The sequence below is a fragment of the Excalfactoria chinensis genome, chromosome Z, assembly GCF_039878825.1.
Source record: "Excalfactoria chinensis isolate bCotChi1 chromosome Z, bCotChi1.hap2, whole genome shotgun sequence".
Classification (NCBI taxonomy): Eukaryota; Metazoa; Chordata; class Aves; order Galliformes; family Phasianidae; genus Excalfactoria; species Excalfactoria chinensis.
The window spans coordinates 67,752,155-67,896,333 of record NC_092857.1 but is presented as its reverse complement, the minus strand read 5'-3'; the positions used below and the strand labels follow the sequence as shown (position 1 = coordinate 67,896,333).

Genomic DNA, 144,179 nt, shown 5'->3' with positions numbered 1-144,179 from the left:
TTGCTTAGCAGTGGCAGATTGACTCACGCTGTACGAGGAACTAAATCCTGAGGAACTATTTTTGGGCTCAGAAATACCATGCTAATTGCTAGGTTCAACTCCTCTTTGTGCCAAATGAAGAATCTCTCTGTTGACATTATGGACTTTTTTTGAAGTAATCCATTAGTTCTTCAGTTCCTGATGAATGCTTTTCTCACACAGCCATCTATGTTAGTAGCTCTAATTGACTCAATCAGAAGTACTCCTTAACATAGTAAAAACATTCCTTTGTTCCTCCATAGCAAAGCCAATCAAAACTGAGATTCTTTTGTCAGTTTATGCTTATTCTTTTTGTTCGGATTTAACATCACATATAATTACAACAGAATCAATATACATGCAAAACATTTCCACCAGAGATTCGTTTAAATGTATGCTAAGAATCACACAGCATTATTCACTGCAGGCTTCAATTTAACATATGCTACATAAGACTTCTTTTCCTTCTCTCATGTTTCCCCAACTCTGATTTCAGTTATTCTTCATCCAAATGAGCAGACATATAACTAAGCTTGTATTTCCAGAGTCTATTTTAAAATAAAACTTCTCTATGAGAAACAATCGGGTACAAAGAACTACAAATTCAGCCTATTTAACCAGAGAGTGAGAGACTCAGTATCACAGAGAGCCACAGCTGTGACTCCTAATACAGCAGTCCCCTTCTGTACCATGACAGAGGCACCTTAATGAATGAAACAAGAATCTGAGTGTATTTGAGCCCACACTGGACAGGCAAATTAACATGGCATGAAGCACTGTAGTTCTGATGTTTTCAAACTTTCTGTTTTTTGACTCAATAGTAAAAAGGATGTTAATCACTACTTGTAATTGGATATTATTTCCATTAATGACAGGGAGGTTGTTGGCTTTCTAGCTAAAAATACAGAAGTTGAATGCCGACAAATCCCAACGCCTTTCTCTTTCCTGTGTTCAATCCTGATCATGCACAAATCATGTGGAAATCTTCTGATACTGAAAGGATTCTGCTCAGCAACCAGCAGGAAGTTCTCCTGGATGAACAAGCAGAAGGCGGCTCTGAGTTCACACACAAGATTTAAAGAATCCTTCTCTATGCCTGAGGAATACCTTCCTCCAATCTTACTCTGTCCCATCATTAAAAGATAAGGCTGGCACATCCTGCTAGATGCGTATTAGTATCATTACTGCAATTTCTGCCCTTAGTTTTTTTCTGTACCTATCTTATCATCCAAGAAAAGAAGAACAGCTACCCATCTCAGCTAGACTCAAGTGAACCATCACAGAACAAACAGAATTCCCTCTTCTGGCCCCAAAGCCCTCTTCATTATCTAAACAATGGAAGTAAAGCCAAGCTCAGTCACCAGCTGCATTCTAAACATACACTAAACATGCTGAGTCCTTCCTAATAGCAATAATAAGATTAATTAAAATTATCTTGGGGGGTTGGACTCGATGATCTCTAGAGGTCCCCTCCAACCCCTACAATTCTGTGATCTTGATTTTTTGTAATATAACATCTGTAGTATGTAAAATATTCTTCTTTTCCACGCTGGACTCCAAACATCAATATGCATGCTCACACAGTCATTCCCCTCTAGTGCCCACATCAAGAAGTGGGTGAGTTGTCCATTTTCCCATAGATCATATTTCTGTTTGAATCAACATCGGTAAGATCATGCAAACTGAGTTTTGGCTTACCCACTAAGCTTTGTGACACACAAAGCATCAACCCACCCTCACACTGTTCAGCCAATTATGCACACACAACCCTTAAGTTAAATGTCTGAATGTGATAATTTTCTTTAAAGGGCTCATAATTTCAGACATGCCCCCAGTCTTACCTCTGTGACCCATTTCTGCCTTTCATCTTTTTAATTGGTTTCTACAAGACTTGGTAGGCTTTATTTGTCAATTTTAACAAAATACTGACTTCAGAAAAAAATAAGGTGAAACTGAGACATGAGTCCTAATGCACTTAAGGCCTTTCGAAATTCACAGTCTCATACAATTTCTCCACTGTTTCCCCAGTTCATTATTAAAATATATGAATACAGCCTCATTTTTTTTTTCTGTTTGCTAAGTCCTCGCTAACCCAGCTTGACAGATTTACTTTACTCTTGATTTACTCATGTATAACTGGAGAACTGTGTATCCTATACAATTTAAAACAAAATAATAATTCACATGATAATGAAAACTTAAGCAGCAACCAGTAATCAAGAGGATATGCTTAATTAATCCATAATCTTTAGGATGCAGCTGAAAACAATCTTTAGTAATGCATATGCAGTATCCCTGCCCGTGGCTGGAAACAAAATCAATTTTGGGGTCTGATTAAATATAGAAGTAAATTAGAAGCTAGCTTAGCTCCTTCCGCATGCTCTGTATTTCTCCAGCTTAAGTCTCTTCTGATTTTCTTGCCACTGTCTTCCATTGTTTCACTTTCTGGGATCTTATATTCTCTAACATCTTACATAAAGAGCTGCTTTTGCCCCAGGAGCCCTTGGGAGCCACCAGTCAACTGCCCGAGGAAACCCCAAATTTTCCCACTGAACAGAATCAGAGAGTTCACTCTCCACTGCTTTTTATCAAGCAGCCCAGTTCCCCAGGCTCCTGTTTCCTCCAGCTTACCTCCTACGGTTACAGAGGGAAACAAACCTCCCCTCTGACACAAGCCTTGTCATCTTCAGTCTTGTATATCATTTGACTGCACACCCCAGGCACCTGCCCTGAATCCAAAGTTTGTCAAGATGCTTTTAAAGGCACGCACGAGATAGAGATAGGGAGTATGTAATTCAATAGCCATTATAGTAATAATGCCCTTTGAGAATGAAGACCGTTCAAAATTAAGCTGGCTGTACCTTGACTTCTCATTCGATCCAGCTAGTGAAAACTCACATTTCACTGGCAGGTATTTCTGCCATGATATAAAAGCACACAGAGTTCATACAAGCAGTACACAGAGTCTTACTTCCATCTTAAAAGCGAAATGTGTTTTGTGGCTTGTCTTCTGGCCTAAATTTTACTTCTTTGTGCATAAGCAGTTTAGCACACTCTAAGTCAAGTTACAGGGCCAGATGTGAACAGATCCTGGCCCTAATGTCTACAGAAATAAAACATGGGCTATTTAACAAGTTGACAAAAGCATGTGGTAAAACTGTCAGTTTAAGTGATGAAAATTTATACTGAATGGATTGAGTTTACGTGACAAAGCAATAGTAGCAGGGGCTGCGAGTGACCATGGAGTGGGGGAGATGATGGATTATTGTCTGACCACAGCCCCCATTCCACTGTACTGCTCAGGAATAAGAGGCAGAAAAGGGTGGATGAATGAGAAAGTGTTTTAGTTTGCTTTTAGTTCTTATTGCTCTAGTCTGTTATCAATAGGCAATAAATTACATTCATCTCCCAGGGCTGAGTCTATTCTGTCAATAAAGGTACTCAATGAGTGACCTCCCTGCCCCTATCTCAGTCCAGGTGATATTTTTCACCCTATTTTCTCCTCATCCTTCATAGGGAGAGTGATGAGAGCATGTTGGTGCTCAGCTGCCCATTGGTGTTAAACCACTGCGTATATCACACACATATTTTAACAGAGAAGTCACTAGAACAACTAACTAGGTGAAATGTCCATGAATAAAGTCCCATTCCTTAACATTTAAAAAAAAACAAGAGCAAGTATTTTTCTCTGCAACATATGCTCCAATTCAAGTAAATGTTACTGGAGTTGACAGAAGTATCACATGGTGAAATCCTGAGCTTTATTTTATATGGGAAGCCAGACATGCTGATCATAATGGCTCCTTGTGGCCCTAAAATCTATGAATCTATTAAATCCATGGAACAGTGCCAGACTGTATCCAGCTCCTAATGTGAATTTGAAGAAGACATTTCTACAGTGGTGCTGCTCCTCATTAGCTCTAACAATCACCATAGTACATTCATCATTTAGTAGATAACAAATACAAGATTCTGCAGTGACCTGTCAGGTCACTGCAGAGGGAGTTTAGTAAAGTATATATATTTTTAAAGATTAGGTTCAGAAATAGTATATGTTATTCTAAAAGCAGATGTGGAAATACTAAAAGGAGGACAGAAGCTCTAAAAAGTGCAAGAATTATTTAAGCAGAAGACACACACAGTTCCCTTTAAAAGAGGTCACTGAGTATCAGAATGCTCTTGTTATGAAGATGGGGGAAACTCCTACAAAGTCCTCCAAAACACCACAGTATTCTGTGAAAAAGTCAGTCATTTCAATATGTTTTACTCTCCATATTTTCATGAATAGTTCTGTACTTGAGCATTAGCAGGTCAATAATATTTCAGCACCAGGATTTTACTCTTTTTCATCTCCTAGATTTTAAGGAATTTTAGTTAAAAAACAAATCCCTTAATAAAAAAAAAAAAAAAAAAAAAAAAAAAAAAAAAAGTGTTTGCACAAATTGCCTAATGTCAGCCTTACAAAAATTTCTTCTGCAACCCCCCTGTAGTGTTACTGTAACCTGAAGATTTTGTAGCAGACTTATCCTTACCTCAACTGGTGCTTCTTTTTCCTCATTTCTCAGGGTGCTCTTGACCTTCCCATGAATGCATCAGGATCTGTACTGAAAGGCATCAAAGCACAGTCAGAATGGTCCTGGTAGGATGCGACTTAAACACAGAATAGTGGGCTAAAAACTATGAGAGCTACTACTTTATGTAGCAAAGTATTCCTAATTCTCTGTCGATACATATTATGTCCTCCAACACCTTGGCACTTTTTACAGCATTAGTTCTTGTTTCCATTCATACTGCACCTACATGCTGCTGAAGCATACAGCAAAACCAATTTATTCAGACCAGGAGTGGGCACATTCCCTTTAATTAATTCCCTTTAATGTAGTTATAAGATGAAGGTAGGCTTATGACTGCCTTCTTCTTTCTTGGCTGTTGTATGCCATCTGTAAGAGAGAAGCACTCCTACATGAGTCCTGCCAGTGCAAAGTTAACCCATCAACAGAACGCACCATAACTTTGCTGCAAGCATCAGTGACATTTTCTAAAAGTTTCTACAGGCTTCACAGCCAGGTACACCATATTCTCAGACTTCTTCTCCCAGTAATTTAATCACCAGCCAGTTTCACCACAAGTGGGTTTCTGTGACTAGTAATGGATTAATGCAGCCCTCAGCACAAGAAAACAGGAAAGTGGCTGAAGGAACATAACCTGCAAGCACTGGGACAGAATTACCAATGTTACACAACTGAAAAGCTGATTGATTTCAAGGGGCATTTTGCCTGATTAACACCCATGGACCACTGTCCACTGTATTCTTCTGCTGTTGACTCATTGGCAAGTGGAATACAAGCACTGTGTGCATTTTGATTATAAATAGCAGGGGGTTTGTCAGTCATGACAAAATCAAGGACAATGTATTAATGGAGATCAATGCCCTCTTTTCAGCAGCAGTGAAATATATCTCTCTGCTTTTGGGAGCAGTCCTCACATGCAGGCATAACTGAACTCAGAGCAAGTAACACTAACACATTTAGAAGGAGCTTCTACTCTCCTTGATGCTGGTGCTGACAAAACCGTAAGCTGTTGTTTTATAGAAAACACAGAAAAATTATTTAAAGACTACAGGGTATAGAAGTAAATTCATGGAAGCCCATCTTCAGACAGTTTTGAATGGCATACTGGAATAAATGCAAATAAATCTCATAGCAAGGATTTTTAAGATACAAAGTGAAAACTACAAGTGCTTATGTCGTGTGAAGTAATTGCATTACTTTCCGTTTTGCTAAACATTACTGTTGCATTTGGCATTCTCAAGATGACCTTGAGCAGCTTCTGCTCCTAACAAGAAAAGGTGTTCAGAAAGATTCTCCTAGATAGAAAAGGTTTAATGTTCAACAGTGTCACCAGAAGTACTTTTCCCCTACCACTTTGTTCAGGCTTGAGCCATATACAACTATCTTCCTTTTTCCCATGGTCACTGAGCTTTTTTGATGCCACTAGCAGATTGATATAGCATTGCATCAGTGGACCAAACTCAATCATTTTAAGCACTCTTCATCTGAAGAGATATACAGTATTCAGAGAAGACTTTGTTCCTCCTCCTTTTCAGGCAGGTGATTACTCTGTATTTGGAAGCCTGTTCTACACAGATACTGCACTTGCTTCTTATAAGTAAGGAAAAGACAAGAGCTGCTTCTTTTTTGTATTGCTGTAAGCTCTCAGTCCTGTAACCACACACATCTTTGAGTGACTCACAGCAAACATCTTCCCAAAGCAATTTTACAAATGATGGTAAAATCAATCAGTTGAATTGGGACATTTTCGTTACCCGTTGCAAAGAAAGTATGTGAGGATTTTATCTTTAAGAAAAAAAGAAAAAAGAAAAAAGAAACCATACAGAAGCTTGATATAATTGTGCCTGTAGAATGAATGAAACACAGAGAGCTGAAGCAGTAACAGGTATAAGGCTATTATGCACTCTATAAAGGGTGCTGACAAACTGTAGAATGATTGGGTAGTATTAAAACAATTCGTGTCACTTGCTAAAGAGCTGAAGAAAACAGTTTTCATCATACCTCCTTTCTTTTTCCCAAAGCTGTTGCCATACTTTCTACAGTAACCTCAGCACAGGAACACCATCAGGAAAGAAAATAAAGAAGGCCCACTCTATCTCTCCGCGTGAAGCATGTCTATTTAAACAGAAGATCAAACTGTATTTTAAGTTCAGCTACCAAGTCTAGGACAGGAAATGGTCTCAATAAATTCATCAGTTTATTAAAATGTACATTTCTAAGAGAACTTCTGTTCAAAGTTCTTTATCTTGGAAAGATGTTGCCATTTGGCCACACTGAGAGGTCCTGCAGCTGCTGCCTGTTTGGAGAGAAACAGAAAGGAGTTAGGAACAAAAAGGTGAGGACAGAATATCCAGAAACCCTGGAATGACAAAGATCAGGTACTTTTTGTTTGTTTGTTTGGTTGGTTGGTTGGTTTGGTTTGGTTTGGTTTTATAGTGCCAAAGAGAAAAACAGTGAATGAGTGAGGAGTGGAGACAGAGAAATAACTCGGGACAGATTCAGATGTACCAATACAGAATGATTGCCAAGAGGACTCGGGCAAATTTAAAAGCTAAAAAAAGTCATGCTTTGAAGTGAAAAGAAGAGGATGACTGAAAGCAGCTGGAACAGACACCTTTCCGTGTTACTTAAATATGTCCAACTTCCTTCAGCTATTTCTGTCACACCCTGTGCAAGCACAACATCTGTGTCACCAGCACCCCAGGCAGGAACAATGCATTCTCTCCAGCTGCCCCTGCCTTCCCCAGGATGTCCAGCCATGCCATGCAGCACTTGCTGTTGTCTACAAAAAATGTGATAGGTTTCAATTAATTAATTAATTACTGGTCTTTTGCCCACACAGACAACAATTGTCTCATTGCTCTATGTTTTTTCCTCCTACTTGTAACCCCTTCTCACCATGTTTTTCCCATCAGGAAACCTTGGTCATTCTGCAATTGGTTTATCTCTGAAACCAGAGGACCATTTTATTAGCAATTACCATTTCAGGTTTACTTTCCCTTCATCTGGTTTCATTCTTTCTTCGCTCAGCTATGCAACACTCACTTTTATTCCTTACCTGACTGGCAAAGACATTTCACACTCTTGCTGTGTTTTATAGGGACAGCAACAATGTTCCTGACAGCCACAACAGCGGGAATGTTACTTTTCAGAAGGTAATGAACCTGGCCTCCAAAGAAATGTGTCCAACTCTCTGATGTTTAGAGGTCTGTCAAAGGTGAAAGAAGATGGTCACTTGGCAACCTGTATCCTGAAATGGTTGAGTAAGCACAGTGCTGCACCAAGGGAATGGAAATTAAAACCAAAGCTGGCTTAGTATCAATTATTAATAATACTCATTAAGAATTTAGCCTCTACTTTGTTTAGCAAATAATTTGCAAATCTTCCATTCTCCTCTGTGCAACGTTTGTTCTCTTAATAGTTCCCTTAATATTTTTCAGACAGTATGCTCACCTGGGTTTTCTTCCTTCATTGTGTGCCATAGCAAGGTGCCCACAGTTGTCTCAGGCATCTGTGGTGACCTCACACCTGGGAGATGCTAATGGAATTATGACTGATGGACAGAGGAAATACATGCAAAAGTTTATCAAGATCTTTTCATTTGAAAATTATCAGTCATGATAAAAAATAACAGCTTGTTGAATTCCCAGAAATTTTTCATAGTGTTAAGTAATGATCTGTATACCTGTCAATAGTACAGTTGTGTGTGAGATCTTTTTCCTCCTACAGTCTCAGGCAATCACTGCAGTTGGGAAGGACAAGGTGAGGTCTCTCGTTCAAACTCCAGCTCACTCCTGAATGAACTGAATTCAAGATGAGACCTCAAGTCATAGTACATCCTTGTTGTCCTTTTTTTTTTTTTTTCCAAGTCAGAATGTTTCTGTTTATAAGCATTGTCTCTTAGCACAAATGAAGATCAATTGCTTTTCATAAACATCAGATATACAACATTTGTGAAGACAACTCACTATTAAGTGAGCTTTAATAAAACTTCAGTGGACTATTCAACAGAGTTTTGATCCTTATGCATCACATAAATCTTGCTTAAGTTTGTGTATAGATGGGCTGAAGGTAACTGGCATAACATTTGAGAATTTTTTTTTCAGAGGAACCTATACTAACAAGCAATATTTTATTTCTACAAGACATTTATTATTATTTTTACCTGAACAAACTGCTTTGAAACAGCAAATAAAATTTCACACAACTCCAGAAGAACAGCAGATCTTCCTTGAGTGCAACGGAGCCAAGTTACTCTTCTCCAGCTAGGAAGTGGTCTCTGATTCTTTGCCTCGTATTCCAAGACAGCTCATCTTGGTTGTCAGTCTGTGGCAATTCTGTATTATTTACATTCTGCATTTGAAATATAGATTTATTTATTTTTTTTCATGCATTGCAGCAGTTTTAAAAAGTTAATCTTAGAAATAATAACCTAGATCTTTGTTTTGTCATGGAGCTTTGGATCTTTTCTGTTTGTTTCATTATCTGGAAGAAAATAATCTTAATTATTCTTCCCAGCTTGACTTCTGCCATGTAGTAGTATTTAAAACCACTTCAGGATATTCAGCAGCTTTTGTCTTTGAAGTGTCTCTATTTCTGTGCCTGCTATTTTATTTATTTATTTAGAGAACATTTAAGGAAGAAGGCTTGACATACTGGTGACTTGTTTTTACATACTTATTAATTATTCTGTTTCATGACCCAAAACAGAACCCAGAGCCTGCCTGCTGCTGTCTTCTTCCCACACGCAGATCCACAAGTCTCTCCATAGCTACAGTAAATTAGCAACAAAGAGAAAAGAATAAGGAAATAATGTGTATGATACAACGAATGTTACTGAAAAGTTTTAACGATGTGGTAAACTGAACGCAGGAATAACCACAACCAGTACTCTTGAACCATATCTCAACTTAAAATAATAAAAACACAACTCAAAATAATTAAGTCAGATGGTTGTCTTCTATGCATTTGTCTTTGATGTAGGTTCATTGGAGGCAAGAAGTGATGCTCACAATATTCATTAGTAACTGTACAGACTTTTTTAAACTTCCTTAATAGAACTTCATTTTTTAAACTTCCTTCATAGAATCATAGAGTCACAGAATTGTAGAATCATAGAACCATAGATGTATAGAGCAATAATGTCTCCCCTTAGCCTCCTCTTCTCCAGACTAAACAATCCCAATTCCCCCAACTGTTTACCATAATGCTTGTGCTCCAGACCCCTCACAGTTTCATTGCCCTTCTTGGGACACACTCCAGGACCTCTGCATCTTTTTCACTACCCTCACTGGGTAGTGAGGGGCCCAAAACTGAACATAGTTCTCAACAAGCAGTCTCATCAGAGATAACTACAGGGAGATGATCACCTCTCTGCAGCCGCTGGCTTTACTATTTCTGATACAAGCCAGGATACCACTGGCCTTTTTGGCCACCTGGGCACGCTGCTGGCTCATATTCAGTCAAGCAGTGATCAAAACCCCCAGGTCTGTCTCCTCTGCAAAGCCTTCCAGTCACTCTACCTAAGCCTGCAGCACTGCCTAGAGCTGTTGTGACCAAAGCGCAGGACCCGGCACTCAGCCTTGTTGAACTTCGTCCCTTCCCTCAGCCCAGCCATTCAGCCTGTCCAGACTCCTCTGAAAGGCCCTCCTACCCCCAGGAAGATCAACAGTTCTTCCCAACTTTGTGTCTTCTGCATATGTAATTTCATCTGGTACTAATGACAATAGCAATTGATGCAGCAAATATGTCTTGAATTAAACAAGGATCCTGTCTTACAGAGCAGAACTGTAGGCAAATTGAAGGACAAAAAAATGTTGGATAAGTATAAAACTGGGGGGAAAAAATCCACTTATACTTCATGTACCAGTGAAACAATCTATCAAGTGAAATTACAACAAACATTCTCAATTCGGTATTTTCATTTGTGATCTCAGACTATGGACCCCTATTTAATCCTAAGGAGTCAACCTTAGCTAGAAATGCTCAGTAACATCAGAACATCAGATTAATGATTAAAAAAAGCATGTCACTATTTGGAATAAAAAAAAAAAAAAAAAAAAAAAAAAAAAAAAAAAAAGTACAGAAGTAACAATTTGGTAAGAACAAAACCAAAATTCATTCTGTGAATAGACATATTCAGCTGCATAAATTGATTTACAGTCAGTAGTTACATATGAAGAGATCAGCTAACTGACTTAGGTAGTCTTGAGTCCCTAAAGCACAGTGCTGCAAAACAAGAAAGTGGCATAGTAGATGACATAAAAGTGTCATAATCAAAGAAGAGAAAGTTGTACCTTGGGGACCTGAAGAAAGTCTATAAATAAGAAAAAAAAAAAAAATACAGAAGGGGAAAAAAATAAAAGTAAAAATAGAAGATCTAGAAAATAATAATCAGGGTCAGTTAATCTAGAGAAGGAAAAGCACACTGAACATCCCGAGGCATGGGAAAGCTGCAGCAGAGATGTGGAGAGTAAACAGTGATATTAAACTGCATCACAATTTGGCAAGCTTAAGTAAATTTATCTAACTGGAAGGAAAGAGAAACATTGGAAGAGTCAGCCAAGAGATGGACTCCTATAATGAAAGCTGAATCAGCAGAAAGCTTGAAGGACACGTGTTATCAGTGTGCTATAATAATGACAGCTCCACAGTTGATCCTGCCTAGACACAAGACTAATATATATATATATATTATTATTATTATTATTATTATTATTATTTAAAGGTTTCCTGCTTTGTCTTTTACATTTCTTTGACAGTTTGACTTGTAGCAAAGAGAGAGAATTTTATTTTCTTTTGTCTTGGTTTATTTTCTCCTTGAGCTTCTGGGATAATTAGCTCCTTCTCTAGAACATGAGAGGCGTCTTTCTTATAGCTTTGCCTCCTCATTACTGGCGTTTAGCTAATCATTAGCTTGAAAAGTAGAAACTGACAATGTACTCAGCAGCCAACCTCTTCATGTTCAGGAAAATAAGCACGAGCTGGTCACAGCCTGAGAGTCAGTCCCTTGCTGCATTACTCCATTAGAAATCAGGAGATGTAAAGACAGTTTGATGACAATCAGACAATTTACTGTACAGGTTGTCCAAATATGTTGTGGTTTCCTCATCCCTTGAGGCATTCAAGGCCAGGTTAGATGGGGCTCAGTGCAGCCTGATCATGGCAGTCCTGCTCACAGCAGAGGGATTGTAGCAGAATAATTTTTAAGGTCCACTTCAACCTAAGCCATTCAGTGATTCTGTGATCCTATTCCTTCTGTCAGGAAGTCGCTGGTCTGATTGACTAGCCTGTTGCTACAGTGCCTAGGATAGATTATCTGAATGCCAGTGTCACTCCTTCTCATGCAGCTACCAATGAAAATGCAGAGCTGCATCTTTGTCTTAAAAAGAAAGAATATATAAATATATATTTCACTGCTTTCCACATTGTTTCCCCACACACAGGAAAATGTCTCACATAAAGGTTTTGATGACTGTTCCCTTTTAAACCAATTTGCATATTTGTCTGCTTGGTCTGATTTCCCTTCTCAGTCATTCTAGCACACTCTTATTATCTTCCTACATTTTATAGCACAAACCAAACAACATAATAGCAACGAAGGCATTTGAATAACATGCTACTGTTCCAGATTAATTTAAAGGTTATTAGGAAAACTGAATGAAGAAAAAAGTGCTAATTATTAAAAAAAAAAAAAAAAAAAAAAAAAAAAAAAAGCAAGATTTGAACATCTTTTTTAACAAATGTTAGTAATAAAGATCCTTCTGGATTTTATTCTCTGAAGGCTGATTTTCACAAATGCTGATTCCCACAAATGCTGTTTCCCATAAGTGCTGTTGTTAGAAAAAGTCAAACTGCCACACACACAACAGTTCATTTAACAATATGAGATGAAACTGTAATCGCTAACCCGTCAGAGCAATGCAAAACAGTGGAGCAGAACGTGGATTCTGCTTTTAGGCACCGATCTTTGGGCTGCAAAATCAGGAAGCTCGATAAAAAGAGTAGTTAGATCATTAGCTTCTGTAGTGATGGAGAGCAAGTTCCTGCCTATCAATCCAAGGAAAGTAGTCATGCTGGAGCTCTCTCCTCCCCGCTTGGATGGGAGATTTCTGAACCCTGGTGAATATAACTGCAGTAATACATGCTTGCTGCAGGCATTATGGTGAGAGAAAAAAATAATTACGAATCTTTCACCCAATTACTTGCTGCTTTTATCTCAGAAGTGTCATCAAGGTGACTGAAAGAGGCAGAAAGGAGCATTAGCTGTCTGGCTGCTGATCACAGTTACTTCATACTACATTCACCCTAGTATTTATTTATTTATTTGTTTGTTTTATATAAGATGGACAGGGAAAGAAAAATATTTCAAATAGCAGAGTTCTGATTTTCATCTCCTTGCGTCTAGTATTCGTATAATTTTGGTTTTTCTCCTATCAGGTTGTATTAAGCCTAAGCAATAAAAATGTTCACCATACAGATGAATAAAAAATGTTTGTCAATAATGAACAGGGTAAGGGTTATCATGGCTCATATAGCAATATATAAAAATGAGCTAAGTAATTGTGGCATCAACTGTAAGATTTATGCAGCTCTAAAATTGTTTTGATTCCCTCTATTCCAAACTCATTTCTAAAAGTTGTAAACACAAAATCAGCTATCAGCTAAATCTTAACACAGTGCAGTTTCAAAGCAAAACCAGATCTTTCCTTCCCTTCTTCTGTTTAATAAGGTGGGGAAGCTTGTGAACAAGTTTAGTTGTTTTTACAACCCACACCAGAAGGCTGACTTAATAATGTTCAGACTCAGTCAACGTTACTCAGCATACCAGCATACGTGGACAGCACATCTAATAGTTACTAGGATCTGTAACAACGGTAATGTATTTTGATAAATGTTTGTAAGAATTTAAAAGGCACAGAAAAGACATGCATCAAAAATCAGTAAAGCCTTCATGTCACCAGATGACATCTTATCCAACTTTTGGCCATCTGCCATAGTCCTCACGCAAAAATAATGCAGAGAACTCCCAGATGGAGTTAGCCCTTGCTTCTGGTCATCAGGCTACCTTATAAGGTTCATTTTCCAGTCCTATCTTGAAATCATCGTTAGTAGGAAACAGCATCTACTGCATTTCCTTCACACACTGTAAGCTAATGTTGAAAACCGGAGACTGAAAGAAGACATCAAATCCTTCAAGCCTTGTCTGACAAATCCTTAGTAAAAAGCAGCATCAAAAAGGACAGGTAAAAAGCTGCGTTTAAAAAACAAAAACAACACAACTACGAAAAAACACAGGGTCAGGGCCTGCTGCACTGAGGGTGGTCCCTGCAGCTGCAGCTCTGTTCCATGCAAACAGAAAAGCAGCCTGCAAAAGCTCATGGCAGGGAGCTGGATTGCAAGAGGCGTAACAGATGTCAGCATCACTTACTAAAGCTAGCTTAGGGCTATTAATAAGAGAGATTTCTGCACCACAGGAAGCACATAAACTTCTAGTACCTTCTTTTCCCTGGGAAACAGGCTTCTGATAAGGTGATGGAGAAGAACAAAAGCAATTTTACCTTCCAGCAGCCCCTGTTATCTCTGATGTGATGAAAGCTGCCTTATTTTAAAGAAGGTGAAGGTAGCCAAGAATTACAGACAGAAAAGTTAAAACATTCCTTAGAAAATGCCCACAAAAGAAAAAAATCCATTACCCCTCTCCTTCTCTTCCACACGACAAGAGTAATAAGTATCATGTCATTCATTTACATTAATGCATTTACATTGCAAATTCATTAATCTGAACTTCTCAGATAAAAGAAGAGATTCAGACAGGAGCAATTTACTTTTTCTGTGCAAAACTTTCATCTGTGTTTTGTGAATTGGGTTGTCATTTATGAACATGCATTATGCAGAGGGACACAGATGGAGGAACGTGTCCTGTTATGTGGCTCTATTAAAACTCAGAATAAAATGTTCTTAGTTTTCATCACTTGTCTCTTCTGCGCAACCCAGGATAATAAAAACTGCACTATCACTGCTATTGGACCTTCTAATTGCTTTGTTAAATAGAAAAAAAAAAAGAAGAAAAAAAAGAAACCTGGGTTAATAATGAGCTCGTGAGTACGGATCTGTCAAAGCCATAGCACCTTATCTGTGAAGTTTTTAAAAAGAGAGGACGACATAAGGCTAGGCCAAAAATTACAGCTTCTGCATAAGAAGAAAAAATGTATAGTTAGTACTACTGAAAGACTCAAAAATATTCAACAAGCTTCTCAGCTAAGAACACTCGCATAGTGTTGTGAATCTGTAAATAATGTGTTTAAACGCAAAATTATTAAATCTGCACATTTCCTGCAGTCAAGTAACACTTTTTTCATTATTGCCATCTTGCTTGGTGCAGATAAATGGATTTTAAATCTGAACAAAAAAGTTCTTGCCACAATTCCCTAAGAGAGGAAAAACAAAGCATCAAAAGCAAACAAGTAGAAACCCTGCTGTGATTGACTGCTGCAGTCTGCTCCATCTACCTCTACTCAGACCTCTGATCTTGATTCACCACTCACCTTTTACTGCACAGAGATCAAGGCCAGGCTGGATGGGGCCCTGAGCAGCCTGAGCTGGTAGGTGGCAACCAGCCCACAGCAGCGGGTTGGAACTGGGTGGGCTTTGAGGTTCCTTCCCGTCTAAACCATTCTCTGGTTCTATGATTCCATGATTCTATGATCATTGGATTCTTGTGTGTCAAAGCCCATCTCAGGTTTTCACTAGGGCCAGAGCCAGGTGGCTAACTCACAAAGCCAAGACAGAAGTTAAAACATTAAAGGGCTTTTTTTTTTTTTTTTTCAAGTTTGTGCAGGGAAGGAATGCAGACACAGGCAGTTAACATGATGAAGACAACCGAGTGTTAATCTGCTAACAATGCATTGTTTGTATGCCAGTCTGCAATAGTCACCCAAAGAAAGAAGTTTATACTTGGGCTTTATATTCAGCATGAGTCTTTAAACAGTATTTCACAATTGCTTGGGTATGTTCTGCATACATTGAGGAGCAATGACAGCAGCCAGACAATAATAAATGGAGCTTAGCAAAACCTCTCTTCACTTCACACACTTGCATTCAAGGTCCACTAGTAATTTTCACTAAAACTGTGCCATGTCCTGTTTTCCCATGTGTTTCATTAACTTTCCCAGCTCCTAAGGTAGTGTCTTGTGAAAACACATATCTTATTTTTGACAGATTGATCTTACTCTTTAAATAAATATATACATCCCGTTCAGAGCAATAGTGGATGATGAAAATAACATCATGAAGTTCATTCAGTCACTGATGTCTTAGTTAAGTTCTCACATTTCCAGGCAGAAATTTTCCTTTTTCCTGGCCTATCCCGTCTTAGTTTCATTGAACAGACAGGAAAAGGAAGGAGGAAGTAATTTATTTATTTATTTTTTCTGAAACTTCTCCTGTTGAAGAGCATCTCCATTTTAATGTATAGATAAACAGAGAAGTTGTGTTCGAGAGATTAGCATGATCTAGAATAAACCTAATAAACTGGGGAAAGCAGGGGATTATTTAGAGTTAGCTGACGTGTGCATTGTGTATGTTCTTTAATTTCTAGATTCCCCATTTTCATTCTGCTTGCTAGCAGAGCAAGGCATAGTTACAGTTCTCTGTAAAGCATTAGTGACCTTCAAATTTCCATTACACATTTGTAATATTCAGTATTGCAATTATCAGCATGATACACAGAAGCATATATTAAGCAGAGATATGTAAGCATTTTCAATGTTTAGCTTTTTTCTCTTAAAGACAAATGGGTCTCTTTGCAGTCTCCTCTGCAATGAAACATAAATTACCTGCCACATTGTACAGTTCTATTGCTAGCAAGAATGGCTTTCTCCAATATTTACAAAAATAAAACTTAGTTTTGAAATCAAACTCTAAATTTGCTTTCCAAACTTTAATGGTAACTTGTGAATAGTATTCACATGCAGTAAGTCTGTAGTGCTTTCTAAAGGCAAAACAACAACAAAATTAAACAATAAAACAGAGAAAATTTAAAAATATGTTGATTCTTTGTAAGAAAAGTCGTAATTTTCCAGAAAAAAAAAAAATAAAAAAAAAATAAAAAAAAAAAAAAAAAAAAAAAAAAAAAAAAAAAAAAAAAAAAAACCTCTTCTGTAATCTAGCTACTGGGACTGTTAATCCTGGTACAGAAAGAATGTAGAAGAAAATCACATCAAATTAACAAATCTATGTGAACCTTGAGGAAAAAAAGTGTTGTCTTGACAATGATTGACTTTTTTCTTTTACCCTAAAGCTATTTTAGAGCTTTATCCAACTTGCCTAAGTTTGATTTAGAAGTGCAGTTCTAGGTCAAAGAAGACTGACAGTATCTAAGCAACAACTGATTAATTAAACTATACTTTTCAAGTTGTCATATGTAAGAAGGTGTACCTATCAAAAGTGAAGATAAAAGGTTGAAAACACAACAGCTCCAAGAAAAGTCCAGATATATTCACATACCATCCCTATGGTGTTTTTTTCTGAGGGAAAATGCCTTGAAAGCTTGAAGAGTAGCTTGTCAGCAAAGCAACACAGTCTCTACTGTTCTTTATCCGTAAGAGAGATTTTTTACACACACATCACATATTGTGATCCTGGTTTCTAGACCTTGTTCTACTATAAGCCTTGCCATAGGAGAAAGAAATAAGAAAGCATCAGTTATGAATGACTTCTGTGTCACTGAAACAACACTGCATTACTATTATAGAAAAAAATGTTGAAGACGAAGTTAATGTATTTTTGTGGCTCAACCAACGATAATGTTAAAGCTTTGGAATCATGAAAGCAATAGCTGAATGCTATTTGTTTAGTGCACTGACTTCATTCGCTATTTTCTTCTATTTGTTTTTCCTGATATTTTTCAAAGGTTTTGACAGCATAGAATACTGAGTATTCAGAGCAGGTAAAGTGATTGTCAGGAGAGCTTAAAGGTACATCCAGGCTCGATCTGAAGGAAGAAATTAAAAGAATGAAAATGTAACAGAATTTTCATTATTATTCAAATTCTGATCACAGTTGCTGAAATTATCATTATGGCTTCATCAGCTCATCCGCCCTTTGCACTTAATCTCATACATCCAGTAGCACATCTGTCCAGATTTCCTGAATATACCAATTTATTGCTTAATGTGAGCGAACATATTCTGCCCATCCAAAATTATTAGAGCAAAGCAATGTAGGATTTAATTTACATTCATTTAATATATTTTCATTTCAGCTTGAATCTCACCAGAATAGTGTAAGAGAGGGTTATGAATCTCAGAAATATCCTTTTATAGTATTTTTCTTATTTCTGAGTATGACCTTATTCCCATTTGAAATGTATCACAATTTCCTGTGACCTGAAAATCCTGCAGATAATTTTTGATGGATGTAGCATCACAGAGTATGTCCGCTTTGAAGCTGCGTGCTTTTTTAGACTCCAGAAAAACTGAAAGATCCCAGAAGAACAGAAAGATTGGGAAAGCAATAGAAGGTATCAACCGAGTACTACGAACTCCAGATGCATTCTTTACTTCTCATTCAGACACTCTACCAAAGTTGACGGCACTCCAAAAACAAATTTTGTCAGTATTGATTTCCTGGACAATTATCTGAAAATTGGAAGGCAAAAAAGTACATGTTTGAACTGACATATTACAAACTGAGGAGGCTTAGGGCTTACACTAAAAAGAAGGGGCAAGACAAAATCTGTTGGATTCTACAGCATCATGCAGAATCTAGGAATTACACTCAAGGAAGAGAGTCTCTGACTTGGTCCTTGATGTCATTCAGAAAGAAGGACAAAGGCAAATCAGTGGGAGAAGCAAAGAACGTTTTCCTGTGCCACCAACCAGATTCTTATTTAATACCTGCATTATTTATTACTCCATGTTTTTTCAGCATTTATCTAGGTAGAGTGACATCTAAGTCTCTCTATGCTAATGCCTGAGCAGAAATTCTTTCATGTGCATATACAGGTTAAATCTTAAGCTTTCTGCAGCTTGCAGGAGAAAAAGTATTCATTTAAGTTGAATGCTGCAGTATGAACTCTTCCTAGTTTGACAACAGCATCTCTGTGATTGTAAATTGATGCTCTCATCTGAATGAAACAGTGTATGTACTATGACAGTTTTGTGGTGCAAAATGATTTATTGCATTTTGGGCTTCTTACTTCCCTGCAGCCCATCCCCCAGCCCTGGTTTTATCATAGTACTCCATGCAGAGCCCACAGTCTTGGCTAAACAAAATCATTTTTCTTCAAGAAGAAAAATTCTTCTATTCTCTCAGTTTCTGTCAAAAGGTCAAGATTTCACCTATGTTACTCACAATGTTTATTAGAATTCAATAAAACTGTAAACAGTATTCCAGTAAAAGCTGATGTTTTCTCTCAGCGTCCTGGTGCCAACAATGAAAATGTATTGGCAAATGACTATAGTAGAATTCAGCTGCTTTAATTCAGCAACATCTTATCGTATTTTTAATATGATCTATTGAAATAAGTATGAAATTAATTATTATAAATTAATATTAAAATATTACCTATTAATAGTATGGTAAGATTTTGCAGAATTAAGAAGAGAACTAGGAATGTAAAAGTTGTCTCTTAATGTAAAAAAGCATGCAGGCACATGCAATCTTTGGGTATTCCGGCTGTTCCCTCCTTTATAAGACAAAACATAATATCAAAATATTGTAACTGCTCAGGCCACTAATACAGCTCTTAATATATTTTATATACCCATTTATAAAATATATATCTCAATAATTAATGGAAAGCACGAACCTTTTGCCAAGAAAAGCCTTAAGATTTACACTTAAAAAATTAGGACTCTGTCCAGTGCATTTTTCATTAAATCTCTTCATGTTTAAGAGCAGATGTGTATTTAACTTGCCTCAAAGTAAAAATTTCCTAACACAGAACATATCAGGGGACAATGAGGAATTTAATTCACCTCTATCAATTTTCCACACAAATTCTAAGCTTTGATTCAGAGACTCCTTAGCTAATAAGTAACGTTTGCTTTTTGGGGCATTATTTAGGTCTTTTCCATCTTGAGTAATTCTTTGATTCTATGACATTTGAGATTATCTGTATTCTGTTCTTACCCTTAAAATAAGGATAAATTCATAAAGTGTTTATCCTGAATAAGAACAATTTACACATTTAGAAACAGCAGCTTCCTTGTTTTGATTCACTATGCTTTTTGTTTGTTTGGGATTCTTTTGGAGGTTCAGAACATTAAAAGAAACCAGTCACTTGGAATTACAAGAATTTTTAAGACTACAGGAAAGTTACTGAACACTGCTAAAATAATTCAAGATCAAGTTAAAGCAACAGTTATTAAAGAGCAGCGTAAGTACAATTGTTCCTGCCTCTGAGAAAGCAGGCAGATGAGATAAATGTAAGATAATGTGTGGGAAGGTAACATTCATTGTTTTTTCAACAGAAATACAAGGTTATTGCAGCTCTTTCTCAGCAAAATGTGGTGCCTCTGTAGACTGCCAAAACACAAGAATACCCAAATACTCAAACTAAAAATACATGTGGATTTCTGTTTTTCCTTCTAAAATGACTGTTAAGCATATAATTTTCATTAGAAATGTACATGTCTCTAGTTAAGGGAGTTCAAAGTAACACCTCCAAGGATTTATCGAAGAGAACATCATTTACACCAGATTTCCATTGCACTGATGTGAAAAGAGAAATGACAAACAAGAGGTAACACAGGATTCTCAAACAGAAAGGGGAACAAAAATGGGAATCTAAGAGCTAAAACTCTTTGCTGCAAACACAGTGTCAGAAGTGCCTGCTCCTCTTGCCATTCTGCAAACCTCTGAGAGGAGGAAGGCACCTCAACCACTTCAGATGAAAGGGCCACTGTAGTGGGCTGAGGTACAGCTCCTGATCCTGTGAGTCCAAGAATCATCCACAGAATGGCAGTTAAGACAATGAAGATTCATCTCCTTTCAAGAAGATGGATTGCATACAAATGTACTTACTTCCTTGTCCTAGGAAAAATTCCATCCAGATTCACTGATAAATGTGAAAACGCTGTAGCTCAACGAGCTATAAAACTGACACCTACACAGCATCCTGCTGCCTTTCTCCAGCTCCCCTAATAATTTATCCAGCAAAGAGACAGAGGTTTCAAGGATTCTCCATTTCTACTAGTTTTCTCCCATGAACAACGAACAGAGATGAGAATGCTTCTAACTACTCTAATGGGGAAAGCAGATAGAAAACTCGTTAACAGTGATCTCATGAGCCCCCACAGAGACCTCCATAATTCCAAGTGACTTTTTAAACTCTTTTATTTAGAGGGACTGTGTTGAAACTGGACGTTCAAACATCCTAAGTGACTGGTCTAATAGGTAGCTGACTGTCACTTTGGTTAAGCTTAGTAGAATCACAGAATTTTTTGAGTTGGAAGGGACACATAAAGGCCATCTAGTCTAGCTCCCCTGCAATGAACAGTTAGATCAGGTTGCTCAGAGCTCCACCCAGCCTGGCCTTGAGAGTCTTCTGGGGCAGCGCGCCCACTATGTGGTGATCATTCTCTTAAACTAATTTTTATCAGTAATCACACATGATGAAAACTCAGGACATCTGCCTTCTTGAGAAGACTCCGAGGTACTGATAACTTCAGCTGACCTTTCTGAGTTGCAAAAAGGGTTGCTATGTATATGTTCCTGCAGCCTAGAAGGTTACTTCCAGAATAAACACAAAGTGACTCTATTGACAGTGGTGACACAGAAAGTTCATGCATTTTGCAGGATGAGACTAGAGATGCATATGACCAGGAATCATTCCATCATCCCACCCTCCTTTCTTTTTCTGAGATCAGCTAGGTTACTCAGGTACTTCAGTATCAAATTAGCATCTGTTAATGGTATCCACGTGAATGTCTGTAGAAAATTATAGAGATAATATCGGATTCGGTTGTCCTGGAAATGTCCTTCAGTTCAATACTAAATTAGAAGCTATAAAAATTAAGCAGTAGATCTAGCAAGTTTAAAAGGCAAAACAATGTAAGACCTCTATAGTCTAGCAAAAGGAATATTTAGGCTTTCAAAACAGCTGTCTCTCCCTGTAGTTCATTTTTAATAGCTTCTCTGAAATTCTAAGTTTTCCCACTAATCAGAAAATAATTCTTTAAGAAGCCACTATGAGAAAAGGGGAATAATTAGGTCTTAGTTAATTACTAGCTCTCCTGGCTGTGATCAACAGATCTGGGTACAGCTGAATGAACAATTAAGCGTCCTGGGGAACTGGAGGAACTTAAGGCTTCCTAAAATTAAAGAGATTATTTAAATCAGGCTGGATAACACAGTGGAGGGTGTGACTGCTACAGGTCAGAGAAGCTTTTGACTAGCAACATACACAGCATGAAGCACTGGACATAAATTTGTCCTGACTTGCCATAAGTAAGGTGCGTTTTCCATTCAGTTACCAAGAGATGGTTTGAAAGGGCTTAGCAGTAGCAGAAAAGCAAAGAAACTACGGAGCTCTAGATAAATTCGACCCTATCTAATGGGAATGCTACATGTATGGATGAGTAAATATCTTCAAAAGACCGTGATTAAAACCCTTCAGCTTTCCTTTCTTTTAAATCTAGTTAGAAAATGGCTTAATCCTTTACTGTCTGTTCTCTCAGCCAACAAATACATTTTATGTTTGACCTAAGTAACACACCGGATACCCAATGAGGAATTTTCAATGAGTTATGAGCACAATTAAAAGCCCATCTTAAATACTGTGATAACTTCTAGTTTTATGACTGCTGTGTCATAAAGATATATAAGACCCATCATTATCTATAATATCGGAGTCATAAAGACTTGTGCATGCACTAACAAAGGAGTTTAGAACCTCATGGCTTTTAGTTATCTGGTTGGAAGAATGAAGCACAGGTAACCAATTGTGAGACAGTAGCTACAGAATGTTTGGTTAAACTTGTAACTTTCAGCTCCGGATGAAAAAGTCTCATGAGAATTAAATCTCAGCCATGACTGTAAGGCAGTGAGTGAATACAAGGGAAAAAAAAGTAAAGCTAGTAAACAATGTTTAAAATTAGGATAGAAAAACTCATTAGGAGCTGTATGTTTAGTAGTTCACCATAACTGGAATGGATAAAACTGTCTACCCTGAGCAGCATGGCAGTTTTTCTGGCTGCTTGCTACTTCAGTCATAATTTTTCAGATTTTCTCTATGTTGGAATAAAAACTTTAACTTGACCATTGCAGTTATGCTGCCTATAATAAAGAAGCTGTAATCTTCACTTAGCAGATTGAACCTCTAATTTAGCTTACAGAAACCCTCCATCTTGACAGTAACTGATACTGAGAGCTGGCAATTCAAGGCACATGGTGGTCATGTGCTGCTTCAGTGTTATCATCCTTTGGTCTACAGCTGGAACCAGGTGCTGTGTGCTGTATTCACTCCTTCCCACCAGCTGCAACTGATGAAATCCTTCAGGAAAGAGGATATCTCTTCAATTTGAAATATTCCATCAGAGACCTTGAATGCACCACCCCTTTACCAGGGATGTTGTGAGAATACTGAGAAGCACAATTTCTTGTGCCTTCCTTCCTTGTTGCCCTCTTTGTTATCCCTGTTTGCCTGAAGGAATCTCCAAGTGTACTTGGACATCTATTCCTTAGTCCTAAATAGTAACAATGAAAAGTGAGCAATTTCTGATAATGGTGAACAAACCTCTTCTGCCTTTACTGCAGTCTTCCATAACTTCAAAGGAGTTAAAGAATCATTCTCAACTGAGACTGCTAGGGTCAGGTATGGTCAGACAGAAACAGTGCTAAGAACACCTCAAAGCTGTGCTTTCTTAAGCACGTAAGGAAGTGCTTTATGACTGGCTTTTCCTGATTACATCATATCTCCTTTGAAATACAAAGGTGTTATGTGGTATCCTTTCAAATGCAAATAACTATATTTGACATGAACCTGGATTCCTAATTGTTGCAGTTTCACAGTCAATAGGGGTGGGAAAGAAGGAGGAGATGGTCGCCCTGACCCCTTTCACCCTCCCACCCACTTTTTAGGCAGAAGAAAAACAAAAATTAACCAAGGAATTCACTAGAAACAGTAAAACTGTTTGTTTGTTTGTTTGTTTTAAGAAAGATAATGATATTAAAAGAGTTACAAGTAATAATCAAACAAATGGGAGAGAAGGATGTTCCAACAGTGCTGCAGCCACGCTGCATGCCCATCATTCAAAATCAGAGATCATGTAGGGAGTTCTGGAGACTCCTGGGAACTGTAGTCTCTCTTTCCTCAGCTTATCTTCCTCTCAGAGAGACAGAACTCATGTGGGAATAGCTGAGCCTGCTAGAATCACAGGATCCAGGAAGCACAGTTCCACAGCACACGGTATTCCAGCACCCAACAGCCTGCTGCATGATGTCATGATATGGAATATTGATAAAACCCAGATGTTAAACCATGCCACAGTTTTCCTACTAAGAATGCCACTGGCATTCCTACTAAGCGATGTTCAGAGAATCTGGAACACCTGGGACAGCTGTCTCTGCAACAGTTGTATTCTTGTAAAACCATATGCAACGTTTTCTCCATGGTTTTTGCAGAAACTAGTGTTCCTCACTACTGAATTAAAGGACAGGCTTTCACTGAAGGTCAAATTTAATCCTTTTACTACATCAGAGTTTACCGATTAGTAAGTATAAATATCTAATTCTTCTCTTGAGATATCTACAGCTTTGCTTGTTATGGCACCTTGTTATGGCTGCATGAATGTTCATAATACAATATCCATTCAAATTTAGATCAAAAAGCAGAAGAGTTTGGCACTCACTATCTTGTTCTTGATCTTTGCCAGGATATCATGCAGTTATCCAGCAGCTGCCTGTCAGTGGCCCTTGGCAAAGATAATCCTTGTTACTGCTTTCAGTTAAGTTTACAAAGCTTCTGGACAGGTTTGAAAATCATTCCTTCCAAGTAGGGGAAGTAAAAAGAGAGAAGTTGCTACATGTATCTGGACTCTTATTTTCATCCAAATTCTACTAAAGAGCCTTCCCTAGCTCCATAGAGGAGATGAAACAAGTTTGGCAGAGCGTGAGGGATTAATGCAATTGAATTCCAAGCTTCGGAAAGCAATTTTCCTTGCAAGAAGAGATGTAAGACTTTCATACACACTCAGAGATAAAGCCTCTTTGTTCAAACTTAACTAGAACAGTTACTCATCTCAGGAGTTCCTCAGTCTGTGTATGAATTGTGTCTGGATAGCAGAGTGGCTAATACTCTTTGTTTGCTAATGCAGTGCTTCACAAAGTTGGCATAATATTTCTTATATATATATTTATTTTAATCAGATAAATAAACTTCACAGTGTGTCACTGACAATTTGCTGCTCTGACAGAACTGGGCATTCAATTCTTAAACAAAACCCGTTAACATTAGTGGAACGGTTTAACACTTGCATATAATATACTTTCCTAATCAAGCAAGGTATGCGCTTCATCTCTACACACACACTAGCTCAGCTGTGTCTTAAACACATTCACACGAGGCGACAAATTTGCAGTTTATAGAACAAGATACTTAAATATTTTTCTGTTGGGAGATGCTGTTCAAAGATGAAAAAGTGTAGGTGATATTTTCAAAAGCTGTGGCTACAGTGGAATAGGAAGCAGACAAGAGAAAACAAAGTCCTGGAGTCTGCCCATATAGGGGTACAACAGCAAGCAATACAACTTCATGCTATTCTAATGGATAAGGATCACTGAACTCATACCTTAGCTATTCTGTGCAGAAAAGCAGGCAGCATGATTCTGAATTCCTAGCCTTTCTTTACAACACATAGAGTCTTGTGTTCTGGCAGAAGTTTGTAATAATATCTCATCCAATATCTGCCTGGTATCAGCATTCTCAATAAGACATCCAAGAACAAGTCCTTCAGACCAAAGAATACACTGGAGATGCCAATGCTTTCTTCTCTGTCTATGCCACATCCTCCCAGGCTTTTTCTAAAATTGATTTCTATCAGATTGGAGGGACAACAGCTTAGACCAAAGCACAGTCTGGATGTCTATGGTCTACCTAACATGAAGTACACTCTTTAGAAGCCATGTAGGATCCTTTACTCCTTCTGAAAATACATTGGAAAAGGAGAAGGGAGGGAGGTAGATAACTTCAGCTGACAACACCATGAATTTGATAATGTAAGCTATTAATCATTCTCCTTCTTTTTAGACTGTCAAAAATAGCCATAAGAGCTAAATATAAATTGTTTTCTTAGCTCATGTGAAAGTGATATTGTTCAAGACAGGCTCGGTGTACCTAGAATTTATGGATGGTAAATCAATATTGTTATGTAAGGCATGCTTTCCATGCCTGCAGCTTTGAACCACATCCTTTACAGACCTTTTAGTCTTTTCAGTACCCCTTTTAGTCACAGGTTAAGCTATAGTTACCTGTATGATAACAAGACTAAGTGCTTAAAAGCTAGAAGGGAGGAGTTCAACCACTGTCATTCAATGTGGAGGGAACTGGCACATAATAGTTCAGGTAATATTCATTTGTGGCTGTATTTTTGTTTGTTTGTTTTTGTTTGTTTTTCTGTAAAAAAAAAAAAAAAAAAAAAAAAAAAAAAAAAAAAAAAAAAAAAAAAAAGGTTTTCCAGCATGAAAAGCTCTTATGTATGACTTAACATTTATTTACTTTTGCTTAGTTAAACACACTAAACACCTGTTGGTAGTCGGCACAATCCTAAGAACCTCAAATGGAAGGAAGGGAAAGAGAGAGAGGGGGAAGGAAGGAGGGAGGGCAGGAGGGAGAGAGGGAAACAGAAAAATTCTTCTACCACTGCTTTCTCTCTTGTTTACAGTAATAACTAAATTTGCAATATGTGTATGAGCTTAAATTTTTATGTAAATATCTTTACTTCTCCCCATTCACTTTCATCAAAGCCTTCTGCAAACGCCCTTAATAGAGAGAACCCTTTTTATTTTACTATTTATTTTAAGACTTGAACTTTAAGGAGGAATATGTTTATGCCAGTAGGAACAGTGCATGGCTGTGAGCCTTCTATTTTGTTGCATTTTCCTCATAAGCACTAGGACTTTCAAAGAATGAAACGACTTTCAAAGACTGGCCAAGGATTGTCTCTATGAAAGCACTTCATTGTAAATAGAAGTAGTCTTTAACTCCATTGTTTGTACCTCTGTCCATCCCTGGTTTCTTCTTGCTTGCTGTGTAGTGCTGCTTAACATTTATGCCCTTCAGACCTAGGTTTATGTCACACATTTCAGTTACAGTGCCACAGATTCAGTGCCTGTCTTCTGCAATGTCAGGGTTGCAGTTTTGAATGTAGTAGCCTCATATGATTGCTTAGTACAAAATATATCTATGCTGAGAACAACTCTTTTCTCGAACTTCCATCCATAATGGATTATGTTATGTTCCACTTTCAGTTGGTACTTCAGAAGCTATCCAAGCTGAGTACTGAAATGTTGACTTTGCTGTTTCAAGAGATTGCTGAACTGATTAAAATGAAACTCTTCTTGTTCAGCTTCTACACAATCACTAGCTGTCAAATATATTCATCTGTGCTCCCTGTGTTGCCTTAAATTTGTTCCTATGTGCATGCATACATATGTCACGAGGACTAATTTATAGTACTGAAATAAAAACAATTGCTGATTGTGAGACAAGATTTTTCTGTTATATGTAATTTTTTTCCAGTGTTACTGTCTGTCCTTCAACAAAAAATTTGAGCTGTTGTATAGTATGGTTTGGGGTGGGACTCTGAAATTAATTTTTAAGCTTGCAATGTAAGATACTGGGTTTTAAGTGTCAGTCTTAACTTACTTCCTCTACGTATGTGAAAGAACTTGTGATAAAATGATCATAGTCTTCCTGAAAACTTCCTGATTTTTCAGACTTAGGAGCAATTGCAATGCTATGCAAAGGCAAGTGCAGATTCACTGGTTTCATTTACTGCAGCAGTTAGTGAAGAAGACTGTAGGAAAGAAAACATCATAAAACACAAGGCAACTGCAGGAGCTGTATCACCTTTTTGTTGTTGCTGTTTATTGTGAACTGATGGATGGTGCCTCAGTCCTCAACTGGTAAACCTGGCTGACCAAGTATCCAATAATCTATTTTTAAAACTCTGATTTTGGCTCTGTTATGTTTCACTTTTAAATGAAGATAACAAAATCTGAATGTATAGAGAATCCTGAAAGCTAAACACTTTGGTGTTTTGTGATATTCAGGCTACTCTGACAAAGAATCTTGAACTAGCCCAATGGAATCAATTATGTTTGCGAAGAGACATTACAAAAGGCATAGAGTAAATTGCCAAGTCCTTGTACTCTTTATTCCAGACTGCTGTCTCATTTAAAGAGAGATCACTATGCTCACCACTTTCTCAAGCAATTCAGCATTTCCATTTGGGCACCTGAAGAAAGTCTTTTCCACAGTAACCCAAAGCCATTCAGAATACCGCAGGAGACCTTGAAGAGGCTTACTAATCTTTGTCCAGCTTGAGAGACAAGTTCAGAAGTACAGCAGCTCTAACAGCATGGGCTCAGGAAGCAGAATGTGACTAAGAGGATATTCAAGTGATTCCATTCCTACCACCATCACAAAAATCTCTTCAAAACTAGATACAGTCATGTTATATTATGTTCTGTAAAGCTATCGAATGCAGAAATGTACTTCCAGAGGTTTTAGAACACATGGTAGTTTTACAGAATTTTTATCAGTGCTTTGATTTACTGAAGTATCTGCACGGAATGGTTCAGCTCTGGAAAAAGCAAACATCATTGCAGAGGCAGGTTACTGGCAATATTCACTTATATACACAAGCCAACATTTTCTTTCCTAACACAGATGTAATGTATTTTTCTCCATACGCTCTCCATCTGTTCAGATAGAACAGGATAATTTAAACAACTGTTCAAGCACCCTTCTCAAAGCTATGGGTCTCCTGCAACAGCTCATTCTAATAATGAGTGATAAGAACGTATTTTCTTTTATTATGAAGTGTAGTCTTTCTTCAGATACTTGCCCACATGAAAGTTGAATTCCTGATTTCTACATAAGGATTAGTAGCACTTGTACCTTATTCCAGCTCCAGCAGGAAAGACCAAATTCAAAAGGAACAAGTTGATTTGATTTCAGTTGAGAAACAAAAATCCATTCCTTGTTTCAGTTAATGTTTTATAAGTAATGTTTATTTCATTTATGAACATTCCCATTCTTCTTTATACCAAGGATCTACAAATTAGTTCTTTGTGTGAAGTATGCTGTATCTTAGCATAATGACAGAATATGGTACTTTCAACTTGGCTGTTTTACTCTCAGAATCAGTTCAACCAAATAAATTGAGATAATTGCTTATGTCCAGTGAAATGCTTTCTATTTTTGGGTCTATACTGAAAGAAGTCTGCTTAATCTTCACACTAGCAAGAGAACACACATTAATTCTGACATATAAGGATAGAATACCCCTGTGTATTCTTTATTTACACCTGCTGCCATGCATCCAAAGAATGACAAACATGGAAGAGTTTTTGGAGCTCTGGAAGATTTCACTTCATGTGCATAATATTATTATGAGCAAAATATTATCTTGAGGACATTTGAAAGTCCAAAACTCCAAATGAATGGGGAAAGTAAACAGAATTGCTTCAGACAATTGGCTGGAAATTAAGAGTCAGATCTTTGAAATTCCATGGCTTCCAACAATAACAGTAACAACAGAAAAAGGATGATTTACTTAAAATACTTCCTATTCAAACAGCTGCAGTTTGCAAACATTTGGCTCAAACAACTCAGAATGTTATCAGAATATTATGGACAACAACTAAATCATCAAAATATAATCCTGTAGAAAGCAAGACTCGAGATATAAAGAGAAAATATTTTATACAGTTAAAGCTCACAGGTGTTTGGGTCCTGGAGGATACTAGTGATCTGTCAGTTCTGATTCTGCAATAGAAAAGAATTGTCCATTAATTTGCAAGGAGGTCTCTTGACATGTTTTGGGCTATATCCTACTGTTAACTCAATAGCTTTAGCACCAGAGCAATCCACGGGTCAGAGGCAAATCAAATTACAAAGCAGTTACAAAGCAGCAAGGTAAAGGTTAGGCTCGGCAGGGAATCTAAGAGGTGGTATGTGAAAAACAAACAAAGTCCGCAAATGAGTGAGAGCTGGAGGTACATTTGGAATACAAACAGAGAGTAAGTGCTTGTGTGTGGTGCAGTAACAATATGAGTGCATGTTATTAGGACAGGCAACAAACCTTTTTTCTTACATGTTTTTGAAAAATTAGGTGAAAAAATATAAGTTGTTCCAAAGTAACTCTTTTTAAATACAGAATACAACAAATTCTCCAGCCTCAGCCACAATGAAGTAATATGTTTCTTTTTGAAATAAAGAAAAACTATCACCAACTAAAATCATAGAGTAGTAGAATCATAGAATGGCCTGGGTCAGAAAGGACCTCAATGATCATGAATCTCCAGTCCCCCTGCTGCATGCAAGAGCACCAGCCTAATTATTAGCACAGCCAAAACTAGACCAGGCTGCCCAGGGCCCCATCCAACATGGTCTTGAACACCTCCAGAAATGGGGCATCTACAACTTCTCTGGGATGTCTGTTCCAGCACATCACCACTCTCACAGTAAAGAATAGGACATAAACCATAGGCAGCCAGCTACTGTGGGCTAGATTGCAGTCGTTCCTGTGTGCAGTAACAAGGCTTCACATGCTTCAAGTGAAAGGCATACAGAAAAGATGGCAAGAGATTGCATCTGTGACACATTCTCCCCTCTTTCACATGAATGCGCAGTAGCAATGAAGTTCCTTATTTCTAGTTCAATAATAAGACTGCTGACATGGTCTACCTGGACTTCAGTAAGGCCTTTGACGCAGTCCCCCACAACATTCTCATGGAGAAGTTCCCCACCCATGCTCTGGATGGGCATACACTCTGCTGGGTGAAACACTGGGTGGATGGCTGGGCCCAAAATGTTCTGGTTGATGGAGTTAAATCTAGTCGGTGGCCAGTCACAAGCGGTGTCCCCCAGGGCTCGGTTCTGGGGCTGCATCTATTTAACAACTTTATTCACAATCTTGACAAGGAAATTCAGTGCAGACTTAGTAAGTTTGCAGACAACACAAGTTGGGAGGGAGTGCTGAGCTGCCACAGGGGAGAAAGGCATTACAGACCTGGATAGAATGGATGGATGGGCCGAGGTAAACTGAGTTTCAAGAGGGCCAAGTGTAGGGTCCTGCATTTTGGTCACAGCAACCCCAGGCAACCCTACAGGCTTGGGGAAGTGTGGCTGGAAAGCTGCCTGATGGAAAGGGACCTTCATGTGCCGATGGTCAGTCATCTGAATATGAGCCAGCAGTGTGCCCAGGTGGCCAAGAAGGCCAATGGCATCCTGGCCTGTATCAGGAATGGTGTGGTGAGCAGGACTAGGGAAGTCACCCTGCCCCTGTACTTGGCATTGGTGAGGCCCCACCTCGAGTACTGTGTTCAGTTTTGGGCACCTCAGTATCGAAAGGACATGGAGGTGCTGGAACAGATCCAAAGAAGGGCAACAAGGCTTGTGAAGGGCTTGGAGAATATGCCCTACAAGGAGCAACTGAAGGAACTGGGACTCTTTAATGTGGGGGAAAAAAAGGCTGAGGGGTGACCTTATTGCTCTCTTCCAGTACCTGAAAGGTGATCTCAGTGAGAGCGGGGCTGGTCTTTTCTCACTTTTGACAGGTGACAGGACAAGGGGAAATGGCCTCAGGGGAGGTTTAGGTTGGATATCAGGGAACACTTCTTTACAGAAGGGGTTGTTAAGCACTGGAATAGGCTCCCCAGGGAGGTGGTTGAGTCATCATCCCTGGATGTGTTTAAAAATCATTTGGATGTGACGCTCAGGGACATGATTTAGTGGAGGACTGTTAGGGTAGTATGGTTAGGTTGTGGTTGAACTTCATGATCTTTTTCTTTTTCAACCTGAGCAATTCTATGATTTTGTGATTCTAATAAACATCAGTGATTGTTCTATTTACATCCAGCAGAAACTGTTTTAGTCACAGACAAAATCCCTCTAAGCTGCTAACAAAGCTTAGCAAGTTACACCGCAGACTTAATGCCTCCTATTTATTTCCATGCAAACAACAGATATGAAGACCAGAGCAAACTAAGCAGGGTGGAAGTGTCAGCACTGCACCCTTGGGGGCCTTGCTGGGCTCCCCCGCCCATGCTGGGCCCAGACGTGGGGGGACTGTGAGGTGGGCGGTTCTCCAGAACCCTCAGGGTGTCACAGTGGGGCTCAGCTCTGAGTCGCTCTCCCCAGCGTCCCCCAGCCACATTTCCCAGCGAGGCCTGGGAAGTGCCAGGGCTGTTCTTGCCAGTGCTGCTCTGCTCTGCTAGAGCTGCTCTGCTGGCAGGAGAAGGCCAGGGTAACTTGTGTGTGAGAGTGAGACACTGCTTGCCAAGAGGCAAGGATCAGGAGCAAGGGAGTGAGCACCGCTTCTCCAACTGCTGCTCAGCATGGTGGCTGGGGTGTTCAGATACTTGCTCTTTGAGCCCTTGGATCCCAAGGAGCTTCCCTTACTCAAGGAGCTCACCACCTCGGGTAAGGCTTCAGGGGCCCTTGGGGCAGTGCTATGGTAGCAAAGACAGAGAGGAGATGAGGTGTGGAAAGCTGGGGGCTGGGCAGCTGGGGGAAGGGACCCAGGAGGGGCCTGGTGTCTGCAAGGAGAGCCATGCCTGGTGGTGCCTGCCGGCTCAGGGATTGCTTTGGCAGCTCAGGCCCGCAGCCGGTGCCAGGACCCCCTTCCCCAGAGTGCTTCCCTTCCCTCTCCAGGCCTGCCCCGGGCGCTGTGTGCACTTCCCGGTCAAGCTACAGCAGCACGAGTACTCACTGAGGGCAAGGGAGAGCTTGGTCGCAATCCGCTCTCCCCTCTGTTGGGGAAGGGGTTTCAGAATGGTTGGGCTTTGCCAGCTCCAAGCATGATGGATCCTTTTGCTTTCCAGAAATCTGCAGAGTGTGGGAAGCCACATCCAAGTACATTTGGAGACAGCTGCTGGAGAAGAGGGTGAGCTTTATCTACTGTCATTGACCAGCTCGTCCCTTTGCACCAAGCGGTGGGCAGGCCGCACAGCACCATGTCCAGGGCCAGCAGGTCACCCAGCATCTTTCCCACCTCCAACCCAGCACTGCCATGGTTCCCTCTTCTTGTTTGACTTTTCAGGCGGTGGATATTGGGATCGGGAGCTTTGCAGTTGTGTCAGCTCGTGCCGCCGCTGGAAAGGATGGGGTTCTGGATGTGGACAAACCCATTTTCCAGCTGAGCCATCATGTCCAGAAATTTTACATGCTCAAGGAGCCTAAGACCAAAATTCCTCGTAAGAAGAATTTTGCTTTGCTTTACTCGCTGCACAGCCCCAGCATTTTGCTCCATGCTGAAATCCCAGTGACGTGGCAAGAGCAAAGTCTCTTGCAGCCTGGAGAGTGCTGGGGGATGGTGCACACACAGCATCCCAGCACCCTGCCCCTCCCCTGGGCACCAGCCCTATCTGCCCAGCTCTCCACGGCTTCTAACTGGACACTGGGAGCTGGTGGCAAAACTTAACTGCCCTTTCTGGTGCCCATCAGCATTGCTCTGGAGATGTGGCCAAAGCAGACGGGGGCCCACTCCCTGCAGAGTATTGCACGAGGCCTGCATGCCAATGACCCTTCCTCTGCGAGTCTGCTGAACTATGTGGGGAGTGACATGGTTGGTCTGGGTTTGTTTTGCAGTTGAGATGTTCGAGTATCCTCTGAACTTTAAGGAGATTGCTGAAAGCATCCACTTCCGCCCGCCAATCGTAGAGCAGTGCATCCATGAGACCCTGCTCTTCTTTGCTGAGGCCCTCCGAGGGAAGAAGGAAGTTGACTTCTTCTTCAGCAAACTTGGCATTCTTTCCCTGAGAGGGAAGGAGGTCATCATGGACTTCTTTGACAGCTGCGCACTGCAGCTGGATGCCACGGGCAACATGCTGCCTGCTCTTCTTGGGGTGAGCTTGCACACCTCCAGGGCTCCCTGCAGTGCTCCCAAATAAGGTTTGCCACCCTTGGGAGCTACAGACACGTGTTTGTGGCCTCTGCTCACTTGACTCTATTCTGATGCAGGACCCCAAAATGATGAACATGATTGCATTTCAAGGCAAAAACAAATTTACTCGATGCGGTGAGGATGGCTGCGTCATACTTCCAAGGTGAGCACAACCACTCCTGCAGCAGCCGGCCAGCCAAGGGAGCAGCTGCTCAGCTCATGCTCTGCGGCAGCTTCTTGCCAAGGCCTCTCCCCTGGCAAGACTGTCAGGCACAAGCATCCCTTTTCTGGGAGAGCTGCCATTTGGCCTGTTGCTTGGTCCACTCAGACAGAGCATTCCAATGGGCCAGTCCATGGGCCATAGGCCCTGGGTTAGAGAGACGGGAGGAGGGTGTGTGGGGGCAGCAAGGAGGCTTCCACTTTTGGGGGCAACAGAAGCTCAGGGGCAGAAGTTGCTGGAGACTGGAGGACTCCTCATCGTCCATAGAGACTCCTTCAAGGGCTCAACACCGGCTCCCAAAGAGCCTGGCCTCTGTGTCAGGTACTGAGGGAGCCTGGTGCCCCTTTTGCCCACTGGGGTCTTGTTTCCAGGATTGAAGTTCAGGACCCAAAGACTTACAAACGACGTGGTTCCCTCAAGCCCCGAAGACAGTCACAGCCATGGGGCGGGGGTGCCCGAAGAGGTACGTGAATGCACCTGAATTGGATGAGGAAACCTTTTCTCTGCTGGGGAAGTAACCCCCAGTCAGTAAGCCCTGGGGTTCCCAAGCATCTCCCCGTTTGTCTCTGCTGCAGGGAGAAGGGTGAGAGAGAGCGGGGTGGGCTCAGGAGGAATGCAGATCTGGGCTGAGACCAGTGTCCAGCAGAGGCAAAGAGCCCCTGAAATGGTGGCTCTGCTCCCAGGGTGGCAATGTGTGGGAGAGCATGGCCAAGCAGCTCTATCACTGCTGCTTACCCGCACAGTCACAAAGATGATGTGGTGTTCTCTTGCTTCCCACATGCAGTGAGCGTGTATGATCCGGTGGTGCTGGCTCAGCGCAGGGCATCTCAAGTTGTGAGGGCGGAGAGAAAACTCAAGGAGCAGGAGAAGAAAATGCAAAAGCCTAGATTCAGGTGAGCCTGGTGGAGAAGTATAGTGGCAGGGCTGGGGGACACACCGTGCTCTGGCTTGTGCCAGGGAGGTGTTTCCCTCAGCCTTGGGCCCTCACCAAAAGGCCCTGGAAATGGCAAGGTGATAACAGACACAGTCCCTTGTTCTGCTGGAGCAGAGCTGTGGGCTGCAAGCCAAATGGTTAAAAACTGCTTCAGCCTGTGCTCCCACCAGCTCAGTCTTCTGTCTTTCTTTAGGTTGAAGGCACAACTTGAGCAGGTGCATGCTAAAGAGGTGAAACAACCAAAACCTCCAGATCAGCCAAAGCGCTCTGCCAGTGCCAAGAAGCCCTCCAGAATGGTATGTCAGAGGCATTGATCCGCCACCCTTGAATCCCCCTGGGGATCCAGAGGAGGGCAGACATGGCAGCAGCAGCAGCTGCCCTCCCAGGGGTCCCTGCCCAAGCCCCAGGAGACTGACGCTGCCAATGGTTGTGTTTCCCCGGCCTGCAGGCAGCACGCTTGATTCATGCTCAGACTGAAGAGAAACGGCTCCAGGTGCTGATGGCCTCCAAGCGCAAGGAGGTCGAAGCTGAAATCCAGACAGAGTGCCAGGTGTACCTACAGAGGCTGAGCGCTGAGAGAAGCCAGGTACAGTGTGCACTGACCACCCTCAGGGAAAGGGCATTTCCCCTGCTCCTCGGGAGGGGAGCAGCACAAGGCTCCTGGATATGGCAGCATTGCTGTGGCCTCCTGGCGAGGAAGCATCTTCTGTCTGCTCACTGCCTTTCAAGTTGCTGTGAGAGAGGAGATGCTGCAAAGAGCACAGGGCAAAGGCAGCAGCTGGCTGGGCACAGGCATGGGAAGACTAAACCAAGCCTGTGTGAGGCATCTGCCTCAGCTGAGGCATTGGGGCCTGCTCGCCCACCCCTGGGCAGAAAAGTCGGTGCTGGCCCTTGGCTTCAGGGAGCAAAGGCAGAGTCTGTGTTGGAGAGAGAGCGCCTGATGCTCTTCAGTGCCATTTCCTGCACAACCACATCATGAGGGGCAACCCCAGCTCCTTGCAACTGCTCTTTAGGATGATCTTTTGCCTTTGCAGAACCCCTTCCACCGCCTGCTGGAGCGTGACCCTCGTCCTTCCTACCTTGTGAGAAGGGAGTACGACCAGCAGCTGAGAGAGAGGCTGAAGGGGAAGGACAGGTGCCAAAGCTCTGCAGGGCAGACAGCACCAGAGGAGTGGAAGAACAAGCCGCAGCTCCCAGGGACATCACGGGAACAGTAAGTGTGTGCTGGTTCCTGCAGAGGCCTGGGAGCAGCATCAGCAAGCCCTGAGCCCCAGACCTGTTGTCTGTGCTTCCCTGGGCTGTGGGGCTCAGCTGCCTCCTGCCTGCATTCCACCTGGCTGTTGGGCACTCTTGGTGCAGAGAGGCCTGGGCATGAGGGACCCTGGGCATCACAGAGAGCGGGGTCTATCCTGGGCAGCACATCCCCAGACTACAGGCCTGAGAGAAGCCCTGCAGCATTTCTGTCCCTACTTCCACAGCCCAGAGCTGAACGTCTTTCTTCTTGGTTCCTACAGGAATAGAGAGAAGATGAGGCTCTTGGACCGCTGTGGGAAGGCCCAGGGCCTTCGAGGTGGCTTCTGGCTGCAGCGGCCGTAACCATCACGGCCTGCACCAAAACACTCCTTCAGGTGCCAGCGACTGCACCCAGGCGCACTCAGGCAGAGTCTCCCACTGCTGCACGCTGCCACCTTTGTAGGGGGAGAGCTGTCAGCAGCGGGGCCATGGGGCACCTTTCCAAAAGTAACATCATCAATCAAGCTTTCCAAAAGTAACTTAACATCTTCCATCAAATAAAGAGAAATTCACCACTTACATAGTGTTTGCCTTATGTGACTGCTTTGCGCCCACAAAATGCATTGCCTCAGCAGTTACTTCAGTCTCAGCAAAGCAGCATTCTGCTTAGGGAAGGTTGTTATTCTAGATAAGCGGGACATCTGAAGCCTAAAAGCAGTCTCAGCTTTCCACAGGCTGTGGGACTTGCACTGAACCCTGCTAGGGCTGATAATGGAGGCCCTGTAACCAGTGATCATTAGAAACTAGGCATTTGACCATGTTTCGTAGAAATGTTGTGGATCAAGTGTGGGACCTGACCTACTTAGCACACAAACTTTTGGCTAGACAGCACCTGCCAGTGGAACCCCACGGCCACCAGAGAGCCCCTGCAAGAACCCCATATTGCCACCAATCGTGCAAAGTATGAGATTTTAATACGTACAGCAGTTCTCAGAGCAGATGGGCACTTTCCAGAAACTCTATGGACATTCACATATGTCAGTGCAGACTTTAGTGCTCTAGGTCCTGGGTATGCACACATCTATCCCCATTAGATGTTTTCAAGAATGCAGAAGAGAAGCTGGGGAGACTCTCCTGTTTCTCAGAGTGTTCAATTGCTTGAAAAGCTTTTCTCCTGCTTTGTTTTTAGTGTTACAGTTTGCTGGACCACACTGCATTTACTGTACTGCAGCTCCTAGGGAGTGAAGAACCTTGCAGGGAAACCTGGCCAGAAAAGTTTCATTCAGGCAGAATGGCTTTGGGAGTACACCTAGAGGGACAACAGATAGGTCATTCTGAAAGCAGTGCCTCCTATTTATTTCCATGGAAACTACAACAGGTACAAAAGAGCACAGGAACTACTGAGGACTATTTTTCCATATAGTCATCACCATTAGCTATGCGATGAACAGAGTCTGCATGCTGTGCTCATAACAGCCTGTGCCAGTGGAGGTGACCCACTGTTTCACAGCCCACACAGTCCAGGTCATCATACCATAGCCTGCTGTTTTGACTGTGGCTCGTACTGGTGATTCCACATAGCGTCACCAGTAATGATGCAACCCAGGAAACTGTCACCTTCAGATCTGTACTGGTTCAGTAGGTCCCTACAAACTTGCAAATAGTTCTTTTTGTTCCTGTGCGAGCATTTGTGGGGCTCCAACTCTGCCATATTGCAACACTGCAACTGTAATTTCCAAAAAACTGAAGTCAATATTCAGCTCCATACACAGTTCCTAAGTAATAATCCACCTGTTTTTGTGGATTTTTCTGGTACCAGTACCAGAAGGATTAGCTGTAGTGGACAGCCTGAGCTGTCCAGTGGGGTCCATCTGTCCCACAACTATCCACTCTGCACAGTGGTGTTAAAAGACGAGCAACACACACCAGTTGCATGGATCCTACAGGCATTCACTTGCTGGACCTTTTCTCAGCTGGCACTTCTCTAAAGCACTATGTTAGTCAGAAACATGATGTACCCTTCCAGAGCACTCAGAGTATGCTCTCTTTCTCACCCTCATTCAGTTTTCAAGAGCCACTATTTAGCCATTCTGTTAAAGCATTCAGTAATGCATCTTCCTTTACATCTGATGGTGATGTAAAAACAAAAATAAACAACTACCCTCCCTCCCAAAAGAAAAATAAAATCCAACAAAATCCTGCTAGTATGGATTGCAATAGCAGCAGTCAGGAATATTTTACACCATCAGACCAAAAAGCATTCTGAAGGAACAAAACATTAGCAAAAGAGATTGGAAATATACTAAAGCTGATGACACTCCAATCACTTCTTCAAAATAAAGTAAAAACATGATTTGAATGGCTACTACATTTAGCCAGCTATCTTTATTCTTCACCACTTCACAGGTAGATCATACCTGACGTCCGGTAAGAATTTTGAAAGGTAGAGAACAAATGACAAATGGTTTAATGTTCCTACTTGTGGTGTCAGGAAGATGTAATTCCAGAAACACAAATGTCGAGAATCATCCTCTATTTCTTGAAAAGTCTGCAGTTTTATACAAATCTATGAGCAAGTTCGTCATTCACTCCAAGTCCTACTCTTTTGTTTATGATGTTCATACGATCCTCAGATGGTCTCTGGGTCAGCTCTCGACGACAAATTTCCCACCACCTTAATACTACAGTGGTAGTGATGTTTTGGAAACTAATTTGCCCTGGATGCAAGGCATACTAGTTTAGTTTTTAGTAACGTAGAGGTAATGGTTCTGGGGCAGACCTCAGTGCTCCAAAACCCCTTGATACAGAATACTGTAAGTGAAAGTGAAGATGGACACTGGGCAGACTCCTGATAATGTCTTGTTTCACAGTGTTGACCTCACATTCAGCTGACCTCGTGACACTCAAAACAGAAAGATACACACCTTCTTTTTCTTAATTTATTTTATTATTTTTATTATTATATCCTGCCCTATTATCAACAGGAAAAGTTTCATTGATTTCATTTTAAACACCTTGCCAAAATAACACAAATATCACCTGGAACAGAATAGGTCTGCTTCCTAGAGAAATGCTTGTTTTCGTTTAGGCTTGCATTATAAATTTCTCAAATGGTTTATGGCTGAGGGTGCTCTGTAGATTCCCTGAAAATTCCCTTGTTGTTGCCACTTGTTTTTTATTAAATTTAAGCAGAAGAGACAAAATCCTGAGCTCTGTGAGCTGGCAGGTTAGCAGTGATCTCAAATCCTAGAGCAGCGTTAACAGCAGGGTGTGGATGGAGAATGCCAGACATTCATGGAAAGGGACACTCAGTTGGAGATCACCAACTGCTTCCCCAAGTTGCTAAATACCATTCAAAGAGGAAAAAAGAGCAGAGAATGTGAGAAAAGGCTAATTTTTAGCTGGGACCAGGCAGCATCTCACCTGTCTGAAATTCAGGTCTGGCCAAACATGAAAATCAATTGCATCTGTTTGACCTGCACCTGTTGGTCAAGAAGATTCAGGTTAGTCAGAGCAGTCTGGTTGCATTTTAGCCAAATTTTAAAGCAACTCCTTATTGAAATATTTGTAAGATCTGCCTAAGAGCATCTGATCAGCAGGTCTCACATCTGTTCCTCAGCTGTGGCACTCAGCAGAACAGAGTCTTCCTCAATTACGTTATTCCTTGAGAACTGGCTATAAAAGTATTTGTTACCCTAAGTACTGAATAGAGCTTAGGAAATGCACAAATTGCCTTTCTAAAAACTTCTTTGATTTTGTCTGTTATTACCTCTGTATATAAACACGATGTGATGTGTAAGACACAAAAAAATGGACCAAAAAATGGAGAGGTAGTTGAACGATGAATCTTTACACAACTTTGCTCTGTTTTATTAATATAGTATTTCAGATTACAATACATGAAATCTCAGCTACAGGCATTGTCCCTGAAACAAACAAGCAAAAAATCTGTATAAACAGCTCATCAAATTGCAGTGACAGAATTAATAGCATCATCTAGAAAAAAGGTCCAACCTACTAACATTAAGTTCTTTTGTTAATTGGGTTTTCTCTCCGCTTTTCAGATAGCAGAATTAATAGTCCTGTACCCTCACTCAGTCCCTCAACACTTATGCCTTATTTTAAGAAGATAAACCACAAACTGTGCATAGTGTGAGGGTGATTATTCCCAGCAGCAGTTCTGGTAAGAGCATGTTAATGAATTAAGCATTCATCCCGGTTTTGGCCATTTATTCAATTAGACAGGTAAACAGACTATGAAATTGTTAATACATATGCCTATTCCAGTGATGTGCTAGATTAGTTCATTTGACATCTGCATAAAACAAAAATCAGTTTCCATTCACTAGAACCCTTGGGGAGGATCGCTTATAATTAGGCTTGGGATTCTTTGTTAAGTTTTTTAAGCTTAAAAAGTAAATAAAATGGAATGACTCAAATTTGTGCCCTTCCAAACTGGTGGGACTGCTTGCTTATGCACATGACGCAACCCCTATCTAAAAATACTGGTAGAACTAATCTTCCAGGATATAAGCCTGTATCTTTTAAAACTGAAAGACAGAAGGTTGTTTCTATAAACGGCAGCTGGGAAGTGAAGGAAGAACAGGAAGGCTGCTATATAATGGTCCCACCATTAATCTTAATATCCACTGATTTAAATGTGTTTGTAAATCCAAGATAGCGCAGAAAGAGCATGATTAGCATCTGTGATATCACAGGTCAATAGCTACTGTTAAAAAGTAAAGCCTCAGAGATGTTTCTCTCTATATTTTAATCATGTGCAGCATTCAATGGCCTGTTGATTTGAGGACAGGAGCAAAATTTCAGTTCTAAATTTAGGAAGTTCCAGTCATTCCATTTTTCAGACACGCTCAAAATTGTCTTCATTTCCCGTGGGTGGTTCCCTCTCCAAAAGAAATGAAATCAGAATGAAACCATAATGTGTTACCAAACATGGTGTCTTAAAGGACAGGATCTTAATCCTGTAATTAGGTCAGCTACTTCATGCTTAACCGTCTGTACAAAATTTGCATCAGACTCTGGCACAGTGGAAGCTGTACCTTATTTCTCATTGGCAGAAGGTCAGAGCTGTTGGATGCGGGGGCAGAGAGGCACTTACCTTTGGGAAGGGCACATCCAGAAGCACCTGCAGGTGTCTGGGAGGTGGAGCACAGGTTGCTGCATGAAAAGCTCAGTTTGCATCTGTGCTGCCTCTCAGGCTACAGCTGGACCTCTGGCAGCACCATACACTGCCACCAGTGATCAGGATTACTTAGAGCAAAGCCACAGCTGTGTGCTTATGAGAGTGGAAGAATCTTCACTAATTGTAGGAATTAATTAGCATCTTGCTAATATTGCCAGTAAATCCTTACATCTCTTTCCAAGGTATCTTTTGGGAAAGCCCAAGCAATTTTTCCTGCTACTGATCACTGACTTGTTAGGATAATAGTACCTGACTCGGCAGAATTCATTCACAGTTTCCTAAATTCATATAAATCAGGGACATCTTGCAGGCCACTTACAAACCAAGAAAGGGACAGATTCCTTTCATTACTGTGTTACAGATTTATGGCACTTCACTCTTTAAAAGTATACCTACAATAAAGACCTGAAATTGGAGAAGGATCAAATTAGTGAGTACATTTCCATATGTACTGAACCTGGCACAGTAGCTGTACTTACACAACCAACTGTTTTCTTATGCACTCTGAAGCATGGATCCATGGCTCTCAGCAGCTCTTTTTTTCTAGCTCAGTGTTCCCAGCACCAGCTATAGCCTTTAATTGACCCTCTCTGACCCTTTCATGTGTCATTGGAACACTCACATGTAAAAGATGGATTTAATTTGAAATGCCTTTGGCCTCCCCTCCAGACACATGGGCTACTCTTCTTGGCTTACACCCTGCAACCTTCAGCATACTTGTATAAGCTCTGAGTTTCACTCATGGATATACAAATGCAATTAGATGCTGTAAGGTAAACATACATACAAAACCATCCACAGAATATGCCTATTTCGGCACTGACAGTGTCAGAACGATCTGTTCCTTACACGACTTCAGGCAGTAACTCAATTGCTCCACTCCACAGTAAATACAATTCACCAGAGGCAGGAGCACACAAACTAAAAAATGAAAGATTGTATAATGCCTTTTTAACAACAACTCTGAACTTTCCCTTCCAATTGCACCTTCCAAGTCATGCTCATTTAGCCTTCTAATCTAATGTTACCTGCAGCAGTCAGAGAACACCATCACTGTTTAACCACCAGCATTCTTAATGGGCATATTGGTAATGCATATCCACTTATTGCTGTAGTCAAGTTCAGCTGGGATAAGGACAGGCAATCAGAACAGCAAACAAACCAGTCCACTTCATGAACTAACAGAATTCTTTATTGAATTCTTTATTACTTACTTCACTGTCACAGCTAGATAGCTTTTCCTGTAATATCTTTCACAGTAACTTCTTCAGATTTTAGGTGTGTAATGCAGGTGAAGTGTGTCACCTACTCCCTGTTCTCTTCATCAGAAGGATATTTGGAACAGGATGAGGTGTAACTGCTGAATTTTTGTCTGACGATTCTTTTTCCACACTCAACTTAAACCACTCAACCTCATCACACATACCCTCTATTTAAACTACTGAAGGCAGATTTACCTTTTATTAAAATTGCCAAGAGAAGCACTTACTTCTCCTTTTTCAAAAAAGAATAGGATTAATAGAAAATGGGTTTTTTATACAAAGTTTCATAGCTTACTCCTAATGGAAAAAAAAAAATCATTTGAGAAAAAAAAATACTAAAAATCAATCGGGATGAGAACAAAAATACTGTAATGCTCGGGATGATCTGCAGAAAAGAATGAGGATTTGCTACCATTTTCTTTTTTCATTTCTCTTCTCCCTCAAATAAAATTTTCAAGAATCCTTATGTCGCAGCGTACCTTGTAGCAATCAGTGTTCATGAATGACCTGGTAAATATAAATACAGTGATTTATGAAAATGAGTTTCCCTCCTTCCCTTCCCTCTCAGCTACAGTGTAACCCACTTTCTGGGTCATAACAGCAAAAATTCAAATTAATAAATCCAGATTTTTAGTACATTTTACCTTTTAATGGCCTATCTCACAGATACTGCTCTGTCGGAGTCTCTTATAAACATCTGTTTTTGTATTCTTAATTATGTAATTACAGTTGTTTTAGCCTCACTGGAATTGAAAAGAGTAACTCAAGACGATATGGAAACATACTGGGTTCTTGGCGTATAATGTAGCAGAGGACAAGGAAAAAACAAGTGCTTCTCATGCAGACCATGAGAGCAGTAGCCAGAAGGTATTCTAGATCAGTACCAGCTGAGGATTGTGGACTGCTCTAGGGACTGCTGGATGGCTACGTCCTTAAGATGAAGGTGAAAATCAGCTCTCTCCATCCCAGCAGTGGTGTCCTGGTCCTCACGATGGATATACCCTTTCTACAATTACGTTGTAGCCACAGGCACTGTTTCTCAGTTTGTGAGAATCTGTAAGATGCAGAGCAGGTGTAAAATATCACTGAACTGCAAAATGACCTGAAGATAACAGATTAATTCATAGTCAGACTGTCCTGCAAGTACAAGCAAGATGGTAAATTGTTAGGAAATTAGTTTTTAAAACTACTGAACTGTTTTTTATTTGATTGGAAATGAGATCCGTGAAGGCAGCACCACACCAATTGCTCCGTTTGTATACTTAGAGAAAAACTTGATAGCCCTGAGATTTTAAAAAGTTCCAAACACCTCCTTGCAGAATGAGTAGCAGCAGCAGCAGTAGCAGATTGATTGCCATCTTCCTACATAGTTCCCTTTGTTACAGGGACTATTCGTATAAAAATCTCCTTCCAGAAACTTTAGTTTATGCCCTTCTCTGAAACCACAGATCTTTGAATAAGGAAAAAATGAAGAGTCTCGTGAGATCATTTCACCATCTCTAGATGCTGTCGCTTTCCCAGATTGATTTCAGGTACTTCCCAGGAAGGTACAGCAAGATCTTGAACATCTATTATCACCAAGTTTATTTGCTGACATATGAGAAGATGCAAAGGTGCATGAGCTCCTCTTTGGAAGTGTAGGAAAGGTTTCTTAACTCCTCAGAAGGAACATACATATGAAAGATTTTGATTTTTTATCAGGTTGCCAAGAGACAACGTTCCTCTTTCTCAGACTTTGCCCTTATTTGAAGAACCTGAAGGATCCTTTAAATCTACATTTAGAAGAAAGTGACAGTAGCAAAGGTCTGGTTTAACTAGTAGAAAATCAAATGCTTCCACTGTCAATGTGGCATAAATGTACAGTTTCTGTGAAATCAAGTTTTAGTTTGGAAATTATATACATGAAAGTTTGCTTAGGGGGAAAAAATACCAACAACAAAAAAACAGCAGAAACCAGTCCTAAAACCGTGTCTACACACTGTCATCACCAAGCAAATTAGGAAGATGTAACAAGCTCACAATTAAGGAGATCCAAAGTCTGATTTTCTTCAACACATTGAGGAAAATACACTCTTTAATAAAATAGGTGTCTTATAGTTCATATTGCTTACCCCTTCTGATTAACAGGCAGTAAATAAAATTCACTAAGAGTTAATGAAAAGAAAAGCTGTCTTCCCAGCATGACAGGAGGTATTCTTAATACATTTCCCTCTCCTCCTGTAACAGAGTAGGGCAAACACTGGTATAGTTGCTTCTACTCACTCCTTTCATCCTATTTTGTGTGTTTGTTTGTTTTTAAATGAACTTACGGACAGAAGAAGAGAACAGGTTTTCCCTTCGCTCCCTCCCATTTATGCCTATAATTCTACTGCCAGTAAATCTGTTCTATAAGATCCGTGCTTGGGAATATTCTCTGAATTTCTTACATTTGAGTCATGAGAAGATAAACATAGAATCAGTATAAAAGTAGGGCTGGAAGGGATTTCAAAGAAGTCATCCAATTACATTCCTTTGCCCCAAGCCAGGAACATCTTCCAGTGCATTAATTGTGATCTATTAAACCAGACTTGCAAACTACCATATGTAACAAAAGAAGTAAAGCTGTTTCTGTGTGAAAGCACTGCAGATGCTGCAGGACAGGCTTCATGAGCAGCACAGGCACCAGATTAAATACACACTGTCTTGACAGCCTTTGCAGAAGAAAAGCAAGAACACAAAAAATTTGATGGATACTGAACAGCTAGATGGGGCACTTACTCACTACCCTTGTTGTAAACATCAGCAATTTCCTAATGAAAAATGAAATTGATTTTTAAGGCTATATCTATTATTTCTATCTGTCTATATTTTTTTACGTTATTATTTCTACTGCACACCTCTTCTTTCCACTTCCACCTCCCTGAATACCTACTGGACGTGGGAAAACATTCCTAAGTACATAACTAATGCAGTCTGTCTGCAGAGCAAGCAGATGATCTTTCAAGATCAGTGACTACTAAAAGGACGGAGGCTACAGATCTGTACCCTCAGCTCCTGCTCCACCGACCTCTGACAGCCTGCAGAAGAGGATTATCACTTCTTGCTGACTCCTCACCTCTCTCAAGGAATAATTCAGTGCATTCTGAATCATCTCTGTAGGTATTTCTCTTATTTCTTCTTATGGTGTTCTGCAAAAAGCACTCCGTAATTTCCCTGGCTATCTTCTTTTATTGTTCATCTATCCTTAGGGCAAAAAGCTTTCCCAGTTTCCCTCCAGATCTTTTTTCTTCTCTTTTGCTGGAAGCTACTTTTAACCTTCCCCAATATAGAGGTTATGGAGAGTGGTTTTCTGCCATCTCTTATACAACAGTTTCTTAGTTCCAGATGGAGGGTACTGTTTGTCTCTCTCCCATTTGTATTTCCAGAAGGAACATAGCTAAATTACCCAACCCTTCCTCACGGGACCTATTTGATAAATTCTTTATATTCCTGGTGTTGCCCCCTGCACCCTGACCAGTTCACAAGCCACGTTCCTCCAGTGCTGTGCCCCAGCTGGGACACGCTCTGGCCTCACCATGGCCCAGGAGTGGAGCGTGATTTCCTCCCACATCCTACATTCGATGTTCCTTTTAATATATTTTTGAGTGTAACTGCCTCCCCCTCCTGCCTCCTCTCCAACAGCACAGCTGATTCAGACTCAGTCTGAGATCTGCTGCATCGCTCTTACTCGCTTTTTCTTTGTTCAGTTCATTTTTTTCTCCTTAAGCATTACACTGCATTTGCACTCACTGGATTTCATCTCACTGATGCTGTGCACTTTCTCCTATTTATCAAAATCATATTTAATTTTAATCCCATTACCCATCATGCTCTCAGCCCTTCCTAGCTCACCATCTGGTTTCTCTAAACATTTCCATTTTGCCATTTAAGTCATTAAACAAGACATTATCTCCCTGCTACAATTAACCCTCAGGACATCACTTGCAACGTCCTCCCGGCACAAGGCAGCAAAAATATCCAAGGGATGCACATTTGTGTCATGTTCTACTGCGTTCCTTGGATACCTGACAGCAGCCTTTCGGTATCTAAAGAGGGGCTACAAGAAAGAGGGGGATAGACTCTTTAGTGGGGTTTGCTGTTACAAGACAAGGGGAAATGGTTTCAAACTGGAAGAGGGGAGTTTTGGACTAGGTATAAGGAAAGAAGGCAGTGACACACTGGCACAGGTTGCCCAGAGATGTGGTGGATGCCCCATCCTTAGAGACATTCAAGGTCAGACTGGACCAGGCTCTGAGCATGTGATTGAGCTGCAGGTGTCCCTCTTCACTCCAGTGAGATGGTCTTAATGGGCCCATTCCAACCCAAATGATTCTATGATTCTCTGTTTCTCTTATGCCCAACAAACCAGATACACTGGCAGGGAAAAGCAGTAGAATAGACCTATCTTGTAATTACTGGAATAGTTTGAAGGTTTTGATCATAGCCCATGAATGTCAGTGAAAAGTTATAAGTGCACTCATTATTGCTTTGCTTGGTGGAGTGATCTTGGTTTGTTTATTTGTTTATGGTTCACATATGATAAATTCATACCCCTTTGTTGATTTCAGAAAAAAATGGCATGCTGTTTTCTCTTGTGAAAGCTCAAGACAAAGCAGCAGATAGATGCCTGTGAGCACCGCACAGTGGAGAACACTTTGCTTCCTTCTGCCTCTGCAAAATCCCATTGCTGCTGCAGGAAGAGTAAAGACAAGGTAAAAAATAGGGGGAAAAAAAATGATCAAAGATATTGCCAGTGGTTACAGGTTTCCTGATTATATCACTGAGAGTCAAAAATACCTTGCAGGTGCCCAGTCCTTTTGTCTCCTTTCCCCACTCTGTTGGCATTTCTGAATTAAACCTGAGAGTGCTCTTCTGTATTGTTTACCATTAAGCTTATCTCCACATCTCTCTGCTTCACTTCGTATTCTCTCCCTTCATCTTCATCTACATGCCAGCTACAGGATGCCAGTCTACACAGACTTTTGATCTGATTCCAGATTTCTCCTGTTTTAGTTTGTCGTGGTTCCTCAACAGCATTTGCCAGGAGAGACAATTAGGCATTTACATCTCAGAAGGGAAGAGGCACTGCTGTATACTGCCACAAGTCGTGTCTAGTCAATTCTCATTGCAATAACCAGCGAGGTCCAGAAATTCGCCCTGTATATCACTCATATTTGCAGTCATTTTAACTCAGACCCCAGCCTCAGTATCTCAGAGCACAGAAATTAAGTTGTCCTGGATATGTGTTACTTTGTTTTTCTCTGGCTCCCATGATTTTGATTCAATTACATTTTAGAGCGTAGGTAAGAAGCATCAGCAAGAGCTGGCCTCTAATTCTGTCTCTTATGACAAAACTGCTATTTGCCGCACTGTGCGCAGTGAGCAGCCTTGCTTTATTCTGGCTCTTTCTTTATGATGAGCTAGGGCTAGATGATCAACAAAACAACCAAGTTCCTGTTCTCTCCTCTTTCTTTATGATCTGGAAGAAAATTGGCACTTGATATGTCTAAAATAAGTTCCATAATGGCAGTAAAACCGCTTAAATATATGCAGTGTGCTGAAAATATCAGATAAATGGCAGGCTTGGCTCATGTTAACAAGCTTTGCATTTTTTGTATTCTTTTCATCTGTGACAAAATTCAGCACTTACCAGCCATTAAAGTTGCATTGTGCAAGTCAAAAATGCAGACAGATATTCTTAGAGCATTTAAATCATATAATCACTGTACGAAACATTCATTCAGATGCTGTATGCTCAGATATTTTTTTTTTCCTCTTCCTAATAAAACATGCATATTGACAAAATCAAGCACTCTAAGAGACGAGATTTTAAATATGTTCATCAGAACAGCTGGTTTGAAGATGGCAGGATCGATGGCATTGTAAGGGACAACCCGAACCAAAAAGTTCATAGCCAAAAACAGAATGAAGAGAGAGTTCTGCTGTGATTTTTTTCAAACTCTAGAAATCTACACACGATGCCACAGGTGACAAGAAGAATGGCACTGCAGCAGCCTGTGCAAGCAGGCTCTGGATATGTTGCTTTTTAACTTCTGATATTTAGAACAAAACCAGCCTGAGGTGAACACAGCAAATGGCCCCTCTTGCAGCTATTCCTCCTGGTCACACACTATAGAGACAGTGAGTGCAGCAATACGACCAGCACTAGTTATCATGGAACTCAGGTCACAGGGCAGCAACTCAGTGTGCCAGGTTTTGGTTTGTTTATTTCTTTTATGATTCACATATGATCAACTCATATTTTTCATTGCTGATTTCAGAAAACTGGAGCATTCTTCTCAGGACACTCAAGGACAGCTGAAAAGCTCAAGACTGAATCACAGAATCATGAAGTCATTAAGGTTGGAAAAGACCACTAAAATCCTCTGGTCCAACCATCAGCCTATCCTCACTGCACCCATGCGCCATGCCTCACAGCACCACATCTACATCTTTCTTGAACATCTCCCAGGATGATAACTGCATAACTTACCTAGGCAGCACATTCCAATGAGAGCCTGCGCAAATAAGATCTGCAGGTTTCCCATCAGCCATAACTGCACACCTCTGTGTGCAGAGTACAAAACAGGAATATACTAGGAGAATATGGGAGGGAGAAGAGTCTGGGAGCACAAAAGGAGACACACACAGGTTGCTCAGTGTTGATCCTCAGGATTCTGCCCTCCCACCATTCTGCCAAGGGTCCACAGCTTCAAAGACTTTTCAGACATCCTTAGAAGTGCATACATATGAAATTGGAGAAAGGAGAGGGCAAAGCAAGGTGAGAAGAAAAGCACGACATCCAATATCAGCAATCTTCAGATATACATTTACACAAAACCAAGCCTCATCTCTACTTCAATCTATTCTTCACTGCCTGGAAGACTCCACTCAGAGGGCAGTGGGGCTGCCCAGAGAAGCTGTAGGTGTCCCATCCCTTCAGGCAGTCCAGGCCAGGTTGGACAGGGCCCTGTTCTAAACTGACCTGCTGGGTGGCAGCACTCCCATGGCAGGCACTTGGGGCTGAGTGGGCTTTAGGGTCCCTTCCAACCCAACAGTTCTGTGATTGCATGAAGAGATGGAGGTGACATCCTTGTATGCACAGTGCAGGAATGTAAACAGAAGAAGAAAAAAGTTGGTGGCTTCAGGTTGTCTTCAATTCTGGCAGTCCCATATCACTTGGGTTTCCAAGCTGCCCACTTCAAGATGAGGTAACTTCTGTGAATTGGATTTCTGAAAATTAGAATCTAGAAAAAAATGCTTTTATTGTACAAATACCTGAAATTCAAACCAATTAGGAAGCAATTTTAAATGAAATGTAAGAGAAAAAAAGAAAATCTTCCTCATTATCTGAATTTTTAGTCATCAGAAACCAGGAGGAGTAGAGCCCACTCAGTGAAAGCAGAACCAGAAAACTCTCAAAACCTGTGACTAAAAAATATTTTCTCAGTAAGCAGAAAGAATGAACACTAGAAAGTTTTCAGGCCAGATAAGCTTCAGAAAATTCTATATGCAGGATTTCAGAGCATTCAATCTCTTTTAAATCCTTAATGGGAGGAGCCTAGTCAGTTGAGAAAAAAATGCCCTTAAAGTACATGAATCTTGCTGTTTTTCTTCAAAGTACTTAAAAGGTCAGACACTTTGCCTAAATCAGGAGCAGAGCTCCTCAGAGAGGCTGTTTAGTAAAAGCTCAGGCTGCCTGTTAAGCCCAGTTATATGGCCTGCACAACCTGGCACCTGAGACAAAAGCAAGAGCAGTTCTTATCGAAACAACATTTGCAAGACAAAGACCTTTTAGCAACCACAGGAACAGAAAGTCGGAGCTGTTAGATCCTGGCTCTGGCTGTTAGGGTGTTGGTGTTTAGGGTTGTTCTGTAGGGGTGCATTCAGTCTTAACTGATCAATAATCACAACATACTAATACTGTGATAGGCAAGCACTGTTAGGTTCTAAAACATTAAAACTGAAGAAGTCATGAGAAATTAATGTTCTGCTGTGGTTTCAGAAGTTATCTTTGTTTACTGGGTTGACATGAGCAGTAAGATGAGGAGACATACTTTATCCTTCTTAGGAGTACATTTTTGGATCTATCATAGCAGTACAGCATGTCTTTGTAGGCCTAATTTTAGCCACTGGCATGGGTTATGTCAGGTGTTAGTTTCATCCCCGTTTTATTTAAACTGGATGATTTTTACTGTAAGAATTCCTAAGGAGTCCATTCACATTATAGTAAATGTCAGTGAACATACATGAGTCACTCATTTGCTTATTCTTTCAGGCTATGACCTCTGGCTATCTCAGCTCTTGACATATTAGCCACGAGAAAATATTTGCTCCCATTCCTACTGCATTTCTAGACACGTCTCTATCTGACTCTCCCCGTTAACAATCTCACAAGAGGTTCCTTCTGAACAGGAAATGTGTTTTTACTGTGCAGATCACAGAGCTCTGACACAAGATGCCCAGAGGGGATTGTTGGAGATCTCCAGAAGCTGCCTGATGTGGTCCTGGGTGTCCCTGCTGGGGCAGGGTTTGGGTCTGGTGGACCCAGAGGTCCCTGCCAACCTCAGCCATGCTGGGATTTGCAGTTCTGTGATCACATTTAGCAGCTTTTTGAAAATCTAGGGAATAACTGAAAGGTTTTGTTCGTTTGTTTTCTGCTAGAGGGCGTATTTCAACCCTACCATTTAAATCCAGAATTGGCCTTTAAAAATGAAGAACTATCCAAGATGTACAAAAACCAAACTGAAACAAAAATACTATTCTTTGTATGTCTGTGCTGTGAGAATGAAAGCGGTAACAACAAGACTAACAACAAACACCGTGTACTGTATATTGTACATTGATTTACAAATTCATTGAAAATTCAAGTTGATCCAAAGCAAGGCAAACAAGGAGTACCAATTATTATTTTGGCTGAAATTCCAGGCTTAAGAACAAGGCTGAAGGAATTTTGAGAAGTCCAGCTTTCAAAAAATAAAAATAAAAATAAATAAATAAACATATAGAAAATGTATGGTCCAACTTTTCCATTTGAGCCTTATGTGTGGGGGGCATTTATTTAAAGACTCCACAAACTGCAAGCTTACAGCAAATACTGTCAGAAAGCTTCCTAAGTCACCACGGCCTTCACAAGCATTGCTGGTTGACTGTGGAAAGAGGGAAATCACAATTTTTGCCTGTCTTCACTGCTTTTCACTGTCTTCAACTTGCTGGTCATATGTGCATGAATTCAAACTCCTCTTTTGACTTCCTTCAAGTCACTTCTCTGACCACTACCTCCACCTTTTGACTAGTCCAGAATCCAACTTTTTAAAGCACAGATAGAGTAATGCATAGATTTTGCTGTTATCTCGTTGAATGTCAGAATGTCGTGTTTTCTGTTGTTCTTGTATTGCCATCACATTTTATTTCATCTGATCATGACTGGGCATAGTCAGTTGCTGTTTTCCCATCAGATCTGTAGTAAGAAAAAAACTTTCCTTTTCTCCCACTTTATGTGGTGTAGTAAAAGTTCTTGAAGTAAAAGAATAGCATTGGACTCCAGTAATAGGCATCGCAGAAAAAAAAAAAAGGATTCTGTTTTTCTTGTTACTGCTGCCAAGCATAGAAGAGGAAAAGCTATATGCAAAATTTGTGTCTAAATTTGGATATGAGGTTAGCTCTTATTCACCTTTAGCTTTGATTTCCGATTTCTAAGAAAAACTCTGTCACAACTGTTGTTACTGTATGCTTCAAAGAGTTCATCCCAGGCTGTACACAGAGCTAATCACAAAAGCATGATGCATAGCAAATCCTCCAGGCTGCTGTGGAACTTTGAACACATTGTGTTGCATTGCAGTTGAACAAATTGTATCTCACCTGCCTCGGCGAAAGGCAATATTTGATTAGCAGTGGCACAATCCCAAGGCAAGACAAGTGGCAGAGCCCCCTCCTCCTACCAACCCTAGGTCAGGTGATGAAGCAGGATCGTATCAGAGGAACAAGGATACCCATAACTTTCCCCAAATCCTTATAGCTGCCCATCTGAGGTTTAGAATCCCAAAGGAAGGCAAGAAATCTCAGCATTTATTGTGATCAGTGATAACCTGCAAAGCCACAACAATTTCACTTTGCTTTTCTGAAACCCAGATGTAGCCATCTTTTGTTAACTGCCTAGTGGCAATCTTTTTGATGGTCAAGAGAAAATAAGCATGTGGATAAAGTAAATGGCAGAAACTGGATTTAATTTTAGCACTCGGATCTCATGCAGATTTAATGTGTTTGTGTGAGAAATTCACTTATTTGCTCACCATGAGCATCATCTACTAGAGACATCAAAAACGTAAATAACAGGTTATTTCAGGCCCCACTTGTTCACATATTACAAAATTTAATCAGCTTGATGGTAGGGTATTCAAACAAAGCATTATTTGTACAGTAGGAAAAGAAATAGACGTGCTTTATTTTAATGATAAAGCTGGTTTATCCCTGAAACTGTGCAAGACGCAAGCAAAGTCAATTGCAGGTCCAAATATACATTTCTTCTTGAAGAAACAAGGAAAATGACAGGAAAATGACCAGGCTAGCTTAATTATTCAAGAATGAAAAGGGGAAAAGAAAAAAAAAAAATAATAATAAAAAAAAAAAATCTGAAAATATAGAAAGAATTCCAAAATAGCTTCTGTTTTAATATTGCAAAATCCCATTAACTCGAGAAGCCAGTCCTTCTGGCATGAGTGGGGTGCAAGCTGAAATGTAGCTCTTACAAACAAGAGTAAGCCTGCTGCTTGCAAGGAGCTTATCAGACACAGAAGTTTGGCATTAGAACAGTACGCTTGAAGACAGCAGATATTTTGCTCAGACATGCTAATACTTGTCTGCTTTGTAAATTATCATGATGGGCAATTGTTCCTAGGCAAGGAGAGGAATATTCAGTAGCAATTTCAACAAGCCCGGCAACACTGGGATGACTTAGAATATATTTGTCGGGCTATTGGATGAGTATTTAGTAGCATTTTTACCAATTATGGACTTAGAGTGGCTTAAAATACATTTGGCTAGCTATTGGCAGCCTTGCTTAACCAACAGCTCATGAAAAACTGCAGTGAATCATTAAAGTCAAAGCGTCTGTACTCGAACTTATTCTGTAATGCCCTTGCATGTTTACTGAGCACAAGAAAACAAATTTTAGACTTTTTTTGCCATTAAAAAAAAAAAAAAGTGTAATTTTCCCATCAACTTCAGAGGCAGTTTTAAGATCTACTGAAGCATTTCCTAGACTACCTCTGCATCTTTAGAATGACCTCAACTTTGGAGGCATAACCATGGCTACACAGAGGAAAACTGCTGCTTGCTCATCACACTCATGAGGTCATGGCAGAAAGCCTGGGGCTTTGCAGGACTCTCAGTTATATAGGGCCATAAACATGCATGTAAGGGAGAAACTTCAAGGTGAGCCGTGTTCCAAAAAAGAATGATAAAGCACAGGACAAAGCCAGAAGTTTACAAACGAGGCAAATAAAACCAACCCACTGTAATGACTTGCTGTGCACTTTTTGATACAGGAGATGCTCACCTTAAGTGACATTTAGTCCACTCAAACAGGCTGCTCAGAGATTCTCCTAATCCAAATGTGCTATAGTATCCACTTTTACCATTATTTTAATACTATTTTTCAAGCTCTTGTTCTCCTCTTTGCTTAAATATGGCCTCTCTCAAATCTCAACCAATACAAAAAATAAGCAGTTTTCACCAGGAAATATTCTTGTTGTGAGGTAAAAGAGCTGAAAAACTCTCAGCATTTGTAGGGCAGAGACAAATCTGGATTTACAACAACACTCTAACCAATTCAAGGGGAAACAAAGTGGTCATATGTTCACAAAAAGAAAGGTCATGTAAAAATAGAGAAGCAACAAAAGCTCTCAAAGGAAAGAGCCAAATCCTCAGCTAGTGTAAACTGCAGCTTCATTAAAGTCAATGGAGCTATGCCTGTGTGCACCAGCAGAAAATATGGCTCTGGATCTCTGCTTCTACTAGTGGGAGCCATATGGTAAGCCTTCACATGACTGAGTCCTCTTCATAAATGAACTATTGTATCTAAATAACTTCATACATATGAGTTTCCTGTCTGAGACTTGAGTAACATCCCATGAATAATTCATGATGGAAAATTACAGATTTTCAGTGTTTTTCTATCATTTTGCCATAAAGCTCATACTCAGCACACTCTGATAGTATTATTTCCAGAAATTTAACTCAGGGCATACATACTACTCATGTAAGAATAAAAATATCTGGTAAAAAAAACTAAAAAACAGATGAGGGCTTCATGAAGCCCTCGCTAAGCATGAAGAGACATGGAATGCCAGCAACACAAACTCAAGACCAGATCCACCGCTCCATCCCACTGCTCTGTTCTACTCCATATGGCAGATATTAAAAGCACAACAGTTATAATTTTATTCACATTTTTTGTCTGCTCTGTCTCGCATTCAAGATAATTCATGACAAAGGGCCATCTACAGCACTGCCCAGCAGCTTCATCTTTGCAGAACAATCATTTTCTCCACTCAGTTATAGCAGGCAACACAACTCTTACTACACAGACTTTTAGACAAAATGCTTAGATGCCCTTCCTATACAGCATATTGTTCCTCAGGTATCCATCACCTTCACCTCTTTTGTACCATTTCCACAGGTATCCATAAACCCCATCCCTGGCTACAAATGTCCACGTGTTTATTATAATACTTCAACTGCAGCCATTCTGCTGCTTGTTAGGCTAGCAAAATAAATTAGATAGATAGATAGATAGATAGATAGATAGATAGATAGATAGATAGATAGATAGATAGACAGACAGATAGATAGATAGATAGATAGATAGATAGATAGATAGATAGATAGATAGATAGATAGATAGATAGATGGATAGATAGACAGACAGACAGACAGACAGACAGACAGATAGATAGATAGATAGATAGATAGATAGATAGATAGATATCTAGGTTTGACTGTGTGATACATAAATAAGCAGTGACAAAGTGTTAATCTTTTGATTTTATTTTTTTTTAATTATTATTTTTAATTATTTCTTTTGCTTCTTTTTCCCTTTCTTCTTTCTCCCAAAATACTGGCCTCTGGCAGTGGCAGCTGTCCACTTCTTCAAAACCAACTTCTGTTCTGGAGTCTCCATTTTAGTGCTTCCCACGTTAGGTGTATCAAAATTACCTCACCCTGAGAAAGAGTTCAGCATTCAACCTTGGAAAACTAGACCCTCAGAGTAACCAGTAGCTGATTCTCTCTTTGTATTTTACTTTTCAATCACTCTGCTATAAATCTCTTATTTAAAAAAGAAAAAAAAGGATTATTTTTTTTTCTTCAACTATATATTCATTTAGTCTCTCTCTCACACACACACACACACACACACACACACAAGTGAATTGAGACACAAGAGAGAAAATAACTATTAGCAATGAACTGTGAGTCAGACAGTACTAAGCCTGTGAGGAATATCTGTCTGGAACCGGTGCTCTGCTAACTCCAGCCCATTACAGTTTGATAAAGAATACCTTCATTATTGCCTGCAGGAATTCTTCTAAGAGGATTTCAATCCAAAATTAGGATTTTAAGGGAATGAGGAAGTTGGTGAGCCAAAAGGTTTTAATAAATCAACTTTGGCTGAGTATTTTCAGGATGATTGTGCTTTCTCTTGCTTTGAATTAATGAAAGTGGATGAATTTATACCACCAGGTCTCCAAAACAGATCTTTTTTTTATCTAAGACCTTTAAAAACGCCCATCTATTTTGCATTATTAAGACAAATTAAAGCAGTGTTGATTATCTGTCTTCAAAAATACCTGCAGAGTCTTTTCAATGTCCAGGTGTTTGTGCTCATATTTGGCTACAAATATTTGATCAGGAAAAGTCTCTTTGCCTAATTACGGCCTTCAGGGAAAAGCAGATGGCCAGAAATTGTCATCTTTTCCCTCTAGTTGCAAATGTTCCTCTAGGAAAAAATATTAGAGGGGAAAATGAGTATCGTGAAATATGTGAGTATGAGAAAAATTTTGTGCAGTATCACAGACAGATTTCACCCCCCATTGAATAGACCTGGGAAATCACCAACTGGCAGATCATCTCCAGAAGAATGAATAGCAAACAGAGAGTGTGCTCAAAGAAGACACACTGAGTATTAATAGACAGACTCCTACTTCAAGCTGTTAAATTACAGTGCTATTTGGAGGAAACAAGGGAGCTCAGGAAAAGTCATTCAGAGCAAGGTAGCATACAGAGAGCAAAGGATCAGTGAAGGGAATGGCAAATAGAGAGAAGTTGAAGAGATTTGGGTTTTGTCATGCAAGCTGGAGATGTCATAAAAATAATCAAGGAATAAACTCTTCAACATTTTCAAAGGTAGTACAGGATAGGATAGGATAGGATAGGATAGGATAGGATAGGATAGGATAGGATAGGATAGGATAGGATAGTGGATAGGATAGCGGAGAGGAGAGGAGGGGAGTGGAGTGGAGTGGAGGGTTCAATATGATATGATTTAGTTGGAAGGGACCTTCACAGACCAAATCCAACTGCCTGAGCACTTCAGGGCTAATCAACAGTTAAATAATGTTACTGAGAGCATTGCCCAGATTCCTCTTGTCCACTGACAGCTGTGGGGCATCAGACACCTCTAGGAAGCCTGTCCCAGTGTTTGACTGCCCTCACTGTAAAGAAATGCTTCCCAGTGCCCGGTCTCATCCTCCCCAGGTGCAGCTGTGTGCCATTCCTTCATGTTCTGTCCCACCAGGGAGCAGAGCCCAGAATGTTACTCTGCTCCCGCTCAGGGAGCCACAGAGAGGTGAGCACTTCTCTGCCTCCTCCACACAGGACAACCCAGATGTGCCCAGCTTCTTCTCACAGGACATGCCTTTCAGATCTTCTACCAGATTTGTTGTCCTTATTTCAAGTATCTCAATATCCTTTTTATATTATGATTAGCAACCCTATTTCTACAGCAAAGGTGTTGGAACTAGATGCATCTTCAAGGTTCCTTCCAACTCAAGCCATTCTGTAATTCTATGATTCTGTGGAGCTCAGAACTGCACACAGTATTCAAGTTCAAGCTTCACTGATGCTATACATAGAAGAACCACCTCTTTTGATTGACTATGCTGTTTATGTTATTCAGAATGTTATATAAAGAAGAAAATGATTTTCAGAGTATCATATTCTGATTCCTTAATTTTTCCTAAATTGATACAGAGATATCAATGGTAAGAGGACAACCAAGGAAAATGTCCACCCTTTACTTGATGCAGAGGGGAACGTGACCACTGAGGATAAGGAGAAGGCTAAGGTCCTCAACGCCTTCTTTACATCTGCCTTTAATGGGCAGACCAGTTATCCTCAGGGCACTTCATGCCCTGATCTGAAAGTCCCTAATCGAACACAAAATACACCCCCAGTGATTCAGGTGTAGACAGTTAGAGAGCTCCTCCTCCACCTGGACTGTCACAAGTCCATGGGACCGGATGGGCTTCACCCTCGGGTGCTGAGGGAGCTGGCAGGGGTGATTGCTGAGCCACTCTCTGCCATTTACCAGCACTCCTGGTTAACTGGAGAGGTCCTGGAGGGTTGGAGGCTTGTCAGTGTGACTCCCATCTACAAGAAGGGCTGTAAGGAGGATCCAGGGAACCCATTACAAGTGGTGTCCCGCTGGGGTGGGTTCTTGGGCCCATCTTGTTTAATATCTTCATTGATGACCTGGATGAGGGAATTGAGTGTATCCTCAGTCAGTTTGCAGATGACACCAAGTTGGGAGGTGGTGTTGATCTGCCTGAGGGTAGGGAGGCCCTTCAGAGAGATCTGGATACGCTGGATCACTGGGCTAAGGTGAATGGGATGAGGTTCAACAAGGCCAAGTGCCAGGTCCTGCACTTTGGCCACAATAACCCCATGCAGCACTATAGGCTCAGGGTTGAGTGGCTGGATGACTGTGAAGAGGAAAGGGACCTGGGGGTGTTGGTTGATGCTCAGCTGAACATGAGCTGACAGTGTGCCCAGGTGGCCAAGAGGGCCAAGGGCATCCTGGCCTGCATTAGAGATAGTGTGACTGGCAGGAGCAGAGAATCATCCCCCTGTACTCAGCTCTGGTGAGACCACACCTTGAGTACTGTGTTCAGTTTTGGGCTCCTCACTACAAGAAAGACATCGAGGTCCTGGAACGTGTCCAGAGAAGGGCAAGAAAACTGGTGAGGGGTCTGGAGCACAAGTCTTATGAGGAACAACTCAGGGAGATGGGAATGTTTAGCCTGGAGAAGAGGCTCAGGGGAGACCTCATTGCACTCTACAACTTCCTGAAGGGAGGTTGTGATGAGGAGGGGCTTGGTCTCTTCTGCCAGGCAACAAACAGGACTCGAGGAAATGGCTGCAAGTTGTACCAGATGAGGTTTAGGTTGGACATAAGAAGGAACTTTTTCTCTCAGAGTGTGGTCAGGCACTGGAATGCAACTGGAATGGTTGGACTAGATGATCTTGTAGGTCCTTTCCAACCTTGTGATTCTATGATTCTATGATAATAAAATGAGTTTATTTAAGTTAGCTTCCACCACCTAATGCCTTTATGGTATCAAGCTAGCAGAACACAGGTATTACAGTAATATCTACACCTACATGTGAATGGAATTTCTACTGAGAAGGGCTTATCATCCATGGTAAAGGAAAAGGGACTCCATATCCTGCTCACTCACAACCCCAAAAGAGCTGAGTTCAGATAATTAAACTAAAGGCCAATTGGTTAGTCAAAGACTGATGCAAATTGCAACAGTAAATTTTCCATGTTCACTGTTTATGATATAAAAGATGTTGTATAGAATCAACACAAACTGACTGTAAGTATATCTTTTTAAAAGTTCGTCTCAGACTGGAAAAGAAAAATCACTTCATAATTAATAACTACAGTAGTTAAAGTAACTAAAACAGTCCCAAAAGATGCCGAACTCTATACCATGCACAGAGGAATGGAACCAGATCATGACTCAAAGCTTTTGAAAATCTTGCATCTGGACATTCTCTCCCACACTTTGGGGATAAGAGGAAGGTTTTAATTCAGTCAACATGACTACTCATTTTTACCAGTTAAGCACATGGATAAGCATTTGAGTAAACAACGGCTTCACAGTCTAGCTAAGACAAAATCAGCTCTGATCAATATTTCTTTTGAACTGATACACAAAAGACATAATCCTGTCCATTTCAAGTCCTATAAAAGTTAAATCTACTCAAATAACAAAGGTGAACCTACTTGAAAAAATAATAAATAAATAAATAAGTGAAGGTTATATAATATATGAGTTTAGGAGATTTCTGATTCCAGTACTGAACAAGTTTAATAGATCTGCTACCTGCTGAGCTGTGGGTTGTTCTGAGATTATCTGTGCATGTGGTTAAAAAATGACTAAAGTATTAAGTAAACTTAGATAGGATGGATTGAAAAAGAACACAACACAAGTATCTAGTTTTTATGTAGAAAATATGTCTTAGGAATCTGCAGAATTCCTCTTCTTGAAAATAGATTCGGGCCCACTGTCCCAGAATCAGATGGATGACATTTGCCTGTCATTTCCCAGGGCCTTCCCCCATATACCAAGACCTCAAGCAACAAGGAGAGGGAGCAACTGCATAACGATGTCAGCCAATTCCTGCAGTGCACCTCTCTGCTCCCACAGGTCAGGGTGGTCACACCCCTCTTAGTTTTGCTCTCGTTCCTTAGGAGCTGAAAACCCCAGTCTTCTCATGGTCAAGGCAGATGATGAGGCTGTGGGTCTGCCCTCCACCACCATCCTTTCCTTGCTTGAATCAAACTACTCAACGTCCACCATGCTTTCCTTGTCACCAAACACCCCAGCCAGAGAGGGAAGTATGCAATCCAGTATTATTTGCCTCACATTTTCAAACTTGTGGTCAGGCACAAGTATCTGCTGTCCTGAGCCTTGTAGGAAAATATCAGTATTGGAGCCTTCTCAGACAGTAACGCCCTTGCCTTTTTTTTTTTTTTTTTTTTTTTTTTCCCTTTCTTTGTTTCTCATTTCTTTGTATTTCCTTTCCTTTTTGGTTTTAAGCCAGTGTGTTCTCTCAGTATTTCACCTTGATTCTTGAACTTTTGCAATGAGTTCCATTTTTAGATTGGCTGCTGAATGCTATCATTCAGCTACACTGAAGATAAGGAGAAAAAGCTTCAAAAGCAAAGTATGAAGGTTGGGGTAGTAAAAACTTACCAAAACCCTTTTAATATAGTGTCACCGTTGCCCTCTGGTAACTCAGAGCTCTCTCAACAAAGCGGCAGAGATGAAGCAAGAAAATTTTTAGTAATAAAAATAAAAAATAATTAACAATCTCATCACTCATTCTTATTATTGTGAGTTCTGATGCTTGAAAATATTTGCATGTTATTAAATCCCAGAAGTTACTACCAGCATTCTTCCTCCATATGCCTAAACACTGGCTTCTAAGTAAAAATCTTTTAGCTTTTGGAAAGTATTCTGTCAGTCTCCGAAGTTGTGGAAAGATGAAAAGTTCTGTGGTTTAAATACTGTGCAATTAATTCAGGGTTCTCCCTCATCACAGACAAGAGCTGAAGTGCAAATTTTTAATACTAATCTCTAGTCAGAAGGTTTTCTACAGGTTTTGCCTCTTATGACAGCCACTAAGTACATAAAGAGTAGAATGTAGATCAGCATAATGTTAGCAAGTGTAGCCCTTCTGCTGCCACTGAAGCATTTTTCTTGAATCATATAACTGTGTCATCATAATTCCTCTTTTTAGTCTATTAAATGGGCCTGACCTGTTAAACAGTCTTGTTGTTTAACCTTATCCACTACTGCTTCTCTGTAAGTGAGGGAGAATACCTTGGTAATACCAGCACTAGCCCTTACCTGTCATTTGTCACAAACCTGAAGGAAAACAAATCTGCTAGGCCTCAGTACAGTCCCTGTAATCTTGCTTGGGCAATGGTCTCTCAGCGGGTAAGAGCTGCATCAACACCTTTGGGAATTTGATCCTCAGCCGTCCGAATGACACAGCACAAGCACTGCTGTAGCAGCCACTCCTGGAAAATGACACAGAGCGGGAGAAGCACATGCAACCCATTCAATTTTTCCACTGCAGAAAAGGCTTCTCTAGTGTGAAGATCATTATATAAAAAGGGAAGCAGAGAGGCACTGAGAGAAACAGGAAAACTACTGGAGTGTTTAAAGAAGCCTCTGAGATAGCATGGGGAAAACTGCTTAGATAAGCCTAAACGTGCCCCAGAATAGGCTAGAAATAGACGGTGTTTACATCAGGAGTCCATTAGTTGCCATTTTGTAAGTCAATAGGCTTGGGATTGATTTTGCTCATGTGTCTTTCATGTCTAACACAGTGTGTTAGTAGACTAAAAATATCTTTTGTATAGCGTATTTCAGGCACAAAAGTACTCCTGAACTTTTCATGCCACACTTCATACAGCTGCAAAAATTCCATGAGCACATACTTGTCTGCGCAACTTCACTCTGTCGTGTCACCTGCAGTAGAGTCACTAACATGGTTAAGGTTTGCAGAGTGTCAGAAAGGGGAGAAATAAGAGATGCAGACAAGACAGAGAAAAATAAACACTGCTGCCTGAGGGGTGTCTGCTGATGGTGGTGGGAGTGGGCAGAAGATTTTAAAGCAAAGCACTAAAAGATCTTAGCCTGTGGAGATTCAGGCAATAGCAGAACAAGTGTAAAAGAGAAGGAAACAGAGGAGAAGGAAACAACAGGGTGACAAGCTCTACTACAGCAAGTCTCTGCTCTCAAAAATACATAGTCATACTTTTTTGCAAAGCAATAAAATGCTTGAGCCCCACTCCCACTGAGATGCTGCTGAGTTTACTGAGTTCATTGGACATGGGGTTGCACTGTGCACTCATTTTGATCATATTACTGATCTCACTTCAATCACTGACCCCCATAATCTACATGTCGTGTTTAGGCACTTAGATCAAAAGAATCCTGTGAATCAAGCAGACCTCAGCAGATGAAGCTTAAAGCGTAATAACCAGCAGAGAGCAAAACCTGTAGTACACTTTCATCTGAAGAGCAGAAATATGCATGGCTCGGGATAAGTAAGATTTTTTTTTTCCTTCATTTTTGCCCTACCTTCCAATGAGAAAGTATCATGTGGAACCCAATAAGGATGAAATGGAGAAAAAACTCTGTAGAAATCCTCCAAGTTCTGTAAAAGTGACTTTAGACATACAAATGGAATTTTAATATGTAACTTTTCTTTAGGCCAAACAAGAGAATAGCAGTACAGCAGAATTACTCAGACCTGCCTCCACCAGGGAGCCAACACCACTTACTCCTTGGCAATCCCTTACAGAAGCCCCCAACAGCTGCTGCTCTTTGATTCCTCCAAACACAGCTCTGCCTGCCCTACAGAAGCCTGCAAAAGGAATACAAGTTTCTTATAAAGTTTCTAAGAATAGTCTGAATCCCTAACAAAAGATTAGTATATTTTCTAAAACTCAGAACTTCATATGGACATAAAAAACATCTCTGCTTATTATGTATAACTGTTGACTTAATTAGAAAGCTGCCCTTTAGCTAACAAAAAGGAAAGCGGCATTTGATGCATTTCTACCTCATTCGACTTTCCATTCACTCATTAGCTGCACACATTTCTCACCTGTATTTTTCATTATTCACAGCCAGTCTATTTTTACAGGAGTATTTTGACAACTTTTTAACTGCAAACGCTCGCTGATTTTCTGGCAGTCCTCTGCAGAATTTTTAGCAGGATATGCTTCCCTGGCTTGGTACCAACAGAACTCAGTGTTTGCTCTTCCAGCAATTTAATTCAGCGTATGAAACTCCTTTCGGGGGGTTCTAGTCCTTCAGTTAAATTACCCAGTCCTCAGCAGGTGCCATTAATTCATGCAATGACACTGACCCCGCTAGAGCAACAGCAAATAACACATTATGGATTTTCCCTGCTTGGTTTGCCATTTTTACATGTCCCTGCTGTTTCTGCTAGTTACTTGGTTCGATCACAAGGCCTTCTGCTGCAACAGTGTGATGTGCTGGGTGTGATTAACTCATTATTACACACATAGGCTTATTCCTCCCACAGATGATGACTTCTTGCTGGAACAGTCACAGGGGGACCTATTTCCACTGAACGCCTGTTGGCTTCAGATGAACAAGCTCTTTTAGGTCTAATATCACACCAAAACATGATTCATCTGCATCCAAGCTACCTTCAAACATGAGCTAATGAACTAAATCAAAGCATCTGCCCTAAAAAGCTCTCAGCAGACACCATCAGAAAGCTTCGTAAGTCACCATGGCCTTAATAAGCTTTGCTGTTTGATTTGGAAGGAGCAAGTTGATCACACTTTTTGCTTGCCTTGGCTCTTCTCCTCTTGGATTCCACTTCCTTCTGCTCTTGACCAGTCCAGAATTTGAACGTTCTCAATGTGGAAAATGCAACATTCAACTTTCTGTATAAATGTGGCTCACCCTTTGTCTAAAAAACTGACACTACTTTATCTTTTCACAGCTGAGTATTATATATATATTTCACAGCCGAGTTTTGCTACTGAATGCAAGAGTAGTAACAAAGACATCCCAGTCTCAAATTATGGAGATTTGCTGCTATTCCAAATTTGTTACGGGTTTCAGTGAAGAAACGAAAGGACTGAGCAAGGTAAAAAAAAAAAAATAGCACTATTTTAAATAAAAATGTGGTTTCCAAATGTCTTATTTAGAACAGTCTGGAGAACTGCATAAAACCACACATATTTTAGCCTGAATTCTGCTTATTTTAGATTAAGATAATTTCCCTGGGTGTTTGGCGCCACTGTAACTAAACCAGCTGCTATACTAGGCTAAATAGATGCATTTATTTCCAATAGGCAGGTACACTCCTACTACCCCTTTAGAAAGCTGCAGCGCTCCTTAACAGCCACAGGCTGTTAACAAGGCAGGGGTAGCACATCTACACTAATAATTTTGAGGTGGGTTTTTATTATCATTATTATTCATCAGTGAATAATTCATAGCAGCCATCATGAATAAGGTTTCCTTTTCTGTTCCACGATCAGTCCATACTTCTTTCTGGAATGCTTGTTGCTGCCCAGATTGTCTGTTGAATGCACTCTCCCAGCTGGTAGATTCATCATTGGGTGGCTCTTTGCATGATAGGTTTCATCAAAGAGACAGGGCTCAGGACGACTTTCTAATTGTGAAATTGTAACTCACAAATATGAATTTGAGACAGAACTCATTCCTTTAATCAATCAGGTGTGTATGTATTTAGGATACTAAGGGTATTTTAGCTTTTTTCTTCTTCCTGCTTTAACAATGCTATATGCAATCATGCAGCGTGCAACCAATCAATATCCTTTAGGACTCTTGTCAGACCTGAACTGATGAAATGTTTATTTTTTACAAAAATATTCAAACATTTCCATTGTCCTTATGGAATTTTCCTTATTTGCTGGAACATCTGCAGAAACAAAACAAATAAAGGACAAAAGTATTAATTATATATGTGTAAATAATGATGGGGAGGAAAAATACAGAATTCAGACTAGCTGGAGTAGCTGAACTGTACTAAACACAACTGGTCCCTCTCCTGTTGAGAAACCTGGGGCCTAAATGAAATCAGAAAGGTTTCCTCAAAATTCAGTCAGCAGAAACCACCTACTATTTTTGGTCGACTGAGATCATAGTAATTTGTCACGAGGCTGCCTAATATTGGATTTCCTTAGCTCCCTCTTCTCCACTCCACAATGCCTATAATCCTTTATTAGAAAGAAATGTTCTCTCTTCAGGTCATGTCAGATATTTTTTTGAGGGCAGTAAATGCATTTCTGGTTTTGTCTTCTCCATTTGTTCAGCTCCTAGCCAAGCCAATTAGTTAAGCACCATCAGCTTCCACATTAGATATCCCCAGTAACTGGATAAAGCTTTAGGACATTGAGTTATGCCTTGGGCTAACATACAATTTTGAAGATCCTCCCAGAAGATCTGAGATTTTCTTCCTATATATTTATTCAGGCTTAGTCTGTGAACATTTTATGTGCATTTGGCAAAAAATTCAGTTTCCGTCAGCCTCTTTTCTGCTGAAGACCCCTGTCACCAAGGATGCTAGACCACCTTTCCTGTTTATATTGAAACATATCAACCACAATTACCCCAAGTGATGTTTCCACAGTTCTTGTTGTCTGCAGGAGATGTCTGAGGCAGGAGGGAATGAACACTTTGCATCTGATCTGCATTCCAAAGAGCCACCACATTTTTCATTTCTCAACTGTAAGAGCAGTTTTCCATCAAAGTTTGGAGCAGCCAGTGGCCAAGTTGCCTGCTGATACTGATGAACCCACAGAAGCGCCCAGCTTGCTCCTGCTGTGTCGTGCCTAACTGTACCAGTACCTCTAAGGATGTCAATGTGTAGGGTCAAAACAGTGGTAGCATTTCAGTTGTAGGGAGAAATTCTGAAAGTTGTGTCAAGGACAGAGCATAATTTTGCTTTATTAGAAGAAAGGAAGAAAAACATCTGAGCTCACAGGACCAGCGCACTTTGCAGTTCCCACTTTGTTCCTAGAGGCACAGGTTGTTAATAGCACACTCCCTCTTTCCCTCCGTCAGCTCACTTAGAGAAGCTGTTCTGCTATGGATAACCAGCACATGACAGTTCTTCCTACTAGCAGCCTCTCATCTGAGCTGTCTATGATCATAGCAACGCATCACACTTCTTACAAAAATCCTTTTAAAATGAAGAAAATAAAACTCAAGCTATCTATCAACAATTAATTAATAATTTATCTTCCAGATGCATCAAATTGCTTTGTCTTCCTTTTCAGCAATTCTTACAAAAAGCATCTATCAATAATAATTATTAGTAATAATGGTATTTATTAGTAACTATTAATTACTGTTGTACTATTTTTTTTTCCTTGGCTATTTGTCAAGGGGTGGGAACACACAAGGCTTCAGCCATAAGAAAAACTAAGTCTCATTCCATGTGCTGTCATTATGTTGCTTTTTTACAAAGCTTTTTACACACAACAGTGTGTTGTCTCGCCATGTTTAAGGGTACACCTTGATGCTTGCTTGTCACGCTGCGAGGAACCAGAGCAGTGCTGAAGTTGCATTTTGTAACAAGGTACTGGAACTGATTAAGGACCTACACAGTGCAGCTGGAAGGCACGCACCAATTTCCAAGCCCAGGATTATATCATAAACCCTGAGATATCTTTACTCGTTCTTCTCATAGGATATGTTTACCCCCTGCTAACCATCAACATGTTAAAAATACCTGTGCTTACTCCAACGCAGCCCATTCCTGCAATGAGAGTAATTTGGTGCTGGCGGTAGCACTCTGGATTTTCACAAGCATATTGTTAAAGGAAGCTTCTGTTTTTAAAAATAATCAGACTTCACTTTTCTTGAGCAGATATTTAAATTCCCCCATTCTTAGGTTGCTTAAGAGCATGACAAAACCCATTTGTCATATGTACACGTCTGATTTAACTATTGCTTCTTCTGCACCGCCTTACTAAGAGGGCATTCAGCATCACATTACTTAAGGGTTCTCTTGAACAAATGCCACACATCCAGTTCATCTATTTCCTTCTAAAAACATGACCTTGGGTGAATGCCATTCTCACTTGTACTTTATCTCTCATGTCAGCATTTTACAGTCATTTCCCTTTTGCCACTGTAATCTCCTATGTGAGCCTAATCCTGCCGACCTCTTCCATTGTTCAGCTTCCTAAGATGTTTACTGGTATCTTTTTTCCTGATACCATTTTGAAGAGGGAATAATTGTAATTCAGACTACATCGTAGGTTATGTACCTGCCTGTTGTTGAGCCCACATGTGTAGAAACATACGGCTCCTTGATGCAGAAGACTTTTATCTCCATTCATGAACGTGGCCTTATCAGGGTATTCGATATAAATAGATAGATTGAATAGAATCATAGAATCATCAAGGTTGGAAAAGACCACTGAGGTCGCCCAGTCCTACCACACTTACTGACCGCGTTCCTAAGTGCTACATCCACACATTTCTTGAACACCTCCAGGGACTCCACCACCTTGCTGGGCAGCCCTTTCTGACCACTCTTTCTGAGAAGAATTTTTCCTAATATCCAACCTGACCATTCCCTCCCATCCTACCACATGTCTCTCATTCCCTGTCTCATTTTATTTCCCCCTACATGGGAGAAAAGGCCGACATTCCCACCTCATCACAACCTCCTTTCATGGAGATGCAGAGGACAATTAAGGTCTTCCCTGAACCTCCTCTTCTCCAGACTGAACAATCCCAGTTCCCTCAGCTGCTCTTCTTAAGTTTTTCTAGGCCCTTCTCATCTTCATTGCCCTTCTCCAGACATGCACAGCTGACACCAGGTACCTCCTGGGACATTTTCTACTGAAGCAAAGGGTGAGCAAAATACATGGTCTGTCCCTGGGGCTCCCCAGATCACTAGCTCAGCACTATGACTGTGCATACAACAGGGTGATTTGGTTTCTTTTTTTCTCAGTATGCCACATCTTGAGGGAAACTTCAGCAAGAAGCAACTTTTAAGGAAGCAGTTTACCTGCCACAAACACATGCACACCAGCAAGATAATGCCATGCAAATGAAGCAAGTCACTGGAGATACCAGCACCCCTATAGCCAGGCAGGGGCTCTATCAACACGTGTGGTTGCTACTGTTAAAACATGTAAATGCAATTAAAACTGAAAAACAAGGGCCCAAGCAGGTTTTCCCTTCTGATGGAAGCTGAGGAGGCAGCTTGGCTGGAGGCTGGGACGGACACTCACCTCGTGCTATACCACATCCCTTAGTGCATCTCCATCAGGCTGCACAGCCCCAAGCATGCCTAAGGCAGTCATGTCTGCAGCTGGCGAGGGGACTCCTGTCCGACCCACTTTTGCTCTACTGGAAATTGTCGTTAATACCAACAGTTTTCACGAGGCTCTCCCTCCCACCCTGAGGTTTGCAGATTCAGCGCTTCCAATAGGCAAGTGTAAGGGTTAAGCCCACACTGCTGCTGCACAGGAGATGAGGCAGTTTGCCAATTTTGCAGCCCTCAGTAAACTTGACAGAATTGTTTAGCTGGACAAATTGGGTGAATTATCTCTTACACAGGTGCTGTTGTGGCCTTTCTAGAGTTTGCTTATGCAGTCTTTTCCTGTTTTTAACGCAGCCCTTAACATGTAACTGTGATAAGTACCTGTGATATCACTCCTCCCATCTCTTTCCCATCTCTAAGACCAGAGGCAGCAAAAAATATGTGATCCTGCCAGGGCCATGTGGTGGGGTGTGCCCTCCTCTTGTGGTGGAAATTGAAGGCTTTGCCTGGAAGTCCAATGGTCTTCCTTCATCTTTACTGAGCATTTACACTAAGTGGCCTACTGAAATGAATCGAAGCAGCACAAAGGTTGCACACAGCCCATAATAACCATATATTTGGAGCAGAGGTGTGTGGGAAATCATGCAATGCAGAGGATGCCATGCCAGCAAATCAGCACTGACATTTTCTTAAAAATGATGCATTTGCTCAGTTAGGAGGTAAGGTGCCTATCTGACCTCCCTATTCAAATGACACTGATATTGCCCATAATTTTGACATGAACTTCAGAGGGTATTCTCTCCCTTTTTCTTCTTGTTGCTTCCTCAGTTCTTCACAAACATGGCTGTCATCCTGGAATACAGATGCAAAAGTATACAGGCAAAGTTGCATTAAATTCAGATTGGTCCTACATGGGTCCGATGGCATCAAGTTTTCATGAATAAGACCCTTAGTGGGGCCAATGCAGAAAAACCCCCACTATGAAAGAACAGCTGGGGGAGGGAACACCTGCCTGCCTGCTGACAAAAAGCCAGAAAAATGTCACTGCATTCACAGCAGTAGCATTTGAACACAAGCACACAACACCCTCAGAGCCACTCCCGTGCTCTCTACTCAGGGCTTGCCAGCACAGCACACAGAAGCTGGCCAGCAGTGGGGATGATTTTTCTTCCTTAATGACTCCCTGCAGATGATGTTCTTCCTCTTTGACTCAGTTCTGAAACATTTCTGGCACATAGTGGGGCTTTTTTATAGAGTTTAAGAGGCCCACGGTCAGCAGATCAAGGGAGGTGATCCTGCCCCTCTACTCTGTGATGGTGAGACCTCTCCTGGAGTACTGCATCCAGATGTGGAGTCTTCAGTACAGGAAAGACATGGGTCTGTTGGAGTGTATCCAGAGTTGGGCCACAAAAATGATCCAAGGGATGGAACACCTCTCCTAAGAGGACAGGCTGAGAGCTGGGACTATTCAGCCTGGAGAAGAAAAGACTCCAGGGAGACCTGGGAGCAGCCTTTCTGTATCTAGAGGGGAGCTACAGGAAAGAAGGAGGGTTAGTAGGATCTGTGATGACAGAACAAGAGGAAATGGTTTCATACTAAAAGAGAGGATATTTAGATTAGATATAAGGGAAAGTGGAAAAAAAGTTTTCTACAGTAAGGGTAGAAAAGTACTGGAATAAGTTGCCCAGAGATGTGGTGGAAGCCTCATCGCTGGAGATGCTCAATGCCAGGCTGGACTGGGCTCTGAGCACCTGATCTAGCTGTACGTGGCTGTATTCACTGCAAGGGAGTGGGACTAGAGGATCTATAAGGGTCCCTTCCAACTCAAACTGTTCTATGATTCTATGACTCCAGTACTCAGAAGGCTGCAACAGGCTTTACATTAAACCAGACCTTGGATCCTCAGAAAAACATCCCTCTAAGCCAAGGGTCTCCCAGAGGCTCTCTCTCTGTGCCTTACATTGTGCTGCTATAAGCAGTGGTGGGCCCATTCCTTGCTACTGAAGCTGCTTTCATTGCCACCATATTAACCTAGAGGGAGCAACATGGGAGATTTGATAACACAGCGGAGGAGTCAAAAATAAAAGCAGCTACAGGCAGTGGCAGAAATTCAGGGAGTCATATCCACAGGCTTAGCACTCAACTAGAGTATTAAGGTGCTTTGGTACTGGTTATGGCTTTGCCCAGCTTTAATGTATCTCAATGGAGAGAAAACAAGGAGGCCTGCAGGCGGACCAGCAAGGAAGGAAGAAAACAAGACAAAACATCAAACTCAAAATATATAGCATGAAAATAATACATGGCAATTGGGGATCTCACGAAGGCTTTATAGCTGCTTGTTTGGGAAGATATACACCACCACATCCACCAAGTAGCAATAAAACGAGTCATTGGATCACTCACATTAACAGAGCACCTGCAAGGATACTTGTACTTCCTCCTTCTGGCAACAGAAAACGGTCTGTCTCACAGTAAGAGCTGAGCCCACTGTAGGCACCTCAATATCTTGGCCTGACTTGTGAGCATCACTTCCACTTCAGAGAGATGTTCAGGAGCCAACAGCAAGCCTGCCTACACCAGGAAACCTGCAGGCATAAATCTGGAGTGGCTGTGCCCTGTAGGTTCATACGAGGCCAGCACTAGGGCAAGGCAAAGCTTTTCAGGCATAATAACCTACTTAACATGTTTAGTGCAGTTTTGGGTTTCTGAAGGTATCTGCAAACTCATAAATACTCCTGGCTGGAAAAAGATTTGTGGAGAAGAGAATGCAAAAACACTGAGATTTTTTATTTTGCCTCTTCTCTTCCTCCTTAAAATGGCACTTAAAATGTAAAACAGGGCATGTTGAAATGTCTGTAACTTTATTTAGATAAATTTGGACATCTAAATAGAAAAAAGTAATTTACTCTTTGTTGGTGAGAAACTAAGCTTTTCTCTAATTCTCATTTCTTAATGACAATTATCATCAGTGGAAGAAAAAAAAAGAAAGAAAGAAAAAAAAAAAAGGAAAAAGAAAAAGAAAAAGAAGAAAAAAGAAAAGAATTTCATTGCAGACTGACCCATAATAAGTCTCTTACCCACTCCAGGGATAGAGGTAGTGTGTGATACCCTGAATCTCAGCTGATGACTTCAGCATTCTGAAAACCAGGGCGGATGAACACGAGTGGAAGCAAAGGGCTCTCACACTCTGCCAAGTGCAAGCAGACTGCCTTACTCCAAGCAGGCTGTGTTGCTTGAAGGGAATGGGCCTTGCAGAAGGATGCCGTGACACACAAGAGGACAATTGTTCTGCATCCCAGAACACAGACAAAGAAATGACAATGAACCAAGAAACTAGAGAAGTAACAGCAAGAGAAACACAAGCAGTGATTTTAATCACATTTCCCCAATGCATTTTTCATTGCTGATGGGTTCTCCCCAGCTTTAAGGGATGGAGGCTGAGTGCTTTCTTTGGCTGCAGCTTCCCAGCAGGCAGTGCCACCAGTGCTGTGTGCTCAGGGTTACTCAAGGGGATGGCTGACTCAGAGCGGGCCTGCCGTGATCTGCCTGGTCTCATTTCAGCTCGGAAGGGAGAGCAGAGCAGATGCTGTGGCTGCAGCCCCCATGAGGAAGGGGAAAGCAGAAGGCAGTTCTGAGGCCAGAGATGAAAAAAGTCACTCATCTGTCAAACTTTAAAAAGTTATTCTGCTTTGGAAGAGGGACAGCTAAAAAGCAGGGTGCCGCTGACTCTGAGTGGGCTCAAATCCCTTTTATCAGACCCAACAAATTGTGCCTCTTTTCCACATGTATATTTGTGCAAATAAAGTCATGCAAAAATTGACTGTACAACTTTCCAAACGCTGCGTGTGTATACTTTGACAAAGTTTGTACCTTTTTTTTCAGACTAATTTCTACAAATATTTCAGCCTCTTAAAGAACAGCACATGTAAGGTTTTGAATATTCTTCAGTCAAGCCCATGAGTAAGCACTTTGGTTTTGTGTAGAACTTCATTAATAATCAGGAGTATATGGGTAAAAATAAAGGCTACAAAGAAAACCGGTAACAATTTGTTGCCATAAGTAATAAATATGTACAGTGCTACAGTCATTCAAGTCAAAACAATCACAGGATCGTTAAGGTTGGATCATACAGACCACCTGCAGTCTGCCCACTGTGCTCTGCTGAAGATACCGTGCACGGCCATTTGCTGTGAACCACTCAGAAATGGGCTCTGCACCAGGAACTACCTACAGCAGAAGTCCCAGCCCTGGTACCCATGGTCACCAAGGAACTGGTACCTGCTTTGAGATCATCCACAAACAAGCAGACAAATGGATACACTGATATCCAATTCTTAATTAAATTCTTCTGTAATTTTCAGAGCTTTTCCAATAATCAGCTTGATGACATTTTCTGAGAAGCTTTATTTTTTAACTAGCACAACCTGTGCCCTGAAGCCAGACAAGGATCCACTCCAATGAAGTTTCAAATAAATGGTCCTTTAGGCTATCTGTTATTGTTTCTTCTAAAACTTGGAATGCATTTTATCCAATGACCAGACTTCAGGCTGCGTACTTCTGAAACCTAATTACTTTAAATCTTAGTCTAGAGATCACAGAGTCTCAAAGACTTGCTGGTTCCACTTGTGGCCCACAGAAACACCCTCTCTCACACTGGAGCCAGTGCCGCATGACCCAGTGAGAACTGGTTATTACTGAGCTACACAGCTGAGAAGTTACATGCTAAGCAGGCATTTCCAAGCCTGAGAAAAAGGATGCTAATATACAGGTAACTCTGAAAGCCAACTGTTGTGGCCTTGGGAAAATCAAAAACAGAATTAAAATCAAATAATAATAATAAAGAAAACAACACTGTTAAAGGCAGCAGTGCATATTGGCGTGAACACCACTCTGCCATTTGTGGCTGCCCAGCATGCAGCCACACGAGCCTAAAGGTGCAGTATGAAAGAAGCAGGGCTCACTTGGGCAATGGGAAGTGGCACGTGGGAATGAGGAGGTGCTGAAGCGATAGATCTGAGGGCGTAAGAGGTAAAACAGTTTTTGTCGAAATGCAGGAAAATGCAAAGACAACACCGAGTGTTGTGCACACCTCTGGGGGGCTCCTCTCACAGGAGACAGATTTAAAATACGTGCTGTAGAATTATATTAGCACAGAACTGTGTGAATTGGAAGGGACCCTTAAAGGCCATCTGGTCCAACCCCCTGCAGTGAACCGGGGCACCTACAGCTCCATCAGATGCTCAGAGCCCAGTCCAGCCTGACCTTGAGTGCCTCCAGGGATGGGGCATCCACCTCCTCACTGAGCAACATGTGCCAGTGCCTCACTGACCTGTTAGAGGGAAAAGACCACGTTCTTTATATAACATTGACTGCGTGTTTTCTTTAGACATAGATTTTTTGCCTGTCAATTAAATAATTTAATAATAATAATAATCATGAAAAGCTAATATAGAAGAAAGAGAGTGTACACCTCAGGGAGCAAATCTCTTAAAAAAAAATAATAATAAAGAAAAAGGGAAGCGGGGGAAGTGAAGAGCGAGAAGAGCTCCTGACACTAAGTATGAAGTGGGGGCAGGCGAGCTGAGGCTGCAGGACGGTTTCTGACCCCTTCAGGAGCGTAGGTCTGGGCGCAGGAGGCGGCAGCGGGTCAACACGGAGCTGGGAGCATCCCATACTGGGTCCTGGGGCTGAGCACGGAGCGTGGACGCCCGGCGGAGCACCGCAGCTCGGGCTCGCGCGAAATTAGCGGCTCTGAGGCGCAGCGGGGACTTTCCCCAGTCCCCTGCAGACGCAAACGCGCCTCTCCGCTCTGTTTTCTCCCGGGAGAAAGGTGTTCTGCCATAGAAACAACTGGAGAAAGCGCTCACGCCTCGCTGAGCGCAGCGATCGGGTCCCACGCGCTGAACAACACGCGCTGTCAAAGCGGCGGCAGGCAGACGGAGACACGCGGCGCTGCTCCCGAAGCGCACCCGCGGGCGGGGGCCGGGCGCTGACACCCCCCAGCTCTGCGCCCTACAGTCTCCCTCTCATCCTTCCCGCTGTTGCGGCGCTCCGCTCCGTCCGTCGGGGCCGTCCCGGCGCTCTCCCCCGGGGGAGGGAGCGAGCCCTCCCCGCCGCTCTCCATCCTCCCGCCGGGCGGGCGGCTCCCTGCCGGCGGGGGCGGCGGGGACTACAAGTCCCGGCTGCCCGGGGAGGAGCCGCTCGCCGTCCCTCCCGGTGGGAGCGCAGCGCAGCCCAGCGACCGCCCGCAGCCCCGCCGCCCGGCAACTTTTCTCGCTCTCTCCGGAGCCGGGCAGGGCAGCGCGCCGGGGGGCTGCGGAGCGGAGCCGGGCTGAGAGACGGCCGGGGGACGGCGCGGGGACAGGCACCGCGCGGGGAACCGCTGCGGAGGCGGCGTGGGGGGCCGCCCCGGGGCCGTCCGGCTGCAGCCCGGGCTCCGCGAGGGGCGGGCCGGGGGCTGAGCCCCCCCCACTCCCTCCGGCCCCGGGGCGGGGGCGCGGCGGCGGGGCCCCATGGGCGGCGGCGGGGGCGGCTCTGCGCCGGGTTCGCCCGCCGCGGCTGATGCCGCTGCCGGCCGCGTGCGGGGCGGCTGAAGCGGGGTGGGCCGGGGCCGGGGGTGGCGGCGGGCGGCGGCAGCGGGCCATGTGTCGGCCGGGGGTGCGCGGGCTCCTGGGCCGGGCGTGCCTGCTGCTGCTGCCGCCCTGCGCCCTGGTGCTGGCGGCGGTGCCCGGCTCCGCGTCCCACCCGCAGCCCTGCCAGATCCTGCGGCGCATCGGGCACACCGTCAGGGTGGGGGCCACCCACCTGCAGCCCCGCGCCCCCGCCGCCGCTTGGAGCGGGGAGGCTGCGGGCGGCGGCCCCGAGGGGGAGGTTGCGGCGGGGGCCCGGGGCCGCCGGCCGGGGGGCGGCGGGGAGCGGCGGCCGGGGCCCGCTCCCTCGCCGCGGGACGCGCTACTGCTGGCCGTGGCGAATCTCAACGGCGTGGCCGGGCTGCTGCCCTACAACCTGTCCCTGGAGGTGGTGATGGCGATCGAGGCGGGGCTGGGCGACCTGCCCCTATTCCCCTTTTCTTCCCCCAGCGCCTCGTGGAGCAACGACCCCGTCTCCTTCCTGCAGAGCCTCTGCCACACCGTGGTGGTGCAGGGGGTCTCCGCCATCCTCGCCTTCCCGCAGAGCCGCGGGGAGATGCTGGAGCTGGACTTCGTCTCGGCGGCGCTGCGCGTCCCCGTGGTCAGCATCGTGCTGGGAGAGTTCCCCCGGCGGAGCCCGGTAAGGAGATGTGGGGGAGGAGGGGGAGCGGCGCCGTGCCCGCATCCCGGGAGTTCTGCGGGAAGGGGGTCGGGGAGCGGGGTCCGGCGTGGGGAACGCGCGAAAGGATTCGGGGCCGCCCGTCCTGAGCCCTCTCCCCCTTCCAGCATCCTTTCCTTGTGGTGGCGGGGTACGAGCATCCTCTTTTTTGCACAAGAGGCGACGACTCGGGGATGAGAGCGAAGTTGCGAGCGCGGCGTGGTTTGCCGTGCGGAGTTGCGGGGCTGAGATGAGATAGCGGCTCCTGTGCTGCAGCTCGTGCAGTGTGAGAGGCGATCCTCTGGATAAGCTTAACTTGGCTTTTGGAGAAGCTTCCCATAGCAAAAGAGGGTAGTTAGGCAAAGTGTGTGTGGGGAGGGGGGAGGGATTTGGGGGGCGCTCATGTCTTTATTTATTACTTTATATATTTATTAGTGGTAAAAATGCCTTGCAGGGTTCGTGTGTGGTAGTATCTATCGACTGTTTACTCGGTGACAGTTTTCAGGGAAGTTACTCGCTCTTACACGGCTTTTCATTGAGCATTTCTCTTACTTGTAGTTCGTGCATCGCTGCTAGTTTGATTCGTGGAGTACTGAAACGCTTACCTGAAACAGTAGAAACTGCAGTCTGACTGTGTCTGCGTTTGGTTGTGTAGCTGAAGTCACAGAATCAAAAGTCAGTGCCTAACTGCCTGAGGCACAACTTAAGGCTGCGTCCCAGGAGTGCTGAATTTTCTGCCATGCGGAGGTGGCATCGTTGTGTTTTAAGCTCCGGGAAAAGGCGATGATGGTTCAGTATGTTGCAAACGCAGGTTCAGTGTCAAAAGTCATGTCCAGGCGAAGGAGTGGGAAGAAAACACACTTTGTGTGGCCCACACGAGGGAAGTTGTGATGAGATGGCAGAAGCTTCCATTTAAGTAGCCAGGAGGAGCAGTTGTTTTATGTAGGAGGTAGCTCAACTTTGCGGTCAGAATTCAATCAGAAAAAAAAAATAAATACAAGATTACCAACTGAATTTTCTTAGCAAAAACAAACAGAAATCCCAGCCCGGATCAATATTTTCTGTATATTTTTTTGTGTGTTAAGACTGCGATAGAAAAGGTAGGAAAAGAGCTAGTTTGTATTTGGAGGTGTGACCACTGTGTGCTGCTCTAAACTCTGCTGGTTTTCACTAGCTTGGCAAGACAGGTAGAGGGTTTCTCTACAGATTATGCCTAAACTCAAGGATGATCCAGACCACTGAATGCCCCTGTTGGTATGTGCTTGGTGCCTATTGCACCCAAATGAGCTGTGTCACCAGCCTACCCTGCAATTACATTCCCAGTTGTATCTGAGCTAGCAGCCAAAGCTCCCTGAAGACCAGAGCCTGAACCATCTCCATGCCCTGTTAGAATTATTTTCTGTTCCAAGCCAGATGGGGATAAGTTCATGTGAAGCTGCCTGAGGACGCAACATATGTTAAATGCATATCATGCAGGACAGCAGTCATTGTTCCTTTCACAGACTTCATGGTTCCTCCTTAACTTTTACACTCTTCTCAGTGGTGAGCCAACTGTTTTCATTGGATAAATCTGTCCAAATCAGGACTTTGTTCCTAAGCAGACGTTTAAATGTTGTTGTTGTCTGTGACGGTGAAACCAATGCCAGACTTTAAACCTGTGTTTAAGTGCTGAGGAGATTCAGGTGTTTTTTTCATATCAACTTTAAAAAAATAAAATAAATAAATAAATAAATAAAATTAGAAAGAAATCATTCTTCAAGGCTTTGTGGGTATTAAAAAATCTCATCTATATTTAAAGGCCAGCCAGTAATACAAATCTATTCACCTCCAAGATTGGCTTGGAGAGCCTGCACATCCTTCTGAATACTTAACAAACACGGTTCAGAAGCTAACTCGGGAGGCCTCACCTCATGTGCTTCCCAGACTGCAGGATTTCCAACACCATCTCGGGCCTGGGAGGGCCAGCTTGGTTGTTCTGATGGCTTATTGCCCCAGGCAGGGGTTTTGTCAGTCTCCATGCTGTGCTAGCACTGGTGTGGATCCAATATCTTAATGGCCTCCAGGCCTAAAAGCCCCAAGGCCACAAGCTGACTGCTGCTGGCTACAGGCAGCATTAGAGCAGACTACAGTGAGTGGTGCTGTGGTTTGGTGAGATGGGCTATGCCGCTAAATAGGCTGAGAAGCCAACTTTTTCGAGTTGGGAAGTAATGAAAGGTGTTGAGGGCAGTAATCTCATTCTTCCCTGAGAGGTGGTTGGGCCCTGGGATGGACACCAAGCTGCTGGAACTCATGGGTTGTTTGGATACCGCCCTCAGACATGGGGGCTTGAATTTTGGGTGGTGCTGTGTGGAGTCAGGGCTTGGACTCAGTGATCCTGTTGGGTCACTTTCAGCTCTGGATAATCTGTGACTGTGTTTCTGGTGTGGAAGCCATCAGCCCTGAGAAGCCTCCTGTCCTCCTCTGCTTGGCCAGGCTGTCCTATCCTCACTCCTGCACAGCAGCATGCCCCAGGGCACGGCCTGCAGGCCCATGGCTTTCCAGCTGGAGTAGCAGCGAGCCCACAGCACGTTTGTCCTTGAAGAGCATTGCCTACCGCCTGTCATGTTGGTAATGTTGCAGACGTGCGAACAAATATGACATCTGCTAGGTGCTGTAGCAGCCCATCCTCAGAATGACTTGAAGCTTCTGTTAGGGTTGTTTTAGGGGAACAGCAAGGTCTAGTTTTTCAAGTTATGCCACGATGGGAACAAATAAATATAATACTTGTGCTGCTGCTGAATATTAACAACCTTATTCCTTCATATGAAAGTTTATAATAAGCAGATTTTCATTGTAATTGAAAAGAACTTGGATTTTTTAGTAAGTCTTCTGTAATGTGGCACAAAGCAATACTTGCAATGAAGAGAAGGACCAGGATCTGAAACTGAAATCCATTTTAATAGCACTGGCTGTTGCCTCCATCACATGTGATGGTGTGGTTAAAACATGTAAAGTTGAGAGGGACGCAGTGTCAAAGCTGGGCACTGGAAGCCAGCTGGGTGCTTAGTGCTTTTGAATGCTGTGTCTGAGCATCTTTCGAATGCCTGTTCTTCATTAAAATCTCCTCTTCTGAGGTTCAGAGAATGACAAAGCTAACAGCGTTCCCCCACAACAATTAACAATGACTTGGCAAGAGCCATCATGGAGATACAGTGCTGAGGGTTGTGTATATAAGAACACACACACAGCTTCCAGGGATGCTCTGCAGAGTAAAATATGACATATTTTTCTTTCACTTTGATTTGTATATGCTATTTAGTGACTAACGTAGACTGACAGTAAATCCAGACGCTGTTGTGACCTGAAAGAAGCTGTTTACTTTTCTGAGTTTGCTGTCAGTCCTGTAAATTTTCACACTCTCAGTAAGCAAAAGTAACAATTTATCACCGTCATTCAGCAAGCAGAAAACCACTGGATTCCTTTATTGCTAACACGAATGCAGATCACATTGAAGCTTTGACAGATCATTATTTTGGAAATAGCAGCTCACAAGCACTGATGTCACTGAGGCAGGACTTACCTTGTTAATTTTTTCATAACACACACTTTTTTCTTTTCAATACTGCTAATGTCATTAGCTATTTTCCCAGAGAGGAAACTGCAAACAGTACTAGAGAGCATGAACCACAAATAAATACAGTGATACCATTTGTAGTGCAGAGCTGGGAGTTTGGGAAGGATAGCCTGTACTTTCTATTTTGCAGGTGATAGTATCAGGAACACAAGGGAGATAATATTTGCAGCAGCTTTTGTCTGAACTTAAGAGCTAATGGACTATTTTCAGGGGGCTTCAGATAAATCGGTAGACCTAATGTCTTTTAGCATTAGAAGGATTCTTTCCAGAGCAGCAAAACAGAACAAAATAAATCTGAATCATCTTGGTTCCTGCATGGCCAGTCCATACTTCATTTGGTTTCCGGAGTAACTGGAATTGCCAACACTTCTGATAACTGCTATGACTTCAGAAAGGGTAAAAAGAATACATAAATCATGTCAAGAGTTTTAGTTTAAGCAGTGAGTTTCCTGACAAATTAGCAACCTCAAGCTCAGAGCCGAGGATCTAAAAGCAAATGACCATTAGCATTTAACTTTAAAGGGATTAAGTTCTCTTTTGGAAAGAAAAGGGGCATGGGGGTGTGGAAGAGCTGTGCAGCTGATAGCGCAGACACTTCTTTTCCTCCTTCAAGCCATAATTGCATGAGAAAGTTATTTCTGATCTTCAAAAAAAATGGACTACAAATCTGCTATTAAGCGAGTCTTTTTACACTGACCCCTAATGTCTTACCTCCTGTGGTCAGCTCTCCTAGAGCCATTAATTCTTTTAAACACAAACTTAAGAGGTGTAATTCACATTTTGCTAGCAGTGTTGTTGTCGTAGTGCCATGAGAGCGATCTCTTTGTTGCAGCAGCCCTCTGTTAAACCTCAGCAGTGCCATGTTTGCTGACTGATCCCATTTCAGTCGAGGTGAGCTCTGGTACCTGCTGAGCACTGCCACATCCTGCCTCTCACTTGCTCCCCGCTGATATCATACATTGTCCTCAGATTGTTACTTTGAGAATGGTTCGTACCTGTGGCCCAGCGTAGTGTTGAGCATCACAAGCTGTGAGACATGCGCAGTTTCAGTGTTTGCTGAAGGCCAGTCTGTCTGTTACCATAAACTTAGAATAAGCTGAGGGAAGAAAGGAGTTGTTTGTGTTCTGGCCCATGATCAGAAAGCTCCCAGGTTTCCTGAAAGCCAGAAGTGGTGGTGTAACACTTGAAAGTTGCATTGGCTTCTGATGCATTATGAGGTCTTCTCCTCAGCACTGTAGGTCAGAGTGTGTTTATTTTTTTGGAATGCAGGAGAGTGGTGAGAGTTTATTTACTTCAAATCTCTCCCTGAATCAATTCAACATCACATTGAGGTAGAAGGAGCCAGTGCTGTGCTGGAGCGCACTTTTCCAAGTCTCACCTTTCAGCACTGTTTCCAACACCTCTTCTTTAGAAGGACGCCCCTCAGAAAGCCATTAAATTTGCTATCCTGCCACTGGGCTTCTGAAATTAAGGGATCTTGCAGCTTACAGTATTTTACTGTGATATGTGATAAATATACCTTGAGTTGCAAGAATGCATTTTCTTAGCTGCTTTATTGCTTGTGGAGGAACAGTATTACGAGGTGAAGGAGTGTTTTTAAAAGTACTATTTTGGGACTTCATGTTCTTTGTAACCCTAGAAACTTATCTAGTATTCTTTACCACCTAAGTTACTGTGAAATATTTCAGCAGGCTTCTTATACTTATCACCTGTGTTTCTTAAACATCTTTGGTGCAGAGGAGTGTTCTTGTTTTCTGGTATTTGTGGTTTGGTCAGCCACCAATCACAGTGTTATTCACAGTCCATACTTTATTGTACATTTTTATTTTCCTTTTTCCAAACAGTTGTTACTTAAGGAAATGTTGGCCATGCCTCAATCTGAGTGTCTGCTTGTTTCCAAGTTAGGAGGGCGTAAGTAGTACACACAGATCTAAGACATTGGAAACTGGGTAGCACAGTGTTATTTGAAATGTGTGCACCAGAGAGTCTCTGTTCAAGTAGCTTCAGCTTAACAGTGGGAAAACTGTCTCAATTACAGCAGTGGTTTATTACCCAGATTCAGAATGATCGCTGAGTCTATAATTATTTAGGGTATCTGACTTTGTGAATCTTTAGATAAAATTATATCAATGACTACTTTATTCTTGAAGTGCATCTACTTCTGTCAAGTTTTATCAAATCACGTAGTCAACTTCATAAGCTCTGTTGTGTTTTCAGTTACATCAATCCCATTTGAAAAGGGTGTAGAAGAGCTGCAACTGGGAAAGGAGGTGGGGGGGAAATTATTCTCACAGTTGAATATTGCATTGGAAGGCACATAGTACATAAACTAAGAAAATGGTCTTTATTGGATTGATACAGAAACTAAAAAACAAAGATACCTGCCTTGTAGCTTCATATGCATTTATCTCTCAGTCTCCTTCCTTGCTGTATTGGTCATACAGTACAAGATTTTGGAGAAAATAACTGAGCTGTCTATTAACAGGATTTCCTCATTCCCCATCATATGTTACTGCTGTGATGCAGGAAACACTGAGTTAGTGTCAGATTCCATTGCAAACTTGGTGTTTTCTTTTATGTTTTTGCTGTTACGGACATTCATAAAATGATATCTTTCTAATTGAAGAGATCTTTTGTAATACAGTGTACAGACGTTGATAATGAGTGATTAAATTATGACTGAGTTAAGTGTTTAATGCTTACTGTACTTAATGACACCTGCTGACAGAAGAAATACCCATGTGGCATTCAATAAATAAAAACTAAATTTTGGCCAAGCAAATTTGCTGGTAGGTATTACATGAATACAAAATTTAGGAAGTAAACAGGATATTGACAAAGAAAACATTATCTACAAATGTAAATTGGAGTGTTCAGTATAACTTCCACAATAATTTATTAACCACAAAAGCCTGAGCAACCCATATTTGCACTGGAATACATGGCAGACCTCAGTAAGCTGTTAATCAATTCAGTATTTACAATTAAATTCAAAGACAGCTTATAAACATTTTCTTCTAGGATACATTTAATGAATTCTTTATTATTTAAACGCATGAAATAATGCAAGCTCATGGCATTAGAACTCAAATCTGTTTTGGATTTAGCTACTCATTTGAGCCATCGAATAAAAATGTTTAGCCTGTGTGTTCTACTTACTTCCTGCCGAGACTTCCTTGCAATATTTGAATGTGAAAGAAATCTGGGTTTAGCAAGAAGCTGGATATTGGATGGCAGTGTGTGCTTGCAGTCTGGAAGGCCAACTGTGTATTGGGCTGCATTAAAAAAGGGGTGGCCAGCGGGGAGAGGGAGGCGGTTGTCCCCTTCTACTCAGCTCTTGTGAGGCCCCATCTGCAGTACTGCGTACAGGCCTGGGGCCCCCAGTACAGGAAGGATGTGGAGCTCTTGGTGTGGGTCCAGAGAAGGGCCACTAAGATGATCAGAGGGCTGGAGCATCTCTCCTGTTAGGAAAGGTTGAGGGAACTGGGCTTGCTTAGCTTGGAGAAGGTTCTGGGGAGACCTCATTGGGGTCTTCTAGTACTTGAAGGGCATTTGAACAGGAGGGGGAATTCCTGTTTACGAGGGTGGACAGTGATAGGACAAAGGGTAATGGCCTTAAACTAAAACAGGGGAGGTTTAGGTTAGAGATTATGAAGAAGTTTTTCACTCAGAGGGTGGTGATGCACTGGAACAGGTTGCCCAAGGAGGTTGTGGATGCCCCAACCCTGGAGGCATTCAAGGCCAGGCTGGATGTGGCTCAGGGCAGCCTGCTCTGGTGGTTGGTGGCTCTGCATATGGCGATGGGGTTAAAACTGGATGATCATTATGGTCCTTTTCAACCCAGGCCACTCTATGATTCTGTGATTCTAAGAAGAAAGGTAGAATTTATGTATTGCTGTTAATCCCTTACAGTGACCAACAGAAAACTGGAAAAGGCAGTTTCTTTTCTCATTCCAGGCTTGTCTTTTAAAGAAGAATCATGTTTCCGTAGATCTGATCAAAGAGCTTTTAAATAGGGTAAGGATTGTGTTTTCACTCGAACTGAAGAGCCCACCAAATCACACTGCAGTGCTTATAGCTGTGTATTATAGAGCTTATACTGAATAGCTAGAAGAAGCCAGAGAAAAGAGAGGCAGTAAAACAAGAAAAGAGAAAACTAGAGACATAAATGCAAGTGACACAAGGGCAGATAAGGAGAAAATAAACTGAATCAGAGCTAGGAGGAAGTGCCCTTCTCTGTCTCTTATTTTCTCTGACTCCAGAAGCACAAAAACAGAGTAATAGAGTTTTATATGAAATCACCGTACGATGAGCCAGGGTCACCAAGCATAGAGCCAGGAAGCTTGCCAGGGTTGAGTTGGCTGTGTTACCTTGCTACCTGGGGAGGGACACTTGTCTCCAGCAAGCTATACTTCCCAAATTAGACCTGCAGACGTCTTGGGGAACTGCCAAGCCAACAGCATCTTCGTGGGGGGTGCTAAGCATCATGTGGTTCCAGTGTCTCCCTACACCTGGGGGTGGACCAGGATTGAATCGATACATGCAACATCAGACCAGTAGGTATCCAAACAGGACTTACTAATGAATGGGAGCAAGTCCAAGCACAGCAGCTTTGGGATTGCATCATCTTACTTCAGTAGCTGTTCTGTACATTTGATCTGGCCTGAAGTTCTGCCTGTTTTTTGCATGTATCCCATTGATTTGCCAAACTGGTCCTCACCACCATGGGGAGAGGATGTACAGCAGAAAGAGGAGAAGTATTTAAGCTTGAGTAGGCAGCAGTGATGGATGATTCATTTATTAAGGGAGTCACACTTCAGCAAAGCCATTTGTGCAAGGGACTCCTCAGCAGCGTGACTAACAAGTCCACAATCTGGCCCCAAGTGCTTCTCAACTGTCACATCAAGCTCCTTTCCTTACTTTTGGCAGTTATTGACAAATACACAAGAACTACCAGGAGTGGGGAGGGACAGCACAAACTGCAGCAAGCCATAGCAGGTGTCATCTGCCAGCTGTTTGGAGCAGTGCTGGGACATGGCTTTGGCTGCATGTAGACTTTCAGGACATAGCTCTGTTCAGCCTTGACATTCACTTTTCCATCCTGAGCTTACTGTGTTGTTTCCCCACAGAGCAGTATGATACAGCATCTTGCAGCCCTGTGTTGTATATATAGCCTGTGCAAGGAGCACGGCTGCTGCAAGAACTGGGAACAGCGAGTGAGGCGGCAGTGATGCTGAGTCTCTCTCCCTCTCTGGGCTGCACCAAGCTGCTTGCTTGGTTTCTCTGTTGCCAGAAGGCTGACTGGAAGATTTTTGCTTGGCACCTGATGGGAAAGATCTGCTTATCAGCGTGCTGGCTAATTAGCTTTTATCAAGGGTGCTGCAGTCACCTGAATCTGCCCAACTGCAGATGGGGAGGTGGAGATGAGGGGGGAAAGTGAGTGTGATCACAGGTGCATCCTCTGCTGCCAGTAACGTGCAGCAAATGGGTAAATTACTGCAATATTTTGATTGCTGCTCTTGTATAGGAGAAGTCAAATGTCAGGAAATGCAGAAACTGGCATCATTTTCCTTTTCTTGCTACAGTATTTTTATTACTTTTTCTTCACCAGCTTTCATCTGTGATAGTAGCTTGCAAAGCCCATTTTACAATGTGGAAAGTATTTGAAATGCATTATAAAAATCTATGGATATGCTGCACAGGCATATTTTAAACTCTTAGTATTTCCCTAAAGGCGTACTATTCCAATTTCAGCTTTTTTAAGAATGTGAAGGAAATGATTGCCCGTGCTGTTCATCAGATGTTTTACAAGGCTTAACTTAAGACAAGGTTAAAAGACAAGATAGATCTTGAAGCAAAAACTGAGATCTTGAAAATGAAGCCTTGCATTTGTTACAAGGAAAGAACTATTAGACCCAGCAATTAATAGCAGAAAAGAGCAGCTGTATAATGCAGCGGGCTCTTTCAGTGATGTCACTGATAAAGCAGTTACATTACACTTGTTTTAATAGCATACTCATTCAAACCAGCTTTAAAAGAACTTTTTTTATTATTATTTTTTTTAATAGATGAAAAATCAGTATTATGAGTTCAGTTTGATCATTTTTCTGGTGCTATTTTAGATGAAAGCATAATTATTTATCACTTTCTTAGCTCGTAAGGCTCACTCACATATTTCAGTTAAACAGCTCTCAGTAGGGAAACAGTTTCTAAGAATTTACTGTACTTGACATAAGCATCAATATATGGGAAGAATAGATCTGAACATTTCTTGGAGCTGATAGCTGCCCTCTGTAGAGCATACTGGAGCCGTTTTAGCTGTAACTTACTTTTTGTAGCACACTAATACTGCACAGTTAGTTCTGCTCCTACATTAGAAGGGCAACAGGGTGAAGCAGTTACTTGTCTGGGCTTCCACAGCTTAAATTGCTTGTGATAGGCGCTGAAATGTAGAGCTCTGAGAGGATGAATACATGCCCAGTAACTGCCTGGAGGGGAATAGAGGTAAGCAGTTGAAACAAAACACATTGGAGCTTTTGGTTTCAGCTTTGGGACATGAAAGCTTTTAATGTCGTTGCAGCACATTGTGCTGGCCAGATGGGAGTATCCAGGGGTTTAGTATGAGAGCACAAAATCAAGCAAGGCTGCAAGAGAAGGTGCTGCTTCTCTGTTGTCTTTGCTTCCCCTTTTCCAGCTATACTGTTGACACTGGTGATGCTGGCTTGCCCAGGACCCAGAAGATGTGCCCAAGGGAATTTGGTGCCATCTGCAGCAGAGGTTGAAGTAGTTGAGGCTTGGTTTTCATGAGGCATGGGATGTGGAGCTGAGCAGCTCAGCCTGATCTGGTGCTTTTACACTGCTTGAGGCTGAAGGCAGGGAGAAATGTTGGGAGCAGCCTCCCCTTCCTGGCTGCCAGGCTTGTTCAGGATGTGAACAGATGTGTGATCAGTGCAGCTGACAGGCTCTGCTCAGCCCTGTGCGTTTCTCAGAGAGAAAAAAAAGAATATGATCAAATATGGCATCAGTGTTCATTTCCTGGGGAGTCTGGGGAAAATAAGACTATTAATCAGCTCTTTAAAAGTTCATGTAAAAATGTATTGGTATGGAAACATGCTGGATAGACTGGTACAGCTAATGATACCCTGGTGGCCTCTGATGAGGTATCCCGCCTCCAACAGTCAACCCAGGGAATGCAAAATGATCATTATCCAGTCACCCTTATGATCATCCTTTTATACGCCTGAATTACTTACTTAGTATAGGCTACTTACACACTTGTTAATGAAAACCAGCTTTTCCATTGTAAGACCTGTAAGATCTCTTCAGAGCATGTAATCCCTCTAAAAGTGTTTATTTCAGATTCATTATGCTGTGTTCTGTGTAATGTAACCTTTTACTGCATAAACAGAATATCCCTCAGAGTAGAATACCTATGAGAAAAGATTCCTTAATACTGAAACTTTTATTTTTATTTTTTTTTTTTAATTTTTCTGAGAGAAAGATGAGTGAGTGGTTTATTTCAAATATTGATGCCCAGAATCTCCAGGAACCCTCAAATTTCATTCAGCTGCACTGTTTTGTTCCTGCTTTTCCATTTTCAATGCACTTCGCTTCTTTCATCCTCTCTTAGTCGTGCCCACCGGTCTTTGTTCTGAATACTGTATCCCACTGTAGGATAATACAGATCCTAAATTAACAGCCTTGACTCCAGAAAAAGACCGCGAGGCTCTATTGTGATACAAATGATCAGCAACATAAATTGCTCATCACTCACTGTTCGTCACATTTTCTGAAGAGCACCAAAAATAAGGCACTTATTTATAAATAGCTTAGCCTGCTAGTTTCCAGTGAAACTGAATTTCGTATCTTCCCACCATTTTGACAGTGCATATAAATATGTGACATGTAGTTATGTGAAAGTTAGCTGTTCCACGATGTCCTCTGTGGGCATTCACAACCCATCCGGGTTTGCAGCAAATGAATAAATGGCAAAATGAGGCTTGTGGGATGCAGCGTGTCACATTATTAGCATGAGAAAGATGCCTTGCTTAGAGAATGGGAGCTTGTTGCCCAGATCGTGCTGTTCTTGTATTCCTCCCCAGAAGCGCACTTTAAAAGGAAGATGAAGTAAAAACTCATAGTGAATAATACATCTGATAATTACAGACATGTTTTCTGTATGAAAAACACCTGAGTTTTCAGGAACAAGGATGAACAATAAAGGCATTGGGTATAACTGCATCCTCCAGCCTTCAAAAAATGTATGTAAATGCTTCCTTTTACTTCACTGGCTTTCAGTAGGGACCAGTTTGAGATATGGTTTTAGTTGCTTGGCTAAGCCACATGGTGTTTTTTTTTTCCCATCCAGTCCGATGAGCATGAGAACTGAGATATACTTGGAAACTGAAACTTGCAAATACTGAAAGTGTTAATTTCTGGTGTTCACTTTCGACGAAATTCTGTCCTGGTGCAATTTGATTGCTCCAATGAAAGGAAACGCTGACTACAAGAAGAGCTGTGTGGGTATCTGTAGTTGTTTCTGATGCATTTGCTATTATCAACAAAAGCAAACTAATATATTCAGACTTCCTGTTCTCTTAAGCATGATCTGGCTTTGCTGAGGATGAGGAATTGTCTAACAAGTCTGTGGCTTGCTACTGTGATACTAAAACTATATTCACAATTATCTCAACATGGCTATCAACATTAACCTTTAATTTTACATGTATGTACCTTATTTTCGCCAGAGATTCCCTGCACTTAAAGATGTGTAGAAAGCCATTCACTGAGTAAAACCAAAGATACTAGAGACAATCCATCTTACTGTGGATCCTGCATACTCTAGTGTTATAAGAGCAAATGCATGTCTTCCGAGGGGTATGCAAAGTTATTGCCGATCTTATTAGTGAATAACAACCAACAGGGTGGTTTATTATTGTCAGTTAGAGGGGAAGAAATAAGAATTCCGTGTAGCCATTGAGCAGATGACTGTAACAGGAAATCCAGCCTTCTCCAGCTGAAGCTTAGAGACTTGTAGGGAAATGTGGTGGGGTAAGGTACTGGACAGCCAAACATCTTTTGTTGGAAGTTTAACATTCTGCAGCTATTCAAATCAGTGTTCCTAAGCACGTACTCAATCTCCAGTCGATTGAAGAATGGTCTCCAAATAAACACTGCTTACCTTGCCTTCATTTCAAGAAGGAACCAAAACAAGCCTTCCACAGAAGATGCTGCTCTGTATGTTTCTCCCTGCCTTTTATCCTCGCAGCTGCCTGACTGTTTCACTCCTGTTTATTAATAATACATTCTAGTGTTCTGCGTGGTACCACTGAGGGCTTTAAGCATGGAATTTTGCAGAATATTTTAGATCCCTTGCTCAGATGGGGCAGTGCTGCTTTTGTATCGATGCAAAACACCAAAATTCAGAGCTTGCGTTATTTTCACCTTTAGCTCCATCCCAGATGACTGAAACGTGTAGAAGTATAATTTATCTTTTGAGAAACTGACCAAGACTTGCATTCAGGTGCTGGAGTCATGTAAACAGAGAGAGAAAAGTGAAATAGGGAAAAAAAAAAATAGAGAACATGTTCCTATTTCCCTGTTTCTCTGAGAAATATGCTGTTTTTGTGGTTTTAATTATAGGTTCCCTCCCCCTGAAGCAGCGCTGCTTCCTGCAGATTCGATCATATGTTTCTGTCAAACTCGTAGGAGCAGTGCTCTGTCATCCCTTCCCTTCAGGTTGTCTGGGGGAATTAGGTGCTTCTCTGCAGCGCTAGCAGTTGTTGAGAGAATTACGAAGGCTTGCTGAGCCAGAACCCACTGACGTGTATTCCTGATCCCTAAGCATAGTTCACCACCAAGCTGCACAGTCCTTGTGCATTATCTGCTTGCGCACAGACAGGCACGAGCATCTTGCCGGGATTAGTGAGACACAGCGCTCTTGTATTTTATCACAACTGCTTACCCATGTCAGAATCCCAGGGTGTGCTTCATTTTCACTGGTTCTTATCCTCTCCGTTAGGAGGATACAATCACCCACTCAAGAAGCAGAAATAGTGCATGACTAACTATGTCATGGAACAAATGATTAGCACTAAGTAGTTTGTGCTAGCTGTTTGCAAACAATCCACGTGCCGACAATTATGCTGAAGCAATTTTGTGAATACCTAACTCGGTGCATTTTGCATAACTCAGGATGGGCTCCTGGATCATTAAATCTGTAACTTTTGGTAAATTTGCTGAAGACCTTCTTTCATTGGACATTGTGCTGGGAGTGTGGACCACAAAGCCATCCTTAGCGAGGGCGGTGGGAAGAGTGGTACCTCTCCAACGTGTTGCAGCTGTGTGGGTTTATACACCATGCAGTGCCAGGAAGGGCAGCCACTTGCAGGCGGATCCACAGAAACAGCGAGTCTTTGTGGATTTGCGGTAATGCAAGCCAAGGTGTTCATTTGCCCCAGCTGTACCCAGCCCACATGCAGAGATCCCAGTCTGGCTGCTGTGCGTCAGAGCACTTGTTAGGTTCATTAGAGGGAGATGAGGGCCAGCTCGTCATCCACATGCTGACGTTACAGTTAGCTGACCTAATGAGGACTGGGTGCTGATGCAAGACTCTGTGGTGAGTAAGAAGGCATCTTGTGTGTTGGTACAGAGCTCAGTGCTGAGAAGAACTTGTCGATTCCTTTGGCACAGAGTATTTGAGAGTATTTTGTTTGACAGAAACGTGCAGCCCTCCTGGATCCAAAAGCACAGAGCTCTTAAAAAATAAATACTCACCATACTTGGGTAACTGGTAGTGTAAAGTGAGTGGAGTGTTAGTCAGCTGTCACAAGGCTGTGAAAGTACAAAATGACCTCAAGGAGATGCATTATTTTATAAGAAGGGGATAGTGAAGGAGTGGAGATTTAAAGGGGCTACAGCAGAGGGTGAGTCAGTATCAAAAATGAGATTGGTAAAGCCTTCCACCTTGTTCCTATGCTACAAAACATACTGCCCATCAATAATACCCGGCTTGTTGAATGAACAGTATTACTTTCATTACCTTCTCATAAATGAAGCCAACCCCAGTAACCTGCCACAGCAACATCTTCCCTTTCCCCCTCAAAGAAAATAGAGGACCAGTACAAATATGTTTTTGCTTAAGTAGGTAGGATGATGACCTTTATTTACAATGAAGCAAAGTTCCTATATAATTCCATCACAAATGCTTGTTCAGATACTCCTCACTGTTTTGGTTTTTTTCTTTATTGTTTTGTTCTTTTGGTTTTTTTGTTTGTTTGTTTGTTTTTTGTTTTTTGTTTTTTCTCTTCCTGTAAGGATGAGAAGTACAAAGGCTGCTTCAAAACTAATGCTTTTCATTTTATTATGATGACCCTTGCTATCAGAGGCAGATGGTTCTAGAGGCTGAACCTCCATGACAGTATCCTGTTACATGCTGTTAGCATGCAACAGATGGCAGCAGAGGGGCAGTCTGACAGGGTAGTGTCTGACATGGAAATGTGTATGAAGCAAAGGTGTGTGTCAATGAATTCCTCCATGCAGAAAAAAAAATGGCACCCATTGATATTTGTCAGCACTTGCTGAACACTGATGTTGGCCAACCAGTGGATATGTGAGCACAGAGAAGTGATGAGTGGTGCATTTCAGCAGTGATGGCAGCAACAGTGGGTTACCTCTGCTGGAGCAGATTATGAGTGTGGCATGTGGGCTGTTGTTCATGGTGGTGAAAATGCATAACTAATCTTATGTCCTGTACTAATGATCGCTATGCTGAAAAATAATGTTTTGTAACTGAGGATTTGCTGTATCAGACTTTGTATACAATGTATACAAAGACAGTGCTCTTTGTATACGTTGTAGTTTCCATGGTAATAAATGGGATGCATTACTTTTGGAATAGTGACCTACATATATTGAACTTATCTGTCACCACAGGCTTTGCTGGTAAGAGCATTATGCTGACTTACTGTTGTCCATGCACTGGTGAGTTTCTTGTTAACAGAGAAAGGTCTAATAGTTCTTTGACGCCCCATGCTCCTGGTAACACATTCCAAAGGGAGGAGGCTGTGCACTTGTCTTGTGTACTTCTCATTTCAAGGTCAGCATACCCAGACCTCCTGAGACGTCCAGTGTTGCTTTGGAGCCTCTCTTGCATGTCTAAAACAGGCCTCAGCTCCCTGTCCTGATGAGCATCCCGTGCTCCATCTGGAAACCAGTTCAGACATCAGAACTAATCTTTTCCCATCCTTTGCCTTCAAGTTTGTGAGGAAAGGCTTGTCCTTGGGGAGTTGTTTTTCATGGATCTTCAGTTTCACCAGGAAGCTTGTCCTCTGCTGGACATGGGGGACCCAAAAATACAATTAAAGGAAGACTGTAAGGCAGAAGGCTCCCTCCTTGTGATAGAATCATAGGAGCACAGTGAAACTGTGCCAGCAATGGCCTGTCATTGTGCTGATTTCATACTGTTGCAGCAGAAAGACATCTGTAAGGTAAAGCTGAGGAGCTGCTTCTGATGGTGAAATGCTGGAGCCAGTTGCAATTGCCATGGACACAGCCATACAAAGATAAATATTTATGTGGCTCGTGCCAGCATCTGGTGATCAGTGTCAGCTGCTGGCTAGTGGTGGTAGCAGACATGTAGTACAAGCCTTCAGTACAGCCAGGTGCTCACACCAAGAGTGGTCTGCTGTGTTTCCCAGCGTGCACCATCACACATTTATCTTCAGTCTGTGCGCACTATCACATATCACATGCGTAAGGATGGCTTAAAGGCTAGTAAGCATTGATTGCTGTTGTTCCAATGAATTTGGACTAAGTTCAAAGGAAAGAAAAGTTTGAGTCATTAGTTTTTCCATGCTTGGAAATGATGGTCTGAGTGTCCGTGTTAAGTGCTGGTAGCTGTAATCTGTACAAATATTTGTTCACAGTAGAGAGGTAATGCTACCGTATATGTAATGTCAGGTATTCAGGTTAGAATATTAGATTCAGGAGAGCAGATCACTACAAGGAGCTGTAAACATCCACCTATTGGATATTATGAATCACTGTCACGGCTGGTGAATTCTGATGAATTCTTTGAGCCCCACCACGTGTAACTGCTCTGCATACTACCTTTACAGTAATGTCTGCCTTTATCACATTATGATTATTGCTAAGTTGTTTGCGCACTTAGAATTAATGAAGTTGGAGTATCCAAGTGCTTGCTAGGCATCAGGTCCAGATGAGGCGAGCATCACTGAGTCAGTAAGAGGAATCCAGAAAGACAGACCAGTGTGCTGTGAATAGAGCAGTGGTGCTGATGTCCAGAGTACTTAACAGTAACTCATAAAATCATTAATTTTAACAATGTATTTGTTACTTCGCACATTCTTTTATCTGTTGAGGCAGCTGTGTCTGGCATGGGTAGAAGAGGAATTTTGAGCATTAGATTCTGCTTCTGGCAAGATCTTGGTATATCCTCTAAGATATGTGACTTAACCTCTTCTTTTCTTTTTTTTTTTTTTTCTCCTTTGTCCCTTCAGATCCCTCTCTGTGCAAAGGGATGTGAAATATTTATCTTGCTGTAAGCTGCAGGACTCTAAGGGCAGAAAGCCACTCCACAAGGGAGAAACTCAGACATGCTGTGGTGTCTGTACCCCGTGGTGTTTACTTCAGCAGGGCCATCCTGGTCTTGCAGAAGGGAGCTTACATGCAAAGGGAGCACAAAGCAAGGCAGGGATTTCAAGTGGGATTGCTCAGTTGCTATACTTGACACACAGCCTGGGTATCTTCCTCCTCCTCTTTTACCTACTATCTCTCTCTGCCTTGGCAACAGCACTGTGCAGTCAGTCACACACTTCTGTGGGAGGCTTCTGTGTGCTTGGTTGGAAGCTTAAACGCTTCTGCCTTTGGTAGCGAGGGAGCTTTGGACTGCAGGATCACACCTTGTTTGTCTTCTGCATGACCAGAAGAGAAATTTGCAGAGAACATGACAAAGCTGCTAAACTGCACGCTTGTATTTTTTATTATTATTTTTTTAATATTGGTGGCAGTTGTGTTTTTTGTTTGTCTGTTTTCTCTGTTTGTTCATGATAATGAATTCAGGATTAAGAGAGAAAAAATTGAAAGTAAATGTAAGTCACTGAGCTTTGCTGCTTTTTCAGAAGTAATGCTTCCATCTCTTATTGAAGGAATGTAAATCTGCAGCTCAGAAGCCAACAAACATAGAATCATAGAATGTGTTGGATTGGGAAGAACCTCAAAGCCCATTCAGCTCTGCTTTGGGCTGATTACTGCCCACTGGATGAGGCTACCCAAGGCCCCTTCCAACCTGGCCTGGGGCGCCTGCAGGGATGGGACACCCACAGCTTTCCTGGGCAGCTGTGCCGTGGCCTCACCACCTTCTGAGTAAAGAATTGCTTCATAACATCTAACTCAGGTTATCTCCCCTCTTTTAGTGTAAAGCTGTTCTCCTTGTCCTGTCACTATGAGACGATGTAAAACAAACCGTCTCCTTCCTGTTTATAAGTTCACCTCAAGAGCTGGAAGGCTGCTTGAGGTCTCCCCACAGCCTCCTCATCTCCATGCTGAACAAGTCCAGCTCCCTCAGCCTGTCTTCATAGGGGAGGTGCTCCAGTCTCCTTTATGGCCCTCCTCAGGACCCACTCCTACAGCTCCACATTTTCCTTGTGCTGGGAACCCCAGAGCCAGATGCTTTGCTGCAGGTGGGGCCTCATGAGGACAGAGCAGTTGGGGACATTCCCCAGTCTCTTTCTGCTGGCAGAGAGGAGGGCTGGGGTGCTCCCATGGAAATCTCTGCATCTAGTGGATTAAAATAAAGAATCTGCAGGATTTGTTTTTGAGAAGAGTTGCTTGATGTAGTTTTTTCCTTCTCGCCCCCTTCCCCTATGAGCTAATTATAAGTCTTTCTAATTTCCCAGCTTTCTAATTAAATCCTCGGTGTATTAAATAAGAAACCTCAAGCAGAGATTTTTAAATGCTGTTCCTGATTTTAAGCCAAGCAAGTACACACAGAATTCACCTTAGAGCCATGATTTACATGTCTAGCCTCATAAAGATGAACTACTAACTTAATTCACCCTGGCCTCTTTTAATGGAGTTAAAGAGATCGGTCTTTGCAAGCTTAATTCTCAGCTTTCCTTCATACAAAAAATCAATATAGAGTAAAATGCACCTGCAGGTTAAATTAATCCTGTGCAACATGCCCAGAACAAGGCCCAGCACAGAGGATCGATGGTGAGCTGGTGCATAAAATCATAGAATCGTTAAGGTTGGAAAAGACCCATAAGATCATCACATCGAACCAGCAGCCCATCCCTGCTGTGCCCATAACCATTTCCCTCAGAGACACATTTTTTTGAGGAACCAAATCAAGGTTCATTTCTCCCACTGGACTTTGCCATGAATCTTCCAGTGACTGCTCCATGCGTAGCACGGCAGTGCCAGGGGTGAAGTCATACAGGTGCTAAGCTGCTGCTGGTCAGTGTGCTGGGGGAGCAGTATCCAGCACCCTGGTTTCCTCCAGTGCACGGCCTCAGGAAGAACAGGAGAGGCTTTTTGGTTAGATTGCCCCCCCTCAGCTATTTGAACAAATAGCTTATCTTTACTGTGCTGAGCTGCAACCACCAAGTGGGGCTGCGGAGCTTGTTGGCAGGCTTATTGTCATCTTTAAAATAACAAGACACAGGACGCAGCTCCTGTGAGCACAGGGAATGCAAATGCGCTGGGCGGGTTGGAGATATTCTAAGCAAGGCTGGAATTAGACCAGTGGGTGGAAAAGGTGCTCCAGTTTTTGTTCTTGCTGCCTGTGTTAATGGTGAATAAAATCTAATTGGATAAAGTGCTGTGTGGGTACGTGGGGTACTTAGCAGCTTTTGTAGACCAAGATCAAATTTCTTTTACCTTCATAAGGTAAAATAAAAGGCCAGAACCAGCCTTTTCTGTACTCACTGCCCTCATATTCTGCTATTTTTCCTGCAAGCGTTTCTTTTTGTTCTGTGAGATTTTTGCTCATGTCTAAAAAGCCAGGTGATACTGAAAGCAAACTCACAGCTGCTTGTGCTTATGGAAAAGTAGCATTTCCTTATGATGCACTGCAGAGAATCCACCTTGCTGTTGGGAAGATGAGGTCTGCTGTTAGCAGGAGAGTATGGGAATGCCATTGCAAGAGCCCTTCTCACAGGGGAACCTGGCACAGCTGATGTGCCAAGGAGCACAGTAGGGAACAGCGCTTGGCAACATGCATCGTAATTACAGCCTGGGTTGCCAAATTCTCTGTCAACTTTCACGTTGTGTTAATGGTAGTCCTCAAGAGCGAGGCATTAGAGCAAACACTGTGTGCAATTAGCGTGAGCTATGGAATATGCAAAGCCAAGAATTTGCTGTTAGTCTAATTAAAGTCCTAGCAGTCTAATCAAAGTAGCGTTATTGGTCCCGCTGCAACGATACTTACAGACAAATTATCCAAATAGAACAGCTCGTTCTCAGCAGTGACACAGTTCAAGTTATTACACATTCGCTTCTGCTATCTCTTTTCACACCTTTCTCAGCACCTTTCCATTCATCTCTGAATCCTGAGGTCAACATCACAAATCTCCTCTAGGGAGCAAAGCAAATGCATTTGTCTCTTCAAGGAGTTGATAAAGGGAATTCTGCTGATCTCTAAAGGTGGGACTATTATGTTGGTGGGAGAGTCTCTGGTGATTTCTCCCCTGAGTTTGCTTTTGGTCATTTTTATTTGTTTGCTAATATTGTCTGCGTACCTGCTGTACTTGGCTGCCAGTTTCTCATTCATTCACAGTTACACCTTGTCTGCACATCTGTTGTATATGTAAGATGGATACTTGTTCTTTGCTCTCTCTAAAGCAAGTTTTATCTGGCTCTCAAAGCAGTAATCTCTTAGTGACCCGTAACTGAGCATTGGTGAGTAGTGATTTTCATACCTGACACCTCTTGTGCCATCCTGTGCTTGCAGTCTGCTGTCATCCTGTGGTAGTGCTTACGGGGGTCCTTGACACAGCCTCTCTTCATTTTTTATCAGCAGTCTTTGAGGTGTGATTTCTTCATAAATCAACTGACACGTTATTATGGCAGCCTTATCTAAAATTGCTAGTAATCACTCTAAAAGAATAGTAAGAAGAGTTCCGCCATTCAGAGACACTCATGGAGTGCTCTGGTAGCCTCCTAAACTGTTATCTTCAAGGTAAGACAGCACTTCCAGTGTGTTCTAAGAACTGCCTTACAGCAACCCAGCCTTCCCACACCACACTTCAAGGACCAGGACACAGGAGGCAGTTCTGTAACTTTACAGCCTCGGAGGTCATGCACTGTCCTCTCCCTGGTGCTGCCATGGGTTTGGTTCTGCTGATGGTGTCACTGCTGGATACCCAGCTATTCTGTCTGCACCAGAACACACCACATTGCTTTAAGGGAATGAATAATTTTTACTGAATGCTGTTTTCAAACTTCCCTGCTTGTAGTGCTGTTCAAAGTCCTGAAAGATGTGCCTCTCTGGAACTCGATGAGGTCAGCTGTAAGAAAATGTATTACTGGGAAATCACGCTACAAACAAAGCCTGGGGTAGGGCTGGCAAAGATCAGCATACACTTGATGGTGTGTGCTTACCTATCTGTCACAGCTGGATTCTGTAACAGTGCTGAACTTACAGAAAATAATGCTGTGCTCTACTGAGTTGTCCACTGTGGCTAATACTTGCATTTAATACTACCTGGCATCTTTTATCCAAATACTTACAAGGGTTTTGCAGATGCTCATTATAAATCACATCTTCTTTCCATGGAAAGGGGGATTCTTCAGGTAACTTTTCAGGCAAGGAAGGAACAAGCAGTCATTTAGCAAATGCCATGAATTAATAGCCCGGTTAAGAGCAGCCAGTAATAATTTGGATTCTCCGCAAGGAGTGTGGGCTTTAAAAGCTAGCAGATACCTAATCTTCCACGTTTCTATTTCCCACTTACATCAGTAGAGCCAGAGTCATAGACAGGGACCAAGCCACCTTTCTCCCATGTGGAGCATGCCACAGACTGGAGCTGAGCCTCTAGAGCACCGTATTGGCATCTTAATGATGGGGGAAAGCCTTTTATGGAGAATTAGTGCAACTCCCCCTGGTCTATTTGTGTTATCAATCATCTTTCTTCTGACAGTAATGACATGTTTTAGGGAAGGAAAAACTATTTTGGCTCTTGACATCTGTATGAAATATTCTCTGTTGAACTTTGAATGTTGGTTTCCCCCCCCCCCCTTGGAGCAAAGAACACCTTGAAGTTTTTGAAGTGGTATTACTTAAGATAATTTATAAATGGCCATGAAGATAAATAATGGGTCCTTCTTTCCAAGAACAGCTGAATGTTCTTATTTTATATTGCCTGTTTGACCTTGTAGAGAACTGTACTTATTCGGATTAGTTTGAAGTTTTTGTATGTAGTCATTAGGGATGTTAAGCAACCCAAATTCATGACTGTCTGGTCGAACAAGAGGAGTCATACTGAGGACAAACTAAGACAACCCTTAAATTAATCTTTATTTTTGTTGTTGTTTCTTTTTAAATCAACAGTTAGTGCCTCGTTAGGATCCGCTGATAAGTGCTGCTTGGACAGTTGCCAGGCTTGTTTTGCTGTGGGAATAAGAACGGCTTTAGCTCGTTCCAACTGGCTTTTCTCTCTTAGAAGCTTTGAAACTGTCTGCAAAAAGATAGCCTTTCTTTGGGGATCTGCACTGTTTCAAATTATGCTCTTGTTCAAGCAGGTGTAAACGCAGAGAGAGAAGATGTGCAAGACGATAAAAAGGATTTAGTAAAAGTGATCCTCCTCTTCTTCGGCCAATGCAGAAGAAATTCTTTGCTTGACAGTGGCTTGTTTTACGTAGATGAATAGTCCTAATCATCTGGGTTTAGGATTTTCGTCCCCAGAGAAACAAAAGATGATGAAGTTATCCTTCTGCTTAAATAGCAGAAGAAATTGGTATTTTTAATCATACTGATGCTGTGTAAGTAGATGTTTAAGTGTTTTTCTGGATGAAGGCCTGAAGGCTGAATGAAACACTTAGTGATGTCCATGAGAAGCCTTAGGGGGTTTAGCTGGGGCTGGAAAAGGGCCAGAAGCAGCATTAGACCACGGTTCCAGCATTTGATACCAAAGGCATGCTAGGCTCTTTGGACTAATAAATTAGGCACAGAAATGAAAGTCTGAAGGTATGGAGAGCTGTAAGCTCTCCTCACCATCAGTGACCCTGGTGAAGGGAGAGGTGCTCAAACTTCACCAGCTGCCTCACCTGTCTCCAGAATGCACCAGCAGCCGCTCTCTGGTTGGTAGGGCAAACAGCGGAACCTGTCCATCTAGAGCCCTTCCTGCACTCTGACAACTGCCAACACAAAACCTCTTGAAACACTGCAGTTTCCACTTATCAAAGAAAGAAAACAAACAAAATATTTCATAGCATCTTGCTTTTTGGCATGTAAAGAAAAAGCAATAGTTAGGCACTTAGTCTGTAGGGAGCTGGGTATCGAGCCTAAACTTTGTTGTTTCAATCACAGAAGAAAGAGCTGCTCAGTTTTTGAAGCTCCAGCATCAGCTTGCTCACAGCTGCCATTTAGCTCTGTTTGTAAAGCTGTGAGTCCCCACAGCTGCACTGAAAGCCAGAATGTGCTTTTTTTCTGTTCAGCAGAGGTTTCTCTGATGTAATTATATAACTTGTTTTCTCTTTTGTTTCTTATCATAAATGTGGATCTGAACACTGCCTTTGTCCCCGAGAATCGGTGGGGAATAATATTTTCAGTGTATTATTTGTCTTTACGATTAGCAAAAATTATTCACACACATGCTTTTAACTCTGCTAATGGATCTATCATAATGTCAAATAAAATGTCACCATGGCCATGTGGAATTAGCATTACAAATTTGACTGAAGAGTTAAATGATCAGGTCCTGCAGGGTGCAAGTCAGTTTTGCTCCATGCATTGATTATGTTCACAAGATTTTCCTTTACTAAGAATGGGTCTACAGATGACTGAAACAACCTTGAAGATCTAATTGATGAAATGCAAATGATGCATTTGGTGTTAAGTGAACCTGCTATCTCAAGTATCTCAGACAGTGAAAGTAAAAATTGCTCTGGTTTCAGTACTGAAGGCAAATAAGTAGTTACTGTCTCTTTTTGTGTAGGGAACTGAAACACATCAGGCCATGCAGAGTTCAGTGTTCTGTGATTGGTTTGGTCTGAAGCCCACTGGAAGTCAGTGGCTAGACTGTCAGTATCTGATCCAAAGGTGATTAATCAGATAATAAGAGTTCTAGGCTTGTTAGTTACCCAGAAGACGTTGAAGTCAAGTCATCATGGCTGGTTTATAAAACACGAGCTAATTACGTGCAGTAAGAAATTAAGTCTTCATAAACATTGAAAATGCTTCTGCTAGTTGAGACTTTGTAAATACAAACACATCGTTAAAAGTAAATTCCAATTAACATTATTCAAATGAGTTTTAATTTTCTGTGTTATGTAGAGAGAAACTGATGCAAGTCATTCCACCTTTAGTGACAGCTTAAAGTAAAATTGAAACAAAGCAATTGATTTTCCATACAAGAATTAATTGACGGTTTAACTAAAACAGTCAAACTTTACTAATTTCCAGAGTCAAGTAATAAAGCTGTCTGCCTAAGAATTTTGGTAAGGATGGATGGGCACAGTTCAATACACTGATATCATCTCATAAATCTTCTGTTTCCTGATATGTAAAAAGTTATACACGTCTAAACTATCATTTAAGTTGTCAAAAGCCTTTGCTCTGAAATTATGCAGCCTCGGTGATTGCTATTGAATCACTGAATAGGCAGTTTTTGGAAGTCCTTCATTAAAAAGCAGTAATTTTTTAGTTTATAGAAAAATGAATCGTCAGGAATAGATAAAGGCTCATCAAAGTCTGTATACTGTGTGTATACATGTGACTTTAACTGTGTAATGTTTTCAGCCCTTCTAGGTTTATTTGCATCCTACAAATGACAAATAAACCTTTCAAAATAAAATTAAGAAGGTATTAAATCCAAATATCTCTGAACATCACTGCATCATTTCTTGAAAGGTTCTTCTCTTGCATACAAAAACAGTAAGGTCAGACAGAGTTTCTCTAAGTGAACCTTGTAATTGGGTGCGTGGTGAATCAGCCAGGCACATCAAGTATCCCTATGCTGAATCCCAAGCACAAAGCTGACATTAACTGCTAGTAAAGATCATGTAGTAGTATCAGAAATGATTGATGAAGATCAGGATCATCAGAGGGGTCTAATGAAGGAGCTGATCAAACTAGTCCATTTAATTAAATGTGATGAACCTTCCTTCTCACCTGTATCATCAAAAATCTCAGCTATTAAACGCAAACACTCCAGCTGGCCTTGGATGTTCTGAACAGGAGAGGTGGCCAATGCTTTATCTTCATACTGACTCGTGGATGGTGGCAGATGCCTTATGGGGGTGGTTACAGCAGTGGGAGCAAAATAACTGGCAGAGGAGGGGTAAACATATTTGGGCTGCTGAACTGTGGAAAGACGTTGCTGTCCAAAGAAAGAAAGAATATGGTCGTAAAGGTGCGTCATGCTCACATGCCCAAGTGTTGGGCTACTGAAAAACAACAAAACAACCATCAGGTGGATCTAGCTGCCGGAATTGAGGTGGCTCAAATAGATTTGACTGGCAGAACAAGGGTGAATTATTCCTAGCTCAATGGGCCCATGAGACCTCGGGCCATCAAGGAAGAGATGTGACATATAAGTGGGCCAGAGGCCGAGGGGTGGACTTAACCATGGATGCTATTGCACAGGCTATTCATGATTGTGAAACATGTGCCATAATTAAACAAGCCAAGTGGATGAAACCCCTCTGGGAGGAAGGGCGATGGCAAAATAATGGATTTGACTGTATCACCTTGCCACGATCTCGCAATGGTAAGCATTATGTGCTTACCATGGTGGAGACAACCACTGGGTGGCTTGAAACATGCGTGGTACCCCATGCTACTGCTCGAAACACCATATTGGGTCTTGAGAAACAAGTCCTGTGGCAAAATGGCACCCCAGAAAGAATTGAGTCTGATAATGGGACACATTTCAAAAATTCCCTTATAAATACTTGGGCCAAAGATCATGGCATTGAGTGGATTTACCATATCCCCTACCATGCACCAGCTTCTGGTAAAATTGAACAATACAATGGGTTGTTGAAAACTATGTTGAAAGCAATGGGTGGTGGAACATTTAAGCACTGGGAGAAGCATCTGGCAGAAGCTACCTGGTTGGTCAACACCAAAGGATCTATCAATCATGATGGTCCTACTCAATCCAGCCCCCTACATACTGTAAAGGGAGATAAGGTCCCTTCAGTACATGCAAAGAGCATGCTGGGAAAAGCAGTTTGAGTTCTTCCAGCCTCTGGAAAGGGCAAACCTCTGTGGAACTCTTTTTGCCCAGGGACCTGGGTGCACTTGGTGGCTGATGCAGAAAGATAGAGATGTTCAGTGTGTACCACAAGGGAATTTGATGCTGGGGAAGTTCTGTCAGTAATTTTATGTATATATATGTATATACACCTGTGTGTGTAATGCATTTTGATTTTTGTTTATTTGGGTATATATATATATATGCATATTAAGCATGATGTAGTGAAGGTGGAGTGTCACGGTTTTGTAATGTTTGCTGTTGGTATTCCACATCATAACATCATGTGGAGCACAGAGAAGAAGAACTACATGTCCTAGAGGACCTCACGGTCAGAGAGGGAAACACATCACGGAAGTGACACTGGCTCTCTCTCACTGCCTGGCAGCGGGTGTGGGTGTGCTTACAAGCCGTGGTGCCTTCCACTTCAAAGTAGGCTTCTTGGTCTTCAGAAATCTCTGTCTCTCTCATTTTACTTGATATATTAGCCTCAGTTTCAATTAGATTGTAATATAGTGTGTTATCTTGCATTCCAATATCATAGTAAAATAATTTGTCCTCTTTAGATCGTTGCCGCTACTCTGTTTGTTTCCTTGAGCCCAGCTCCCATCTCCCTACTCCTTTTCCCTTTTTCCCTTCTCGTTTTTGGGGACCAGGTGGCCCATGGGCCAAGTGGGTTGAGGAGTGGCTGAAAGTTAAGCAGAACACAAATACCTTCTAGTTGATTTTTCTATATGTCATTGTACCAAAAAAGTTGTGAAGGCAAGTTTGTAGTCAGTTCCCTTCAAATTTCTGTTTCGTCCTGATACACTTCATACTACTTTTTCAGGGCTTAAAGTTTACTTTTCAAGCATGCTAACAAGGAAATAAGCGGTTAATTACAGTGCTGGTAGTTGCTTGTGTAAATGTACCTGTTGACTAAGAAAATGGCAACTAAAATTTATTAACAACGTTTAATCTAAACAATTCACATCCACTCAGTGAATCATAGAGTGACAGAACTGTTTGAATTGGAAGGAAACTCTAAAGGCCATCTCGTCTAACTCTCCTGCAATGAACAGGGACATCTATAGCTAGATCAGTGTTCTCAGATCTCCATCCAGCCTGACCTTGAGTGGGGATGTGTCTTAATGCAAGAACAGTCTGTTGGACCACACTGACACATTTAAGTATTTTTACATAAGAAAGGGACCACTGTTAAAACTTCACAGGACTAAATCTTTGCCTGCAGTACTGTAGGAAGTTCATCTTCCACCTGAGACTACCCACCAGTGCAGTGGAGCTTGTCTTCATCTGCACTGCTGAATAAAGTTATAACCAGTTTTCTAGCTCCAAAGGAAAGCTTCTCTTTATGTGCTCAGTGCTCTGTTTCTTGTGGGTACAATGTTATCCCCAGTAGCCTCAGCATGTAATTTTTACCTGTTGTGTATCTTTTTTGCTTCAAAAGTGTTTTGATATATGCAGTGTTTAGAAGAACTGTGCTGTGGACTGGAGGAAATCTTATGTCGTGTGAAACAGTGCATTAGCATTGTGGTTAGCACGGGGTCATATAGGTCTAGAGATATCTGAATCTGCTGGGTGAGATGGAACCCCAGTTCTCTTGCACTTACCCATACTGCCTACTGGGAATAATCCCCCAAATGCACTGGAACCCACAGTGCCACTGCAGGGCACCAAGGAGAGCCACTTGTCGTGAACTCTCCTAAAGCCCTGGTGGATTTTATCTTTTATATCTGCGTGTACACTGTAGTAGCTGTGAGGCTATGATTGAGATGCTGTGCTTATGAATGTACCAGAGAATTTTGAGCTTCCTAATGCAGTAGGTACAGGTTGTATGCTGCCATTTGTATGTGCAAAATGTTCTTGAATAATTCACTAGTAATTGAATGACTTGCTTCTAAACTAAAAAATTAACTAAGTCAGTAGACTTGTGAGGTTGTTTGGAGGCAGATCATTTTGTAAAAGGTGACTAGACTTTTACTTGTTCTTGGGCAGAATACACAAGGAAAACCTCCTATTCCCTTTTGTTTCAAGTGAGGGACAAACTGGAGTTAATTTATTTTATAAGCTCATAAATCTAGCCAAAAAAGTTTGTCTTAATTGAGTTTTTAGACACTAATTTATTCAAATCAGCTTCCAAAATCCAGGTATTATGTGCAAAGCATTTTTTACTGTGCTAATCATGTATTTTAATTAATAGGCAATGTTTAACTTAGAGCTCACAGAGTCTGCATGGCTTAGCTTCTTGTGCATTCAGTAACTTGTCCTTTATCAGAGAGTCAATCCTCTTGCGTTTTATTGGCAGTACATGATGTGCATTGATTGTGGTCACTGATCTATTCAATTAGCTTGTTTATGTTTCTGTGTAAAAACAAGCCACTAGTACCAAAACCAAAAGGTAACAAAAGAGCTGAGAGCTTCTTCAATTAAAGTATTCTCATAATCCAGCTTTGAATTTCAATGATCTGCTCAGGAAAACGCATGATGAGTTCATGTAGCTACAAATCAACACGGTGAAAGCTTGCTGCTTTTAAATGGTGTTCAGCTCTTCTGTTTGTTTGGGGATTTTTTGTTTGGTTGTTTTTTTTATTTGCTGCATTCTACCTCTTGCATCTAAAGCGGGGAGCCGGGGTTTCATTTTAGTGCATTTCTGATTACTTCCAATTTAGCATGGTATTTCTAAGATCCATTCAAGCTGGAGCCTGTAATGAGCACTAAAATACTCCTAAAATCAAAGGACAGCATTTTATACCAGCTTTAAAGAGTAAAGGTCTGGTTCCCTCTCATATACTGTACTTGTTATCTGCCTAAAATGTAAGAGCATGAGGAACAGAACTGAAGTCACCTGAAGTGACTTAGGAATGGATAGAAAGATGATGAAATTCAGGAACCTGTGTAGGATAATACATAATTTGAGGGGGCATGAATGCCAGCACATGTTGGCGTGAAGTCACAACAAAGATCTTACAAGCCAAATCAAATCCTGAAACTGACTTCGTAACTGGTGTCAGAGAAAAGCTATACTGAGGACTGTCAGCTTCTGAGCTGAAACCAAACAGATGAATTAACCTCATGTCCTCCCTCCTTTCTTGGAAAAGATATAGCAGAAGGCAGTGTTGCTGGGAAATGTTACTGGTTACGTTCAATTCTATCATCAGTGACATGAAAATATAAGTATGGAATGCCTATTTATCAAATATTTTCCAACTCAGATAATACAGAGTGTGCACATCTTTGCCTTCTGCACATTCAGTAACTGGCCCCTTACAGAGGAATTCATCTTCTTGGTCTTTATTAACAGTCCATGATGTGCATCGGTTGCTGGTGATGATCTGTTCCATTAGCTTGCTCGCATGTCTATGTAGGAAAAGTCCACTAATACTCCCCCAACCAAAACCAAAATCAAAAACAAAAAACCCACAAAGCAACCTGAGAGTTCTTTTTAATCTTCATTTACTTTTTACCAAAGCACTTGACTGTGTTCATTGAACTTAAGCATTATTGCCATGATTGAATGCAAATAATAGACTTACTTTTTCATGTGCTGTGTTAGAAGAAAATGGAATTCAATGATTAAGAAAGACAAGAAATCCAAAAGTACAAATGGATTTAAAGAAATCCAAATTATTGGAAACAGGCCCTATCGTGATTATTTAAGCTGACTCAGATTCTAGCCCAGGAGGCCCTTGATTCACTGTCCATCTAAGTTGGGTAGGTCTATGTTTCCCAATTTCTTACACCATTACCTAGATGAACAGTTGATTTCTTTGAACAACATGACTGAACATGTAATCCTCACATAAAAATTAAGAAAATGCATTAACTCTGGTTCCAGCTTATTTCTAATAAAAATATTTTGTGTTTTTATCTGCAGAATCCCCTCCACCTGCAAATGAGTTTAGAAAACTCACTGAGCTCTGATGCTGATGTCACGTTCTCAATCCTTGCAATGAACAACTGGTACAATTTCAGCTTGATGGTATGCCAGGAGGAGTGGAACATCACGGATTTTCTCTTCCTCACACAACAGAGCTCCAAGTTCCACCTGGGGTCCATTATAAACATCACAGCAAATCTCACGTCAACCGACGACCTTCTGAACTACCTACAGTTTTACCTGGAGAGCATCAAAGACACAACATCTACCATGGTCATGTTTGGATGTGACATGGAAAAAACAAGGAGAATTTTTGAAATAACCACCCGATTTGGTGTGATGCCTCCAGAACTTCACTGGATTATTGGGGATTCACAGAACGTGGAAGAACTGAGGACAGAAGGTTTGCCACTCGGGCTCATTGCTCATGGCAAAACAACGCAGTCTGTCTTTGAGCATTACGTGCAGGATGCAATGGAGCTGGTAGCAAGAGCTGTAGCAGCAGCCACCATGATTCAGCCTGAACTAGCTCTTATTCCGAGTACAATGAATTGCATGGACACAGATGAAAAAAATATAACCTCAGGACAGTATTTGTCAAAGTAAGTTTGTTGTTGTTGCTGTTTGTAGCTAGCATTTGTGGTATCAAATTGCATCTTAATTTTCTTTCCCTTTCCAGCCCCTCTTTTTAGCATGGCTGTAATGCTATTAACCCTTACTAATACATGCATTTGTTTCAGTATTTCTTCCTGCTTCATTGTTCTGGAGACATAATGAAATTTAAACTTAGCCATAGAGGAAGATGAGGCCAGTTGTTGAAAAAGATTCTATTCCACAGAGGCAGAGAGAGTACATTGACTTTGTAGGCTCTGCTGCAGCCTAAGCTCTGAAAGTATCTTGTAATTATATATTTGTGGGAGAAGCCTTTTGAGAGGTTTTGAGGTTTTGAGATACCTGAGAGAATACAGAACACAAAATGAGTATTTGTGCTACCAAAGAAATGAGTATGAAAACAGGTGTGTGTTATCAGGTGCTTCCTGGTGTGCTTCTGTGGGGCAGGAGTAAACAAACAAAAAAACCCTTGACCATTTAGACACCACTTCTGCAGGCTGAGAGCTCTCCAAGTTACAAGAAGTGCCAGAAACCAAATTGTCTGTAGGGTGGTGTGGGAAGCTCCACTTTCAGCTTCTGAAACTATTCCTGTAGGCCAGTTGTTAAAACAACCTGGAGATTAATGTCTACAAATATTTGAGTCTTTGACATCTGAGAAAGATGCATGATTTGTTTTAAAAGCAAGCAAAAAAAGTCCTTATAATGTGTGTAAAGTCATGAGCTGTTTCACATTCAGTGACTGGTGCAGATTTTTACCCCGTTAATCTGGTTTGTAGCCCATAGATGTTAATGGATGGGGTTAGGAGTTCTTGAGCCAAATATTTGAGTGTTAGAATATTTATGAGGATTAAGGAAGAGTCAAATAGAAACAAAAGCGACATCAAAACTCTTTTATGTATTTCTTCATCATTGTTTTCTTCAAGAAACTAGTAGCCCTTACATGATGAATATGGTCTGCTGTCAGGATGTTGTCATAGTTTTCACATCTATGAAATTTCTTGTCCCTTCGTCTTGATTAAGATACTATGGAAAGTGAAAAGTAAGGTCAGAAGGCAGGGAGAAATCTGTCCTTAGAAGGAATGGTGTGAATGGGCTGGGGAAAGAGGCGTTTTGTGGGGAATGATAAAGAGGTACAGAATAGCTAGTGAAATGGAGGGAGCAGACCAAGATAAATCGTTGTCGTTTTGCCTAAAAGAAACAAGAGAGATGAAGTCAACAAGGTTCAAAACAGATCAAAAGCAGCGCTCCCTACAGCTGCACAGTGGTACAGTACAGTACAGAGAATACATCTGTAAGATTTCTGCTTTAAATTCAAGTAATACTGGCATTTTAAGTGAGTTCAAGAGGAGGGCTGAATGAATTGCCTGCAAGAGAATTCAGAAGGAGCAACAACACACCGACAAATCACAGCAGGGTCTGGAAATGCCTGGAACTCAAAATGGTTGAGAACTGTCAGAGCATTAGGAGAAAATGCCATACACTTGGCTTGCTTTTCCCTAGGTACCTGCTGGTGGACTGTATTGAAGAGAACACGCTAGATAAACCCTTGGCCTGAATCATTGTAGTGTGTAGCGTTATCAGTGAGGCAGACACCTGATGGCCAGTCCTCGTGTATTTGAATTAGCAGCACAACTATTAATTTATAACAGCAACAATAATTTATGAGTCACCAGTGGGTGGGTTAATTGTGACCAGAGCAGAGACTAAACTTCTGTCTGTTGAGTAACTGAGTGTTTAGTGACGTGGGTCTTTTTCTGCCTGAGAGCTCATCTGTCTTGGTACGCTGCCTCAGAGCTGCGGTGGCTGGGCATGGAGAGGTGCAGAGACATGAGCACTGACTCTGCAGCTGCAGCCTGCTGAGTAGCAGCACTTTTCTGGCTGGCACATCAGGTCAGTGCTTGTGCACTGACTCTGCAGCCATTTAAGTGACATCCAAGGGCAGCACAGCTGTTAACAAGGAAGCTGTCTGGTCCATGGCGAAGCAGGCTTTTATCGATGTGAGTATGGAATTGGAGGAACACATGCTTGTTGTAAACATCCCATCTTTAATTCCTCCTACAACAAGTCTGATTCCCAGATCTATTCCTGTTGCTTCTGGGAACATCCCAGGAGCATTCTGTTGGCAAAATGAGATACTAAAGTTTAAGAGCTTCGTCTTTTCTTATAGCCTTAACTAGTCCCACAGCTTTAATTTGCCTTGGGTAATTTCTCCAGCCTGCTATTTGTTTGCCTGTTCTGGCTCTTGCTTCTGGTAGTTTTTGCAAGAAAGATACAGAATGGCCAAGCCATTGAAATTGAGTGGAAGTGAAAACATTAAATTAAGTCATTCTACAAAGAGGTCTTTGCTAGAGTACAATAACAACCAGTTCTTAGAACAAAGCACAGTAATGAAGGTAGGAAGAAAGCTGAAAAGTGGCACTCTTGTGATTTCTTGGTCAAGCTAAGTAATGCTAGCAAAGCGTTGAGACAGCTACCACAGTCTGTCAGTGCAATCGTCAGCTCACAGACATTGACACATCAAGGAATTAATTCACTGGGGATCTGTCACTTCGCCTTCTGAAATCTGTACACATCTTTCTGCATGAACCTGTCTGTAGCCTTTCTGAAGAGGACCAGCTCAGTATATCAATATATATACTAATCTGTATATATCAGATAGATATTTCCATTGTGTCTGTGTGATACATGGCACTTGTAAGTCTCAGAGATCTCAGGCTAGAGACTTCTGGTCTAAATAATGTAGTCAGGTCCTCAAATCTATTTTTTAAAGTGACTGAGTTTTGCTGTGCAGACTGTGGCATGAGTTTCACTACTGCTGCACGCAGTGCATGCAGAAGATTAGCAGCCAGAGCCACTTGCAACTTTTACAGAGTGTTGTTGAAATGTATCTCCCACATGGTTCCCCTCATTTATTTTGATTAATGTCCTGTCACTACCAAAAATATGGAACATGCAAATGAGCCGCAAAAGTAAGCTACTACCTCGAGAAGGTAGCAAAGTCGTATGTTTAAATGTTAGTAAATCTCTCAGGTAAATGCTTCCAACACAATTCAACTACAGGACAGGTACAGAGTGCTTGGTTCACTCTCATGGGCATGCTTATTTCTGCACTGAAAGTCAGAGAACACAGTGCATAAATTTCACTGTTCTCATTCTACCTGTAGGAAATAAATCTAATGCATTATTCCATAGCTTCATCTACTCCCCAAACTCCAGGTTTGCAGCTTTCTAACATTCAGGTTGTGCTGCAGTGGAAATTTCAGGCCAAATCCATCAGAACTTTGCTAATTTATACCTCTTAGGAATTTGCATCGTTCAGATTTGGCATTGTTGTTAACACTAAGGAGTTATTAACACTGTTTTCCATGCTGCTTCTTCCATAATGTCATGCACAGACACATCTATGCCTTCAATTATTGTCATAGTGATGACCTCAGCATATAAGCCCAGCAGTGCTTGTAAGGAAGAAGTTGCACATTTTTCTTTATTTTTTTTTCTTTTCTTTTTACCAAGACTGAGGAAAAGAGAGATAGAAAACAAACAAGTTCATGGTTTTGTGAATCTTCTTTTAGTGCTTGGGATTGCCTTCCTCAGTAGCTGTTGTCTTGATGTTTACATCTGCAAACATGCACAGACGCTGTCAAATAGAGAAGCAGCCTGAGAGGAAAGCACCCATCACACATGACTGACACCACCGGTTAATGAAGTTATGGTCACGTTTAGCTAACATTAGACTAAGAGGAAAAAGACTTTTAAAATGCAATCCACAGTCATGTGTCAGTCCTGTCTGTTATTAACATTTGTGTGTATTTCTGGGCATAATTCTTAGTCTTGGGTAACGTGTAGTGTACAGATCTGTTCTTAACAGTACTGGCTGTATCATTCTGGGTTGTGTCATCTTTTAGGTTGATGGTTGGGCTAGACGATCTCAGTGGTCTTTTCCAACCTTAATGATTCTGTGATTCCAAGGTCTTTCTCCTACCTTAACTCACGATAGACTTATTGTGAGCAGTTTTGAAGCCATCTCAGAAAAGGCTTTCACACATACAGCTATGCTTGAACTGTATTATTTATTTTCTTAAATTTGTTCTTAGCTGAGGGCAAATATTAGTATGATCTGCACACATGCAGAGTTTTTACTGCTGAAGATACATAAAAATTTAACAGATATTATCAGTGCGGTGCAGTCAGCATTGTGGATACACAGACACTTGCTGCAGGTTTATGCTTTTTGAATCTATTTAAGGTTAGTTTTTTTCTTCCCCTCCAGCTATTGATAAACAATTAACACTACTTAAAGTTTATGTCTTGTCTGTTGAGGCTGCAGTGACAACTATTCACTTCATACTTCTTTCAATACTTGCTTTCGTCTAATTCTCAGAGCTATTATGACGTGTTACATTCTACTGTGACAGCTAAATAGTCTGTCATCTGAATGCCTCTTACTGAAAAATATGTGCTTCGCTTACCTTACACCATATTAGCAGCAATACAACTCTGTTGTTTTTAATGGAATCACTCTACCAAGACGTTCATAGTCGTAACAGGGTGCCTTTGCAGTCCCTGCAAAGTGCACAGCAGCTTTCTCATTAACAGAGAGCAGTTCAGCTGGTCATGTTCCCACTCACTTCCCTGCTCCCTTATCTGTATCATTTTAGCATACTGAATAATGAGTTACCAGAAGCTGTGTTATATACTGGTGGTATGACAACTACTAGCAAATGTTGCCAGCCCAATGCAGAGGAAATACTTAACTTGTACTCTGAAGATCTGGGATAGTAAATGTCCAAAAACCAACCAAACAATGTGCAGTGCAGAATTGGTACGCTTCATGTGCCAAAATTGCACTTTTCAGAACATTGCTTTTGCAGGTATTTTAATTTATTATTATTATTATTTAAAGAATTAAGATTTTGTTCTAGGGCAAAGTTTTTTTACTGAGTCCCTTCCCTAATTCTGAAGTGGCTAACACTGACTTACCAATGCCATATGGGCATTTAGAATCTGGGTTGGTTGGAATATGTTGACAGCACTTCAGTAGCCTCTCTTACATATGATATATCTTACTAAGATGATGTTATTTTTCTTGGAAGGTTTTTACTTCATTTCCATTCTTCCACTTTCATTCATATTTTTAATATAATACTAATATAGAATATTTAGTAGTATTTAGCCAGATCTCCTAATCTAGTCCCTTAAACATAAACTCACGGTGCCTGCATAAATTTCAGCATATGGCTTGCAATGTCTGCTTCTGATTACTCTGCTTTCTCTCTCCAACAGGTTTTTGGCTAACACAACTTTTGATGGTCTCAGTGGCCACATTAAGGTGAAAGGCTCCTCTGTTGTCAGCTCAGAAAACAACTTCTTCATCTGGAACCTGCAGCATGACCCTGTTGGGAACCCTATGTGGACTCGTCTAGGGAGCTGGCAAGAAGGAAAGATTGTCATGGACTATGGGATATGGCCAGAGCAGGCCCAGAGACATAAAAATCACATGCAGCACCCCACTCGGCTGCACCTCAGAGTAGTAACTCTTATCGAGCACCCTTTTGTCTTTACAAGAGATGTAGATGATGAAGGTCTTTGCCCAGCAGGGCAGCTGTGCCTGGATCCTTTGACCAATGATTCAGCTGTGCTGGATAACCTGTTTGAAACCCTTCAAGGAGGAAATGACACCGTTCCCATTGAGCTGAAGAAGTGCTGCTATGGCTACTGCATTGACCTGCTGGAGAAGTTGGCTGAGGACATGAACTTTGATTTTGACTTGTACATTGTTGGTGATGGAAAATATGGAGCCTGGAAGAATGGTCATTGGACTGGGCTGGTGGGAGACCTTCTTTCTGGGACAGCTCACATGGCAGTGACATCGTTTAGCATTAACACTGCCCGCAGCCAAGTGATTGATTTCACAAGCCCTTTCTTTTCCACTAGTTTGGGGATATTGGTGAGGACCAGGGACACGGCAGCTCCGATTGGAGCCTTCATGTGGCCACTTCACTGGACTATGTGGCTGGGGATATTTGTTGCGCTCCACATCACTGCTGTTTTCCTCACCTTATACGAGTGGAAAAGTCCTTTTGGGATGACCCCCAAGGGAAGGAACAGGAACAAAGTCTTCTCTTTCTCCTCTGCCCTGAATGTCTGCTATGCGATCTTGTTTGGAAGAACAGCTGCCATCAAACCCCCCAAGTGCTGGACTGGAAGGTTTTTAATGAATCTATGGGCTATTTTCTGTCTGTTTTGTTTGTCCACATACACAGCCAACCTAGCTGCTGTCATGGTTGGAGAGAAGATCTATGAAGAGCTTTCTGGAATACATGACCCAAAGGTAAAGCGTGTCTGTTGTTATTCGCTCAGCTTTTTCTTTTTCACAGTCAGAATTCGCTGCTACATAATTTATGGTTTCTTAATAAAATCAGAAAGCGACCTGTCTGCAAAACAGCAGTTACCCTACAGTTAATTATCATCTGACAGCACTTCAGGAGGAAAGTCCAGTGAGAGAGGGGTATTTAAATATCCATTAAAGTGTGTGGAGTGATTTCAAAGGTCTGAGGTTAGAGGTTGGTTAAGGATTTTTGTTTTGCTCACAGCAGAGATTTTAAGTGGTTTCTATATGCAGATTTCAGTTCTGAAGTCTCTTCGGCTGCGGTTGTTTGGATCAGTTAGGTGATTTAGATCATCCTGAAATTTACTCAGGCAAAATAACCATGTAGAATAGAGACAAAAGCATGAACACAAAACCTGATATTCTAGGTTGGGTTTTGCTAGTATTTCCGAGGCCTTAATGGTGTTACTGCCAGCATCCTTCATGCATATTAAATCACACAGAGAACTGACATACCCTGAAAAACTACTTTTTTCATCGAACTGACAGAGTACTTTGCGAGTAGCCAGACAGCTGATTTTCAGTGTCACTTCTTCTGGGGAACCGTTCATGAAGGAACTGGATCACACAGTAGACAATTTGTCTGCTTGTAGCTCAGAGGGTCCAGTACATATTGGGAAGGCAAGGAAAAATGCAGAAGCAGGACTGCTCACACTGCTTCATTCCCAAGGTGGATGAAGGGGAGTTGCACTGAAATTTAAGCCTCAGCCAAATTCCACAGTCCAGCCATTTTAGAAGGGTCTCCTGATTTTATTTGCCACTAATTTGTGGTCACAAATAAAAGTGAGCAGAAGGGTTTATGGAGAGAATACATGGCTGCAGGTGACACAAAAGCAGGCATCCTCTTCAAGTGACAGTCCCTCTGGGAAACAGGATGCCAACAGAACATTTCCCTCGTTTATTTGATGTTTTCACCAGCAGAAGTGTGATTCATGGTATTGTCCACAATTTTATACTCGTAATTTAACTGCTAGTACACAGCTGTGAAACTATCTACCATCAGTCTCAGGTGGCTGAACTGATAAAACATTATGCCAGTGGAACAAATCAAGAACTCCAGAACCAGTCGCTTATTTTGCTTTCATAAAATTTATTAATAAGGGTTGTATACATGCCTCCAAACTGCACAGGCCAAGCTCCATCTTTCACATTAGTAAAACTTTGCATTCATACTGATGACCATCCAGTTTTGACTTTGTGAACATGATTTCTGGATCACTTCCTCCAACATTTAGGCTGGCAATATTTTTTTGAAAGAACGGTGTTTTCTATGGTTGGCATAAGGCGCTCTGATTTATGACTTAAAGCTAGTGCTTTTCTCCCTCCATAGAGATATCATATATAGTAAATCTGTAATTTCATTGAGTTAAGCTTCAAGACTGCTCAAATCTTGCATTTGTTTTGTTCAGAGCATACGGGGTGAGTAATTGTTAGTCTTTCAGTCCTTTTTTGGTAAGCCTTAACATGGGCTTGAAAATGAAGTTAGTCCTCTGTTCTTTGCATGGCTATTATCTAATCCGTTAACTATCACATAGATTACATCCTATTTTTCTGCTTCACTGCTGTGACCATGCATGCAGTTCCTATGAGAGATACTGGAAAACTTGGGCAAACTGTAAGAAGATGAAATTATTCTGAAGCTGTGCTGTAAAGCTTTGCCATCAGGTTACAAAATTGAGCACAGAGTATTGAAGCATAGTGCGCACTGCAAACACAGGTCTTAGGCCTGAGTAAAGCAATGTTGACTCATGGTTTGGGGTTAATCACCTCAGGGATCCTGGTAAATCAGTGGCATTAGTGGCATCTCCTAGACAGACATTTCTCTGCTTCATGGAACAAAGCTAAGCTTCTGAATTGTACCCACTTTCTAGTGTAGGAATAAAACAAATAGGCTTTATGAGAAAGGATTACCTGATGTTACATGAACTACAAAATATCTGTAGGTGTTTTGTTCTCGTGTTTGCCTCTGAAGTCTCAGCCTGTATGGTCAGCTATAACAGAAAACGTACTGCTTTAATCTCTTCTCCCTCAAAGCCTGAGCTGCACTCTTACAAAGTTCTCTCTAACAGGGAAATCTGAGGTTTGGAAAATGTCTGGAGCACAACAGTTGCAGAGGCACACCCACCAGTTTGGTTAGTTCTTCAGATATTTTTTAGGTGATTTAAATATTTTAACTTTTTTTTTTCCTGATCTACCTGCTTCTTCATCTTTTTGAAAAAGATGGCAACAAGATGCAGAAATGATCTTTTTAATATTAATGTACTCTTAAACATTCCCCTGCTGTTCTCCAGACAGATACGCTCTTCTACTGTGCTTTTGGAAGGTATTTAAAAAGCAAAACCCGAAATAGATGAGCAGCCTGTCTGAGGTGGTGTAAAACGTACAATTTCCCCAAGCTGGCACCACAAACAGTAAATCCCATGTGAGTCTGCAAGCAGGAGGGGAGGGATGGTAAGATGGGAAAAAAGTGGAAGTCTTTTTTCGGGATGAGAAATCTGGTATCAAAAGCCAGCACTGACGGGAGAATCTGTGCTCTTCTAATTAAAAAAAAAATATCCAAGGTTAGCTATGGCCCGAATAAACAGCATTTGCCTTTCTAGGGGAATACGTGTTGCAGTGGTGATGTGTAATCGACCGAGCAGCGCCGTGTTTTAGCAGTTGCTCAGTACAGCTCTGAAAGGAGAGTCTCAGAGGTACAACCTTCTCATCAGAGATCAACAGACAATTAGTTGCGGTACAAACACTGATCACAAGGAATACGGAATGAGGGGTCTCCCCAGTGGACTTTCACGTGCTCTGACAAGACTGGAGCAATGAAATACTGAAATATCACCATGCTGCTTCCAGGAAGCACCAGCCAGGCATGGTGCTACCCAGAGCAGTGATGGGAGGCAGGAGAATGTCGTTCTGGGAGGCTTGGTGTGCATCTTCTGAGTGAGGCCTGCACAGAATCTTACCAAGGGCAAGCCAGATGTCTGGCTCATCCATCCAACCAGCTACTCACTGGCTCACGTTTTCAAACCTGAAGGTCCTTGTGATGCTGAGGGGATTAGAAATGCATTTTATCTAATGACTGTCACATGGCTTGCTTCCAGTCCTTCACATGTCATCGATACTGAGCTAAGAATCATGGAATCATAGAATCACAAGATTGGAATGGACCTACAAGATCATCTAGTCCAACCGTCCTCCCATCACCGTAGCTACGGCAAACCACTAAACCAGATCTCATAGCTTCTCATCCAGATGCCTCTTGAACACTGCCAGGGACAGCAATTCCACCACCTCCCTGGGCAGGCCCTAGGGAGCATCAGGATCAGATCAGATCAGATCAGCCACAGGCAAAGCCTTGGAGGAGCACCGGGTGTTTGCTCTCTGGTGAGCTCCCACCTCAGGGGCAGCTGGCTTGCAACCTGACTGCACACCTTTCTTTTAGCCAGAGCTGCAAAATACACATCACCACTGAGCTGCAAAAAGATGTTAAAGCAATTTTCCGTCACCTTAAGATCTTACTCTTCTAAGAAAATGGGCAGCTGGAGACCACAGCTGCCTCATCTCCTCCTACTTTCTAATCTTACACATCTTATACCATCATCTCTCCGAAGTACAGACACACGCATCTTATGGAGAAAAAAAAAAAACCCAAACCAACAATAGAAACATTCACTTGAATGAATCCAGGCTGCTGTTTGAGCAGTAGAGGATAGCTGCAGGGTGAATGCAGTCTTAACCCAGATGAAGGTTGCAGCAGTGTCCTGAGCCCTCATCTGAAGCAGCAGGCTGCTCTCCACGCTATGGGAGATGAGTTTACAAGCTCACTTGCAGGCAGAAGAGAGAGACAAACATTTTGTTTGGATCATTTTCTACTGCTTTCATCCCTTCTGCTGCCTGAATCGTAGGTGCTTATGTCAGTTGTTTTCCTAATGTCAGATCTTTGGATGCTCAAAAAAAAATTACAGCATTCCTGTTTTTCAGACTGCTTGGCAGATGGTCTGTTGTGCAAACCTGACTTCTGTACAAGGTCAGTTATTCATCCTGAGAGCATGCAGACCAGCAGGCTGCCTTGGAGCAGATCTGATCATTTGTCCTGCCTTCCTGTCACATCCTGGAAGACACCTGGCACTTTTCCTGACATCTCCACAATCTGCTTGCCACCTTGTTTGTTTTATAGCTCCTTAGTCCCCTGGTGATGACATTATGCTAAGTCTGAGCTGAAAAAGCCACCTCCAAAAGCTTTTATCCCTTGCTGTGGCCAGGCCAGTGCATATTTTCACGGTGGTGAGACTGGGTTGCAAAAGGTAACTCATTAAAAATGCTGCTAGAGAGGCACTGAGGTGTGCAAATGGGGATATATGGGGACAGGACAGCTGGCTGCTGTATCTGTTCCCTGACTGACAGGCAGGAACTGCATTGCTGCACTGCAGCAGGCATGTGCTGAAGAGAGAATGAGCATGGAGAGAAGCAAGAGACTTGGGGTAGAAAGGGAGAATTTGCTACCAGGTTGTTTCAAAAGTGTGTATCCCTATAGCTTTTGTCTGTTGTAGCCAGTCTTGTGACAAGTTCAGATATTTTACATCTTAGTTTCCAGTATGGTTTCTGTAAAGCCATACCATCTGCTTGTGAGTGATCTACATCTCAGTGCCACACGCAGGTTAAAGAAGAGATTATCTGTAAGTATGTAATCATTCCCATTGCCTTTCTTTGCTCTGCAACCCTGCAGTTTAAGGCCTGGATCCAGGAAAGTTTATCAAATCCAAAAGCAAGGCTCTGGATTGTAGACTCTCCCCAGGGAGCAGAGCTTGTCAATGACAAGTTCTTTCATGCAGGGACTTCGTTTTCAGGCTTCTACTGTATGTCACATGTTGGAAATGTACTATAAAAGTTGGGAGCGTACTGAGAAGCCCGGATTATCTAAGGGAAAATGATTGTGGAAGCCCAGAGGACAGAAGATATGTTCCAAACATGTCAACAAGAAAGCATCCATCAGTAGAAGCTGAAGATCAGGGAAGATATTTCAGGAGGTGGTCCTACACCTGGCTCTTTTTTCTACTAGCAAAGGTGTTGTGCTTTCAGCAGTACCATGAGCTTTTCAAGTATTACCCTACTGTTGTCACAGCTGTGACAGATGTCAGCTTTTCTTTGCCAAATTCATGATACATTTTTGTATCTGTGTCTGCTGATTTAGTATGGTGGTACTTTGATCTCTCCAGATAACTTTGCCTTCAAAATGCTCAATGGCAGTGGCAAAGTTACTCTCCATGTTGTATCTTGACTGAAAATATGAGACCTGCTGAGATTCATTTAAGTGCTACACCTGCGAGTCCCACCGCCTGCAATTTCCTTGCGTTATCTCACCTGACTTTACAAGTCTGCAGTGGAGACATTAAGTGTGATTTACTCGATCTGGTATGCTTTCAGTTATCTGGGAGAGGTAGGCACAGCTGGCTGTGAGTCCTCTGTTGGAGACACTTCGATAAAAGATCATGAAAACCATTTCCAGGAAGTACAAGTTTCTCTCCGTCACATGTGATGGTGTGCTAGCACATCCAGCACTGATGTCTCACAATATTGTGGAAGCCCTGGGGAATACACTACAGACTCCTGCAGTCACTCTGACAAGCCCCATCTGGTACATCCTTCCAACCACCATGTTTTGAAATGAATCCTCAAAAATCTCGGATGCGCTCTCTTGGAAATTTCCAAGCTACCTCCTGACATGCCTCCAGAACACATGCTTTTATGAGCTATCTTTCTGTTACAAGATTAAGCATTTAGAATAATCCAAGCAAGACTCTTTTTTTTGAGAGCATTCTATCCAGGAATTCTGCATTTACAATCAAGCAGAGTTTTGTTTCTAAATTTAAAGTATAATATATGAGGGTGCAGAATGTTGTTTCTGATTTATGCAAATATAAATTAATTTAGAGGTATTGTGTCTGTAGCTGTGTATCAGCTGAGAACTGCCTATTATGTATACTATTAAAACAGTCTAGAAATACTAACCAGCAAGTAACTGCAGGTGAGCATTAGCAATATCAAACACAGAAGAGGAAAGCTCCAGACACTTTACGGGCCTTTTTCACGGTTAGAAGTGTGATCCAAACAGGACTGTATTTATTGAGATTTTCCCATGAGTCCAACAGGCTTTATAGTGAAGCCATAACTGTTATATATTTAAAGGGAATATATATATATATTCTCTTATATGTATATATAAAGGTTATATATAAAAAGGGAAGCCTTGTAAGAATTACATAGTCTGCTGTGGTCTTTTCACTGCAGCTGCCTAAGAGGAATCATTATCAGGAGTGCTACTTGAGCTGCTTTGTATTAAATAAATAATGAAATGGCATTTACTTAAATATGCATTAAATGCATTTAAATTGTATGGCAAAAACTAAGCACAGTCTCAATGGAGTTAACAGAAATCTTACTGCTACCATGGGATTTTGTACTTTCTAGGAGTGTAGAATTCATTTCTTGTTACAATTCCGGGAAGTCAGCAGCAATATCTATAGAGCATAGATTTCTGTGCTGGAAGATACTGGATGCAGGAAGGTCATGACTGACAACATCACAGCCTGCTAATTAGTGTATGGTGCTTTTCTGAGTATTAATGAGTCAGTGAACTCAAGAGGACTTTAAATGTCATGGAGGCCAGAGAAAGTGAAAAAATCTCAACTGGAAGAGAAATTAAGTATATCAGACTGAAGAGTCAGGTGAAGAAGAGCTTTGCAGGCTAATGTCATATGGGTATGAAGACACAGCATCCATGGAGGTGAAATCCTGGCTTGTGAAATCCTGGCAGTGAAAAATTTACTTGTTTAGATTTCTCTTCACCTTATTAAAGATGTCTTTTAAAGTTATGGCTCATGAGCTTCAGAATCCTGCTAATTTGGATTTATGGCATGCTAATATTCAATTTATCGGACATTGTACTGCCACATCCTCCAAATAAGTCTCCTTCCACTTTAAAATGTGCTTTTTACACCATTTCATCAACAGTCATCCTTGTGGTATCTTTGCATATTATACTCTTGCTGCTCCATGTCTTTGTCTACATAGAATGAGTTGTTCTGTCACCTGCTGTCTAGGCTACTCTTCCCCATGCAGTTTGATCCAGGGCATGCAGGTGTGGGGATGGAAGGGAGGATGTTTTGCTGTCTTCGTTCCTCCTGGTGTAGGCTGTGAAGGTTGTTCTTTCAGAACCGGAAGGAGTCAGTGTGTTCTAAGATTTTCACAGCAGTTTTCATATCATTTTCTTACTCTAAAACTGCACTATGCCTTTATGCCATGTCAATTAAAAGCAGTGAAAGTGGTCCCACTGTCAGAAACAGCAGCTGCATCCTTGATGAGACTGAGACCCTCGCAAGAAATAATGCAGTAATGCAAGCAGAGAAAGATGACAACAAGGTGCTACTGAAGTAACTGGCAAACATCAGAGGACAGAGAGGACACATAAGGTTGATCTTATCCTGTGGCAGATTGAAGACTGTTGTACAGCTGACTTGGCAGCATGAAGGAAATTTATTACTGCTCACAGCCATTGTGGTCTATAAAAACACACCTGGATACCAGCCTGGCTCATCTTCCTAATGACAGAAGCCCTCACTCAGCACCAACACCACTGGATTTCAGGGACACTAAGGGATTGAACCCTCTGGAAAGAATCATAGTTCTCACCAAGTGCAGTGAGATTCAGCTGAACACCAAGTCAAGTCAAATACCATTGTCCATATTTCACTGTGCAGAAGGTCATGGCCTCCAAATGAACCCGTCATTGTATTTTACACCTCAGGCTTGACACATGCTTCACTGTCCAAAATTGATTCCTTAATTTCTTCTAACCAGTCACCCACTTCCACCATGAAACTGCTGTCTTTCCTTTCCCACTAACTGCAGAACACTGTCCTTGCCATCCCAGTGTAGTACAATGTGGGGATGAGTGCTGCATGGCTGAGACTGACTGCATGGCTCTGAACAAGCAGCGACTGACAGCTGGAAAGGGAGGAACTTCTAAGAAAAATGATTTCAAAGGTGGTTGTTTCAAAACTTGTCACAGAAGCTACCCTACATGACACACCACTGTGATACTATGTGTGCTCTTCCAGCCCACAGAATTGGAGAGCTCTTCAAACGCTTTCCATCAACAAATGTTATAGCCTGGATGGAAGAGGGACTGTGGAACCAGAAATACCCCGTGTCTTTTTGGCGTGGAAAACATACTCAGCCAAGCAGCTCTTTCTGATTGAGAAGGACTTGATATTAAAGCAGCATTGACCCTATTTACAGGTGGGAAGCAGAAGAACACAGTAGATTAAGTGACTCAGTCTGGAGCATTTTTATGGCTGCTTTGTGCCACTAAAGTTAACTGGAAGCAGTGATGTGTTGTCTGCTGGGAATTACATTCCTATTTTTTCCCTCGGCCTATCAGCTTTGGTTATAACTGTTTACACATACTATCTATCTTGCAGTTGTCAACTTTTCTGGAATAAATCCCAGCTGAAAGATCTCTCTATCCAGACCAAAAAGGGCTGTTAAAAACAGAGACACACTCTTAAGTTTATATTCACCACTGTTCCTTTCTTACAGAGCTCTTTGCGCTAAGATGTTGCCCAGAAACTCAATCAGCAGAGCAGTCCTTAGGAATTAATACCTAAACAGACTTGAGTTCCCAGCTGCACCCTGTAGCAAAGCAGTTTCTACAGCACGTGGGGGAGTAGAGCAGATCTTAGAATTTATTCTTATCATTCACAAAAGGAGTGTCAATAAAGAGCCTTTACGTTTATAAGAGACCTAAGTTAGACTTCATTTGTGATCATGTTGAGATACAGGAGAGAAAACTCTCAGTACTGTGCATTGGTTCCCAAATTAAAACTGATCGTTTACTTCAGTGGAGTTGTAAAGATTTATGCCAACTGATGACCTGGTTGAGCTGGATTCAAAATGACAGGATTTTAACAAAATCTGACATTATCCTGTTGAGCTCTGCTGACACTTTACAAGACAGAGAAAGGAAGGTGAGCTTTCATATCTATCCTGCATACACCATCTCCTGGAGACCCTGGGAACACCTCCACATCTCAAGCCCGAACACACAGGACAGCTTCTGAACAAAGCTTGTGCTTCCAGAAGTTCAGCTGTGAATTTTCATCTGCTAAAACATGAAATTCATGTGCTTCACTATGAATAATTTTCTTTCATCCCCCTCTGCAGCCCATAAATACTCAGTTAGCTGTCAGAAATTCTTGCGGATAAGTAGGGAACAGCCCATGAACGAAGTCTACTCTGTAGGTATTTTTTTTAGTTTTGTTTGTTTTGTTCTTTTCACTCCGAAGCTTTGTTTAGTATTGGCAGTTGCATTTCTTCTGTCACTGGGTCATGAGAAATCTGTCATGGGAAGCTGTATGACCATGTAAGTGCGTGGGTTACGTAAGGCGGAATCAAAACCTACTGCTTCCTAAAGGATTACGGCAAAGCAGCAGACCTCTAAAAGCGTATCAGTTCTTCACAGCAGAGCAGACCACTTGATGCCACCACTCTCTAGCAATTAACAGCCGGAACTGAACATTTTCTCCAAAGTCTGCATCAGTTCCCTGGTGTATATCATGCTGGCACTCACAGCACAGCTGCTGATGGATGCAGTGACCATTAAACACTGCAGTAGGTGTTACACCAAGCAGTCAGCAATAGCACGAGGCAGAGCCACTGGAGCTTTTTTACAACAGTTCTTCCTCAGAAGTTTTTGTGAAAGTTAGGAGATTGCTTTCAGCAATGCTCACCCTTTCTGCACCCTCTTAAAATTGAAAAGCAATATCATAGGTGGCACTAGAGGCTGAATCTGTTTGACCTCTGCCTCTCTCACTCAGGGTACAGTCACTACTACTGAATCCCACCTCTTCATGGATGTGAATTTTATATGAATGATTTAAGATGCTAATTAGAATGATGATTTAAGATGCTAAATTCTAATTAGCCTGAGTCCCAGAAGCATTTCTCCTCCCACCAGTTATCAAGGTGCACAAAATCTTGAATCAAAGTCAGTGAGACAGGTACTGCACCCCATTAATCAGGTGCTGGGAAAGCATTTCTTGGATGTCAGTCACATATGGATAATATTGATCTCTCTGCTTGTTGGAGATAGCTGTAATTTCACTTCCCAGCAGTTTCTGTGTTGAGAACTTCCTTCTCTCTTCACAGTTCCCTGCAAGCTCAAACTCTGCATGATCAGATGGAAGCAAAGCCAGAAATCTACCTGGCCAGTTCATGCTTCAGCATAACTCCTGTCGCTTTGAGACCCCGCTGTGCTCCATTCCTTAAAGTAGTCTTGACACAGTCTGGCATCTCCTGTCTCCGTGGCAAGCTTCTATTAAAATTGACAGAAATACACAGGAAGCATTGCAATCAGGCATTCCCATCGCAGCTTCTCTCCTTTACTCACATATGCATGCAGAAAACTAGTTTCTCAAGAGAAACATAAGGATGTGATACAGAACTTCTGCAAGAAAAAATTGCCCTTCTTATTGGGTAGGTTCATTCCACCTATTCCACTGCTTGCCTTTCTGGGACTGAGGTAATCTTTTCACTGTATTTATATTCTGAACACTTAAGGTTTCCTACACACAGCAAATATACATGACAACCAAATGTGATGCAGACCTCAAAACGATGGTAGATAAGATGAGCAGGGCAGCAAAGGGGAAAAGTCTTTGAGCCCAATCTAGGTATGCAGCACTAAAAGTTCATTCAGAAGCTGGAGTTCATGTCAACTCCTAGCAGCATCTCATGCATTTTCAGTTTTCAATCCCAACTTGAACAGGACATTTCTGTGCCTCAGTATTTTCAGGTCGGAGTCTAGGTGATCTCAGCTTGGCTGATGGTACTGAATGCAGTGGCACTGTATTACATAAACTGGAATGTGCCAAGTAATTCAAAAACCCTGACATTTAGGATTTTATTTTTCTGTTTCTGCTCCTGTGGTTTTATCACATTGGTATTTTCATGCATAATTGGCACCCCAAGGCATAGATGTATGTACATACCCAATTCTTCTCAACATCTTCCCAACTAAAACACAAGCTCTCCACTTCCCACTCAGCAGATGTTTTAACAACAAGATGGAAACTAAGAACATGCAGAACTAAGGTGGCAAGCCAGTGGAACTGGTATCTACAGTATTTGCTTTCAGCAGTGAGCAGCACAAACATCATTTGTTTAGTAGCACAGTGTTATACAAGAAAACTCTGAGGCATTCCAAAGCTTTTCTTGGAACTTTCATAGAGGCTGAATGTTCTGCAGAGCTCTGGATTTTCCTTGGACGCTATGTGACTTCCTTACCTCAGCAGTTAAGTGACCCAGTCACCACTTCACTTCCTTAGTACTTGGAAGCAACCACATAACGCCTACCTTGGATACCATATTTTCTTACACAGTGAGATTTGTCCTTAGAAATGCTAGCATAATCCTATGAACCCCACAGTAGATGAGTATCCTCAGGGGTGCTAGGTACAGAAAGCCTTATCATTTCCAAAGGTCTTCAGCCTTCTGCGCCTTCATCTTGCTCTCCCCAGCAGCACTTTGTAAGCCTCCCAAGACTTCTGTCTTCACAAAAGATGGGTCATCTTCCTGATCTGTCTGCACTAGATCTGTGCACCAGGGTCATTAGGTCCTTCATTTCACAAACCTGCATCTGTGCAGTCAGAGTACAGACTGAAGAAGCCGGGTGCTCAGCCCCATCTGACACTACATTCCTCTCCTTCATGGGCTCTCACGGCCATGTTTTCCTTCTTGAGTTGGCCCCAGACAGTAACCCATGTCCAAATGGGAGGCACCATGCGTCTCACGGCCTCACATGCAGCAGCTCCCACAGTAAGAGATGGTTTAATAAATTTGGGATGCATCAAATTAGCATAGCCAGTTACGGTATGCACCAAAGCTTCAGGTACAAAACACAATTCGCTTTACTAATGCAAAAGATAAGAGGAGATTTGCTTTAGCAACTTCTCCAGAAGTCCTTTCCAACTCCTACAATTCTGTGATTCTGTGAAATCACTGATCTCCACCATTTGGGCTGCAAAAGTGCTATTGTTAGCTGGCAGTATTCAGCTTTTTTTTAGGAGAGCCACTAACTACCATCACTAAATAGCTTTTTAACCCAGGAAATATTTTAAACTACTCCATAGATGTATTTCTGTGCACACTGTTACATTGCCAGGCTAGCAGATACCGTATTGTAATAGGATACAGCCTAGAGCTTTAGTTAGCCTCTGGGAATGTCGGGTATCTCTTATGTTCAGCTTTAACATCAGTAATCTTACCAGCAGTATTTACAGAACAAGTCATTTTGGAAGGACTCAGTCTGGAAGGCTGCAAACCAGCCATCTGCCTTCAGTTCTTGACCACACCTGCATGCAAGCAGATCCCTCCAGGGTATGGGCACACCAGGGCTCTGCTCCAGCAGCTCATGGTGGTGCTCTTCTGCTTCTCCGGATCCATCACTGTGCACTGCAGCGTGCAGTTTGTGATGGTGGTCTTGCTGGCTAACATCTAAATTCCAGCTTAAGCAGAAGTTAAGTCCCATGTGCGACAGCAATGCTCAGTTGATGTGCAGTGCATGGAAGTGTAGTACTGGTTGAGGAGCCTTTACATTCATGAGCAATGATCAGTGTTTTCATTTTCTCTCAGGCCTTCAGAAGGGAGGTCTGCAGAGAAAGAGATGAATATAGAGGCGTATCTTCTGTACCCGTAACTGTCTTACAATTTGTTCAATGCATTATCAGAGTGGGAGTTTCTTGCTCCACAGAGAGGCTTGAAAGCTTCTCTCTAGATGAAAACAAACACTGTTCCTTCAGTTTCTTACAGCAATAGATAGATGATTTTGGAGGGTTTTTGTGAAGTTAGCTGAACTGAGTGCCAAGAAAGCTCATACCACCACTTGGAGATGGATCTGCAGTCGTTGCATTCATTTATTTTAAACATAGTAGAATCACCGGCAGATATCCAGGTCAGTATAAATGTTGTCTGCAGATCTTGCTGCCCAAGGTGTGCTTTGTGATGGTTGTTCACCCTCCATGCTGGCTAGGCTTAGGATAAAAAAATAAAATCAGTAGAGTTTACACAGAAATGCAGTCTCTGTATATCAGAAATACCTATAATTTGGACAGCTGTATCTTCTGAGTGAGACAGCCTTTATATTTGCTATTACTGATTAACAGTAAGTTAAGTATCTCCCACAGTCCCAAATAAATACACTCCTGAATCTTCAGATGGCGATTCTTCAGATGTGGATTTTTTTAGAGTCAGGTTTTCAGGGATTTCTCTAAGTCCTGGGCATTGGGATCCCGTGATTTGGCTTTGGGAAGACACTTCTGCTACAGAGCTCATCGGGTCTGAGAAACACAGAAGAAACATTATGAAAAATGGGAAGGGAAAATCTGAAAAGACAGTTAACTGAGGTGAGACTCACACAAAGACTGCCATTTACCTGCACTCTTCGCATGCAGATACTTGAGCTTTCCATCTTTTCACCGAATCTTCCCAGAGATGACTACAGAAAGTAAGAACGCAACAGTGATGCCACAATGAAAGAGCCTTGTTTCCATCCTGAAGCTTTTATCTTCTGCTGAAGCAAGTAGCCCTCAGGAGCCTTAGTGGATTAGGCAGCAAGAGTAGTGCAGGTAGTCCATTATCTGCTTTTGGCAGCATTTTGCTTTGTTAGTCTGCTGTTCAGTATAGCTGAAAGTAAGCCTTTTCCTCATGTGAATAAGCAGCAGTAAGAAGAAAGCAGAAGTGACAAGAGGCATGCAGGATTAGAATACTATTAAGATTTATCCTTCATAAAAAGAGTCAAGAGTCACCAAATGCAGACTTGCAGGCACTTGATTATTCTTAAGAAAAAACAGAGAATGCTGGAAGCAGGAAGAGCACTGTGTGCGAAGGATCACTGCACAACTTTCCTACATAGACTTTTCCAGACTTCCCACCAGGCATATGGTGTTGCTAGAGACAGGATATTAAGCCAGATGGACTTCTGATCTAATCCATGTTCCTCTGTTGTTATTATTTCTGGTGAAATTTGTCAGTGTGCCCAACACAGAGCAAAGCATGGAGAGTCCTCTGTGAAACTTTTGGGACAGAAAATTAAATTGAGATAGGCTCAGCTATTTCTTTTGTTCCTGCCTTTCCCATGGAAGGTAGATTTGCTGCACTGGTGACAGTCAGAGCGAGATGCTGTCCAGCGAGTTCAGGCATCAGCCATCACTGTCTGCAGATCAGCTGTCACACTGCAGCAGTTGCCATCACCAGGTGGACCACAAATGCCACAGCAAACACGTAAGCTGAGCTGAAAGGTTAATACGGGTCAGAGTCTAGACCTTGTGATGTTGTTTGTTTCCTCACTGAAACTGACAATAAATACAACCCAAAGAACTGACATTTACTGTGGTGATTAGCTTCTTAGGGCAGCATAAGTACATGGAGCCCAGACCAAGCTCGTTCTTTATGGAAGTTATCTTCTGTGTGTGAAAGCTAGACTAGACCTAGATTCGGATGGACAACGTTGTGCTGGAAGGCTCCACGATGTGTTGTCACAGAACCACTCTCTGTTATTTATGTCTTCTGGCACTTAAATGCTGCTTCCACACTTACAGACAAGAACATTTCCCTCTGCGCCCACAGACCTTCTGGCACAGTGTGCTCTGTGGCCAGCTCCTGATGGAGGCAGTCCCTACGTGGTGAATCCTGCTGTTGTCCAGGCCAGGACAACTCAGGAAACATGCTCAGGCTCACTGCATGCCCTCAGACCTGCAGGGCTCATTTCTGGGTTGCAACACAAGAGCCAGGTCAGCAGAGCACAATGTGGAAAGCACCTGCTCACTTCCCAGAAATAAACTACAGGTTTCATGATACCAGTATACCACTGAAATACCCTCTCTATTTCTTTTCAGACCGAACTAGATAGATGATCATGAGTTTACATCGTACCTGTTATTCTTGTAAAAGCCAGGAATAGTCTTTTATTCACAGTGTCACTGAAGAGTGGGGAAGGTCTTCTGTACAACTTTGTGTTCCTCTGCACTCTATTTTTCGTAGATGATAATGCAGGAAGACAGATGGATTGGCAGAATGCCTCTCTACGTGCTCTTTGCAAAGCAGAGCATGGCCATGGTGAGATCATCATTACAGACTGCTGTGGAGACCTTCAGCTTCCTAGGAAGCAAGCAGAACACATCTTCTTCAGCCTTAGCTTTATTTGGCTTCCTGTGCTCTGAAATCTTTACTTTTTGGAGGCAGGCACATTGCTGAAGGCCTTCCAATTAGCCTGCTGTTGGCAACACACAGCTATCTTTGGGCAGCATTTGGTTTACTTAGAGGGCACTGCATGAGCTGTGCTCCACTGCTATTAAAATTCCACTCTCGGGGGTATTAAACGCTCCCAAGAGAAAGAGGATATGTTAGAAACACAGGTCTCTGGAATTTGTGAACATCTCAGCAATTCAGGACTTTAATTCAGAAGGTAAAACCACTTTGCCAGTTGTGAAGAGGATGCACAACTGTATCTGTGTTCTGTACAAAAATGATATGTGTAATTGGCTGTACTGAGGGTATTCTGCTCATTTCAGCCAAGGAAGGCTTAATGTCTACAGCTAATCAGTCCTTGGTTTCTGTGCAGAGAATGATAGCAAAGACAGAGGTGGTCTGGGACTTGATTTCTCAGTTTTTATAAGTGAAAAGATGGCGCTGTCCTTCTGCAAAAGAGTAAATTTCATTCTTAAGGAGCCAGTATTATTCCAGAACACAGACTCTACTGGCTATCTGAAGCTTCAGGAAATGGATCTTAGCATGTATGGAGGCTCGCCCTGATACTTGCTGAAACTTTGACTGGTTTTAAGACAAATTATACCACGCCTAGATTTTGGGGTCTTAAGGGAAAGGTGTATCATGGTGTGAAGAAAATCCTGAGTACGTAAACAGGCTGATCAGTCACCTGGTGATTCTGTCTGTACTTCTGTGAAGTTGCAAGCTGGCTGTAGGAAAACATTTGATACAGGCCTGTGAATGCTGAGAATTTCTGAGGGACATTCACAAATGACACCAAGTTATCCTGTGTGAATGATGCAGCTAATCTGTAATTTCACCTCCTTAGCTCCATCACCCCTCCCAAGGGTTTCGCTTTGGAACCGTGCGTGAGAGCAGCGCAGAAGACTATGTGAGGCAAAGCTTCCCGGAGATGCATGAGTACATGCGACGGTACAATGTCCCTGCAACCCCAGATGGAGTAGCATATCTAAAGTGAGCCTCTGCATGCAACAGCTCATCTGGTCCACTGGCCAGAAAGCGCGGCGGTGAGGTGGTGATGAGCTTCTCACTTTCACTGTCACCTCAGCAAGCATGTAGTCACCTGGGTAGAGGGGTACTTGGAGAGCAGAGGAGAAGCAGTACACTGCATTAACTGCTAGGCTGCCATCAAGCATAGGCAGTGTTTAAATCCTGGCAGTCTTCTGTGTGTGGGAGACCTCCACCAGGCGGTGATAAACACGCAGAAAAAAAGCATTGAGGTCCAGGCAAAAGTTGAGAATGAAGATCCTCAGCATCTTCAGCACACTAGTAGGAGGGTTTGTCAGAGAGAACCTCTAGAGCACTTGTCATCAAAATGAATAGAAGCATTAGACACGTAAAAAGTAATAAACACTGGAACTGCTTTAGGGAATCGTAATATCCTTATGTTTGAAAGACAGTTGTGGCTATCAATCTGGAATCATACACTTGGTTCTCTCTGTTTGGACATTGCAGAAGTGATGGCACACCTGAAATACTTCATTTTACGCACAGAAGTTGCATAGTGGATGGACTCAGGAATTTCCACCAGAAGTTGCTGTCCCAGAGCCATCCTATTGACAAGATACAGGCAGTTCTTTGCTTGGGTTAAGCTGGAATCATTTTCTAAAATCAACAAAGTAATGTAATGTCTCATCAGGAGAACATCCTGACCCTTATAGAGACACGGGTGAGGATGGAGGGTGCAGCCCTTTGGTCCCATGAGAGCATGCAGTGCAACTGTTCCTTTGTACCATCAGCTTTTGCAGGTGTGCTATTCACTAATCATTAGGTTAGTAAAATTGAATCCTCTGCGTTCATGAAGGCTGAGCACAGAGAAGAGCTGATCTGGGTGAAGGAAATTAATTTACCGCATGCTTGGGAGAAAGGAAGAGGAATGCTTTTGTACGAGTTATCCTCTTGCATTTTTGCTCTGATGACCTCAATTTCAACATCACAAAGAAAACCAAGACAGCACAAGTGTATTAGCAGTTTTTGTTCTTCCAAATCATGCTGTGTGCTGCTTTCCAGCAGAGCCAAAGACTAGCTTGTAGTGTTTTCCATTTTTCAGATCAGGTATTTCAAGAGAGTAAAATAAGCCCTACACCTGCTGCCCTGCCCCGGTTGCGTCTTCCATGCACAATTCCCTCCTTCAAAATATCTATCAGTTTAGCATTTAAAGTAGCAGTCCCTGATTCCCTTTGCTGTGCCTCCAGAGAACCAGACAGATAAATGTTCAGTGCACACCACTGAGTCTTGGACTCTGAAATGATTCTGTTTGTGACTCTGATGTTGAATGCAGGAATGACCCAGAGAAACTTGATGCCTTCATTATGGATAAGGCACTCTTGGACTACGAAGTATCCATAGATGCTGACTGCAAGCTTCTAACTGTGGGAAAGCCCTTTGCCATTGAAGGTAATGAATTTTACAGCATGGTGCTCTATTTCCCATATGTTGCATTTGCTTTATTGTAATTCAGTGTTCTGATTGAAACTGTTTATGTGAAACTGAGGACCCCTTCAAGCTAATGGGTAGCATTCTCAGTGATTAAGCAGAACCAAGGCTTTGCCCTTTTTTGTGTGTTTTTTGAGCTTTTAGATCACTCACACCATCTGTTGCCATACTCTGTGTAGGAATTATTCAGTGCTCATGTGGTCTGTCTCCAGCAGGCAGGAGGCACAGCCCATCCCACTGCTCACACTGAAATAAAGCTGCTCCTGAGATAAGGCTTGATTCTCTGGGCTCACTTTTCAGAAGCAGGGCTAGTCAGGAGCCGCCTGTAGCACAAGCAAACACTGAGCACCATTCAGGAATGTTCAGTCTTCAGGAATCACTTTTGCAATTGATGGGCAGTGAAAGTAATTGAAGCTCCCTTTCTCCCCTCTCCAAGAGCAGTCACTCTGGCTGGCTGTCCCCATTGTACATTAAAACAAGTCTCCTAAAGAATTGTTGCAGCCAAAAGAGGAAGGCAAAAGGAAGGAAGACTGGTGGAAGCTGAGTGGCTTAATAATTTCAACTACAAGCCGACAGCTCAAGAGATGTTGCAGAATGTTTAATTTCACTCTGTCAGTGCTTCCCATTTGAATTCGCACCAGAGACTTGAAAGCAATCCGTTTTCTTCCTGTCTTTGTGTTACCAAGGAGGACAGATGCTCAGATGTGCAGGCTGAAGCGGGACGTGTGTGCTGCAGCATGTTCCACCCTGCACGTGTAGTTCTGCCAGTCTCAGGTCAGCTCTACTGAAGGAAACCACCAGCTTTCACAACTCTGAGTCAGTTACAGAGCGCTTCAAGACAGAAAAAAAAAGCAACCCTCAGATATACATTTTAAAAGAACTGGTCTTTATAGCATCCAACTGAGAAACAGTTTAAAGCGCTGAAAATGTGGTATTAATGAGCCCTAGTTGTGCTTTCTTTGAAACCATTTCTCCAGTGCTAGCAGATACATTCAGGTACAAATATAGGCACAATATATACCCCTTTCTAAAGTAGCAGGCCATATTTATAGTTCCTGAACCCAGCTGCACTTAGGCCGAGTCCTGTGCCAGCACCCTGAAGTGGCCAAAGAACACGTAATAATTAAATTCTGTCCAGAGCAGAACTGCAGTAATGGAAAGCCCAGCCCCTGGGGCTTAAATTGTGGCGAAAAGAATGCAGGCTGCTCCCATGGGTCTGCGTGTGGCTTCTCATCAGAAAACACACAGGAAGAAAAAAATGTCACATCTGACATCACAGTCCCATCCACTGCTCTAACAGTGTAAAGGGATCACATCGTCATTTACTTGGCATTAAGGCCCCTCTGCATTGTTAAAGCAATATAAACCAGAAGAACCTATTATAAAAGCAATGTGGGGGCTGTGCTTCTGGACACACAACAGATTTAACCAACTGTCTGTACTGATGTCTTAGGTTTTTGAGTCTCCAGTTTTACGTACTACTTTTGTGACTGCAATCGTTTTGAAGTTACATACCCTGTTTGTATTAAAGTATTTTACACACCAAGAAATCTCATCTCAGCTTTTGCAATCCATGGAAAGCATCCAGGTTTGAACCTGCTCTGCCGTGCTGGCAGTTGATACTGTACAACAATTCACTCCAGCAGTAAAGCCAGTAAGAGAGATGACTGTTGTTTTTCCTTCCAGGATATGGCATTGGTCTTCCCCCCAACTCTCCGCTCACCTCCAACATCTCTGAGCTGATAAGCCAGTACAAATCCCATGGCTTCATGGATGTTCTGCACGACAAGTGGTACAAAGTTGTTCCCTGTGGGAAAAGAAGCTTTGCTGTCACTGAGGTAAGTGATGAACGATGGCTGACCTAATTGAAACTGCTGAGGATGCACCCGACTTGTCAATTATTTCCCCTCATTCTCCCCAATACATAGACATAGAGATGGCATGCAGCTGCGGGGAAGCATTACACATCAGAAGCAGGAGTCATTACTTGCAGCAGCATTGAGGTCAGAGCACAAGGAAAACATCAGCAAGGCTGTGCTGCTAAGTTAGGCTTGCAGTGCACGCGTCAGAGAGCACATCTGGGGACAAACAGGATATGTAATGTTGCATTAAAAGAAGTGATCTGCTTGCTGTACAACAGATCTGTCTGGCTTCACTCCATTATGTGTATCACCACTGCCATGAATTCTGGACCATCACACACTGCAGTGGTAGCTGAAGCACCCATCACAAAGAATGGCAGAAGCAAAAGAAGGGACAGCAGCATCCCTGTATTCAGTTCTGATGGAGCTCTGCCACTTTCTAACATGGGTAGCAGGTTGTTATACCAAAAGCGGGAGTTCAAACTAGAAATGGCCCACCAAGACACAGTGCTGAGTACTGACAAGGAGCAGTTTACATGTCAAAGTACAGTTACAGGAAGTGGAAGCAAATCCTCATGGATTTACAGACTGGTATTAAATCAGAGTTGTAATGCCAGCTCGTGGCAGCTGAAGATATAGGCATTATTTATGAGAAAAAAGGACTGCTCTTATCGGAATAGTGGTTTTTCTCAAGTTCTCAAGGCTGTCAAGTAAAAAAGATAAAGTGCTGAGAAATCAAAAGATCCAGCATGCCTACCGCTCAGAACATAGATTTTTAACTCAGAGGTGTTCCAAAAGGCATCAGTTACATGTTCTCACTGGTACAAAACACACAGCTAGAACTGTGTTGTCTCCTCTTCAGAGCAGTTTTCAACCAAGTATTAAACCAGCCCTCCTGTTGTCCAGGGATGTGGTAGCATGGCCAGTTTATCCTGAAAGGGAAGTGCAGGCTCCTAGAGCCTAGAGCTTCAACACACACACACATACACACACACACACACTGAATTAGAAGTGACCCTGCATTAAGTGTGAAAATGTAATATGAACTTCTGTGGTTTTAAGCACATGAAAAGGCAGCTTTACCACATTAGTGTCACTTACATGAGCGTGTGATACCCATACCCAAAAGCCTAACCATAGCACCCCCAAAAGATGCTGTCAGAAGTTTCAGTTAAATGTGTCATGTGCATTAAGTGCTTAAGAGTATATTAGTGACAGCTCAGCAGTCAAACAGAAGACATGAAGAGAATGCTCCATGTCCAAGCCTTTATCTTTCCCTAGCTTTTTCCCTTCTAGATACCAACAGAGTCTTGAGCTTCCTCCACTGTGAACATTTTGATACATCTGCATCTTCAGCTCTGTTTCCTTGTTCTTTGTTCTTTCCCTCCCTTCTTATACTAATATTTGCCCCAGGGAAATGCTGATCTGTCCATCTCCTCTGATTCCAGACCCTAGAATTAAAACAGAATTTGTTATTTTTGTAATAAAAGCGAGCTTTTTATTGCCCAGGAAGCAGTGGCTGGTAGTGGTGACTGTTCCCACTGATTGCTGGTCAGTATCAGTACCGCATAAATACTCCTTATGTAAAAGTGCTGTGCTTTAATCTCAAACGTATTCCTTTGTGTGCCTCTACCTGGAGCACAGCACTGTGTGGAATGGTAGCCAGCAGTAATACATGCACATCTTACAGCTGGATCTAATAACTTTGTGGCATTTTCAGTTTACTTGTAATACATCTTGACTTCTTCAGTCCACTGTTCCTCTCCCCATTGCCATGTCAGCATGAATCTTAGTGTAACTACTCAGGAAGAGCATGAACCAAGGAGGGACTGCAAATTCCTTCTTCCTATTCAACTTTTGGGAACTGGCAGCTTTGCAGCTTCCTGCTCATGAGTGTGGAACAGCTTGAGCATTGAGCCTGTGCCTGCATTGGTGATCCTTGCCCTCAGTATTGCACAGGATGTACCATCAGGCAGTGCCCCGATCATCCTGCCATGATTTTACCCCATTGTCACCTGGCAGTCTGTTGTTGTGTTCCAAGTTAGGACTAGTGTCCTCAGGGGTTCCATTTCATTGTCACTTGACAACAGCTGAGTTTCCCCCCATCTCCCTCAAGCTCTGGTTTACTTGCTTGTCCCTGGTGCATTGCAGATGTCAAGGGAGGGCCATGCAGACCCCTCCACAAGAAAAGCAGTGCCTGTGCTTATTTGACTAGTCAGGAAAAGCCTTCGTCGGTCACATGTGGCTATTACTTGTTGTCAGACCATGTAAAACAATACCAAAGATAGGAACGAAGTTATGCTATCAAGATTTCCTCAGCCTGCACATATACTGTGTGGGGAGGAGAGCTGGCAGTTGCTCACTGCAGAACTGGAAACTTGACAAAGAAGGTTGTCACAAAATGACAGGTACTACATTGCAAAGGGGTTGTATCTTTGTAGGATGATCTAATGACATCTGCACATGCTTAAAGAAGAAAACTGCTTTCTACATGGTCCTCAAGAAATGAGTACATGAGTATGGAGTCTTGCAGAAGAGTATGGAAGAGTGTTTTTGAGCCTGATGGAAAATGAGTATCAGATGTAGATTCACCTGTCCAAGCGGAGAAAAAGGTTGTGTTTGTTAGGAGACAGGATTATTACTCCCAGTTCATCAGCCTGTAATGTCACAGTAACAGACAGCCCATTGCCTAATTCTGATGGTGTGTGTGTCATTGTTCTTCCTACCACCGACAGGAGTAGAGTAATGGATGAGTTAAACAAAAGGTATTGATTACAGAAGAGTTTTTTTCCAGTTCTATGCCAAACTCCTCAAGAGGGGAAAGGAACTTGTCCTGGTAGTGTGAGACAAAATTATTTACAGGATCTTCAAATTTGGCACTTGGTACCCTGAAGCCATCGTCACCAAGGCTAATCTCTCTAAAGAGATTAAATACATATTACTTCACTGCTGCCACTTCTTCGAAGGCACAGAAGGCCGTAAGAATAATAAAGAAGTGAATGAAGAATGAAAGAATGGATGAATGCCTGTCTGCAGCTACAAGAAATGCCACAATGTGGGGACAGGGACAGCTTTTAATACTGTCTGCTAACCTAAATACACACATCGCTGTCAGCAGAATTTTGGAAGTCTACAGAGATGCCCAAATGTCTTTAAAAATCTGCCCTTTATACCCATTTATTCCTAGTAAAGCTGGAAGTAATTCTTTCTTCAGAGGAATTTTGCAGAGGTGCTGTAAAATCTGACTGCCTGATCTCACTAAAGCTTTTTAAAATCTTTGAGGGGGAAAACGCTATCAAAAAGGGTAGCTTATTTTATTATTATAGCTAATAGAAACATGACATCCCTACTTAGTGCTTGTGTTCAGCACTGCATAGCATTAATAGCTGTGCTGTGCTGCCAGCATGCAAGGAATCCACAGAAATCTTTAGAGGCTTCTAACGAGTCAAAGCTGGACCCTGGATTATTTGATGGCCTATTCGCTGCGCGCAGTAGAGACCAGGGAGAGAAGATTATTTGCTGTCTCTTGTTACAGGGGGCAAAGCGTTAGTTTTCCACATTAAATCCAATAATGAAACAACGTGTGCTGTTTTTTGCGTGCTTTCCCCTACCAACAGAAAACAAGTATTGAGCTTTCGGTATCACCTGCCTTTTCCTCGGTGCCCAAAGGAAAAAGTAAACAGCTCTGGAAGAGGCAGCAGGAACTGTTTAGGTAGCAATTGGAGACAGGGGTCCGTGAATCAGAAATGTGTCTCCGAGGATATATAAGAAGGCAGATACCTCCACGTCTGTTCTTGTACTTGTTGGTTTCCACAAATTGCCAGTCTCCCCATTTGTAAGCAGCAGATGACTCAGAGGCTGTTGCCAGCGTGTCCTCACCGCCCATCAGATGTAATTATCACAGGACTGGCTATAGTTGCTTATTGCTCCAGAGCCACCACATGAGCATAATTGAGTTGCTTCTAAAAGGCAGGGAGCTACCTGCTCAATTTATGGTTAACAGAGAATACAGCCCATTATGAGCTTGCATTGCTAAAAAGTATTGCCGTATAGAAGGCATTTGCTGGGTTTATGTTGTCAGCAAAGGACTTAGGCACCTGACCACATCAGCAGAGAGGAATGCAGTGATATACAGAGAACTCAGTCTACTGCTGCTCTTTCCAAATATAATCTGTATATGCACCCACAAACGTAAAAGAACTACACATGGAAGTATTGGAGCTTGCTGCTTTGATATTGATCAGCATGATACTATGAAAAGGAGAGGCACCTCTACCAGGTGATTTCCTCTATTATTTAACATGTGTGTGCTTGCATAATTGCAAAGAGCTGATAAATTGCCTTCCTACAAGAATATTTAAGTCTACTGGCTTCAGTGTAGATCCTCACTCAGACTGTCAGACACACTGTGTTATTTCTCCTCTAACACACACACGATTTATTCTCAAGCACACGATTTATTCTCAAGATTTCCCTCTGATGTTTAGCCTTTATCAGGTAGCTGTTTCAGAGTGTTATCTTTTTTATTGCTAGGTGAAATACTGTTGAAGCCTTGTTTCAGCATTTCCCTTCCCAGTGAAAGATGCCTTGTTTGGGACAATTTCAGAAGCTATCCATTACAAGTGAAAAACACATCTGGGATGCCAGTGTTGGAATTTCTTTCTCCTGTTCCCTAGGAAGGTAGAAAACTGTTCTGCAGAGCTGACAGGACAGTGAGCCAGACCCTCATCAGCATAAATCAGCACGCTTTAGTGTAGACAACAGAGTTGTTTTTCATGTGAAGAGCTGCCCAACTGTTCTTTCTGCAGCTAGTGCTGGAATGGCATCAATCACCAACCTCAAGCTGGAGGAGATGTCTCAGGTGTGCAGGAATCACCACCGCAGTTGCCACAGTCTATTGCCAGTGTGGCACAGAAGTGCTCACACTGCTGAAGCTCTGTTCTTGTTAAAGAAATGTGTTACACTGCTTCCTATCATTGTGTTCTAAAAAACATAAACCAAGCATAGAAACCAGGAGAGAGAAATACTCCTATCAGTAACTCAGTAAAAAAAGAGAGATTTCAGAGCCTTCAATTTCAGTGGACTCATCACAAATGAACTCTTTAGCTCAAAATGACCTCTTAGCAAGATCTGTCAAACACTGTGATTTATCACAGGTTGGATATCAGGAACAATCTCTTGTTGTGGGGATGCATTGAAGTGGGCTGCCCAGGGAGGTGGTGGAGTTGCCATCCCTGGAGGTGTTCAGGAAACATGGAGATAGAGCACTGAGGGGCACGGTTAGTGGGCATGTGGGGATGGGTTGCTGGTTGTACTTGGTGATCTTAGAGGCTTTTACCGACCTTAATGATCCTATAATTCTGTGATCTTACTTTGAACTAAATCCAGTTTATTTGCTATATTGCACAGTTGTAGTGCTAACAAAGCACAGTCCCTGTGCCCACCACACTAACAACAACCACAAGGAATGCACGGGTCAATTATTCAAGGGGCGACAGCATCATCCCAGCTGACATCTCCTGGCACATGCAGTTTTTACCAACATGGTGAATAATGTTCTTCAATAGAAAGACAAGGGTAAAAAATATATATTCTTAGAAGTATTTCCCAAGTAGTATTTGGGCAGTGACTGTTAGGGAGAGTTTTTAAGTCGTTCATATATTCATAAGTAGGTTATGGTGGCATGAGAATTTAAAGTACCTAAAATGCATTCCTGACCCACACACATTGGAGTGCAGGTATTTCTGGTACAGACTGCTGCTGTACATGATTCCACAGTCTTCAAACATGATTAAAGACAAAGAAGAGATTCAAATTAATTAAAGACTTCCTATCCTACATGAAAAGGGTGGCTCAGGGGAAGTCAAGGTGAGAGTGCTTGTTTTTCATAACGCAGTAACATTAATGCAGTGAGTGGAGAGATGCTGTGTTTGTGCTACTACTTCAAAACATTCTTTCCATGACCTTCCACCAAGGGCAGAGCATGAAAAAAGCAGTTAGTGATCAGTTCTCAGAAAATAGGAGTAGTCTTAGCTCAGTGCTGATGAAAGATTTGCTCTACAGTTCATAGACTGTATTCCTTTAAGCAGGGTTTGCTTTTAGGAACACAGGTGCAAAGGCACCATAAGTGCTGGATTCTCCTATGTTCAGCAGTCCATCTCATTAGCAGGAAAGCACAGTGATGAAAATCTCTCTGTATGGCCCAAATCTCACTCCCATTTGCTGTGACTAAACACCGTGTTCTTAAGTAGCCAGGCAGCACATCCTGTTGTGACCAGGATCCAGACAGTTCTGCTGTACTTCACTGCTGTGTATCCAGTCAGACCACATTTCCAAATAAGAAAACATAACTGTCTGTTAAAATAAGCCAGCAGCTTCCTTCATTGACTTCCCCTTTTGATTTTATTCACAGACACTGCAGATGGGCATCAAGCATTTTTCTGGGCTCTTTGTGATGCTGTGCATTGGGTTTGTCTTATCCATTCTTACTACCATTGGGGAGCACATAGTGTACAGGCTGGTGTTACCACGAATCAAGAAGAAATCCAAGATGAAGTACTGGCTCCACACAAGCCAGGTAAGAATTCAGTATTGACCCCATGACTGTTTCCAATCATGCTGGGCTGATTGGAAAAGAGCAATGTATAAAAGGTTGTAAGAAGAGCACTGATGAATGGCATTGGAGGGATAGCAGCAGCTACTGGAATTTGAAGAGGCTCACTTAAGGGTGAAATTGGAAGTATATAGGAATTGCTAAAAATGTTTGCAGGCAAGTGCAAAGCCTACAGATTGGACTTTTCCATTTGCACTTTTAACCTTACAGATTTTTTTTGGACACCCGAAATAATAGTGTTGTCCTACTCTGGAAGATTTTATCTTATTACAGCAGGTTCCCAAATGTTGGTGTGTGCAGGAGGCGCTTGCTAGTTTATGCCATTATCCTAAGGAATATAATGTAAGAAAATTGCTCTAGGTTACGTTGCAGAAAAAGGCACAGAAAATAAGAGCTTCTATTACTTTCAAGCAGTACTGCGAAAGAGCTGCTTTAGAAAACAACACTGTTTGCTAAGATCCACTTTTCTTCTGAATAATTCTAATATCAAGGATGGTTTGCCAACTATCTATCCACCTTCCAGAGTGCCCTTTCTCAGGAAACCATGGGAAAAAAGACTGTTGTAATGACAAAGCACAAACATTGTTTGTATCCTTGAGAATGCAAAATAATCTATGCTCAAGTCCATCACACAGAGCCCAAATTGTTTATGTATTTATGGAGCTATTTTTAATCTTGCTTTTAGTAATTTGTTCTTTTCCCTCTAGAGATTACATCGTGCCCTGAACAGTTCATTTATTGAGGACAAACGCCAGACTAAGACAAAACGAGCAGAAAAGAGGTAGGAATTTTTGAATGCCTTTAAAACAAACTATAGAAATTACTGTGATACGAAGTACTCTCTGCCAGGATATCTATTTGTGGATCTAATACACGTCAAACATAAGAGCAACAACAACAACCAAGAAATAATAGACATGACAAGGGAGTGAAGCAAAAATGAGCTCTTTCCAAGAGAAAGCATTAAATCTAGAAATCTTGTTCTTTCATGATTTCCCTTGTAGAATAAAAGCACTCCATTCAAAGCACAGACTTTTCAGGGTTTTAGGTCTGTTGCTGTTAGTTTTCCTCATATGAGAACCAGGAGCTGAATATGCCCTCTGCTGTAGCTTCACAGTGACTGCCAGATCTGGTGGTACATATGTTAAAAAAACTTGATTATTTTTCAGAGTAATTACTAAAACAAACAGAAAAAAAAATGCAGTCCTTCCAAAAGCCTTCGTCGCAACTCTTGTTATTGAAATATATGCCCTGTGTTCATAGCCTGTGTGCTATGAAGAGCAAATGGTTTGATGTCACCTATTGCAGTAAGGACCACAAGGTGTTCTCTTAAAACTAAACAATTGCTCAGTAACTCAAAACCATTGGTGCACTTCTTAAAGACACTGGCATCAGTAATTGCTTTTCTGCAGACAGGTAGAGACAGAATGCCTGCCTGCTGCTGTGTGTTTGCTATGACTGAAACCCCACATCACTTCAGTCTGGCCAGAATACATAAATATACATTGGGTTCGTTACTGCTGTGCCAGTGTCAGCACTTATAAGAAGAAACACGTACAGTCTTAACAACTGAGCTACATCATCTGTTTGTATCTTTGACAATTAAAAAAAATGATGGGCTGAACTACTTGCCATGTACTGAGCAGCGCAGAAACTTTGCAGGTGATGTCCAGAAACCCTACAGATTACAGCCCTGAGACAGAACTACTCACGTATTCTTTCATCACTCAGGCTGAGCACGTGCTGCTGCCCCACAAACTCTGCTTGAACAGCACCCAGCCCACGTGTGTTTCTGCACAGTGGTCTGAGTGTGGTCCAAGCTGCCATTTGCACAGCACTGTGGTGAGTTTAACTCAGGACACATAGTAGTGTGGTGCCCAGCTTGTAATGTATGCCTACACATCAAGATGCAGCCCAGACCTTTCAGATCAGTTGTATTATTACGCTTTACTTGGCTCCTGCTGAGAGCTGAGTAGTTACTACAAGCAAAGAGATACAGAAAAGAGGTGGAAAGAGTTTGTATTATGGGAGTTGTGTTTACCTGAGGGAGGAAGCTACGCTGGTTGCAACTTTCCAGAACTCGTTAAAGTCTGTGCTGGGAGAGAACTTCTCAGCCTCAGTGGCTGAACTCCAAAGGGTTTCATTTGCCTGTTGAAATTCAAGTGCTAATTGTGCTTTGGGACATTTGTTACAACCAGCTCCCCAGACCAGCCAGCCACAAGCAGCAGGAGCTATGGCAGTAAATAACGCTTTATCAAAGAGCTTCAGTTTGGGAAAGAAAAAGACATCAGAACTGATAATGCAAATGACTGACTTCCACTGGGAAGCTCATGTTGCTATGCCGCAAGGTTTGGATTAAGCCATGTCCATTCCTTCAAAGCACAAGGAGCTTTCAACAAGAAATCAACATGATTTCCCCTTTGTCTCTGCACACCAACTCGAGGCATCCCCCTTTCCCCTCCATGAGAACAAATTGCAGCACGTTAATGCTGTAACAAACTTTGGATATTGCATCCACAAAGCTTTTGGAGAGCTGTGGGGGAAGACTGAAGTCTTCCTGTGCTGGAGCTGAGAAGACGGCAATTCAGGAACTAAACTGAGAAAAAAAAAAGGGGGGGGAACTTGAATTTTAGGATTTTAGGATTCTTTTCAAGTCTTTGCTTCAGTTTACCACAAACATTTGGCTATTTGGGTTCATAATTTGTGCTTTCAAGTAATAATTAAAGAAATGATATGCATAATTGATAACAGCAGCATCGTATTTCTCCAGTGGGATGGCTCACAGGGAAGGGATGCGTACACACGAGAGAAGGCTGTGAGTTTGTCCTAACTCTCACACTTCTGTTCAGGTCCCACATAGGGAACAGCCAGCATGCCGTGTGGAATACAGCCAACACAGGCAACTGTCACCGGAAGAAATATATCTGCACTGATGAAGGGCAAAATGAGGTGACGGTCCGGCAGCACCAAGACATCCCCCTGCCACAGGTGAGGAGGGAGACTCCGGCTTCTTTAACCACCAATGGGAAAGCAGAGTCCCTCAGTATTGCTCGGACCTCAGTGATGCAAGAGCTCACGGAGCTGGAGAAGCAGATCCAAATCATCAAGCAAGAGCTGCAACTCGCCATGGACCGGAAATCAGAGCTAGAAGAATATCAGAGGACAAACAGGACTGCGGAGCCCTAGGCCAGCACACTTGGCCTCTTTCCCCTTTTCTTCCTTCCTCCCCTTCTCTGTAAAATTTGTAACACGCTTTTGTAATGCCAGAAAGAGGCATGAAAATAAAGCAGGCAATATGCTCTTCATGAGAGCAGAGTTGCAGCAGCCCACAGCCACTGCCACCATCCTGAGTCCTCCTCCTTTCATAGCAGGTTTCTCGTTCTTGTGGCCAACACCAGCCATTCCCAAGGGACTAGAGAAACAAGAAGGGTCTGAAAAGCAAGAGTTCCTGATTCCTTCACTTGGCACTACAGTGAAGTTTCCTCTTTTTTAGCCCTTTCTGTGCATTAATTCAAAAGGAAACAAAAGGAAAAAAGAAAAAAAGATAAAAAAGGAAAAAAAAAAAAAAAACAGAAAAAAAAGAAAAAGAAAAAAAAAAAAAAAAAACAGAAAGAAATCTAAACTGCTCATTGGAAGCATGTCCCTTGTTGGTATGTTTTTGTTGTGGTACCTATGGGTTTAGTCTCTGTTTATGCTAAGGCTCCTTATGGTTGCCTCATTATACCAGGTGCTAGTTCTATGTTGGCAACCCCTTCCCTCCTGGCATTGGCTGTGGTCCACAAGACATATTCTTGGTGGTAGTCCCAGTACACGGCGCTCCCTTAGCTCTTCAGCACAAATGCAGACGTGGCTGATCTGTGACTGTAAGAAACTCCACCAGCTTAAAAATAACTTTGCAGAAACCAACCCGTCACCTCTGTCTGCTTCTGAGCCCAGGTTCGCTTTGCACTTCCACACAGAGAGAAGCCATGCAAACAGCTGCACTGGCGAGTGTGAGGGATTGGGTTCACAGTGGCACAGGGTAAGGATGAGAGGGGAAGGGAGGAGGTAGCCGTATTGCAGATCACTACCTCTGCCCTCTGCTGAAGGTGAAGTATTTACCACTGTGAAAGCACTCCCTTAATGTTCTCTGTCTACAGCTGACATTAAGGTTCTTCCTTACAGTCAAAATGACATAAAGGGGATTCATTCTGACACCAAACTCCCACCAAAGTCAAAGGGAGCTTGGCACCAAAGCCTCCTTGTGGACCAGGGCTCGCAGTAATGGAAAATGAGATTTGCTGTTTCAAAGTCAATGTAATGAGTGGAGCTCCCTCCCACCTGAATGATGAGTAAAGGGGAAGGAAGGGTAAGCTGTTCAGCATCTGAATAAATAATACATCAATCCAAATGACTGTGTTATTTATACAGGCTTTCTATGAATTGTTAAGCACTTCCCAACACATCGTGACAGCAGCATTACAAAACCATGACAGTAGGGCATACTACCTTTATACACCTTAAACCTTTGGGAAATAGTTGCTAATGAAAGCTCTGTATGAACAACTAAAAGCTGGCAGCAGCAACACCCATAGCAGTTAGCTCCATCAAAACAAGCTCATCTCCTATTCCCTGCTCAGTCTCTGGCTTCTGTTTTTGGGAATTAAGTCTGGTGCTTCCTTCAAGGCAGCCTGTTTGTCAGAAAACAGCAGATTTGAACAGAAAAGAGCAATGTAGGGCCAGAGGACCTGCACATCAGAGAGGTACAAATGACCCAGGGTGTCCCTTCTTCCCCGCTCCTATCAAAGTGTATAACTGATCAGGTCACTAAGGTTGTATTTATTGCCTTCACTTTGTGCACCACACTCATTTATCAGCTTATTTGGAAGAACTTTATATGTGCATAGCACACGGTGTCTTCCAGTCTCTAACATAATTAGAACAGAAGAACACCGTTTGTTTGTTTATTATTAGACAGAAACTAGAAAATAAGTATTCCAAGCCAATTCCAACCTTAACAACAGGGTTTCTTTTACTTCTGTATCTCCCCATGTATGAGTTCAGAAAAAGACTATTAAAATTAGTTTTAAAGAAGGTGAAATTTAAAAAGCTAATGACCTTTTAAACATAAATGTACAAGTTTTGTTTCAAAGTTCCAACCCAAACTCCCAATCTTTTGAAAACCACTCTTCCTTTAAAGACAGAAGTGTAAGCAAAGAAGTGTCAGCCACCAAATAATTAACGGTAAGCAAAAATCTTTTTCTGGTGGGTGCCCTGAAGGGCTAC

At 42.1% G+C, this 144,179-nt stretch overlaps 1 protein-coding gene across 1 annotated transcript; it reads left to right on the top strand.

Moving 5' to 3' along the window:
• Positions 1 to 75,012: 75,012 nt before the first annotated feature.
• Positions 75,013 to 143,301, top strand: GRIN3A (glutamate ionotropic receptor NMDA type subunit 3A). The gene is made up of 9 exons (XM_072360142.1): positions 75,013 to 75,720; positions 105,665 to 106,269; positions 111,563 to 112,610; positions 128,812 to 128,957; positions 130,285 to 130,400; positions 132,126 to 132,277; positions 138,714 to 138,878; positions 139,622 to 139,695; positions 141,764 to 143,301. The coding sequence occupies exons 1-9, from the start codon at positions 75,013 to 75,015 to the stop codon at positions 142,098 to 142,100; spliced, it is 3,351 nt and encodes a 1,116-aa protein (XP_072216243.1). The 3' UTR covers positions 142,101 to 143,301.
• Positions 143,302 to 144,179: the final 878 nt, after the last annotated feature.

What these genes read in the sequence shown, in the direction of transcription:
- GRIN3A (XM_072360142.1), top strand. Translation starts at nt 75,013, where the DNA reads ATGCCGCTGCCGGCCGCGTGCGGGGCGGCTGAAGCGGGGTGGGCCGGG. An exon ending in AGTTCCCCCGGCGGAGCCCG is followed by an intron (nt 75,721 to 105,664) that starts GTAAGGAGATGT and finishes TTTTATCTGCAG; the next exon opens with AATCCCCTCCACCTGCAAAT. An exon ending in ACAAAACGAGCAGAAAAGAG is followed by an intron (nt 139,696 to 141,763) that starts GTAGGAATTTTT and finishes ACTTCTGTTCAG; the next exon opens with GTCCCACATAGGGAACAGCC.